Source organism: Trachurus japonicus, chromosome 16, assembly GCF_045865225.1.
Source record: "Trachurus japonicus isolate A0001 chromosome 16, Traja_1.0".
NCBI classification, from domain to species: Eukaryota; Metazoa; Chordata; class Actinopteri; order Carangiformes; family Carangidae; genus Trachurus; species Trachurus japonicus.
In genome coordinates, this window is record NC_140922.1 from 8250019 (window position 1) to 8391361 (window position 141343).

General features: G+C 42.1%; 10 protein-coding genes across 15 annotated transcripts; 8 read left to right on the forward strand and 2 right to left on the reverse strand.

Annotated features, from left to right (window-relative positions):
- The first annotated feature begins 18154 nt into the window (after positions 1-18154).
- LOC146971654 (lysosomal thioesterase PPT2-like) lies at positions 18155-24144 on the forward strand. The gene is made up of 8 exons (XM_085803303.1): positions 18155-18398; positions 19110-19263; positions 21531-21626; positions 21721-21828; positions 21927-22010; positions 22112-22196; positions 23118-23172; positions 23261-24144. Exons 1-8 carry the CDS (start codon positions 18234-18236, stop codon positions 23402-23404), a joined length of 891 nt encoding a protein of 296 aa, XP_085659429.1. The 5' UTR covers positions 18155-18233; the 3' UTR covers positions 23405-24144.
- A 2418-nt stretch (positions 24145-26562) lies between these two features.
- LOC146971655 (uncharacterized) lies at positions 26563-42004 on the forward strand. Its single transcript, XM_085801079.1, has 11 exons — positions 26563-26713; positions 27518-27749; positions 27845-28857; positions 28939-29082; positions 31448-31525; positions 33102-33218; positions 38845-38994; positions 39097-39228; positions 39822-39974; positions 40153-40344; positions 40971-42004. The coding sequence occupies exons 2-11, from the start codon at positions 27578-27580 to the stop codon at positions 41073-41075; spliced, it is 2256 nt and encodes a 751-aa protein (XP_085657205.1). The 5' UTR covers positions 26563-26713; positions 27518-27577; the 3' UTR covers positions 41076-42004.
- Positions 42005-42618: 614 nt separating this feature from the next.
- tektl1 (tektin like 1) lies at positions 42619-48828 on the forward strand. The gene is made up of 8 exons (XM_085803304.1): positions 42619-43047; positions 43652-43936; positions 44656-44760; positions 45424-45571; positions 46241-46407; positions 46495-46590; positions 46686-46799; positions 48387-48828. Exons 1-8 carry the CDS (start codon positions 42769-42771, stop codon positions 48609-48611), a joined length of 1419 nt encoding a protein of 472 aa, XP_085659430.1. The 5' UTR covers positions 42619-42768; the 3' UTR covers positions 48612-48828.
- Positions 48829-49646: 818 nt separating this feature from the next.
- On the forward strand, positions 49647-51081 carry LOC146971657 (sperm acrosome membrane-associated protein 4-like). The gene is made up of 3 exons (XM_085803305.1): positions 49647-50010; positions 50616-50735; positions 50871-51081. The coding sequence occupies exons 1-3, from the start codon at positions 49959-49961 to the stop codon at positions 51074-51076; spliced, it is 378 nt and encodes a 125-aa protein (XP_085659431.1). The 5' UTR covers positions 49647-49958; the 3' UTR covers positions 51077-51081.
- An 11267-nt stretch (positions 51082-62348) lies between these two features.
- On the forward strand, positions 62349-67151 carry zp3d.2 (zona pellucida glycoprotein 3d tandem duplicate 2). Of its 2 annotated transcripts, none has more exons than XM_085803307.1 (9): positions 62349-62908; positions 64819-64934; positions 65018-65121; positions 65551-65728; positions 65833-65938; positions 66035-66120; positions 66215-66288; positions 66624-66928; positions 67016-67151. In XM_085803307.1, exons 1-9 carry the CDS (start codon positions 62414-62416, stop codon positions 67094-67096), a joined length of 1545 nt encoding a protein of 514 aa, XP_085659433.1. In that variant the 5' UTR covers positions 62349-62413; the 3' UTR covers positions 67097-67151. The 2 variants fall into 2 exon arrangements, with proteins under 2 accessions (XP_085659433.1, XP_085659432.1); XM_085803306.1 differs by having other exon boundaries at positions 62350-62908; positions 66032-66120; positions 67016-67150.
- Positions 67152-67699: 548 nt separating this feature from the next.
- On the reverse strand, positions 67700-84288 carry fli1rs (Fli-1 proto-oncogene, ETS transcription factor-related sequence). 2 transcript variants are annotated; one of them, XM_085801080.1, is made up of 10 exons: positions 84128-84288; positions 77435-77640; positions 75962-76128; positions 73414-73617; positions 72595-72678; positions 70914-70982; positions 70742-70804; positions 69368-69415; positions 69027-69113; positions 67700-68777 (listed from the first exon to the last, which is right to left on the reverse strand). In XM_085801080.1, the coding sequence occupies exons 1-10, from the start codon at positions 84143-84145 to the stop codon at positions 68257-68259; spliced, it is 1467 nt and encodes a 488-aa protein (XP_085657206.1). In that variant the 5' UTR covers positions 84146-84288; the 3' UTR covers positions 67700-68256. The 2 variants fall into 2 exon arrangements, with proteins under 2 accessions (XP_085657206.1, XP_085657207.1); XM_085801081.1 differs by lacking the exon at positions 69027-69113.
- Positions 84289-88294: 4006 nt separating this feature from the next.
- On the forward strand, positions 88295-93107 carry etsrp (ETS1-related protein). Of its 4 annotated transcripts, none has more exons than XM_085801083.1 (8): positions 88295-88415; positions 89354-89435; positions 90639-90758; positions 90859-90933; positions 91016-91168; positions 91276-91515; positions 91887-92005; positions 92250-93107. In XM_085801083.1, exons 1-8 carry the CDS (start codon positions 88350-88352, stop codon positions 92532-92534), a joined length of 1140 nt encoding a protein of 379 aa, XP_085657209.1. In that variant the 5' UTR covers positions 88295-88349; the 3' UTR covers positions 92535-93107. The 4 variants fall into 4 exon arrangements, with proteins under 4 accessions (XP_085657209.1, XP_085657210.1, XP_085657211.1 ...); XM_085801084.1 differs by having other exon boundaries at positions 91019-91168; XM_085801085.1 differs by having other exon boundaries at positions 90672-90758.
- A 1159-nt stretch (positions 93108-94266) lies between these two features.
- Positions 94267-95033, forward strand: LOC146971661 (apoptosis-associated speck-like protein containing a CARD). Its single transcript, XM_085801088.1, has 2 exons — positions 94267-94615; positions 95011-95033. Exons 1-2 carry the CDS (start codon positions 94363-94365, stop codon positions 95031-95033), a joined length of 276 nt encoding a protein of 91 aa, XP_085657214.1. The 5' UTR covers positions 94267-94362.
- Positions 95034-106535: 11502 nt separating this feature from the next.
- On the reverse strand, positions 106536-110541 carry LOC146971662 (uncharacterized; the record flags this gene model as incomplete). Its single annotated transcript, XM_085802452.1, has 6 exons — positions 106536-106714; positions 107124-107276; positions 107375-107565; positions 108422-108766; positions 108847-108872; positions 110403-110541. Coding segments are annotated over 6 exons (897 nt in total), but the record flags the coding sequence as incomplete, so codon positions are not given.
- Positions 110542-111605: 1064 nt separating this feature from the next.
- Positions 111606-114559, forward strand: LOC146971663 (apoptosis-associated speck-like protein containing a CARD). Its single transcript, XM_085801087.1, has 3 exons — positions 111606-111927; positions 112743-112787; positions 113707-114559. Exons 1-3 carry the CDS (start codon positions 111675-111677, stop codon positions 113958-113960), a joined length of 552 nt encoding a protein of 183 aa, XP_085657213.1. The 5' UTR covers positions 111606-111674; the 3' UTR covers positions 113961-114559.
- The last annotated feature ends 26784 nt before the right edge of the window (positions 114560-141343 follow it).

Sequence of the window (141343 nt, forward strand, 5' to 3'; positions counted from 1 at the left end):
GCTCATTTTGGTCAATGGGAAAGGGGCCAAATGCCGATTGTTAGCGGGTCGACCCGCGTTTAACTCTTTCGCGACCATTGACGAGTAAACTCGTCACAGCCTGCCGAACGTTCACGACCATTGACGAGTAAACTCGTCAAAACCGTGTTTTTACAGATTACGATAATAGACACTCTGAGGTACCCTGTGTGTGAATATGGTAGTCCTCTGATATGTAAAACTGTTTTAAACTAAAATCAAAACATAATGTTTTTTATAAACGGTGTGATTTTGGTTTTGTTTGAGTAATCGTTCTCCTTGAATGCTGCTCTGGAGACGGCGTGCAGCGCTGTGTGGCTGTCGGCTACAGTGTTGCGACTTTCTCGCTGAATCTGGCGACTTTCCAAACCCTCTTTTGACAAAAGCGACCGACGACAAACCTGGCGAGTTTTTCCGGTGCTGTTACTAACGTTTCTGGTTTGGAGACTCGGATCTGAAAGCCCGTTATCTCTGCTGTTTTCACGGTGCAGCGGAGCGGGCGCTGTGCAGCGGGGGCTGTGACCGGCCGCCCCCGCCCCAGAGCACTCATCGCCGGCCAGTCACACAGCAGTGTCACAGAGCTGCTGCGCTGCAGCCAGAGACCTGCACCGCTGCTCTCCAGGCTGCCACACCCCCCAGACTTGCCTACAAATATATTTATTTAGCCGTAGAAATGATTTGGGAGACGCCACACTGCAGAGTAGCGGTAAAATGAGCAGATTGCCACTTGACACAAAAGTGCGTTTTTCTCTGAAACTAGAGCGGGAGCTCCGTTTTTCTCCTTCGTACTCACGAACGAAACGGCGGAAAAACTCGCCGTTTTTTCGTGGAGCACGTTGTAAAGTCACTCTTCAACCACGCGAAGACCGTTTGTTTCTAGGTGATGTACAGAGTTCGGTTCGACGTGAGATAAAAGGTAAACAAATAGCCAAAAACATGTGGTCCTGAGCGGATGTGCTGAGGAATTAGTGTGGTCGCGAAAGAGTTAAAAAACCCGCGTCGACCCGCTAATTTTAGTGGGAAAACGGCTACAGAGAGGACCGTCCCTTTATGCCGTTCTCTCTCCTCATTGGATAAAGGTTGTAAGATACAAGGAAAGTTTTCTCCTCGGCTTACAGCAGAGCAGAGTGACTGACAGACCCGTGTTTCAGACGAAACACTCTATGTAAGTGATTGCTGTCGGAAGATATAACTATTTAAGACTTATATTTACACAAATATTCCGCTTACTTCTGCTTTAAATTGTAAGGATTTTAATTTTGGATTACTTACCTACTCATTTAATCAGTCCGTCTCAGAACTTTAAAGGAGAATTCCGGCCTTGACCCCTAAATCGTTTTCCTGATAGTCCCCCAGTGTTGGGGGGAGCAAAAAACGCGACTAAAATTGATGCAGGCAAACCTGAGTTACACCATGCCTAGAGCATGATCTGATATCACCAAGTAATGAACAGCCCAGGAGCGCTGTTATAACCAACCGGTTAGGGTTAGGGTTAGGGTTAACGTTAGTCCTGGGCTGTTGATTACTTGGTGATATCAGATCGTGCATGGCTAGATGGAGCTAGGGATAGCGACAATGCTAACGGGGCAATTCTTTCAACCACAACAAACACTCAAAAAACAATCAAATATCTATGGTACATGACTGGAATCCTTATGACACACCACTGAACTCAAAAACTGTACAGTATAAACCGGTATAAACAGTATAAACTTTGTGTTTTTGCATGTAATCACTCGCCTCAGACAGCCGAACTCTGAAACATCCTGTAAAGACATTACTATCCGATGCTTATGTTTATATTTTTATATTTATATTTAGTTGTAGTGTCAGCAGTGGATGCATCAGGTTATTATCAGAGAGACCATACTCTCAGTCAGGTGTACTCTCACAAATATCATCATATTATGAGCAGTCACTTAATTGCTATGGATGCCATGGTAGTGGGACAACGGATTGTTGTTGATCTGTGATCTGTTCGGCATGTACGTAAGTGGTCCGTGGATCGGTTGATAACATAAAACAGTTGTGTGTAGTATGGGAACGCTTATAGCAAGTGCACCCGGCATTAAAAAAAAAAACTCAGCTCGTATCGGCAGCTGTAAGTTGTGCACAACAACAACAAACAACCCATCAAACATAATTGATATGAATTGTCTACAATAATTTGTAAAATAATTATTAAAACAACATAAAAGATAAGAAAGTTATTCTAATTCAAATCCTATAATATTGTACAACTGCAGAACACAATGATCAGTTATTTTGCACAAGTGTCAGCTCTCAAATGTGCGTAAGTATGCTCCTGTCCTGAGTTTGTGTAGATTTTGTTCTTAGCTACAACAAATCCTGGATAAGAAAACATTCATGAATGCCACAATCTTCGTAAAAACTTCGTAAAGGTGCGTTCACACTGGACCTTTTATTTTTGTCACTGGTGACAAGTTTACTTAGTAAGTCAATGCAAACGGGCGAAAAATCACTCAGCGCTCGAGATGAGAAATCCCAAGTCTCTGGCCGTCAGTCGCTTGTTGCTCAGCGCTGATTGGCTGACGTAATTCCAGTGGTGCCAGTGTAGAGAGACATGGCAGTGGGCATGAGTCACATGACGCCATCAAAGCGAAAAGGAGAGTCTGTGCCAAACTGACGAGCGATTGCAGCTGAGCGACAACAAAGGAGCAATACGAGCAACAGTGACAAAACTAAAAGGTCCCAGATTTAGACGAACATTTATCCATTGCCCTGGTCACGTTTATTTGTTTGATTTGGTTTATTCCCTGGACTTTTATAGTTTGGTTTGCAGTGCAATATGCATGTTTAAGTTTTTGACCATGGGGCATGGAAGATAATTTGAGACTTGATACCACGCCACTCTCTCTACCTTTAGATGCCTTCGACCCGGCCATGCAACCTTCTACATCAGGAACATCAGAGTTGTTGGACTGCACCACCCTGCTGTTTCTCTTCTAAAAGGACTATTTAAGTTTGGACTCTTTAAAATCATTTTTATAACCTGCACAGTTTGTTCCTCCCGTACCTGACTCGTTGCTCCTCACAATCATTTTCATCATTAACATTTACAAACAGGGGGCTAACAACCCCCGGCTGTTACAGGTATGTGATACCATTCTGAGCCATGCCAATAAGCGGTTCTCTATCGTATGAGAATATCTCTCCACCACATATAGAATATATGTTATGGGCAGATCAGACGGCGTGAGAACGAAAGAGACAGAAGAAACTAATTGTGTGAGAGAGGGAGTTGATCGGTGGCTTTTTGTGCATCCACATACCTTCGGGTAGAGAGCTGGTCTGTGTTGGACTCCTCTCAGGGTGAAAAGTCGCTTTTGCTCCCTTACATTTCTTGGGGAAGAGGAGTTGAGCTGGGGGTACTGAGCGTACAGTTGGTCTGAGGAAGCGACGAAGTCGCGGGTGCAGCCAGCGTCCTCTCTCATATCTCCTTTTTCCCTTTTGTGTGGGGAAGTTGTCCATTAGGAGGATTGTGCCGTGTAGGTACAGCTGGCCGGAGAAGCGACAAGTCGCGGGCACGGCCAGCACTTTCTTCCTGGGCGGCTTTCTTGCCATTAAAAAAAAAAAAAAAAAAAACGCTTCCGCGCATTGTGTTGTGTCGGGGAGCGGCACAACAGCGGCAAAAGCGTCCGTTCCCTCCCTATATCCAAGTTAATTCTTGTGGGTAGCATAATACACAAAAACGAACAAGAAGTGAAACAATAACAAACTTTTCCACCATAAACTTTTCCGGGTCACGTGACGGTGACGTCACCGCCATGACGAGTCGGGAGAGTCCATTATGCCTGGGTTGGGGGGGAAGATCCCCATAGATGATTCCCATGACTTGTGTGTTTATTGCTTGGGGGGGAGCATGCATGGGCAGCACGGGAGGATCCGGCTGCATGTATGAGTTGCTTTTGCATGTCAGCAAGGCAAAGGGAAGCACGCTGCCGGTTGTTTCAGAAACAGGGCATAATAAGGGAGACCCCTGGTGTAGGCTTGCAGGCCACCAAGCGGTTCAAGCCTGCAGCTGCAGAAATGGGGCAGGCTGGCATGGTTTCCGCTCCAGGCCCCTTCACTGTGCGAACAGTGGGGGGGGTGCGGTCTGTGTGCTGTGTCCCAGCCGAGGTGGTGCATTCGCCCCCAGGGCCCTCATATGATGAACGCCCCGCATCCCCCTTCATAGATGTGGAGGGTGATGACGAGGAGGCAAGTGTTTCCCTGTTTCCTTCAGATGAGGAGGATGTGTTTGCTGCTGACCAGCAAGAGGAGGGGGAGCTTGAGGAGAAGCGGTCACCTCTCCTGCAAGGTCTTATTAGTAGGGCAGCAACTGCTCTTGGTGTGGAGATGCCGACTATACAGGGGCTCGGCCCTTCACGATTTGATGATGACAAAGGGGGGTCTCAACCTTCAACGCGCTTCTTGGTGCCCCTCCTCTCAGACTTTGAGGAGGTGGTCAGGAAGCAATTTAAAACGCCACGGGCAATGGGTCACTGGTCCGGCCTCTGTCGGGCCATGACTGCGGTTCACGCTCCAGAGAGGATTGGTTGTGGGCCGCCACCCTCCGTGGACGCAGCTTTGGCAGCTCTGGTGGCTCCCTCAAAGTCAGTTCTGGGGAAAGGGAAGAGCCGGAGCAAAAACTGCAACGCGATGGATGGGTTGCTAGAGAGGATGCATGGGGCTATGGCAGTTCAGACGAAACTGGCCAACACGGCGGCCATATTGTCCCTGTATCAGCGGCACTTAGTCCAGCAGCTTTCAGAGGAGTGTGGGGGGCAGCTAGTAGAGGAACTGCAGCAGGTCTCCTCACTTCTCCCCAAGCTCATGAGAGAGCAAGGGGAGGCAGCTGGCAAGGCCTTGTCAGGTCTCTGGCAAGCACGTCGTCATCTGTGGTTGTCACAGTCCCAGTTGCAGCCGGAAGACAGGGCATGTCTTCTCAGGCTGCCTGTGGAACCGACAGCTATGTTTGGGCCGGATGCGACAGCCATGATCCAGCAGGCGCAGGAGGCTCGTCGTGCGGCTCGAGAGATGACAAATGCCCTGAGGCAGACCACAGGCTGGCAGGAGGTGCGTAGGCCACAGCAAGGGCACCAACAGCAGCAACAAGCCAGTCAGGCCCAGCCAGATCTGAGGGTCCGGCTGGATGCAGTGCGGCGTGGCAGGAAAGGACCGAGAGGGCGCGGGGGCAAAGCACCCCAGGGCCCCAAGTCCCAGTCCTGACGCCAATTTTTCCCCTGTCGGCCCAAACCCTCAGGGGCCTCATGCAGAAGCATGGGAGTCCTTGGGGGTGGACCCCTGGGTCGTTTCAACAATGACTCAGGGCTATCGCCTTCAGTTTTTGTGCGCCCCTCCTGTGACTTCAGTACCTGCTTTTACCATGGTTGCAGATCACCAGCGCAGAGAGATCTTGCGCTCAGAGGTTTCCACTCTCCTGGACAAGAGGGCCATCAGAGAAGTGGATCACGGCGACAGGCGGGCAGGGTTCTATTCACGTTATTTTCTGATCCCAAAACGCGATGGGACACTCCGGCCTATTTTGGACCTCAGGGGTCTGAACAAGTTTCTTCGACCCCTGAAGTGCAAGATGTTGTCCATTCCACGGGTGAAGCAGGCGGTTCTTGTGGGAGACTGGTTCGCAACAGTCGACCTCAAGGACGCGTATTTCCAGATTCCAATCTGGGAGGGCCACAGAAGATTCCTCAGGTTTGCCTTCGACGGCAAAATCTTCGAATTCTGTGTCCTCCCCTTTGGGATATCGCTGGCTCCCCGCACCTTTACCAGGTGCATGGATGCGACCTTGGGGCCTCTGCGGGGGCAGGGCCTCAGGATATTGAATTACCTGGACGATTGGCTCATATGCGCTCAGACAGAGGAGCAGTGTCGCCGTCATGTCCAGATGTTGTTGGTGCACATCCAGTACCTGGGTCTGCGCATCAACGAAAAGAAATGCAGTTTGCAACCATCTCAGGCCACCCAGTTCCTGGGCATGTGGCTGGATGCCAGGACCGGGTTGGTCACGTTGACTCAGGTCAGACAGGATTCCCTCAAGGATTGTCTGGAGAGGTTTCACCTGGGGGCCGGGGTCACATGGAAGCTGTGTCTTCGCCTCCTAGGTCTCATGGCCGCTGCTGTACAGGTGGTGCCGCTAGCTCTCCTGCACATGCGGCCTGTACAGAGGTACCTGTACGGTTTGGGGCTCTGCCCACAGAGGAATCTGCGGGCGTCGGTGCTCATTACCGGGAAGCTGTGCACAGCTCTCAGGTGGTGGAAGGTCCCAGAGAACTTGGCGAGAGGCAGCAGGCTGGGCCCAGTGCTGCGCCGCCAGGTGGTCTCGGTGGATGCATCCCTCGATGGGTGGGGTGCTATCCACGAAGGCAGGGGGACCAGTGGGCGTTGGGGAGCCCTATGGCAGGGCCGCCATATCAACGCCTTGGAGTTGAGGGCAATCCACCTGGCCCTGGTGCATTTCCTGCCAGTGCTGCAGGGCTGCCACGTGCTTATAAGAACCGACAGCACCACAGCAGCTGCATACGTCAACAGGCAGGGAGGCATGGGCTCTCTACACCTGTGCAAGATAGCACACAGACTGTGGACGTGGGCATACAAACGGTTCCTTTCACTCAGGGCAATGCATGTGCCTGGAGTGGTGAATGTGGCGGCGGACCTCCTTTCCAGGAGGGGGCCGCATCCAGGGAACTGGAGGCTGCATCCAGCAGTGGTGGAGCAGATCTGGCGCCGCTTTGGAGTGGCGGTGGCCGACCTGTTCGCCTCGAGCGAGAATGCTCACTGCCCACTGTTTTACTCCATCGGGAGGGATTCGCCGCCACTGGGTTGCGATGCCATGGCACACCAGTGGCCTCAGGGGCTGCTTTATGCGTTTCCCCCATTCAGCCTCCTGCCCAACCTGCTGCAGAGGATCAGTCAGGAGGACGTTCAGGTGATTCTGGTGGCGCCGGACTGGCCACACATGACGTGGTTTTCATGGGTGACACCACTGGTGCAAGGGTCACCATGGAAGCTCCCGGTTCGCCGGGACCTGCTGAGTCAGGCGCAGGGGACCCTGTTCCACCCCTTCCCGCAGGGGCTGAATCTCTGGGCCTGGCCACTGAGAGGGCCGGCTTATTAGATATGGGGCTATCAGGTTCGGTGGTTCGTACCCTGCAGAGCGCTCGGGCCCCGTCGACAAGGGCAGCGTACTCTTATCGGTGGGAGCTCTTTGTGTCATGGTGCAAGGCCAACCAGTTTGACGCGTTGTCATGCTCGGCTCCAGAGGTACTCAGATACCTGCAAGAGCTCCTGGAATCAGGTAAGTCATGCTCCACCTTAAGGGGTGTGGTAGCAGCTATAAAAGCCTCTCGTGTTGGTGAGGCTAAGCTGACTGCACAGGATGCTAGCCTCATAGCACAATTCCTCAAGGGGGCACAGAGGCTGGTGCCACGCAGTAGGCCGACCATCCCGACATGGGACCTGAGTAGGGTCCTGTCAGCTGTGGGGAAGGAGCCCTTTGAGCCCCTGGAAACCGTGAGCCTTCAGTGGCTGTCACTCAAGCTGGCTTTCCTCCTTGCAATTACATCTGCAAAGAGGGTGGGGGAACTGCAGGCTCTCTCAGTGCAGGAGAGTTGCTGCCGCTTCCTGCCAGAGGATGGAGGGGTTATCCTCCGTCCGAATCCAGCATTCTTGCCTAAGGTGCTCACTGATTTCCACTTGAATCAATCAGTGGAGCTGCGAGCCCTTAGGCCCTCCGAGGGGGCAGACGGGCTGCAATGGTCAGCGCTGTGCCCGGTTAGGGCGCTAAAGATCTATATTCAACGTACAGCTGCATTCAGGACGACTGATCAGTTGTTTGTCTGTTTCCAGCCTCAGCGTCGGGGGAAGCCGGTTTCTAAGGCTGGGCTTTCTCACTGGGTCGTGGATGCTATCCACCGTGCATACAGTGAGACGGGTGAGCCAGTGCCGGAGGGAGTGAAAGCGCACTCTACGCGGGGCGTATCCACCTCCTGGGCCTTGTGGCGTGGGGCGGCCCTCTCAGAGGTGTGTGCAGCCGCCACATGGGCAACGCCAAATACTTTTACCAGGTTTTATAGTTTGAACGTGGCCGCCAGTACCTCCTTTGGGGAGCGTGTGCTGGGGGCCAGGTCGACCTGAGGATTTATTTACTGTGCCCCTGGGCCAGTTGGCCTCGGGCCTGGCCAGGGTGATGTCAAGATCCTTGTCAGTGGACTGGCAGAGTGCCGGCCATCTGAGTGGCCTCTTCCTTGCACCCAGCCCTTGCGTCTGGCGGGGTTGGTTGTGCGGGGATCATGTACAGGGGGTGGTGGCACGTAGCGTCTTGCGGTGTCGCCGCCTTGAGTACATCCAGTTGTATATAGTTTGGGGTGATTTTGTACACACTGTAAATTTAGTGCACCCGGGGTGGGGACGTCTCATTCGAAACTACCTCATGGGGTTACTATGGGGGCGGTGTCTGCTCTGTCTCCTTGGGACCCTCACGGTGTGTCTTACAGAGCCCATAACATATATTCTATATGTGGTGGAGAGATATTCTCATACGATAGAGAACGTGGGGTTACAGTGTAACCCCGGTTCTCTGAGAATAGAGAATATCTCTCCACATCGAGGCCGCTCGGGACCCGTTCAAATCAGAGTGAATCAGCTGATCCCTGCGCAGCTGGGTCCATTTATAGGGCGCAGGGGAAGCCACGGTAGGCGTGGTGTGTCTTAAAGAAGTTTTCACGTCAGCTGCTAGAGTGTCAGTAAATCCCCATAACATATATTCTATATGTGGTGGAGAGATATTCTCTATTCTCAGAGAACCGGGGTTACACTGTAACCCCACGCTCTCTTTTACCAAGTACCTCATCAGTGCCACTCTGCTACAAGGAGACTTATTTGTGCAACACACTGCACAGTTCCCAGATGCAGCACTGGAGACTACAGTACCATGGAGGCCTACCCCATGTTATACAAGGCCAAGCTTAGAACAAAGCTATCCCTCATCTATGAGAACGATGAGTTCAAGTCTTGCAGTGGTGCACTGACTCTGTTCCTGTTTTTCATGGAGAACAACCTTCAGGGCTCGTTCACTATCACCATATCCATGACAACAGCAGAATCAGGGAGGTGCTTCTCTACTTTATAGAGGATCAAACTTTCCTGAGGAACACCAAGATGCATGGAGAAAAAAACTGTATTGTACTGTATTCCCTAGCCCCTTACCCTAACCTTAACCATCCAAAACAAATGCCTAAACTTAACCATTACTCTAAACCTCATTTAAACCTAATTATAACCTAATGTCTTAACCCAAGTCTTAACCCTCAAACAGCCCTTGGAAAAAGTGAGGACCGGCCAAAATGTCCTCACTTCCCAAAAATGTCCACACTGTTGGTTAAAAACCCATTCCGGTCCTCACAACGTAGTAAGTACAAGAACACTCACTCACACACACACACACGTTTCCAGATTTGCACACTCTCGCTCTCTCTCACACACACAGCGTCTCCCTGGAATCTTCCCCGACCAGTGGAGCTTCAGTCTTATGAGAGAGAATCTCATTAACAGGCCTCTCAGCTGCTTTTGAATGCGCATGAATGTTGACCTGGTAAAAAGATTGCATTTTGGAGGGTGGATGTGCTGTGTGTTGTTTCTGTGGAAAGATGTGTTTGTTTCCTGATACACACATACGCCCACACACACACATACACCTACACAACACAGCAATGTGAGGTGGCAGCAGGTTTAACCTGTCCTGCAATAAGGTTTGGGTTTTTTTTTCAGTGGCAATGTGAACACCTAGCAGTCATCACTTTGTTAAGTTGATACACTGAAATCAATTGCTTATTTACAAAATATCCAGAAGTTACAGGGTGAAATGATCATTAATTTAGTAACAGCAAGGGTGATCTTGAACAGTTGCAAGTTGCAAAAGCAAAACACTGAATTGAAAGACTCTCTGGGGAGCTTTCCCTAAATCACAAAAGAGAAACACAAAATAATGCAGTAATAATAATATTAAAGCAGAAGTAAGCGATCCGGTCGTTTTGGCTAATGCTGCGTTCCAGGCAGGCTTTTGAAACCGTAAATTACAGCTTCAAGTCACGACTTACGACTTTGTAGCGTTCCAGGCAACCCACTCGTGTTATTCCGACCTGTTTTACCTGTGAAAGTGCACTATAACGGCCACTCGTAACTTCCGACCCGAGAACTCGTACCAGATCGAACTGGTACGACTTCACAGGTCGGAAAAACACGAGTTACGAGTTGCCTTGAACGCACCATAACGTCTTGTCAGCCGATGGAGTTAGCAGCCCCCGCCCTCGTCATGGATCTATTGGTCCTCGTCCCTACGTCACCACATTCACGCGCATCCCTTGGCTGCACACACAGCCCTTCATGCCGTTCTCTCTCCTCATTGGATAAAAATTGTAGGATACGAGAAAAGTTTTCTCCTCGGATCAGAGCAGAGCAGAGTGACTGAGAGACCCGTGTTTCGGTCCAAACACTCTATGTAAGTGATTGCTGTCGGAAGATATAACTATTTAAGACTTATACTAACACAAAAATATCGCTTACTTCTGCTTTAATAATGTGAAAAAAGATGGGGTGAGGTGAGTGCTTTAAAAGGCTAAAGGTGAGAAATTGAATAAAACTCAAGGTGCTTTTCAAGAAAAAAATGCAATGAAGTTAAAAAGAGAACTGACTGTCTGGAATAACTGCGTCTGATGCAGTCAAAAGGAGGTCCTGAGGCACTGAGTGACTCAGAGAGATGTTTAATTCGCAGGGAGCACCCAACACGTTTCCATCATTGGTGTGTGTGTGGGTGACACACACAAACACTGCTTTTTGAAAAGTTATTTAGTCTAACAATGCAACCACCAGCTGAGCGTCTTCAATCAACAGCTTGTGTAGTTGAGTATAACAATTACCAACATTTCTGGCTCAGTACTGCTGCCTACTGGCAAGTAATAAATAGGCATACTGCTATAAATAAAAAATAATGCATAGACATGGACAGACTGTTAATCAGAAAATAGTGATCCTGCACCACCAATAATGAACATTAATCTGAGAGTGTCTGTGTTAAAATGATTATAACATTGGTAAATTATCATACAAAAAATGAATACATTTACATACAGACAACTTTATTAATCCCACCAGGCAATTGGTTTGAACAGCTTGTATACTATAAAGACTAGAATTAATAAATATAAAGCCATGGGCTGAAAGACAGGCTCCAGGTACTGTTTGGATATGGATGACCTACAATAGTGGGAGGGCGCCTTAGGGAGATCCTTTGAAAACTCCGGATGAACTCATGAGCCTCTCTGTGCAGCGATGCTGTTTTCCTCTCTGTTGTGTCCGTGTCTTGCACCCAGTTCTGAGCTGACCAAGTCCCTATTCCCAGAGTTGCCAAAAACATACTCCTGCACACCTTTAATCTCAGCCCATTAACTCGCAAATAGAAAACAAAAGTTGATGACATTCTTGAATTTTCGGCCCTTCTTCTCCTCTGTACCGGGATGACATCTAGACCACTCACATACAGTACATTTTTTTCCTCCTCCCAGTTCATGTTCTCCCAAAATCTTTTAAAAACCATCTCCCTGTCTGCCTCCTCAATTTTAATGCACTGATGCTTGGTGGACCTGACACAAGCAGCAGACGTGCATCTTGGTCCCATTCCCCAGGGGAAACAATGCAACAACAAAAATTTGAGTTTGTGTGCGTGATCCACTGTGGCTACTGCTGTGAAATGTGCTAATGATAATCTAGATTCTATCCTCTCTACACATTAACATTCATACATTGTAATACATTTTTATAGGCTACAACTCATATCAAACACACTTTATTCACTCTAATTTACATCCACACCACCATCATCATCATCTTCACTCTCTTGTGCTGTCTCCTCATCCTCTCTCTCTGAGCTGCCATCACCTCTCCCTGGTTCTGGTTCTTCCTCTCCATCTTTCTCGCCATCTGTGCTTTCACTGTTCTCTACAACAACAAAAAGCATGAGTGTGTGTGATCCAATGTGACCACTGGTATGAAATGGGCTAATCTATCCACTCTACATTCTACACCACTCATGTTGTTCTGTCCTCAATGCGTAGCATGCATGTGTTGACAGGCAGCTAAACTCTTCACTCCAAACAACACACTGGGTATTCCTTTTGCCAGTTTTATTGATGAAGTAAAGTGTGAAACTAAAAGAGATAGACAAAATAATACAGTCATGAATATTGCATTTATGGAGATGCATAAACCATAAAATAAACATTTACCAAAGCCTAGCATGGCTAACTAAATAGCTCACTCAAAGTAGGCTAAATACATGTAAACACATAACACAAATAAGTACACAATGTACCGGTAATATTCTGCCACTTAAGGCTCAAGCATATAACCATAAATTAACATGTAAACAACACGTACCGACGATGCAACTCGAAGATGTATGCTGGAGTGGCTAGTCATAGCTAGAAGCTGACAAATGTGCTGCTCTGAACTTCTTTGTTGTTGTTTTTCTGTCACTTCCTGCATAAAGGTTTTATTCAAGATCGACAAAGCCTAGCCGCTGAACCAAAATCGGCCAGTAAATGGCGGTACTGCCATTTGACTCACTTATTTTTAACTTACTCAAATGAAGCATCATGAAATATATGAAATTAAACACATCACATCCTTTTTTAACTGATTTTAACTTTTTATCTGAATCTTATTAATTAAACTGAACACTCCCCGCCTGGCGTTAATTAACGCCACTCTCTAATGACACATAAAACAACATTCTTATTAATTTTTATGGCTCTGGGGGAACAAGAACTGCTATTTGTGAGATGGGCCTGGTAAAGAGCTTGGTTCCCTGTGGCCCAGCCACCTTTATCTCCACAGAGCGCACCTTGCCATTGGTGCTGGGAAACACCTTGGTCACAAGTCCAAGCGGCCACTCATTTCTTGGAAGCTGAATGTCTTTCAGGACAACAACAGTCCCTGGGTTCACATTTGGATGACTAGACTGCCATTTGCGCTGAGTTTGAAGTGTTGAGAGAAACTGACGTCTCCACTTGTCCCAGAAAACATTAGCAAGATGTTGGACTTGACGCCACTGGTGTCTATAGAGATCAGAGACAGCAAAGTCACCGGCTGGAGCTGAGAGAGGGTTGACTTTCTGTGTGAGGAGAACGGCAGGAGACAATATGAAAGGGTCAGTAGGGTCCATCGACACTGGAATGAGGGGGCGTGCATTTATTATAGCTGACACCTCCGCCATGAGGGTGACGAGAACCTCGTGAGTGAGTTTTGTGGTTTTGAGCTCAAAGAACATGGTGTCAACAATTCTCCTGGCCAAGCCCACCATCCTCTCTCACGCACCGCCAAAATGAGAGGCGTGTGGGGGATTGAAAGTCCATGAACATCCTTGTTCTGACAGGTAAGTTTTGACTGCTGTATTGTTTATGTTTGAGGGTATCTGGAGTTCTTTGCAAGCACCAATAAAATTAGTGCCACGATCTGAATGGATACTCTTCACCGGACCCCTGATAGCCAAGAACCGTCTGAGTGAGTTGATGAAACTCGACGTGTCAAGTGACTCGATCACTTCGATATGAACTGCCCTCATGCTCAAACACGTGAAGATGACAGCCCATCTTTTGTTGTGTATAATGTCTCCTCTTGTGCGTTGAGCAGAAACACTCCAGGGGCCAAACACATCTAAGCCCACGTTTGTAAATGGGGGGTCAGTTGAGAGACGTTGTGCTGGGAGACTGGCCATTTTTTGAACACTGAGGGGGGCTCTCAACCTTCTACATCTTACACAATGATGGATAATACAGCTGACCTTCTTTTTGCCACCAACCATCCACCAACCTGCTGTCCGAACAGCTCCTTCTGTGAACAGCCGACCTTGATGGCGCGTCTGTTCATGGTGATGTTTCACGATGAGGCCTGCAATGTGATGTTGGCCAGGAACAATGAGTGGGTTCTTTTCTGTTTGACTTAGATCTGCCTCGCTGATGCGTCCGCCCACCCTAAACAGACCATAGTTGTCTAAGAAGGGATCCAGATTTTTGATTGGACTGCTCTTATGAATTTCCTGTTGCTCTTTAATGCACTTGATCTCTCCAGCGTACACTTCCTCTTGTACTGATCGGATGACAATGTTTTTAGCTTGCTCAAACTCTTCCACTGTGACTCCCATTTCACAATAGTGCCAGCCCTTACAAGAACTGTCTCTATTGGTGGTTTGTTTGAAGGCGTGAACAACATGCAACAGATGAGCAATGGCATGCAGCAGGGAGCTCCAGTGGGAAAACTTGGTGAATCTTTCAGAACCAAGCAGCTTCACACTGGCTGTAGTTTTCAGGACGGAGACCTGTGGTCTGATGTCAGTGTCTGAACTGGGTTCAACAAGGTCATAAGTGTCGTGGATGGAGCTTTGATTGTCTTTGAGCAGGAATTTGGGGCCAGTGAACCAGTTAGTGTGCATGAGCTGATGTGCAGGAACAGACCGTGTTGCAAGATCCGCGGGGTTCTGGTTAGTAGGCACGTAATGCCACTGACTTGCTTGTGAAGACCTCCTAATCCGAGTCACCCGATTGCTAACATAGACATAAAAGCGCCTGGTCTCGTTGTAAATATATCCCAGAACAACTTTACTGTCTGTGAAGAAATGTGTGTTGTTCAGCTGAATGTCCAGCTCTCCTGAGACCAGATCAGCGACCTCAACTGCTAGCACAGCAGCACACAGTTCTAGTCTGGGGATAGTTTGATCAGGACGTGGCGTCAGCTTTGCTTTCCCCATGACAAAGCCAATTTCACAGTTCCCGTCTGCATCAGTTACCTTTACATAAACCACTGCTGCAATGGCTTTGGTTGATGCATCACAGAAGATGCACAATTCTCTGCACGTCGCTTCTGAAGGTGAGATGTTAGTGTATGTTCTGGTGATCGAGATGTTAGACAGCGCACTCAGTGACTCTCTCCAGAGAACCCATGACTCCTCCATCCCTTGGGGCAGCGGAGCGTCCCAGTCACCATTATCTGCAGTGAGCTCTCTGAGGATGGATTTGCCGTGGATTGTGACGGGCGCTACAAAGCCTAGCGGGTCATAGAGACTGTTTATGGTGGATAAGACACCACGTCGTGTGAAGGCTTTTGTCTCATCAGCCACATTGAAGGTGAAACAGTCTTTCTTGAGGTCCCAAAGGAGACCCAGGCTCCGTTGCATGGGCAGTGTATCTGCTTCAAGATCTAAGTCTTTGAGATCTTTTGCGTGATCTTGAGATGGAAAAGCTTCCAGGATCTCTTTTCTGTAAGGCCTGCACACGTTCTCAGTGAGTAGGGAGAGCTGGGGCCGTTTTCACCGAACACTTCGAAAAACTCTGAACGGACGAGAGAACGGTTACTCTGTTCATCATGGATTGCATACAGTTTGATCGCCTTGTCTGGATGGCTTGCTGGGTATACCTTCACAAGGCAGATTTTAGAGCATGACCTGCCAACGAGGTTCTCACCACAAACTTGAGTGCATTTGGAAGTGATTTCACTCGGCAGGGCGGCACCCTGCTCCCCGCCGTGCTCTACATCGGGGTCAGTTTCTTTGCTCCAGGGAGCTGGGCCTGGGTGAAGAGCTGTGTTGTGATTCACATTGCCACATTCAGAACATTGCACTTTGGCCTTACAATGTTTAGCAAAATGTGTAGAAGAGGCACAACATCTAAAACAAATATTGTTCTCTTTCAGAAACGTTTTGCGTTCTCCGATGGACTTCTCACGAAAGGCTCTGCATTTCAGGAGGGCATGAGGTTTTTTGTGCACTGGGCATAGTTTGTTACAGTCATCTCTATTCTTTGAATTCCCATATGACTCGTGACTGGGATTTGGAAACACCTCTGTTTTATGCACTGACACTTCTCTCTGTCTGTTAAATTTCCAGGAGGGTTTCTCAGGTCTGGGTGCAGGGTCAAGGTGAGTGGCAAAGTTAAAGCTTGGGTCATTTTTAACAATGGCCTCTTGACTAACAAAATCTACAAAAACATGAAATGGGGGGAAAGAGACCTGATATTCACGTTTGTAACTTGCACCGACTGAAACCCACTTATCTTGCAGGTAGAAGGGGAGTTTTTGAACAATTGGGTTCAAACCCCTTGCAGAGTCCAGGAAAGAGAGGCCAGGGAGGTCTCCCTCCTCCTTGGCACTCTGGAGCTCCATGAGTATGTCACTGAATTTCCTCAGCTTCACATAGTCTCTGTTTGTGATCTTTGGAAAATTGTCAATTCGTTTAAACAGAGCATCTTCAACTACCTCTGCTGAGCCATAACATTGGTCAAGTCTCTCCCAGATCATCTTTAGCCCAGCATCTGGACGGTTGATGTGTATGGCTCTGATTTGTTCAACATGCTCAGCAGATTCCTTACCGAGCCACTTAAACAAAAGATCCATCTCCTCACTTGCTGTTAAATCCAAGCCCCTTACTGTGTTCTCAAAAGAGCGTTTCCAGGCTCTGTAATTCTGTGGTTTGTCGTTGAAGTGAAGGAGACCCGTTGCTACAATTTCCCGACGAGCAAAGTATCTGACAAATTCACTGATGTTTCCATCATTGTGGCCTGAATGCCTGGAGTTGCAGGTGGGATCATACAGTAGCTGTGACCTGATTTTTGTTGTGTCCAATTGTGTTTTCTATTACGGTCATCTGGAGGTGGATGGGGGGGCAAGAGAGATGGAGCTGGAAGGTGGTGCCTATACACAGGTTGTTTGGAAAGAATTTTTGTGAGGGTTCACAGTCTGCTGGGTTGGTGTGTGAGGGATGAGTACCACCAGGGGGGTCAACTATATTAGCTGGAGGTTTATCAAATGATGGGGGCTCTTGTATTTCAGTTGTTTCATTCTTTACAAACTGGGCTTGAGCCATGACATACCTTTCAGTCCGGTGTGAACTTTCAAGAGAAGGCAGATCATCTAAAACATGTCCAATGCTTTGTTCATCTTTTTGTGATTTAACAGCAGCTTCTAAGACTTCTGCTTCTGCTGTGGCCGTAGCTGCCTCTTTCTCACATTGGAGGAGTTCAATGGATGCCTCTAACTGAGCCTTCTCTAGTTTTAGAGTTACTTCTTTCTGAGCAAAGGTTAGACGAGTCTTTGCTGCCTCCGCTCTTGCTCTTGCCTTGGCTGCTGCTGAACCAGTAGAAGAACATGAGGCCTGAGATCTTGTATTATATGATTTAGCAGACATGATGGCGTTGATAGCTTCTGGTGAGACACTGCCGTGGTGGCCGTGCTTAGCTGATGCGTTGTGGCGTCTTGGAAGTGTCCGTTGATAGCCTGTTACCATTAGAAACTAGAAGTCATAAAATCAATTTTTAACAGAATACCAGAATTTAAAGCAGAAGTAGGTGGTCCGGTCGTTTTCGCTAATGCTGCGTTCCAGGCAGGCTTTTGAAATCGTAAATTACAGCTTCAAGTCACAACTTACGACTTTGTAGCGTTTCAGGCAACCCACTCGTGTTTTTCCGACCTGTTTTACCTGTGAAAGTCACTATAACGGCCACTCGTAACTTCAGACCGGTGAATTCGTACCAGATCGAACTGGTACCACTTCACGGTCGGAAAAATACGAGTTTCCTTGAACGCACCATAACAGACCTCGTCGCTACGTCACCACATTCACGGCGTTCCTTGGCTGCACACACCATAGATATATAAATGAGGTAGACGATACAAATATTTAATAGGACAAATTGAAAAAAACTTGGTGTAGGCCACAGATTAAATACAAACATCATTATAAGTAGCATGCTACTACAGTGTAGAAGTCTATAGGGCCTATGTCAATCTGCAGAGTAACTAATTCAAAATAAATGGATTAAAAATCACAGTTATTGGCTACAAAAGGGGACATAGCTACTGGCAATCCTTGAGTAGCCTAAATGTTGTCAGTTATGAACCTGAAGGTTTGGTGACATAAAGTGAAAATTAAAAACGGATGTGATCTGAGCTCGCACCATAAAAAGTCATCACAGAAGCGGCGACGAGGAAGGAAGTGGGAGCATCGTTTACTACAAGTTCAGTCTGCACACAGAAGTTGGAAGAGATCAATAGGTTCTAATCAGCGCTGTTAAAACCCCAGCCTCCGCTGCGACTCCCTTCACTCGCTCACCCGCTGTGCTCGGCCGCAGCTCTCACCTGAGACCTGGTAGATGAAGACTCAGCGGATCATGCGGGGATCACCGGCACTGCTGCTGCTGCTGCTGCTGCTGCTGCTGGCAGCGGGTTACGCTGACGGATACAAGCCCGTGGTCATCGTGCACGGCATCTTAGACGGACCGAAGCAGTTCCAAAATCTGTCTCGATACATAACCAAGGTAAGACATCCGGAAACATCCCGAACATGTAGAAATGAATAGGAGTAGGCTACTGCAGCTTGGTCTTCTAGACGTAGGCGCATTTGCATTAAAGGGAATCTTTAATTAAGTGGAAGAAGAACTTTTTTCTCAATAAAACACAACAGTGCCAGTAATGTTACTGAGTTGTAATTATACACGCCTCAGTGTCATTGATGTCATAAATCTTGCAGGTGGGATTGATTCGAACGACTTTATATAGCCTACTGCTGGGTATATTCATCTAATGATCTAATAAAAATATGTTATCATGTGTTGTAAGCATGAAATGAAATAATATGAAAAGAAAGTAGAACTATTTCTCACTGCTTTTCTGAACCTGCTTTGGTTATTTTAAACAGCTGAAACTTAATCTTGATCAACTGAATGGTGAGATGTTCAAACTTAGACACAAATAAAACCTATTTAGGACGAAAGATGAACCTGACATTAGAATGTGAAAGTGAAAACAACAGGTAGTTTTGAGGTAATATTTTTCTGTTCCCTTATTGTTTTCTATTCCTCACCAGTTTTACTTTGGATGAAACCTGTGAGTGTTGGTTGATAACATACAGTAATCAGTCACCAGGGTGATGTACTTACAGATAATTTAATCAGTATTTACTGTTTCTGTTGCTCTGTACCTTCTTTTGAATTAAAAGATCAAAAGGTTGTTTTTTTTTTGTTTCCCAGGTGCATCCAGGCACTGAGGTGCATGTGATTGACTTGTACGACAACCTTAAAAGTTTTGCGCCGCTGTGGAAGCAGGTCCAAGGATTTCGTCAAGCCATCAACCCCATCAAGCAAAAGGCCCCTGATGGCATCCACCTTCTGTGCTTTTCACAAGGTCCCCTCTCAGCCACACTCACATTGCAGCTCTACACACATACACTTTCACACATGCTCCTTTAAAGCAGAAGTAAGCGGAATGTTTGTGTTAATATAAGTCTTAAATAGTTATATCTTCCGACAGCAATCACTTATATAGAGTGTTTGGTCTGAAACACGGGTCTGTCAGTCACTCTGCTCTGCTGTAAGCAGAGGAGAAAACTTTCCTTGTATCCTACAACCTTTATCCAATGAGGAGAGAGAATGGCATAAAGGGGCGGTCCTCTCTGTGTGTGCAGCCAAGGGACGCTCGTGAATGTGGTAACGTAGGGACGAGGACCAATTATAGATCCATGACGAGGGCAGGGACTGCTAACTCCATCGGCTGAAGAAGTTAGCCAAAACGACCGGATCACTTACTTCTGCTTTAAACATAGACGGGTGCTGAACACTGTTATTTCTCTTTATAGCAATGTAGCATCTGAGCTGCAGAGTAGACTATATTCTCACCCTTCAGAAAACATGTGCAAAGACACAAACACTCGATAAATTCTGAAAAGATCTTCATGAGTTTGACAACACATGTGCTGCAAAAACTCAGAGCACAACAGATGTGTCTCTGGAGACAGAAAAAAAGTGATGGGCGTCACGTGGCTGGGGCGCAGCACATGTTTTGTCCAATTGATGAAGTCGTTCTCTGAATTCTCTGAATGTCTTTGCATAATGTTTTCTTAAGTTGCAGTGACATGAGCTCTCAGAGCCACCGTAGGTCCTACTGTAAAGACACAGGCAAAGATGAGTATAAGTAGTTTACTGTAATAAACTGTGACAAGGCATTTTTACTCAGCCCGCCGTTCATACAGCACAGCAGTACAGTGCGTGGCCAAGCACTGAAGGCTGGTTACCCACAAGTAGCAGTACAATGCAATCCAAACACGGACAGAAACACAAGCATACAGCCTACATACATTAAACTGAGGAAGAGGATAACCCACCACCACCCATTTCCACATCTCTATCAAGATAGGTAGGCTAGGTTACACATGACATATTTCTCACAGTTCTGCATTTTACATTCACAAGTCAAACTTTTAAGCTCAGGCTGGATGTACAGCTGTGTAGCCTACTAATTTTCATTGTCAAGCCATTACAAATATAGCCTGGCTCTCGCCAGACCCTTGTAGTTCCGCAAAGCTCCACCAGAGGCGCTACGCTCAGCTTCACACAAGGGTCTGGACTCGAGGCCAATGCAAACTTCTTCCCCGGAGCAAAAAATAATGAACCAATCAGGATCGCCGGGCGGGACTTTCTGAGGTGTGACGTAGCGCTGAAACGACTGTTTGAGTCAAACAACAATGGCGGCTCGCAGTGAGGAGTCGTGCGTTGGCATTGATTCTGCTATTTCAACTGTTTTGTCGAATCTATCGAATATTAATTCTTTGAAAGATGAACAGAGAACGGTTTTGAAGGCATTTATTGGTGGCAAGGATGCCTAACGGACAAGTGGTTTATCCAATCTCATACAAGATTTTTTTACAAGGCCCCGCCTTCTGAAATGAATCGCCTATGGAGCAGTCCCAGACCCTTGTGTGGAGCTCAGCGTAGCTTTGCGGAACTACAAGGGTCTGGCGAGAGCCAGGCTATTACAAATAGTGGGACATAACGAATAGTGCAACATTTCAATTGTAGTAATAAGGTGGTCAAGTAGTGGATATTGAATTATGGCACAGAGTAACAGACATGAATACAGATATGGGAGCTGAATATGTGTAATTTTGAAGGGAAGTCTGATGGCCTCTGGCTGTCGAGTATAAAGGAAGATCCCCTGACTTTAGTGACTACCAAATAAAAGAAGTCTTAGAGCTCAGAGCTCAAAGCTACATTACACTACGAAGGCTCATGGGATTTCTTGGTTTCCCTCATCAAACTCATCAATACACCAATACACAATCCAACAACTCCAAAACGCTCTCGTGGACAAGTTGTGAGCTGCACATTCACCACGCTATGAGATACTAATGGAACGTTACGAGACAGAGTTGTTTTAGAGGCAAATGTAGAGACTACTTGCTTGAAAACTGCCCTTGACAGGAACGCGCATAAGCGGTTTTGCATGAATTCACCTCGAAAACAACTCTGTCTCATAACGTTTCGTTATTATCTCATAGCATGGTGAATGTGCAGGTCACAACTTGTCCACGGGAGAGTTTTGGAGTTAAACAGATCATTCACTATGGACTAGTTTGTCTGAACTCTCTTAATGTTGTTCTCTATTGTTTTTCCAAGGTGGTCTGATCTGTCGAGCACTTCTTTCCACGATGCCACAACACAACGTGCACAGCTTCATCGCACTGTCATCACCACTGGCTGGGCAATATGGAGGTCAAGACTCAAAGCGTTTACATCTTGACACTTGACCTACTTTTAAAATATCAAGCAGATTTGAGATACTAATATATCTCTCTGTCCTCCACAGACACTGACTACCTGAAGTGGCTATTACCCCATTATGTAAAGAAAACAGTGTATAAATTTTGCTACTTGAGACTGGGACAGAAAATATCTCTTTGTCAGTACTGGAAAGGTAAGAAGGAAGATTGTGGTCTTCAAGAAAAAATTATACAGTGAACTTATGTTTGTGGGGGCTGGCATGGCTTTATTCATTTATGTCTTCCTCCACAGACCCTCACCACAGGTCTCTGTACCTGCAGCGCAACAACTTTCTGGTGAAGCTTGATGGTGAGAGATCTCACCCTGACATGGCAGGTAAGGGAATGAATTACTGTCATGGTCATTTTATGCCGTACACTCACTGTACCATAACCCTATGCAATGAAAAAAGATATCGCTCTATCTCACTTCTTCAGAATGGAGGAAGAACTTTCTCCAAGTCAAGAAGGTCGTGCTGATTGGAGGACCAGATGATGGCGTCATCACACCCTGGCAGTCCAGGTTTCACTGTCACACTCTTTATCCACATTCTTTATTAACATGTATGTGATATATGAACCCGATTGATCAGTGGTGGATGTTATAGTCCAATCTGTTCATCCTTAAGTAATTAACATTTTGTTAGGAAAAATTCTCGAGGCATTGTGGAAACATCTAAAAGGCCAAAAACAGACTTTGTGAGATCACCATGACCTGTACGTTTGACATTTGACCTTTAGTAACCAAAATCTAATCAGTATGTCCTTGAATTTGTGCCAAATTTGAAATGCGCTAGAGACATTACAGAAATATTGCATTCACAAGGCCATAACAAAATGTGAGGTCACGGTGGCCTTGACCTTTGACCTTTGACAGCCAAATTCTAATCAGTTCATCCTTGACCCCAACTTGACATTTATGTCAAATTTTAAGAGATTCTTTCAAGGCATTATGGAGCTGTTGTATTCACAAGGCCACCACAACCTTGACCTTTTCAAAATCTAAGCAGTTTAGAGTTGTTGGCCAAATCTGAGGAAGTTCTGTCTGAGATACTTTGTACATGAGACAATCCAAATACGTCCTTCAGCTCTCACCCCTAATCAGCATAGACGGACATAAAAACTCAACTCGTCACTTCCCATGAATTTTAAGGCTTAATTAATGTGAATGCACAGTGATGTATGAAAACAGTCTATAGGAATACATTAATATTCTTATGAGCATCTCTCTCTCTCTGGGTTTTTGGCTGCTGAGAAAACTAAATCAAATTGAAACTGTTAAAATCAGAGGGACAGAAATATCCTGGTTTTCAGCCCCGACACTCAGTGGAAGACAGAGCAGCAGCTGCTCGCTGAGCCTCCAGTCTGAGAGCAGAGGGAAGTGTTTGTGGTAGCAAAGGTTTCGAGGTCCCTTTACCTAAACTGTTTCCTCTTTTCTACACAGCCAGTTTGGATTTTATGACAGCAACGAAAATGTTGTAGAAATGGGGAACCAGGAGGTGAGATGCAAACTAATCTACATATTTCACTCTCTGTTTGAAACATTGGCTTGACCTGCCTCTCTCTTCCTCTCTCATTCCGTGACAGTTTTACAAGAATGATGCGTTTGGGCTGAAGACGCTGGATGCTCGTGGGGACGTGACGACGTGTATTCACTCTGGTGTGAAGCACGTTCAGTGGCACTCCAACTTCACAGTGTTCACGAGCTGCATGGAGAAGTGGCTCACATGAATGCACATGAATTAATGCAACGTGTTACTGAAGTGACACAAGTGTACTGTGATCAACACATGCAGACCTTGAATTCTGAGAAAATGGCTTGTGCTTGTGCTTACAAAATGCAGATGATTGATATTTCTGGTACAAGTTGGGTGGATTTTTATGAAACAGAACTTTATATTTTCCACAGGATGAATCAATAATTTTACTGACACCTAAACTAACAATAGCATTACACAGCCACAGTCTGTTCCTTGTTTAAATCATTTTATTTACATGAGTTTTTATACAAGACACACCACATGAGGCATTCACTTACGGAAACATACAAAGGAAAACATACAGCAGCATGTATAGCAGTACAAAGTCCTCATGAAAACAAGGGCAGGTTTAAGTCCTGTTACCAATTTGAAAAAGGGAGCTTTTTAAAAATTCAATTTTTGTTATATTATGTAGTACAAATCTGTATATTTGACTTTCATACACAGCTGAAAATCTATGGTTTGGGATTTTTAGTCGTTAAGTGCCAACTTCTTTCATTAGAAACAGCCTTTAATGATCTTAAATGTTATCATTAAGATAACGGTTCACAGATTTTCAAACAAGAAGCCTTAAACTGACACAAATTAGGCCACAGATAGGAAGTATATGAAACCTAGGATCAAAATACTCATGTTTCTCATTTATGGAATTACAGTGAGAATAAAATGTTTCCCTTTTTTTCCGAAAACCCCCAGGAGCCCTAATAAGAGACCCTGGGGTTTCCCCTGTCCTCACTTTGAGAACCAGTGTTTTACAGTAAGAGAGTAGCAGTCTGAGGCGACACGGTGAACCAGTCATGAGTCCTGAACAGTCCGTTGCTGCCCTCTAGTGAAGGTTTGTGGTACCTCAGAGTCTTGTGAAACGTGCAGTAAAATCATCTTAGACCTGCACATTTTGGGTTGAAACTTTAAAACTTGTCACTCTTCCGCCACCACTCCACATGATGGAGAGTTTGAACCTACAGACATCAGGTCAGTGGTTGGAGGAATATCTAAACTCAGATCTTATTTTTATGTTTATTTTGTTTTGTACGTTAGCCTATACCAGAGACATTTTTATCATCATCTACTCTACAAGGACATGAGATAGAATAAAGTACTCAGTCCTTGTTTGAATTTTGAATTTGAAAAACATCATTTGCTCACATTCGTTTCCAGGAGAGGGTGTGATGTAAACCAATCCAGACCACTGAAAACTAAACATGACCAAACATATCCATCTCTTAATTCAACTAATTGAAATGGAGATGACTTCATTCCCACCCTGTCATGCAATGTTTTGCCTTAAATGTGCACAATCATGTTGGTAACAGCAGGTCTGTCCTTTTGGCAGAAATAAGATTCTCTGAAACAAAATCACTTTCTGGTGAAAATTTAAAAACTAGGAACCAGCTTGCATTGCATGAACCAGGTGCACTTATTTCTACTATTTGAATATGCTGCATTGTGATTGATACTTTTACAACTTTATCCTCTGGCTCCGGTTAACAGTTTTAATTTTTTAACGAATGAAAATCTATGAAACTTATTTGATTATTATGCAACACTAGATTTGTAATTATAACTCTATGTGCTACTTCAGAATAAAATGTAAAGTCACAAGTTTGTTTCACCGGTTCATTCACTCACTTCTCACAGTGAAATCAACAAATTTCAACCACACATTACAACTGTTTGGTTAATTTCGCATAATCACTTTTGCTTAAACTATAAAAATCTATGGTCCAGTTCTCACCTGTTCCTTTCAAAGAGTTTCTTTCTTAACAGAATTTCTGATTAGGCCTACACTGACCAAGAGAAACTTTAGTTGCCATTTTGATGTTCAAAACATACATTACAACTGAGAACGATAAGAATACAGTGAATAGCTCAAGTAGCTGGATGGATACATGAGTCTGTGCAATGTGCAAATGACGATTCATCCACTGGATGGCAGCTGTGATCTGTAAACACAACTGAATTTGAAGAAAACCTAACAGTGCCTCATTCATTTGTAATGATCAAGAATTATTAATTGCCAAAAGTCCTGATTCAAGGCTTTTTGTGTTGTTGTTGCATTGTTGTGCTGGGCTGCAGTTTATGTTGGTGGTTCTATCACCATTTAACTACCACAATAGACAACACAGTGCAATACAACAGCAACAGGAGGGGTAACCTTATAGCTGAGTGGACACAAAAACAAGAAGGAAAGTCAACTGAACTGAACATTTTGAATAATAGGCTACATAGTGAAAATGTAAGATAATTGTTAAGTGATTTGTGAGTTGGCTTTTCCCCTTTTGATAAACGTTGAGCTTTCTTTTGATACAGTCAGGCTGAGGAGAGTTAATGTGCTCATACAGCTTGTCAGATCATGTTCACTTCACAACTGACTGTGGAGCACAGGCCTGCATACTGTATTGACTCTTTTGCCCTTTACGCATGATTAAAAACAGCCCATAAGCGAGGGATCAATCAATTAAAGCAATTGATTTTCCTTAATGAACTGATTCACAGGAGTTGGGTTTAAGGGAATTTATCAAAAATTTGACATTAAAACATGTGCACAGGAAGACTGATGTTGCCTTATGTGAGTTAATTATAAGCAGATTTAGTCATTCATACACTGAAACAAAATCACTTTCTGGTGAAAATTTAAAAACTAGGAACCAGCTTGCATTGCATGAACCAGGTGCACTTATTTCTACTATTTGAATATGCTGCATTGTGATTGATACTTTTACAACTTTATCCTCTGGCTCCAGTTAACAGTTTTAATTTTTTAACGAATGAAAATCTATGAAACTTATTTGATTATTATGCAACACTAGATTTGTAATTATAACTCAAAAAAACTTTGTTTTTCATATAATCATATAGGCCTACATCACGATTATATTTCATAACGGGACAACAACTCATAGGGAACGACATGTAGGCTACATAAACTGTTGATAACGAAATTATTTAACAATTAGGTCCCTATTGTTTATTATTTGTTGTTGATCATTATTGTATTGTATTGTATTGTACTCTATTTGTGGGTCTCAGCCAGCGTCAGTCCTCCCTCTGTTCACGCGGCACTAAACAGGTATGACTGATGACGTCAGAAAGGTGACACCCTCCTCTCCTCCCCTGCTCCGGTGTGTGGAGACGCGGCTCTGCTTCAGTTCCCGGTAGAGATTTTTTTTCTTTAGGAAACTTTTTCTATTTTAACTTTACACCTTGTTTTACTCGAGCCTCGCTGGTGACGATGCGGATTTCCTCGTCGCTTGACGGACTTTAACTCCTGCCTCGTCCGGTAAGTGAATCCCGGAGGGACTACGGACGTAACACGGCATTTAAACAAATAGTGTGTGCGTGTGTGTAGTGTGTGAAAGCTAAGTGAGTGTGTGTCAGTGAGCTGGCGTGAAGTCGGTGAGTAGCCTACTGGAGACAGTGCAGCTCCTCTCTCTCAGCCTGACGTTATTTGACGGTGACTCTCTGCACCACCGTGTCCTAAAAATAGCACTGGACAGACGACACTTCAACTAGTTTCCCAATGGAAACCCGCCGCGTGCGGTCCGCCGCTCCCGGAAAACACTACCGCTTCAAATAGTCTCGATCAAAGGTCATGTAAACCAGCAAGTATCACGTTTCTAAATCGTTTTCTCCACTTAAAATAGTCTTTATTTACACTTAAAGCCACTTGATGTTGCTGTAAAATGATTTCAGGATGTGTCATAGCCTCTTTGAGTTTTTTTCGCCCTGCGGAGGGGCGAGAGAGGCTCATGGAGAGACTGGGAGTTTGAAGAGAAAGTTTCATTCATGCACAGTTTTGACTGGACTCACTGTCAGCGTGGCCCAAGGTCGACGTGTCCCGCCCTGCGTGCAGGGAAACCAGTGTAAACACCCAGCCAGCTGTGAGCAGCTATAAACCAGGGGAGGGACAGGACCAAAACACCAAGTCAAATCTGTGGGGAGACGCTTTAACACGCCAGGCTGGTTGGATTAGATGCTGAACATAAACCAGTTCTATTTCCTGTATTAAAGCAGCCACTGATTGTTATTTTCAGTATGGATCATGTTTTCACCGCAGCTCTAAGTGCATCCTTTTAATCCACAGAGACGCTCCCGTATCAGTTGGACAACGGGAGGTGGAGTGTCATTCAACCCTCTGTCCGTGATGTCCTCCAGAAGAAAAAATGACCTGTGTCGAATATGTGGCGGCACTCTCCAGGGGAACCAAAGGCGCTGGCTGTTTGGGGGCCAAAATAAGAAGACGAGTCGTCCTCAGACCCCGACAGAGTCCTTAAGAGGAGGAAGCCTGTCCCAGTCCTCTCAGAGCAGCCCCTGGGGTGAGTCAGTCTGGAGCATAAAGAAATACAGAGAAGTTTTAGGTCACATATTGTTTGAATCTGGAGTCAGCCTCTTTCTATTTAACTCTTCACAGGCAGCACCATGTCTCTTGGATCCTTGGCATCTCTCTCTAAGTCCCAGCTTTCCCTGAGCTCCCCCTCCAAAAGCATGGATGTGCTCTCGGTGTTGACCCACATACTGGGGCAGTCTGTGACCCGGGGCAGCGGGCAGGGGGAGTTTGTGTGCGGCAAATGCGTATGCGCCCTGGAGCGAGTGTTCAAGTTCGACTCGGTGATAGCCAGGGTGAAGGTACTTTCGTCCGAGAGGCTTCAGAAGCTGACGCAAGAGAGGGACAAGATCAGACAGTGGGTGCGACAAAACTACCAGCTGAGACACCCACCGGAGAGACAGAGCGGAGGCAGCACCAGCGAGGAGGATGGGGAGGGGGAGAAGGAGGGCTACAGGGAGATGCTCAAGGAGAACATGGCCCTCTCAGGGTACGAGTGCTGGTCTGAGAAGTGGGACGCGTGTCCGTATTTTATTAAAACGGGTAAAAGATGTAGAAAGGGCAAAGGGTGTGAAGGCTGTGATTCCCTGCGGGTGTCCGACTCCGATTATGAGTCCGTTTGTGGGGTTCCTCGCCACGTACCTTTCCAACCCTTCTCCCCGTTGGCATGGTCGAGAGACAAATCGCAGAGCATGCCCCTCCACTGGCAGAGGGTGCCGTCCATCGGCTCCAGTCCGGCTTCACTGCTGGGATCCAATCTGTCCTTACAAGCCTCTTCCCGCACCGCGTCTGTTCAGTCCCTGGACTCTCTTGACGGCAACGATCCGTTCGACTCTCCAGGTGATCAGTCAGTCACCTTCATGCTGAAGGAGCTCAGAGGTATCGAGGGGAAGCCAGTCAGTTCACCGTCAGGGAGCAGGATCCCAGTCCTGGGCAGGAAGGACAGGAAGTACTCTGGAAAAAGCAGAGAGACGACGTCACCCATAGTGAACAGGGCGCTGAAGTTTGGGGACGTGGAGAACGGAGGGGACAACATGGATGAAGAGGACGGGGATGTCTTAACAGAGCTGAGGGATGAGTTTGTGCCTCTTCATCGACAGGTGAGGTTTTTCTCTTCCTGTTTAATCCTCATTGTGTAGTATCATCAACCATGTTTACCATGAGGTCACTTCCTGTTCCAGAGCGCCACTGGCAGGGTTCAGCACGCTGTCCAGCACCTGCGAGGCCAGCTGGACCAAGCTGTGTCCCGCATCAGGACCCTGGAGGCTGAGCTGAAACACGGGAAGAGCAAACCAGCTGAAGTCAACGGATCGGACTGGGCACCTGTGAGTGTTGATTTTGTTCTCCTGCACACTACAACAATCTGCTTACAAGTGGTTTAAAATCCAATTATTACACCATTCATTCAATCCAGGGCAAAATGTATACAAGAAGCAAAAGAAAAGATGCAAGATTGACACCAGATCTGCAACAATTAGTTTATCAAGTTGGCTGCGATTAAGCAAAAATGTTTCTACTGTAGTGTCTCAAATGTGAGGATTCGATGCTTGTGTTTTTTTACACACTATGATCAACCAAATATCTTTGGACTGTTGGTCCAACAAAACAAGACTCCTGAAAATGTTATATAGGTCCATGAAAACTTACACAGACAAAATAACAGCTGACTGATTAAAAATGATCGTGAGTTGAAGGAATTAGCCAGTGTCAAGGCAAGAAAGGGAAAAAAAAATCCAAAATGCAGTGAACATAGTGAGTAATAAAATTTGCATATTGATATTTTCTGAATATATAAAACTTAAAAAATGTAATGAAAGTGGAAAACAAAGATATGTATAAGTAAACCTCGACAATAGTCAAAATATATGTCCTAGCTGTCATCATGAGGGATAAATGCCTCCAGCCATTTCTTTTACCTGTAAAACACACTCAGGTCACGTGTCCAAACCGCTGCATCAGCACTGTGTGAATGTTGACCTAGCACAAATATAGCATTTTCACAGGAATGGAGGGTGGCTGCGCTGTGTTTTGTGTCCGTGGTAGGGTGTGTCCACGTTTCCAGATTTACAGGTGCACACTCTCTCTTTCTCTCTCGCACACGCACACGCACACGCACACACACACACACACACACACACACACACACACACACACACACACACACACACACACGTCTCTCTGGAATCTTCCCCGACCAGTGGAGTTTGCTCGGGGCTCTACAGTCTTATGAGAGAGTATATCATTATCAGGCCTTTCAGCTGCTTTGGAGTCCGCATGACCTCATCTCTGTCAGAACGAGGGACGCTAATGAGCACAAATGAATATTAGTGAGAATTGTGAGGAGTGGCAGCAGGTTTAAACCTGAGTTAAGTTTTGAGTTTTGAGTTTAATTTTTTTTCCCACAGCACTGCAGTTGAAGAACGCAGCAACAATAGACTTAACAGTTTAAACACAGCAACGGCAAAGACAACAATGCCCATCCACTGTTAAAACAGTTCTCATTACATTCAGCAGAGTCTGCACAGTGCACTACGTGATTTTGTTTCAGTGGAAACATGATTCATGTGAATAAAACACCAATAGCCTTAATCATCACTTTGTTAAGTTGATACAGTGAGCTTGCTAGAAGTCAGTTGCTTATTTACACATCCAGCAGTTACAGGGTGACATTTTTTGGCTGGTCTCTGATTGTGTCTGAGGTTTGGTGTTGAGCAGGGAGCAGTGGGATTTAAAACATTTAATTTTGCTCTGAACAGGTTGATGCAAAGTCTGGAAACAAAGTGAGTGAGAGCAAGTTGTAAAATCAAAACACGGAGCTGTATGAAGCTAAAACCCTCTGTGAGCTGAGGGAAGGAGTTGGATGGAAAATTGGAAATTCAAAGAGGCAAATTCAAAGTGTTGGAAGTGGAACTGTAACATAGGACATATTAAAAAAGTGTGAGCTAAAATGTAAAATAAAATAATGCAAGTTTAATTGGCGCAATGTAGGCTATTTAAAAATTGTTATAATAAGGCAGGACATTCCTGACTTGGAGCCATTTGTAAAATGAAGCAAAGGAGTAAGTAAATGTTTACCATAATTACATTCATCACTAATAAATCAATTAATTGTTTTTGCCCTGTGAAGTATAACAGTTAAAAATCACTTAGTTGAGTAATGCTTTGTAAGATGGAGAAAAAAAAGATTAGAATTGAATATTGTCTGTTCCCTTAGTCCAAAGTAGCCTAATGTTTTGTGTTTCCCTTTTCCAAAGGTCAAAGTTTACAATTATATAACATTATGCAGCAAGTTTCTGCTTGAAGAATGGCTGACAGGATTAATCCATCATAGATGCTGATAATTTGTCTGTTGATTAACTAATTGATTGGATCTCATGTTGATATTCCTCTAACAGTGGTATCAAAGAGCATATTTTTATCAGTAGAGGCTTAGGTACTGTTTTAGAGATTATAGAAACCCAGTGGAGCTGCAACAATTTTCAATTCAATTTACAAATTTTCCAACTGAAAAAAATGTTATTTAATGAGTTCAATGAGTTTTTAGTTTTATGATATAATAAATGTTTTTAGTTATGAAAAGAATTGTCAGTTGCAGTCCTAAAACCTAGACACAAACTCAGAGCAGAGTTGTTGTGTTGATTCCACATTTTGATGCCGCTCCATGACCATTTGTTCCCGTCTTTCCTCCAGCTGGTCCAGGAGGAGGGCAGAGGTTTCCTGCTGCAGAGCCTCAGTCACTCCCTGCACAGCCGGGAGCGTCTGATCCAGGTGGGTGAGGTGATGAGGGGAGACAGGACTCAGTCATGCACACACAGCAGTGAGCTCCTCTGCCACAGCCCCGGCTCTGGCTCAGAGCTGACTGGAATGTAGTTTGTCTTTGAAGTTGCTGGGTGCCCTTAAAGTGGCAGCACCAAAAAAACGTGCGTTTGCTTCGCTTTATGTGTTCGTCACGTTTTACTGGTGACAGACAGTGTGTCGTCTTCAGCTGGAAATGTTACTGTGCTTATTTTTAGCTGCTATGTTGACAGTTGGTTTTTAGTTTCAATGTGTTGCTCCAGTCTGGATGAATGTAACAGCTAAATGATTAACGATAAGACCATCCAATCAGAGGTCAGAGATGACAAAAGACTTTCTTATCCCACCAAATTGTTCTTAAATGAACTGCAGCCCTTACATCACTAATAGAGGGAACTCCTGTTTTTAGCAGGTGCAACATGAACAACAACTCAGAGGTTTGATACCACGTTTTCCTGACCAAGATAGTAGCTGAGGTTAGCTGGGAACGAAGACTGAAAACAGGTGGAAGCTACGACACAAAACACAAAAGGAGATTTTATTTAGTGATATTCATAGGTGCTGGTAGATGGACTTACCTTAGCACAGAGCTTGGCTAGCCATTTCCCTCTCTTTCCAGCCTTTATGCTAAGCTAAGATAACCACCTGTAAGCTCTTACTTCATTTTTACTATAGAGCTTAGATTGGGCAACGAAACATAGAGCCCCACCCTACATGATCCAAGCCTAAGGCAACCCATTAACTAGATATTTATTTGACAGAGATTGGTCTAAATCTGACGTTTTTTTAATGATCTTGTTTTTGATTAAAGTTTCAAATTACAATTCCAACTTGTTTGAATGACAGGAATCTGTTCAGAGGAGATTTTAATGAGCGAAACACTGAGGTGAAGCTGTTTACACTATAACTCTATAAACTCTCTCTTTGTTGTAACCTAATTGTATTGAACAGTTAAACCTTATTACTATTTCTGGTTATCATACAATAGGTTAGCCCATGTTAACTTCAAGCCACAAATCTTTGTGTTTTCTTCCGACAAACTGTGCAGTTAGTTAGAAAATACACCTAAAACTGACCCTAAATGTTTATAACAAATGAACAAGTGTATCAGAAGTTCAGGAGTTTTCTTTTTGCTTTACATCCTCTCTGAACCTGTGCAGTGAGTCTTGTGGTTTTAAACTGAATTGCACAGGTTTCAACAGATTTGGCTTTCAGGGTGTGTAGACAGGTAATAAATGAGGCTGATGGAGCTGTGGATTTATGACAGCGCTGTCTGATGTTTGTAGTGGTTCTCATTTGCATTCATATCAGCTTGGCTCTGGCCTCTACATGAAGAGACTTTCCCTCGGCTTATTAATCAGGAATCAACACACAAGGGTGTGTTGATTCCTTCGTGAAATGGCTTCATAAACCTTGAAGCTTAAGCTCATGTTAAAATGTCCAAATCAGACACACCACAGTTTAAATGTTTTCCCCCCACACTCATGTGCTGTTACATGAGTGTGTTTGCTCCATTGCACTAAGCAGACAGATATTTCCTTTCTTCCAGGAGTGTATGGGTCTGATCAGACGACTGTGTGTGGAAGAGGGTGCCGGCGCCGAGCTGGCCAGCAAGCTGACTGAGAAACTGACCGAGAACCTGAAGGAAATTCTCTCTGACAACAAGGTTAGAGCTGACGTTGCCCTGTTTGATCCTGACACTAAACTATAACTCTGGGATTGTTTAACCTGTAACTATGTTTTGCGGTGTAAATGATTGACATGGACAAAAATCTTTACAACCAGCCTGCCACAGAGTGACAATGCTACACCCAGCGACCACTAAACAGCTGCTACAATGTTGTATCATGGTACAACAAATGACTACAACAAACCATATTGTTGTCATTGGCTTGTATGAGACTGTTGCCGAATCACAGTGTCAGCCCAGACCATTCGGGCCTTACTCTTTCTATTTATGGTCTATGTATAAATATGAATAAGAGCTGAACTAAATTATTATGAACAGTGAATTTAACAGACGCACTTAGCCACTTGATGCAGCAGTACACGAGCAACATGGTAAAATCCCCCTTATTGTCAGTGGTGGCCCCTAACAGTGTCATATAATGGCTGTTCCTGTCTAAACAAAAAGGATCTTACTCTTCAATAAAGGTCTGTTCGTAACAATCCTTTCCATTATGCTGTTAGACACATAGAAGAATCACACTCTGAAACTGGCAGAGGCAAAAACAAGAGCTACGAGGGGCAGTTTCCCAGCCAGACATTAAGGCGAGCTCTGGACTTAATCAGCCTTTTAATACAGCCTAACAGAAATATCCTTTCTCGATCATGGTTTTCAATAGTCTTAGACTTCGCCTAGTCCTGAATAAACAAAGCTGGTTTCCTGAAGGAAGATTAGGGCTACCCCAGGACTAAATGAGGCTTAGGCAGATTTAACTTCAGATGTTGTGTATTAAAGAGGATACAGTACATGGATTATTTGGCGTACATCAATGAAGATCAGGGAATACCACGGGCTAGACAAGTTCTTGCTGACAGACGTGACCCATGGTAATGTTTCTCAAAATTGTAGTCTTTTCCGGGTCTATTCCATGTTTCGTAGGCAACTAATTCAGACTAGCACAGGTGGATTTAACTGTTGTTCCCAATTGTACAACATCATTTGGACAGTCTGCCTTCTCAGTAAAAGGGGTTAACCTATGGAACACTTTACCCACTCACCTGAAACTGGAGACTGATACAAACTCTTTTAACAGAGGTCTAAAAGCATGGTTAAAAGCAAAACAACAATGCCCACATGTATAAATATGGACTTTTTCATTGCTACTATTATTACTGTTACGATCATGATTTATGTTTGCTCTCCTTTCGTTGATCTTGTGCTCTGTATTTTTAGATTAGTATTCTACTGTTGTGATGTTGTGTCATGCACTTGGTTTTATCTCATACTGTTGATATTACGCTCTGGACTGGTGTTGAAAAATAGCACATGTGCTAAAAACACCCAAGCAAAGCATCTGGTCTGTCCACTGGAACAGTCTCAATGTATTTGTGATGTCCATATCAAATAAATAAACATAACATAACATAACATTTTATTTAATTCATAGTCTAGGTGCAGTCTCTAATTAGTCTGCATTTCAGAAAGACATTTAATTAAAGCCTACCTATACTCTTAGAGACGAAAAAAGCACAAGGCTTACTTCAGGCACTCACGCGCAGGAGACAAGGTGATGCGTAAAAAGCCTTTAATTAATCAGGGCATGGATACAAAAGAACGCCGACCGGTTTCGACCGACACGGTCTTCTTCAGGGCGTGGATCAAGGATCAGAGTCACAGGTGGGAGTCTCTTAAATAAACTCTGTGGGTGGGCCAATGGCTGGCTGCTAATCAAAAAACAATAGATGATAAATTAATACAGGTAAACAATTACATTGTGCGTATCAACCAAAGAATATAATAATCAAGAATATATGTAAATCAAAGATTCTATAATCAACGAATAATAAAGAATAATAAAGAGGGCTATATTTATAGACAATAAGGACATACCAAACAAATAAGGAGAAATATACCCACATTGAATAGTCTTGAGCAAAGAAAATGTGGGGAAGCAAAGAAAAACGAAGAAACTTAGTAAATCCAACTTGGGCAAATCGTGACGATATCAAGTGAATATATTAAAAATGGGTGTGTCGAAAAATACATGATTACAGTAAATCACAGGAGAATTATCACAAGCAATATAAAGTTATCAACATAACATCACATCAGGGTTGTCAAATCATCGTGGAAAAGAAAATGTAAATAACACTATAAAGTGTCAATGTAAAAAAGTATATTATAGATGGGTGTATCACTGAGGACATGATTAAATTGCAAACATGATTATCACAGGCAGCGAAACGTACATGAAGGCAGTTATAGGAAGGGTCTAAAATCTATCTCCTCGTTCAGGCCTGGGTGTATCAAGGCATCAAACTGGAAAATCCAAAATGTTTCTCTTTGGAGGAGTTTTTGGAGGCGATCTCCTCCTCTGATAGACTGCTCTATCGTATCTATTCCCTCCGCTCTTAAAAGACTGTCATTGCCATTGTGATGGCTGTTAAAGTGGCGTGCCATAGGGTAATCAACATTATTTGTCCTTATGGCATATTTATGTTCCGCCACCCTGTCTTTAAGACGCCTTTTTGTGCGTCCTACATAAAAACACTTGCAAGGGCATGTCAGTCTGTAGACGACATGCGTAGAGTTGCAGTTGATAAAGTGTTTGTTTTTATGTTTTTCTCCTGTTCTGAGATTGGCAAATTCTTTTTGTTGTATAATGTTGCCACAATGATTACAGTTAGTTTGTAAACACTTATATGTGCCCACAGGTCTTTTAAGCCATTGTCTATCTCTTCTGGGGGGGAGATAGCTGTGGGTAAGTTTATCCTGAATAGAGGGAGCTCGTCTGTAGTGGAAGGAGGGGGGATGCTGAAAAACTTCTTTTAGGGAGGGATCACTCCTAAGTATATCCCAGTTGGATAGAATGATCTGCCTGATGGACTGGGCTTGTTGGCTGAAGCGTGTGCCAAAACTTATACCTAAACGATCTCTCTTCTGTTTTTTAGATGGCTCCAAGAGATGTTGTCGTCTAATGGAGGCTGCCTTAGTCTGGGCAGCAGAGACTACTGTTTTTTTATAAGATCTATCTGTGAAACGTTTGGTCATGTGTTGAGCCTGTATCTGGAAATCAGAGTCTTGGTCACAGATCCTCCTTATCCTTTGGAATTGCCCAAAAGGAATGTTGTTTTTAATGTGCTGAGGATGAAAGGAGTCATAATGCAGCAAGGAGTTACGGTCTGTGGGTTTTCTGTATAAAGTAGTGTGCAAATTATTGTCAGCCCCTTTATAAATCAATAAATCCAGGAAACTGATCTTGTCTTTGGAATACTCCACAGACAAGTTAATGTTCTCATTGGTATCATTCAAATATTTGTGAAAATCAATCAGGTCAGTATGACACCCTTTAAACAGAAGGAAAATATCATCAATAAATCGTACATACAGTTTGATATGATCTCTGAAAAGATTCTTTTCTGGATTGAGGATGAACTCTGACTCCCAGAGTCCCAGATACAGACAGGCATATTCTGGGGCAAAGCTGGCTCCCATACTTGTACCTTTGCATTGCTTAAACAATTTGTCTTGAAACAGGAAAACATTGTTATTCAACACCCATTCTGTAAGTTCTATTAGGAAACCTGTAGGGGGCACCTCACCCTCTCTGTCTGAGAGGTAATGATTGACTGCTCTGAGGCCATCTGAATGATCAATGTTTGTGTAAAGTGCCTCTACATCCATAGTAACCATATAGTCCCAGGGAATATCATGCACTTGGTCTAACTTATTTAAAACATCAGTAGTATCTTTGACATATGAAGGTAAATTCAGGACATATGGTTTTAAAAAATAGTCAATATATTGAGATGCCGGTTCTGTTATAGTTCCATTAGCAGCCACTATGGGTCGGCCAGGCGGGTTGTCCTTAGGTTCTTTATGCACCTTAGGCAGCATATAGAAAGTAGCTAGTCTGGGATGTTCACATGAAAGGAAGCTTTGTTCCGCCGTGTTGATCCAACCACTGTCTCTGGCTCTGATAAGAAGAGCATCGAGTTGTTCTTTCATAGAGGGTAAGGGGTTGGTAGAGAGTTCTGTGTAATAAATAGTGTTTTGTAATTGGCGGTGGGCTTCTTGAATGTACTTATCATAATGCCAGACTATAACCGCTCCTCCTTTGTCTGCCCTTTTTATAATTATTTCTTTATTCTGTTGCAGTTCTTGTAGGGCTTTTTGTTCTGGAGGGGTCAAATTGTGCCTATAGGTGGGCGGGTGAGGTTTATCAAACAATTTCTGAACATCATAGTCCACTTTTTTTGTAAAAGCCACTAGGCTGGGGTTGTTATTCAAGGGAAAAAATTGGGACTTAGGTTTAAAAGACTTTACTGTAAAGGATGAGTGTTGAGAGATGTGGTCTCCCGATTGCTTCTGTGAGTACCATAATTTCAGGTGCATGTTTCTATAAAATTTGAAGAGATCTATTCTAGTGTCAAAGTGATTTGTATTGTGTGTGGGGGCAAAAGATAAGCCCTTAGAGAGTACCTTAACTTGTGGTGTGGACAAAACCACCGGAGAGATGTTGATGACGGTGCTTATTGCATGGGGTGAGGCCGGTTCCGCAGTCCCGTCCTGCGCGTCCACTCCTGCTGCTGGCCTTTTTTCCCTCTTCTTCCGTCCCCTGCGGGTTTTGCGTGCGGGGGTCGTGTGTGGAGGGGGGGCCACTCTTCCTCCAAAAAAGACGATCTCGTGGGTTGGGATGATGGTGTGCCGGGTTGGTGAAGCTCATCTTCACTGCCAGTGAGGTTGAAAGACACACTCCTGCTCCGTGTTGAGGATTGCGGGCGCTGGTAGGAGCGCGCGCGCGCGTGCGTCTTGGTCCGCTAAACCCAACGATTGCTACCTATACTCTTGTCCCAATTCCAACCCTGTCTGGGAAACCGCCCCTTAGAGGACATGGTTTGACATGGACAAACATTTCAGCAGCTGTCTCGTGGTGACAGGGGAGGCTGTTCTTGCTCAGTACTAGACTTGATGCATAGATCTTTGTCTTAATTACTTATTTATACCCCAAAAACATGGAGAAAATAAGGGCCATGTTCAAAATCCCTGAGTCATCATTTAAGTGTTAACTGCTGAGTCAACTTATGGCGACATACAGTGTAATACGCTCACACTGAAGCAAAGCAGGTATCAGCACAAGCAGACATTGGCTGACAGTCATCAGACTGAGTCCTCCTGTCCCTGAAGGCGTTTGTGTTTGCAGAGCAATTCTCTTGGTCTTTTTTTTTCTTTTGGTTTGTTTTGTTTGATATGCCTCAGGCCTATCAGAAAGTTTAACCAGTCTAACAGCAGCATGTCAGTTATTTCCTCTGGCTTTGTTGAAAGAAATATAGATTACACACTGTGTTTTGGAGTACTCTGTTGTTTCTGGCCTTGTCATAGGCAACAAGTTAAGATAAAGCACAGATAAGAGCGACAAATGATTTTAAACAAACAGTAAAATGCCAGTTTTTATTTCCCTTAGCTCAAGAAGACATCTGTCTTGTTGCAAATGTCTTGTTTTATTTGACCACGAGTCTGAAACCCAATTTCAGTAGATTATATTCAGTTTACATGGGTAATAAATAGAATTAAATGTGAAATATTTGTCTAAAATGTAGATTATAACAGGTTCTGTGCTCTGCAGGCTGCCCTGAAGACTCTGAGGTCTGAAATGACGGAGAAGGAGAAGGGCTTGGAGAACGAGATCGAGGCTCTGAGGAAGGCTGGAAGAGACCGAGAGAAAGACCTCAACACACTCAACGCCGTGCTGCAGTGCAACCAGGATATTATCAACGTAAAAAACAAACGCACACACCCACATTCTTACTACACTTGTACTTTGTCCCCTTGCTTCAGGTTTTATTTAGACAGAGCTGCATTTTTATGCTTACTCCAGGACCTACGGGTGGCTCTGGGGGAGAGGGACCAGCAGCTGAAGGAGAGGGAGGTGTGGAGGCAGAGGGACCAGGCCCTGGCCACTGTCCTGCAGGAGAAGGAGGTTCTGATCCGCTGCCTCAAAGATGAGCAGGTGACACACGTAGATGAGGAGTTGTTCTCATCAAAGACTGTCAATGTTCAACCACTATGATCCAAATGTGAGAAGATCTGAGCTGATAAAGATCTTAATTTGCCCATTAATATGCCCATTACAGGGGCATAAAAGCTTTAGCAGGTGCAGCAGGGCTATAAGAACTTTGTCATCCTCAGTTTTGTCTCTTAAACAAGAGTGTTAGAGGCTGAAAAAACACCATCAGCTTAGGTTTTGGAAAAAAATTAGTCTAGATGTTTTCAGCACTTGAGAAATGTTACTCAAAACAAAAATAATTCTTTAGAGTAAATCGCAAGATAAATCGAACATGTCATTTAAGGAGACTACAAAATAGTTTGGCCTAGTCATGTATGTGTCATGTTATAATCCATATTGGGATATAAAGTGACACTTGTTGGTTTAACTTATTCCACCTTTCAAAGGAAGCTGCAGAGCTTCCACTCTCTGCCTCACTGAATGAGCCTCTGCTCTCTGTCCTCTCTGTCTCCTCTGGCAGACGAGGTTAGTCAGTAAATATTGACTTCAGTGACCACGGGGGAAACTTTGACTCACAGCAGCTCCCTCTCCTACAGGCTCGTTCCGACTCTGTGACTGGTCAGGGGATGGCCGGGGGCGGAGCAGAGCAATCGGCCTTGTGGAAGCAAATGGAGGCAAACAGCACCACCTTGTGCCAGGAGGTCACCCAGCTCACCACGGCCCTGCAGGAATACCAGGACATGGTGCAGGTGAGATGCTGGGAGTTTTAACCAGGAAAGATTCTTATTATTCTGAATCAAGAATGACTTTCCCCCTTCACCTCCTCCCTCTTGATGTTGCTGTTGTTGTGTTGTCATATTTAATTTGAAGACCAACAACAGATCTTAGTCCCTCCAACTTTCCTCTTGTATTTGTGTTTTTCTCCAGAAGCAGCAGGGGAGTCACAGTCAGACGGTGTCGTCTCTGACTGATGAACTCCGAGCCACTCGGCAGGAGCTGAGGGAGAAAGAGAAGGGGAAGAAGGAGGCTGACAGAGCCTGGCAGAACATCAGAGAGGAGAGACATAGGGAGGAGAGGAAACTGAGGGACAGTCTGGAGAAGAGAGACAAACTCATAGAGGTAAAGTGCAGGAATCTGCTGCTTATCATATCATCAGACTTGACCGAAAGGTTTTGGGAACTGTTTGCTTCCATTGACAAATTGCACTCATGTTGTTCTTTGGTTAATGACAGAAAAACTCTACCCCTCTCACTTTCTTTCATCCACGTCTTCTGACAGAAAAAGCAGCCACACAAAGCCTAACATTTTAATGTGATAGTTCAGGTTATGTGGGCTGTGTGTGTTATCTGGAGCACAATCAGATCATCACAGTGCCCGTTAGGAGAGACCGTAGGAAACACTAGCAGCTCTCTGTGCTGCTGTGTATGGGAGAAGATGTGTTTTAGACTCTTTAAAAGCACTCACTGAAACAATATAATATCTGTTTAAATGTCAAAGACCTCATGTATATTTTCAGAAGGTTATCACCGTCAAAACAACACTTTTCATTTGGTACTACATTGTTTCACCTGTTGAACTACTGTCTGTCTGAATCAGAGTCAGCTTTATTCATCAGCTATGTGCACACAAACTAGGAACTGGACTCCAGTTAACCATTAATAGTAATACTTGGATATAAACAGATACAGATACAAACATTGTTTTTATTCTAAACTGACTGAGATCTTTATTTCTCTCCTGTGCAGCAAATCCTGTTGGACGCCGAGGAGCGGGACAATCTGCTCAGAGAGCTGCAGCAGAACCTGCAGAACAAATGTGAACCTGTGACGGCCGTCAAACACACACTGTGACAGGGAGAGGAGGTACCGGACGTAAACTAACAGCACATAGTGGGAGGAGTACTAAGCACTTTCTGCACCACCTCACTGCCTCTACAACATATTTATCGTGGTGTACATTAAGTCTATTTATATTCATCTCTCCACTTGTTTTTTTTTTTTGTTTTTTTTTAGGTTTGCGTTCGCAGACTTATGTTACTGGAAGGAAAGTTTATTTTCCCACAATTACCAGTGAACTCTGTTGGAGTGAATCAGTGGTTTCAGACTTTGGAGAATCATTTTGGAGAGATCGGGTGTAGCTGCATGATTCATACTTGATTTAAAAACCACCAGGTTGCTGTATCTAGTTAATTTTAATGTAATGGGTCTAATGGCAAGGCAGTGCTGAGATTACATTTCACGCAGTGTGACTGTTGCTGATATGTTTCTGAATGGTGTGATTGATTGATTGTTAGTGGATCCGACTAATTAATTTGGTCTCATTAAGTACCTTATTCTGTGAAGCTCTTTGGTGTGTCTTGTGTTTGTCTTTTTTACTTTGTCAGTGGGAATCTGCCAGTTTTTTGTTTACAGGGCTGACTTCATGCTCACAGAAGGGAATACATAGGACCAAAATAATATTTTTAACCGGTTTCATTTTCTGCTTTTATATGTGTCACTTTTTTTCCTTCGGTACTATTCTCAGTGATCTTCAGTGTTTATGTATCTTGTATTTTTAGCCTGGGATGTATGCATTTTTTTTGTTTTTAGCTCAAGAGAATTAAACACTCTGATCCAAGCTATTTATGTCGTTAGATGTTTTTATTTCACTAACCATCATAGATGCCTTCAAATGTTTCTGTCAATTATGTCTTTAGATGATTTATGTTATGATCACAACTTGTAATAATATATAAATGGAAAAGGATCCATGCTACAATACCCAGGACTAGGGCTGCATGGTATGCAAAAAGCATTGTATTGTGATCCCCAACATGCCCCAATGTGATGAGAATTGGCCATATTTGATTTTGATTACATGGCAGAGGAGGCCAGTCAGAAGCTGCAAATTCAAAACACTGTGTTGTTGTGAATTTGCTGAATTCAGCTCAAAACTGAATGGATTTTAACTTAAAAGTGCTGTTCAGTTCCATCTTTAATTTCCTCAACTGCCATTAGCAAAAGCTCTGTGATTGGACATTTCCCGCCACAAAGAAAAAAATTGTCTAAAAACCATAGCTAAAAACACAAAATGACTACAGAAAAGGACAAATGACACAACTTATTTCCTCTTGCCTGCTGTCCTTTAGACATTGGTCAGGGTCTTCTACATGTCTGTGCCTGGGGCCCCATTGTTTCATGATCTGGCCATGCTTGGACTTTTCATTAAAAAAAAAAAATAGCCAAATGATTATAAAAAAAAAACATTTTCTAGCAGTATGTATCTGCATGTGGCTCTCTTTGTCAGTGTGCTTCATCAGCAGCACTGTGATAAATTAGAAAGTGTTGATTGACAGCGCCCCCTGTCGTGATCTCACTGTCCAATCACCAAACAGCTTCGAGTGTCTGGTTACTTCAGGAACCGTTGCCATGGAGCTGACACCAACAGTTTATGCAAAGTTTTCACCCTGGATGTTTCACAGTTTAACTCATTCAGAGACAGGCCATCTGCCAGCAGTTTTTATTATCATTTTTTATCTTTTAAGAGGAGACTACATGTGAAGGAATGCAGGTCCAGTCGTTTCCTCTCGACTCGGTCACCGTCGGACCACCGTCTTGGCGCGATGCCACGGTTCGCTCCATCCAGCGAGCGGAGCGCCTGGTGCGGCAGACCCGGGCCGGGCGGCCGGCGACCTGCAACAGCGCCGCGGCCCGGTTCACTCCAAAGGGATCGGTCGGTGCAGCGGAGACATCCGGAGATAAAATGACAGAGGAGGGATCCGGAGATGGTCGAGACCGCATCTGCAATAATAAGACGCAGAGGCCTCAGACCACAGGAGCGACGGTGAGACTAACACAGAGGGAGAGGGGACATGATGGAGCTCTACTGTCAGAAACACCATCAACTTGTATTGTCAGATAAACTTGAGATGAGGATCATGTTTCCCACCCTGGGCTCATGGTGCATTTTCAGGGTTCACCATGGGGTCACCATGTGGGTGTTTTTGTCAGGCTACATTTGAGAAAACTGTCATCTATCAAAAGTTTCTATTGAACAAGCAAGGTCAATAACAACTTTAGGACAGGGGAATTTGTTTTCAAGTGAGATTTAACACACAAAAAGTTACAAATCCGCTATCACACATCTCAGGACAACTTCAGCTTCAGATATAGGCTTTAAGACAATAGAGACTTTTCCTTTTTGACAGAACAAAAGGTGATTTTACACAGTAAATTTACGATGAGTCCCTCCAAAGTATCAGTAAACTATATTTATATTACAAGTATATGAGTAAGTAAAAGTATTCATTATTCAAAGAGGCTCCACGACTTCATGATTTCCTAATAGGGGAAACTCAAGTGAAGTACAAGGACCTCTAAAATGTGCCAACAAATTGTACCCCCAATTTATACATATTTGATAATCACCATTTAACTTTTCTCTAAAGTTCCCCAGTGGGTCCCAGAGGACCTCTGTGGCCCCATTCCCACCCACCAGCCTGCGTGAGCAATGTGCAGGTGCCAGCACCGCAGTGGCAGCTGAGTACATGCGGAGGGTGCGGGAGGTGGAGGGCCAGCTGCATAGGCAGGCCGGCAGGGTGAGGCAGGAGGGGCTCAAGCTGGAGAGGGAGCGGGGTCACCTGGAGAGGATGCTGCGCAGCTTCAGGACCGATCTGACCGTCAACAGGAGGAGCTCAGAGGGGAGGACCAGGAGGCCGTCCACTGCTGAGAAAGTGAGTGTATAATCTACATTATAAAGGGCCAGTGAAACAATATGAGACATTTAAAAGGTCCCCCAGCCATCCTGTACAGAAGCAGGAGCCTCATACTGACAGAGCTGCAAAAAGTTTGTTTAAATCAGTGTCTCTGTGGTGGTTTGCTCTACCTGACCCTGCATCCATCCATGTCTCCACTGTGCTTTGTTCTTTGGATAACGGTGTGATAAATACAGATGATCCATGAGGAAACACTCAATGATATATCACTTCAGGAGCTAACGTTTCTAATGTTGCTTTGTTATGACCTTCATGCAAAGCAGAGAATTTCTCTTGAGTCAGATCATGAGGACAATTTTCAACTTTCCGTCTTAACCACTTATAGTTTTGTTTTGTTATATCATTTCATACACATCTAAGGAAAAAATAAATCATGCAAATATTTAGTTTATTTTCTGCTCAGCACCACAGGAAATCTCTTTTGCAGATGTCATCTTCAGGAGCACATTGGGTCACACACTTCTATCAAAGTTTGTTAAAATCCATAAACCCCTAATTATTATTATTCATCAAATCATTTTTAAATGCTGTCAGTAATAATTAGGATATACTGTAGGATTTCACAGCCATTACACCTTAATGCAACATCCGACATGAAATGGATAAGTACAGGATGAACTCATTAAGTTCGGGGTTGGAGAGGGGATGCGTTCACTGACACCTCTGCTGTGTTGCAGGAAAGAGATGGTGCAGATTACTTGCTGTTGTGTGAGAGAAGAGAGCTGGCCCAGTTGAAAGAGGAGCTGCAGGGAACAATGAGAGACACACTCACCCAGCTACAGGTGATGTACAACACACACACACACACACACACACACACACACACACCCTCCACCTCTGTTTCTTTCTTTCCTCTCTCATTCCACTTGACCTCCACATATGAATGACATCCACCCTTCTCTCATCATCACTTCATATTTCTTTTATTTTTGTATAAAAAAAATAAAAAAAACGGAATAAGCTATAATTGTGCTAATACAAAAAGATAAAGACCACATATATAAGTTAGAAGACCTAACTGTGATTGAGGCTGTACTTTGCCAAAAATGCTAAGCGTCAATAGCAACATTAATATGAAGATGCTGATTGTGTTTAATGTTTACCGTGTTCACCCTCTGACTTATATGGATCCATCCTCAGCAAACCATAAATAACTCAACAACAAAAGTCATGTCAACCCATAACACCATCTAGTGTGTTTTATATATTTTAATTAAGTGAATAATAAAAAGGATCCTAACTATAGATCAATGGATTAAATCACATTGGAAATATTTACAGACCAGATGATGGTTGTCTTCAAATGTAAGACCACACTCACTGTTTTGAAGACCAAGTTGCCAAAACTTCCAATTCTGAATAGAGACTAAATCAATCTACACATAAGTCAGTAAAAAAGATCATGGTTAGTTGCATCTCTAATGTTCCTCCTCTGTCTCCTCCAGGCCCTGGGGCAGAGCAGCAGGCGGCTGCTGGACTGTGCCAGTGAGAGGGCTCGGGTCCTGGAGCTGCTGCCCCGCAGCGGGTCTGCTGGAGGAAACAGCAACGCTGCTCAGAACCGCAAAACAGACCCCATCAGCCCTTTTACACCAGGTAGGGTCAGGACAGAGAAAACTGGGTCAGTCCTTGCAGGCAGGCATGACGATGCAGGAGGAAAAAAAGAAGCTCCCAAGAACAAAAAAGTGAATGGAAAGCATGGAACTAGTCAAATTTAACCAGATGCCACATGAATCTGTGGATTCAATATGAAAATATCTATATTTGCAGCAGTGTTTGTGTGTGCGTTAAATTGCACAGAATATGCAAGAAATACTGTGGCCATGTAGACTCATATGAAGAGATACTGTACCAGCAGTTGTATAAGGCCGTATTTATGCACAGTGGTGCTTTGAGTTGATTGCTAACACAATGGTGATAAATAGGTATATTTGCCATCTTACTGTAGTTTATTAACCGCTGATGAGAATGTCCTTTCTTTGTAGGTATCTGGTCATAAATGAATAAAAAAAACCATGATAATCCAGTTGATAAGTACACTTAATATGTGCATTACTGTCTTACACTAATGCACATGATGTCATTGCAGTATCTCTACCGCTCACACAGTGACTGTCACTTCACTCACTGTTGTGGTTGTGCAGTGAGGGTTATTTTAGGAAGGTCACTGTTCTCCTCATCTTTTAGTTTTAGAAGATGAAACTGTCCATCATGGCTCATTAAAGTGAAACAGATCTTAAGCATCACTTGTCTGTCGTCCTGCAGAGTGTAAACAGGTCTTAGAGGCATCCACTACCACAGTCAACCGATCGGTGCAACTGAGGGAAAACATCAAGCAGATGCTCACCAGCGCCATCAGCAGGCAGAAAGCTGCCCACTGCACCGTCAACAACAGCCTGGTGAAGAAAATTGCAGAGACTGTCAGTCTGCAGGTAGAGACAAACCACCTGTTAAATATCCACTAATCTATCTGTGGTATAGAAATTAAACTTTTAATTTTTTCACTTTGTCATTTGTAGCAAAACCTGACTGTGATGTCTGCGGCCGCCCGGCAGGCCATGTTCCGCAAGCAGAGGGAAATAAATTGCATCCAGCACAGCCACGGCAGAGCGCAGGTAAGTGTGCACGTGGAACAGGATCAGAAGCTCTGTCAGCAATTCAGTGACAGTGTCCACCAGATGGCGTTTTCCCTGTGTTGTTGTGTTCACAGGGTCCAGAATACAGTGGTGATATGCTGTCCAGAGAGAAACTCAACAGGCCTCTGGTGCAGGTCTACCAGAGACACCCGGGCACACAGTTACCTGAGGCTGCTCATCTCATACAGGTGTTGTACTTCTTCCAAAATGTCAAATATTCCACACTCACACTCTCCTCCTGTGTAAAAATACGGACAAGGCATGGCAATTTTATTTGTATATCCCATTTTTACAAACAGTTTGTCTCAAAGGGCTTTACATACTGTAGCATCATAACAACATCCTCTGCCCTTAGACCAGTGTTTTTCAACCTTGGGGTCCGGACCCCACGAGGGGTCGCCTGGAATTCAAATGGGGTCGCCTGAAATGTCTAGTAGACCTAATTAATAAAAAAAATTCTGATACATTTTTTTTTTTAAATTAATCATTATGTAAGAGATAATGTATAGTTCAGAGGTTGTTATGGAGAAATAAACCCTGACATGTTCTATGGAACAACCTGAAGGGGTTTATTTCTCCATAACAACCGACCAACTATACATTATCCCGCTTATTACATGGTTTACAAGTGAAATAATTAATTTGAAACATAATGTTGATCAAAAAACGACTTTCAACGATTTAAAATTGCATCATTTAGTGAATCTGCAAGACTGGTCACGTCCGCTGTTTTGCTGAGCCTCCCAGTCGTGCATTTGAAGCCTTTGATAATCAATCAGTGGATCGATGGATTACCATACACATGTTATGATGTGTGTATTGTGTGTAGTCGTATCTGTCATAAACAAGAGATTAACTTTAGTGTTTACGGGGTGCGTTTGTGTCGCGGAGTCACGGTACCACCGAGACGAGAGGAGAGCTGTGACACCGGGTCAGAGACTCGGACGTAAGTTTGGTTTTCAGCCACGATGTGGAAGGAGCCTCCACTCTCCCTGTAACAAGTTACACGTCATTTATCTAACATCACTATTCGTCCGAAGCTGTTTAATGACGGTAAAAATTAAACATAAGGTAAATATCCTGCATAGTATATCTTTCCTGTGCTCCTCTGATCAGAGCGGCGTCCCTGTTATACTTGACGATGGTCAGAAATAACGGACCATAGAACGCAGTGATTGACCAATCAGAGAGCAACATTCAATAGAGCCGTGTAATAATCTTTTTTTTAATTATGATTAAAAACACCACACATAATCCTAAACAACTATATTCGATACTTCCATTTTCTCAAATTTAAATCGAGTTCAAATAAAATGCAGCATATAAAAATATCTGAACTTGCGCATCTTGATTGACAGCCATGATCAAGTGCAGTCACGTAATTGTGGGGTCGCCAGAAATCTGTGATGTCAAAATGGGGTCAAAAAAGGCTGGGAACCACTGGGTTAGACCCTCACATTGACTGAGGAAAAACTCCCAAGAAAACCATTTTTACAGGGAAAAGTTTGGAGAAACCTGAGGGTGAGCAACAAAGGAGGGATCCCTCACCCAGAACAGGAAGACGCGCAAAGATGTTGTATACAGACAAGAAAACAGTTTATAACACAGAATATGCAAAACCATAGAGACAAGACAAACAAAGCAGAACAACATATTCATGTAATACCAGCATGTATGCTCTGTGCTCACTGGCACATGCTCACACCATATAAAAGACCCAGCGGTTAACACTGAATGAGAAATCAGACTGAATGTGTTTCCTGTGTGGACCTCAGGGCAGTGCGGTGCTGAAGCAGTGTCTGATGTCCTCTGAGGCCGAGATGGCGGGACTGCAACGCGCCTGTCTGCAGCTGCTAGACGACCTGCGCCGCAAGACAGCGGCAGCTCAGGTGGACGCAGGCGTGGTGCGCATGAGACGTCAGCAGGTCGACAAGCGGGCTGTGCCCTCTCTCCTCCAGCAGGGGGCGCTTAGAGGCCAACCCCTGTCTTATGTTGAGTAGAGCTACAGCTGAACATGAAAGATGACTGTGTTAATTTGATGTGTGGTGAGAGCTGAAAGCAAGCGTGTTGCAAAAAGCTGTGGTTCAAGAAGGACAGAAAAAAGATGAAAGCTGCGCTACATGATAAGTGTTATAAAGACACCTATTGTCACATATTCCTGTGTAATTTTGAATTCTTGTGGTTGTACACCTCTGTTTTGTACAGTAACATTTCAAATACATACATTTATTTAAAGCCAAAATGAATGTTACAAGTCACTAAACAATGTGCAGGAATCTTCTGTTGAACACTTCACACTTGGTTGCAGAGACAGCCCACAGCCAAAACTCTGACACTTAGTCTACAGTGACTCAATAAAGTTTAGACAAATGCAAGCAATCACCTTCAATGGCCTGTATTTATATTGATTGGTGGTTACTTTCATTGTTTTAAAAGACATATGAAGATTTATTTGCTAAAACACTGGTCTAATTAGGTCACTGGTGGAAACAAATGCCTCTTGTATGGCTGGGGGGGGGGGGGAAACTGGGAGAAAGAGCAAATAGAGGTGTGGCATTTAATGTGATTATCTCATCTGACAATTTAACAAGATTCCTTGCTGAAAACTACTCATTTTCTTATAAAATTAAGGTATTAGAGCTTATTTCAACATGTAAACCAACAAGCCCCCTTTCTCTGTGCATCGGAACAGCTGTAAAGGACCAGTGTATCCAACATCTTTTCCATAAAGCTAAAAACTACAGCAGTGTCCTGCCATCTAGTCATGGGACTGCAGGTCACTTGACAGCCCTCCCACCAAACTCAACGTCTTTCATTAGGAAATAAGGCTTGATTTAATAAACCTGCCCCGTTTTACCTAGGTACAGGACACGTGTCTTCGCACCCTGTTTTAAAAAAAACATGGCATGAGACAAGAAATGATAGATCGCACACAGATTTCCAACTGGAGTGTAATGTCCTGTAACAAAGCCCCATTGATTCTCTAACTGTGAACGGGGCCGTCCTCTGCAGGGCAGTGAGCCTGGGCAGCACAGAGAAGGTTGCGGCCGTCACCGGGAAGCTAACAGCCTAATTGAATCATAACTTATCAGGGTGTGGAGATTCTTGGAGTTAATTAACAGAATATCTTGTGAAACCAGAAGAGATTTACCTTCACATCTCTGCAGCTGGGCCGAAAGAAGGAATCCTGAGAGGACTGTGGCTCTGGAAGCAAGGAGACTGAGAACTGGTTCCTCGTATTGGGGATGAAGACAGCTGGTGTCTTCTAGAAAACCACAGGAGAGAGAGACGACGTAACGAGCTGAAGATTCATTTGTTTTCCTGGTGTGAGACAGAAACAGTCAGTTATGTTGAAGCTGGTTTGTCCTCTGCTTCTCCTCTGTTTCCTTCCAGCTGTGGGTAAGTAGGCAAAACAGCAGTAAAGTGTGTGTGTTCACTCACGTCTGTGGGTGTACAGAAGATGCACACTGCAAGAGAAACACTCTTTTACAGCAACAGCAAAGAGTAGAAGTGCAACTAAAGACCTTTTTTAATTTGTCAAACATTTTCTCAAGTGATTAACAATGTTGTTGAGAACAAATATTTAAATCAGTTTCCATGTGACATTTTAAAAACCCTATAATATTCAGTTTTGTATGATGTAAGACAAAGCAAATCTTCACATTCTTGGCATTTTACTTTGGAAAAATGAGTCAAATAATTAATAGTTGCCGATGTGTCACTTTTTGTATCAACAATGACGCTTTGCGAATATACATTTTCAACAATTATTTTACTTCCACCATAACAAATATGATTACCATGAATACTAATGAGATTTTTTTCTTGAGGTTATCATTTACAAATTAACTGTTGTTTTGGTTGCCTGTATCAGAGCAAAGACAGTACTGTACTTCTCATGTCCTCCATCATAATTACTACTATTTCATTCACACCAATCTGCAAAGGTTTTAAGATGTTGATCCATTAAGTTTCAGGTTTTAATCAGAATCTCTGTCGTGCAGTTCCCCTCTTCTGTTACACCTGTGTGTTCCCCACCATCTCACCTCTGGACTGCATCAGATTTCCCATCAGGTGTCCACCAGGGCAGCTCTGTCTGTCCAGCCGAGCTGTGGGCATGAAAGGTGAGGGAACCTCAAGTCACCGAGTAAAAATTTAAATGAATCAAAACTGAGAAAAAGAACCGAGAAAGGCAGGGAGATGTGTCGGTGTGGTTTATTCAGTGTGTGACTCTTGAAACGATGTTTCTCAACTTTCAGGAGACTTCCATGTGGTGCTGTATGAGAAGAGCTGCGTCCTGCCTATCCTGTGTGGACTCACGGGTGAAAAATATGCCATGGGGCTCAACTTCACCTTCACCAATGAATGCTGCAACACACACCTGTGCAACGGAGCTGCAACACCTGCTGCCCCCTACTGGACGGGCACTTTACTCACACTACTCATTTCATACTCAATTTGGTGAACAGACAGACATATTAAAAGTATTGTAAGAGAAAACCAGTTTGACGTACATTCTGTAGAGTTGCCTTTTCTGCCCTCTAACAGACTGACACTGCTCTGTCTTCTTTCATTGAATGTGCACTAATCTGGGCTAAACCAAGGTTTGCTTTACCACATGTGTGAGATGGAAAGATGATATTTTTCTCTGATTATTGCCAATAACATCATAGCTTTCTGGATGCAGAGCTGTTTTTGGAGGAGAGTAACCTCTGTTCCCTGTTTTTTTTTTTGTTTTTTTTAATAAAACTGTGATAAAATAAACTACCTCCACCCACTTATCAGTCAACTTTATTTACTCCAGGTCCTACAGAAGACCAGATATGGTGCACAAACACTAACGGCAGCAGCAGGAGTAGAATTCAGTATGAATCAACAGAATTACTGTTGATTTGAGTGAATCCAGTGACCAATGAGCATAGCGTATTATTTTCTCAATTTATAAAATATTTGTTTATCCCATTAAATCTCAAGAAGCAGTGAAAAATGCAGATGTAAATTCCCAGCAGTCCATGGCATCATCTTAAAATAGCTTGATTTGTGTGTTCACCTGTTCACAACTCACAGATATTTTATCACAATCGATGACAGAGAAAAGTAGCAAATTCTCAAATTTGAGAAGCTAAAACCAGAAAATGTTTGACATGTTTTTTGCTTGAAAAGTGGCTGAAACAATAAGTCAACTGTCAAAATACTTAGACTCAGGAAGAATCCGGAATATATTGTAAAAAAAAAAAAAAAAAACGTACTATAAAGGATGTTTTGTGTTTCTAATAATACTTCTAGCTCTGTTCTCTCTGCCCATATGCTGTAAGATAAATACATATGAATACCTTAATAAAGTGGACATTACCTGGCCCTAAAATTGACACCTAAAGCTGTTATTGTTACTAGTTCTGTTTGCACCTTTCTTGGACTGAAATGGGAGAAAGGGTCTATATTTGATGCATTAAATTTGGATGCATCTGAAAATATAAGCAGAATTATAGCTGCTGCGCAGCAATGGGTCGGGTCCGGGCTACTTTTGGGCATATTTAGGCAATTCTGAGCAACAAACAGGAGAATTGGAAGACAGGACAGTTGACCTTATAATGTCCAATTTGCATCATTTGAGGATTGAACCCACAACCTCTAGAACCAAAGACCATTGTCTATCGCACTGAGCTAATTGACAAGTGGCAGTGCAACAGTGGCTTCACAAATTGAGTAAGCCATTCACTGTCGCGCAGGCAGATTTGAAACCACAGTAAAAAGAAAAATCAGTTTTTGAGGTAAAATAATGATATGTATTTGTAAAACATCTACTGTGACTCTTAAGATGTTAGGAGCCTTCGCACATGGTCCAGTCCAAGCTATTTGGATTTTTAAACTTAGAGGCTTGCTGTGATGCCACCATTAGGACATTTGTCTTGTATTTCGTATTGAGGACAACTGACATTTTGATCTGTCATCATCATCATCACCCTTGCTGGGTCTCGAACTCACAATCTCTGACACCAAGAACCAGCTCCTAACTCGCTGAGCTAATTGGCTGGTAGTGAGACCTGCTGTGTAGCTTCATTTATCCACTCAGGTGAGTCAGTGCCCGGGCAGCTGTTGTGATGAAATGGTCAAAAGTCAGAAATTCAGTCATCTAAACAAAAATCTGATAATACATAAATTGCATCTTGACAGCATGGAAATGTTGGTGATTTGTTTTTAATTTTAAGTGTTTTGCTTCATAAGAGAAAATATGATGTTTATAAATTCCACTCTCACATTGGCTGCAGTTGTTCCCATGAGAGCAGAATTCAAAATGTTCTCAAAAATTCAGTTTTTTAATTAAAATTCTGATATTTGCTAAACTTCATCAACCATGACTCCAGAATATTCTCATTTTTTTCAGGAAGTTTGAAAATGTATTTATCAAGAATTGGATGGTATATGTTTACAGTAGTGTTTACAGTCAAACGTTTTCATGCACTGTAGGCTCAATTTTTGCTTAATCAAAAATCCGAGAAACAAGTTTTGTGGAGGACAGTCTGGAGATGCTCTGTAGCAAGTTTGGTGTCAATTGAGCAAAAATTGTGGGAGGAGATACATTTTAAAAGTTTTACAGTTATTGAAAAAAACAGAGTGATGGACTTCATAATTTGTAATGAGTTTAAGTGGACAAAAGTTTCAGCAGTATTGAGGCTACATTGTGGTGAAGTTTCAACACTGTAGCATCTACCGTTGGTTTGGTAGGAATTTTTAAAGTTTTTAAATTTAAACGCTTATTGTGCCCCCCCAGGAGGGGGAGGCACATGTCCTTGGAGTTGAGTGAATCTGGCATGGGACTGAACCTTTGTGCAAAGTTTGGTGAGTTTTCGCCCATGGGAAGTATGACTTCCTTGGAAGAAGAAAGAAAGAAAGAAAGAAAGAAAGAAAGAAAGAAGAAGAAGAAGAAGAAGAAGAAGAAGAAGAAGAAGAAGAAGAAGAAGAAGAAGAAGAAGAAGAAGAAGAAGAAGAAGAAGAAGAAGAAGAATTCCTAGGAATACAATAGTGTCCCGGCAGCTTAGCTGCCCGGACCCTAACAACTTAATGCCATCAAGTTGTTTCACATGAAATCAGTTTGTGGTGTCCTTTTGTTTCTGTCTGCCGTTTTCCATCAGTGTCATTATTTTATTTGGCTCATTTGTCTTTAATTGAACGGGTTACGAGTGGTCGTTATAGTGCACTTTCACAGGTAAAACAGATCGGAAAAACACGAGTGGGTTGCCTGGAACGCTACAAAGTCGTAAGTCCTGACTTGAAGCTGTAATTTACGGTTTCAAAAGCCTGCCTGGAACGCAGCATTAGCCAAAACGACCGGATCGCTTACTTCTGCTTTAAGACGGACAGGTCTTTAGATGAGAGGGACCCAACTGCAGTCAATATGGCGGACACGGGCGGCGCCATACATCCAATCCATACCGGAAGTCCCAAGCGGAAGTTAGTTCTTCGTGCAGTCTGGTTCACACTCCACAGAAGGTGGCGGTAATGCACCAAAAGTGTAGAAGAAGGAAGAAGTCCATAAAATCCATCATCTTTGGTGTAGACAGAGCGGTTCAACGAACGGTAAGAAAAATAGTTTTTTAACTAGAAACAGCATTTCCTAACGGAACATGCGTGTGAATGCTGAAACCCAATGCTGAACCATGCTGAATTAGCAGAATAAATTGACAAAGACATGCGGAATGGCATACAAGAAACATGTCCATGGAAGGAATTGAACCCACAACTCCATGGGTGGTAACCTAACACACTAACCATACGGCCACAGAGAACCTGAGTTACAATGAGCTTTATACTATGAGGAATCAAAGACTGTCCGATGACAGCTGAATAATTGGAATCAAAACTCAAGCAATGATGTGAAATGCCTGAGGCAGGAATCGAACCCATGACCTTATGATCATAAAGCCTTCACTCTGCCACTCGGCTACAGAGAGCACACTGCTTTCAAGACTGTTGTCATTCATTGTAATGTGATGATGTGCTGCAAACTGGTACGAGTAATCAAGCAGATAACAAACACCTGTAACCAATTGAAGGCGGTGGAGGAGAGCAGAATTCAACATAACATAACAAGAGTTCTTCCCTTGGATTCGAACCAGTGACCTTGGGGTTGGCAAACGGCCACCCTAACCCCTACACTACAGTGGTGTTGTGCAAAAGAGGTTGAGACTTTGATGAATGTGAGATTTTTCAATGATGCTTAAAAAAAAAGTAAGGAAAGTGCAGAAATTAGCCACACCAAGCAAGAAGAGGACTTTTTTGTGACCTGTGACTATTTTTTGGTGAATTAAAATGAATTAAAAAGCACTTAACAGCAAGTTACAAAGTTGAGCTCCTTCTCCTGCTGCAGAGCAGAGAGCTCCCTGGCTGCATTTAAAAAATATTTTAAATTATTATCTAAGAATGGAAGAATGAAGAATGGAATGGAATTGTTTGTTTGTGTATGCGTGCATGTGTGACTGTGTGTGAGTGTCTGTGTGTGTCTGTGTGTGAGTGTGATACCTGTGTTTGTGCGTGGACATCCTCTGTCAGTCTGGTTTATCATGTGTGTGTGTGGGGCTGTGTTTAAAAACATCTTAACGAGCGGCCAGGCTGCACCTGCACTTGTTCTATTTAAAGACTTTGATAACGAGCTGGCCCCAACAGCTGGACCAACTGCACACAGAGCAGAGCAGAGCAGAGAGATTTGAGCTCAGTGCAGCTTCTGAAAACAGCCCAGAAAAAGAGAACCGTACCTCTGATCAGAATGTGGCCATGTGACTACTGGGGCAAGGAGACCTTCCTGAGCACATTGATGTGCATTAAATGTTTGTAGGGCAAAAACTTTTCTCAGGGTCGCAAGGTAGAAAAGGGGGGCATTTCTGCTTTTCTAAAAAAATCAGCTCCTACTTTTATATTGAAGTGGATGAGCCACTGGAGCGGGTCTAGCTGGACAATTAGGCTCATAGAGACAATTCTGTAAGTGTGTCTGCTGTTTTGAGCACATCAGATGAGACACGACAAGTGTGGCTACAAACCAGTGAGGAAATCATGTGTCTAGAGTTTAATTTGTGGCCGTGCTGGCAATTTATCCAGAAAAAATCCTGAATGTTTTTTCGATCCCTCTCACTCTAACGATGATGTCACTCACTCTGACCCAACCCCATACACACTCATTGAAAAGTGTGAAATTTGTCAGAAATCCTCATGTGCTTTTAAAGGATTTATCTCAAAAACGGTACAAGCTATGAAAAAGTTGTAAATACAGGATGAATACATTAGAAGTTTGTCTACAGCTCAGGATTTGAATGAAGTCTCTAGCTGAAAGTATGTGGACGCTTTAAAGGCTGAAAGAAGTAAGAAGATTTGAAGAGTTTCAAGACTGTTCCAATGCATTCTCTATGGGGAAAAAAAAATCAGAAATAGTTGAATATTGCAAAAAGTATGAATAGTTGAAAAGAGAAAAGACATAGCACACCTGTCCCGAAAAGGCTGAACATTTTGATATTTGAATTGTTGAAATAGCACAAAGTATGAAGGACTAGTTACATGACGAAGAAAGGCAGAAAATGGCCGAACCGAATAACAATAGTGTGAATGCTTCCAGCATTCACACTAATTATCATTCCACGAGTGTGGTATTATTAGGGCCGCGGGCAATCGCACCGGGCACTGGTCCCAACAGCTATGAAATAGCTGCAGGGACCAGTGCCCGGGCACTACTGTTATTGTGTGGATTTTTTCTTATTAGTGTGAATGCTGGAAGCATTCACACTATTGTTATTCGGTTCGGCCATTTTCTGCCTTTCTTCGTCATGTAACTAGTCCTTCATACTTTGTGCTATTTCAACAATTCAAATATCAAAATGTTCAGCCTTTTCGGGACAGGTGTGCTATGTCTTTTCTCTTTTCAACTATTCATACTTTTTGCAATATTCAACTATTTCTGATTTTTTTTTCCCCATAGAGAATGCATTGGAACAGTCTTGAAACTCTTCAAATCTTCTTACTTCTTTCAGCCTGTAAAGCGTCCACATACTTTCAGCTAGAGACTTCATTCAAATTCTGAGCTGTAGACAAACTTCTAATGTATTCATCCTGTATTTACAACTTTTTCATAGCTTGTACCGTTTTTGAGATAAATCCTTTAAAAGCACATGAGGATTTCTGACAAATTTCACACTTTTCAATGAGTGTGTATGGGGTTGGGTCAGAGTGAGTGACATCATCGTTAGAGTGAGAGGGATCGAAAAAACATTCAGGATTTTTTCTGGATAAATTGCCAGCACGGCCACAAATTAAACTCTAGACACATGATTTCCTCACCGGTTTGTAGCCACACTTGTCGTGTCTCATTTAATGTGCTCAAAACAGCAGACAGACTTACAGAATTGTCTCTATGAGCCTAATTGTCCAGCTAGACCCGCTCCAGTGGCTCATCCACTTCAATATAAAAGTAGGAGCTGATTTTTTTAGAAAAGCAGAAATGCCCCCCTTTTCTACCTTGCGACCCTGAGAAAAGTTTTTGCCCTACAAACATTTAATGCACATCAATGTGCTCAGGAAGGTCTCCTTGCCCAGATGGTCAGGAGGACCACATTCTGATAAGAGTTACGGTTCTCTTTTTCTGGGCTGTTTTGGGAAGCTGCTCAGAGCTCAAATCTCTCTGCTCTGCTCTGCTCTGTGTGCAGTTGGTCCAGCTGTAGCGGCCAGCTCGTTATCAAAGTCTATTAATAGAACAGTGCAGGTGCAGCCTGGCTGCTCGTTAAGATGTTTTTAAACACAGCCCCACACAGACACATGATAAACCAGACTGACAGAGGATGTCCACGCACAAACACAGGCATCACACTCACACAGACAGACACACACAGTCACACACACACACACACACACATACACAAACAGACAAACACACAAACACAACACTGTTCCACACAGTAAAATGTAAGCATGGTAGTCGCCATGGTAACTTCTGAGGGCAGGCTGCCAATCAATCAGATCATTAGGGAGAGAGGAGTTCTGTGGCGCTTAACAGTTTTACTTTCTGCACATGTACACGCAGACAGAGAGACCGTCAGACTCACACACCCAGACACACACACAGGTTTTCAGCTCAAATTCATCAGGCTCTCAATTATTTTATACTTTTGATGTAAACATCTCCAACAATTAATTTTTTTCTCATGAATTTAAGTTCAGACGTTTAGTCTTTCCAACTCTATTAATAGTAGTACAATTACAGGTGGAGCCTAGGACATAGGATGCAGCTTTTAACATGTGTCCTACCTATCTATCTATCTATCTATCTATCTATCTATCTATCTATCTATCTATCTATCTATCTATCTATCTATCTATCTATCTATCTATCTCCCTCCCTATTTTTAACCCCTCTGTCTCCTTTTTTTCTTTCTTTCTTTCTTCTACTCCTTCATTTGTATTTTACGTAACTTTTTCTATCCTTCCCTCTCTATCCATCCATCCATCCATCCATCTACCTCTTTCTATCTATCATCCCCCTCTCTCTTTTTCTTTCTTTCTTTCTTTCTTTCTTTCTTTCTTTCTTTCTTTCTTTCTTTCACTCACTCCATTTCTGTCTTTTTACTTCTTTGTTTGTTTGATTGTTTCTTTCTTTCTTTCTATTCCTTTTCTCTTCCTTTGTTTTTACTCCATTTCTTTCTTTCTTTCACTCCATTTCTGTTTGTTTACTTCTTTGTTTGTTTGATTCTTTCTTTCTTTCTTTCTACTCCTTTTCTCTTCCTTTGTTTTTACTCAATTTCTTTCTTTCTTTCTTTCTTTCTTTCTTTCACTCCATTTCTGTCTTTTTACTTCTTTGTTTGTTTGATTCTTTCTTCCTTTCTTTCTTTCTTCCTTTCTTTCTTTCTTTCTTTCTTTCTGTCCTTTTCTTTTTTCTCTCTTGTTTCAATCTTTCAATCTTTCTTTCTTTCTTTCTTTCTTTCTTTCTTTCTTTCTTTCTTTCAACAATTTCTTCAGCTCATTCAGCATTGCTGGAAGCATTCACACCATTTCCATTCTTGGAAATGTTTTTTCTAGTTATTCTTCTCCTTCATCTTCCGGACGCTTTTTCGGTTCGCTACTAGTCCTGCAACTCGAAGATTTACTGCGCAAAATTTTTGCATGTAAGTCAATGGGACGGGCGGAAAAAAAAGACCGAAAAAGACCAATCATTGGAGTTTAACAAACGTCTACTGCTCAGGCATACTTTCACCTAGAGACTCCATTTAAACTTTAAACAGTAGACACAAGTCTTGTGTATTGTCGTATTACTCCACGTTTTGATAGGTCATATAGTTTTTGATCAATCCCTGATCAATGACCATGATCATTTTTGGAGAAATTATGAGTTTATAATGGGTGTGTATTGCATGGAATGTTCGTGTCAGAGTGCGTGACATCATCGGTTAGAGTGGGAGAGAGTGAAGAAACATTCTATATTTTTTCTGGATAAACTGTCAGCACGGCCACAATTTTCACTCTACACACATAATTTTTTCAGAATTTGTAAGACAAACTTGTTATCTCTCATGTCATGTGCTCAAAATATCAGAGAGACTTACAGAATTGACAGAATCAGCCTCTGAGTGCGGCCACGTCTGTCTCTGCTCCTCATTGAGTCCAATACAAATATTTTCTGAGAGGAGCAGAACGGCCTGATGTTTTAAAACTGCCAGCGTCGCCAAAATATTTACTGTAGAAACACCAAATCGTACCGAAATTTTCAGTAAGTCCTTAGAGCAATGTGATCTGTGTTTTGTTCTGATAGGAGTTACCGTTTTCTCACCCTAAGCCTAAATGTGAGACCGGTTTAGAGGCAGAAAATGGCTCTTTTTCTCCACGTTTCTGTCTGTCTCAGCCTGCGGGGGCCCCTATCGCCGTGGTAACCTCTTTGATCCTCAGGCCAGAGCTCGTTAACTTCATAAACAATCCACCTGGCGCTCGTTTAAATGTTTATAAACACAGACACAGCTAAATCAGACTGACACAGGATGCAGCTACTAACTAACTATGTGTCAAGTCAGTCACACACACACACACACAGACTCTAGAGCCAGCTTCATGTGATTACAGTCACACACACACACACACACACACACACACACACACACACACACACACACACACACACACACACACACACAGGTAACCTAATGTGGTTACAGCTCCTCCATATCAGTGCTTATAGAAAGATGATCATGTGTCTGTCTGATCAGCTCTGTCTTGACCTTAAGATCGTGGGTTTGATTCCCATGTTGACAGAGATGGCAAAATCGGCAGTAGCCCCGCGGCCCATTCAAAATTTCCCGAGAGGAAATTTTCTAGTCTTTAGGATGTAATTCGTGCTTTTTACAAATGCGATGCGTGGAATAACTGAGTGACACGTCTCGTGAAGGTTGTTTTTTCTTGTCCGAGCTATTAGCTTAGCTTAGCTTAGCTTAGCTTAGCTCATGTATGTGTGTTCAGAGGTAACAACGGTTAATTTGTTTACTTTGTGTTTTTGTTTTTAATAGATCTTTGAGGTCCTTCGAGTCATTGAGGAGGTCACGGGCGTGGGGGAACAGATAAAAAAAGGGGATATCCACCTCCTCGATTTTGTCTTTGATGTTATGCTCCCAGAGGTAAGAATGTCAATCGAGCTTGCATGGGAATTGTGAGGAAATTATTGGGTGTTCAATTTTATTCCTTTGGAAAGCATAACAACAAAGAGAACACTCTTTACAGCATCATAAGGTTACTGTATGATTGGATCATGTTACTATTTTTCAGATTTTGATCAGAATCCTCGTGGAGGAAGGCCTCACCAGGCTGAAGGCTGAGGTTGTGTTGGCCAGTGGGAGCCTGTTTTAAGCCCCACCACCACCAGATACTGTGCCCCCAACAAAGCAGGATGGCCTGGCGACCCCTGTTTGTTGTTTGTTCTGTTTTGTAATAAAGGCATTGTTTACAAAAAATAACTCAAGTCAAGTTATTATTGCCAGTATGAAAGTGCAATATTGTGTTTTGTTTGATTCCATAAAGATTAACAGAGGACTGAAAATGGGAAAATTTAATTATTGCATTCATTTGATAGCTAAACCTGATGATGAATACATTTGTAGACCCAGGAAATGCCTGCTCTGTTGCAGGAACACATGTCCAGGGCCATCATGTTGTCCATGATGCTCCTACTCATCCCTGAAGATCCCTGAAGGGTCAAAATATGATCAGCAGGATTGAAGTCCCTACTCCCCAGCAGACTGCAGCATAAAAGAACACACTTTCTATCACAGACTGATTGTACTACAGATGTCAAGAAATCTGAGCCTCCTTAAGACAGCGCAGTTCCCCAAACTGGCCTTTATCTCCTCGGTCACATCTTACCTGACAGGAAGGATCATGATCAGTGCATAATGTCTGGTACCACCAATTATTTGTGTCTTCTATTTTTCTACCTCCCCAATAATTAAAATATTAATGTCAAAGTATGACTGTGTGGTGTGCATGTTGCAACTACTGACTAATCTGAAAGTGGTCAATTAATTTGATATTGTAAATTCTCATTTTATTAATCCTAGGTTTATTTAATGAGAATTCAGTCTATTCAATATTTATATTATTCAGTCCTATTGGGAGCTAGAGAGAGTGTGCGTGAGTGAACCCCACCACACAACCATATTTTTATGTTAACGTTGAACGTTAGAAGTTATAGAAGAAGTTATTAATCCATGAAAAGTTAACATTATATTTAGTGATTAGTGGACTTCTAACTTCTGAGTTTTACAGTAGCCTATAAACTTGCGAAGTTAATTACCTAGTCAATTATACCGTTACGATAAACATGTAACTGCAAAAAGAATCCATAATTATGTGTAAACGTACGTGCTTTTATTGTTGTAGCTCGCCTCGGAGCGGTGTTTAACTAACTTCCGCTTGAGACTTCCGGTATGGATTGAAACGTACGTGCTTTTATTGTTGTAGCTCGCCTCAGAGCGGTGTTTAACTTCCGCTTGAGACTTCCGGTATGGATTGGATGTATGGCGCCGCCCGTGTCGGCCATATTAGGTGCGTTCGAGATGAGCCAGGCGTGCGCAGAATCGATCGCCGGTGACCAGCGCACAATGCATGCCGGTTAGATTTGTGTCCGACTTGATCCCGACTTGCTCTGACGTCATGCACGCGCCTGCAACGATAACCTCACGAGATCAAGGCGGCCGCAGTTTTTAGAGCCAGGCGCCGCAGTTGCTCTCCACCGACTGCTACCGCCTGCAAGCCTCAGGGCATGATGGGAAACGCACCGGATCATGAGCTGATTGGCTCTTAGTTAGGACTGCAAACACTACGTGTTGTTGTATAATGCTAGATTATATGAATTTCATGTTGTAGGCCTATACTGCTTAAAAAAATATTCACACTGAATCAAACTTATATCCTGAGAAATATATTGGTTATTTATTGGGCAATTGCAGTACAGCATAAGAAATATATACTTTGGTGACTTCCTGTTTGTATTGACGGCGGCTGGAAACTGTCCGACTTGACTGCAGTTTTCTGTCACCACCCCCTGCTGCTGCCGCCTGCTCTCGCCGACCGTCCAGGCGAGGCGCAGTTCATCTCGAACGAGCCATTGACTGCAGCAAGGTACTCTTGCTTTAGATTGCCACGATGGGGCGGGTCGTAGGCTCTGATTGGTCCTTTTGTCAGTCAATCTCGAAACACTTTTGACCACCAGGTGTTGTTAATTGGCCCAGACTGAGGCGACTGATTGTAGCTTTTCTTTTCTTAAGTTTGACCTAAAACAGTATAAATGATTTATAGGAGTTACCTATCGGTGTTTATTATTTTGCCGCTGCTGGCCCTCACTGACGGTGGATCCCTGCTGAGGTTGGGGGCTTTAAACCGAACAACCCGGATGACAACAAAAGTCTCCCAGAGGAATACACCGACTCTGCCGCAGCCGTACCTCCATCTTCCCGTGTTTGTGGACTCGAGGCTCCCGCTGGTGGAGAAGGAGCATTTCTCCCCGGCCCGAGGCACCGGGCAGGAGCCGTTACCGGAGACCGTCCGGGAGATCCTGATACCGGTTCAGGGGACCAGCACCAGGGCGCCCAGTGTCCCGGGGGTAAATTCTGTGAGGACTTCTTGCAAGCTGGGCAAAATGCAGGTGCAGGTGCGGAGGAGTATGCTGGGCTCCGGGGGGCCACACACTCGGCTCCAACTGGGGACATGCCGAGCCAGTGACTCCACAGATGATCACCTTTATTTTGACTATGACCTCGGCATGTGTGGAACCAAGCGCAAGGTGAGTTTTAACACAAGCATCAACATCCATTAAACAGACTGGCACCATATGGTGCAGTCATTCAAGAGTCCCAGAGGATGAATTGCACTAATTTCATTATACCATTTTTTTTTTTTTTCTTTTTACAATTTCAGAATCAGAATTAGAGACATTTGGTGCAAAGGAGGTATTACACTTGCAAGTATTTTTTTTTTCATAAGTTAGTCAATACAATACAATAGAGACTGTGTTGTCTGGTTCTGCAGGCCTTACACAAGTCCCTGACTTATTTGTGCTGTATGTGCTCACGTGGAAATAAGTTGTGGCATACAAATATGTCAGATATGCAACATTAATCATGTCATCATAAACCTGGAGTTTGAAGTCACCTTCTTTGGGCTCCATTCTGTTATGTTTTCATAAAGGAATCAATTCAGTGATTAGGGTCCGGGCAGCTAAGCTGCCGGGAACCTATTGTATTCCTAGGAATTCTTTCTTCTTCTTCTTCTTCTTCTTCTTCTTCTTCTTCTTCTTCTTCTTCTTCTTCTTCTTCTTCCTCTTCTTCCTCTTCTTCTTCTTCTTCCAAGGAAGTCATACTTCCCATGGGTGAAAACTCACCAAACTTCACAGAAACATCCAAACCCATGCCAGATTCACTCAACTCCAAATAAGCGTTTAAATTTAAAAACTTAAAAAATTCCTACCAAACCAACGGTAGATGCTAAAGTTTTGAAACTTCACCACAATGTAGCCTCAATACTGCTGAAACCTTTGTCCACTTAAACTCATTACAAATTATGAAGTCCATCACTCTGTTTTTTTCAATAACTGTAAAACTTTTAAAATGTATCTCCTCCCACCAAACTTGCTACAGAGCATCTCCAGACTGTCCTCCACAAAACTTGTTTCTTGGATTTTTGATTAAGCAAAAATTGAGCCTACAGTGCATGAAAACGTTTGACTGTAAACAGTACTGTAAACATATACCATCAAATTCTTGCTAAATACATTTTCAATCTTCCTGAAAAAAAATGAGAATATTCTGGAGTCATGGTTGATGAAGTTTGGCAAATATCAGAATTTTATCTCAAAAACCGAATTTTTGAGAACATTTTGAATTCTGCTCTCATGGGAACAACTGCGGTCAATGTGAGACTGGAATTTTTAAACATCAGATTTTCTCTTATGAAGCAAAACACGTATCATTAAAAACAAATCACCAACATTTCCATGCTGTCAAGATGCAATTTATGTATTATCAGATTTTTGTTTAGATAACTGAATTTCTGACATTTTGACCATTTCATCACAACAGCTGCCCGGGCATTGACTCCATGAGTGGATAAATGAAGCTACACAGCAGGTCTCACTACCAGGCAATTAGCTCAGCGAGTTAGGAGCTGGTTCTTGGTGTCAGAGATTGTGAGTTCGAGACCCAGCAAGGGTGATGATGAGATCAAAATGTCAGATGTCCTCAACATGAAATACAAGACAGTTGTACTGATGGTGGCATCACAGCAAGCCTCTAAATTTAAAAAAAACAAATAGCTTGGACTGGACCATGTGCGAAGGCTCCTAACATCTTAGACTCATAGTAGATGTTTGACAAATACGTATCAGAATTTTACCTCAAAAACAGATTTTTTTTACTGTGGTTTCAAATCTGCCTGCACGACAGTGAATGGTTTACTCAATTTGTGAAGCCACTGTTAACTGCCACTTGTCAATTAGCTCAGTGCGATAGACAATGGTCTTTGGTTCCACGGGTTGTGGGTTCAATCCTCAACTGGTGCAAATTGAACATTATAAGGTCAACTGTCTTGTCTTCCTATTCTCCTGTTTGTTGCCTAGAATTTGCCTAAATTTGCCAAAATTAGCCCGGACCCGACCCATTGCTGTGCAGCAGCTATAATTTAGGTTTGTTTTTGCAGATAAGTGACAACCAGGTGATGTATTCAAACACACTACAGTATGATCCACCAAGGCTCCAAGGACTAATCAGGCGTGCCGTGCCCTTCACTCTGCCTGTTTCATGTTACTACAACAGGTGAGACTAAGTATCCTGCACTCATTTTCAATTTTGCAACATCAAAACCACATTAACACTGCACAATGTATTTAACTGTTCAGGTACTTGTACTCCTATAAAATTGGCTACACACCTAAGATGCAGATGCGCAAGATCTTCAAATCAATGAAGAACAGAGTGAAATTCATTCTGACGCCACGAAATGGTAGGGTTTACTCATTTCTATGTTTCTCAGATATCTTAAGTCTTTTTTTTTTTTTTTTGACATGTATGTATATAATGTATTTCAGTTGATAAATGCCCTTAACCTTTGTAATGGTCCCACCAACTAAAAAGCAAGTATTTTAATGGAATTATTATTATTATTATTATTATTATTATTATTATTATTATTATTATTATTATTATTATTATTATTAGACGTAGTAGTATCAGCAGAAGTAGTAGTAGTATATTTTGACCACTAACAATGCAAGTGTTTTTTAATTAAATATAAAATTACAAGACTATCAAATTGTCTCTGTTATGTTAAAATATTCTATCTGCTTTTTTATGGATGGCAGCTAAGTTAAGTGTCTCTCCGTGTATGTTTTGGATGAGTCTGGAAGCTGCTACTTCCTCCTTTCTTCTTCAGCTCGATGGGAAAGACTCTCTCTGTCAGATCAGTACATGCTGGGAAAGCCCATGTACTTTGAGGCTGAGGCTCCGTCCATGTCCCGGGACAAAAGACTGTACATCCACTCGTGTTATGCGACTCCAGACAAGTCCCACACCTCCCCTACGCTTCAGTTTCCCATTGTGAAAAACTTTGGGTAATTAACTCTTCACACTAACTGAATATCTCTTTTAGATTTATTCTCACTCAGTCTTTATTTTGTTCTTATTTGCTGTGGCCTTTTCTTTCCTCTTGGTAAAGGTGTATCGTTGAAAGCAAGGATAATCACTCTAGATTTATCCCATACAAAAACAATGCTGTGAGATTCTCTGTGGACGCCTTTGTGTTCAAGGGAGTGACGGACAAGGTGAGCAACAGCAGCAACATGTTTGTTATTTTTGCGTGTTAAAAGATTGAAACATTTTAACTGATGACAAATCATGACTTTAATGTCTTACAGCAGCTCTACATGCACTGCACCATGTCAGTGGGCAGTCCTGTGCCCTCACCCACAGCCAAGTCCTGCAACTACGACACAAAAGCAGGAAGGTCAGGATTTTTCTTTTTACTTAAAATTGAAGAATTGAAAATAAGAAGTAAAATCATAAAATGTGGATCAGCTTGTCATCACTGTTTTTCTCAGGTGGGTTGAGCTCTACGGCTCAGACTCTGTGTGCTCCTGCTGCGACTCCAACTGTAGCTCTGGTGCATCCACAGGTGGGTCATTGTTTCCCTTATTCCCCATAATAAAACTCATCTTATTTCTATAAAGGCTGGAGAAATTCTGTACTGTCAACAAATCGCACAAAAAGACCAAACAATCACTGAACCAGTGATATTGCCTGTTTATCTTAAGCCTGATGCAGTTCATTCCTCTGTGCTGAAGACTTCCACAGATTAGTATTGTTTTGGCCTACAAAAGTTTAAGTATTCAATTGACCCATGAACTTCATACCGAGTAGTCATTAGTTTAATGTCCTGTAGAATATGAGGATATTGAGATTTTTCTTGTTTCGAGTATTTTCTAATGACAAAAATCAAATGTTTTCCAGTGACCAAGATGATCAGCAGCAGACCATGGACGGTACAACTTATAGTGCCTAAAGTGAAACCCACCACAACCCTGAAGAGGAAGAAGGTTTCCTCCACCACCACCACAACAGCAGCAGCAGCACAACCAGAGGCGAGCAGAGCGGTGACTGAGTGGAGCACAGCAACTTCACAGTCTGAGGTGAAAGCAGTGACTCCCAGTGGTAAGGTGAAGACCACAGTGAAGGAGCCGGAGTGGCCCTTTGGAGGTGGAGGAGTGAAGTGGGTTGAGGTGGAGGGTGAGGAGAGGCGGGTGAAGGGCTCTGCTGTTGAGGAGGAGGAGGAGCAGGAGCAGGAGCAGGAGCAGGAGCAGGAGCAGGAGCAGGAGCAGGAGCAGGAGCAGGAGCAGGAGCAGGAGCAGGAGCAGGAGCAGGAGCAGGAGCAGGTCACAGAAAGGCACAGAATATTTGAGGAAATCTTTGATTTTGCCAAATAAACCTGATTAACAGTGATGGGTTCAGCATGTGTGGTTTCATTATAGAACACCTATTGAGCTAAATGCAACAATCTGGGCGTCTGTGAAAACGATGTTTGTGCATTTGTTTATTTATTATACGTTTGTAGTTGGCACCAAGGGTACCTATATCAGTCTGTCACTAGGCGTTTAACTCGTAGCACAAAAATGCATTATAGATTAAATTTATTATTATTATTGTTATTATTATTATTTAGCTAAATAATTAGCATTCTGGAAATCAAGCTTTATGTCAGATGAGATGACCAATACCACTCCTATCTGTTCACTATAAAGCTAGAAACAGGAAGCTCTGTGTAATACAATACAAACAATACAATACAAAGAAATAAGATAATATACAGTGTATATAATTTGCTCATCATTCAGCTCTAGTCTTGAGTAATGTGCTGAAACCTCGTGCTCTGAATTTTGAGTGCTGTCCCATTGACAAAAACTGGGTGTGAACACATTAATTAATCAGCTGGTATTAGTCCTCTCACAAATTTAGTAGGCTATCAATCAATTAATACAAATGAAAAAAGAAAAACCCTGAAGAACCTGTAAATGATAACGCCAAAAGCATTTTCAGTTACACGCTTCATTTATTAGCTTTACATCTTGAGTACATGTTAAATTGCTACATGACAGTCATTCTGTACAACTTCTCTTTTACAAATGTCAGTCACATTAAATGTGAAATCTGTTATTTTGACCTGTGTGAAAAGAACAAAACCACTACTATGCTACTAGCACAGGTAAGGGTACAACTTCTGTCTTTACAAGAGGTTACTATCAAACAATGTACTTACAAATGGAGAAAAATAAAACTTGGTTTTAAAACTGTATGACTGTTAATATATTGTCATCAGTGTATTGAGATAAGAAACATTACCAATCCTTTCCATTCAGGAGAGAATTTATTTACCCTCACGTTCTGTCCTTTCTTACGGCCACGATGCAACAAAATGTGACAGACAACTTCATAATGCCCTTATAAAACAGACCGTAGCGTCATATCACCTTCATTTAGACGGGGTTCAGCTCAGGTACATCCTGGATGGTGTGTGTATTAGTTTCTACTAAGCGCTCACTAAGTTTCACTCCCATGTTATCCCGTTCAGGTGTGAAGTGTCCTGTCCTCAGTAGTACGAGCTCAGGTGGGAGTGAGTGGCGGGATGCCTGGTCATGGCTGACCCGGGGTAGATGGGGCTGTTGGAGTTCCAGTATGTCGTCGGAGGGGCGAAAAAGTTGCCGGGGGAGACGGGCATAGGTGTGGGGTGGCCACCCATGAAGTTCATTTTGGGCTGGTGGCTGTGGTAGGGTTGCACGTAAGGCATCTCAGTCTGGTACTTAACAAGCCCGCCTTCTGCTGTGTGGTTCTGGTGTGCCTGCGAGATGCCTTGGAAGTCAAATTTGTAGGCGTAGCGTTTGCCGTGCACCTTAGTCATGATGTTCTTGTCGTAGTAGTACCGCAGAGCGCGGCTCAGCTTGTCGTAGTTCATGTTGGGCTTGCTCTTGCGCTCGCCCCAGCGTTTGGCCACCTCGTCAGGGTCGGTCATTTTGAACTCGCCGTTGGTGCCCTCCCAGGTGATGATGCCAGCGTTGTTGCTGTCAGACAGCAGCTCCAGCAGGAACTGCCACAACTGAATCTGCCCTGAACCTGGAAGGAGCAATGAAGAAGGAGGAGTTGAGGTGAGTGAGACAGAAGCATTACACAGGATGTCATCATCTGTGTGTAATTATCAAGCCATGACCATCATAATTAGCATTAGCATTTTTCCTAAAGGAGAAAAAAACATTCTCGCTCATCTAGATAATTCTAACATCCTGGTAACACATTTTATCACCAAATGTGACCTTTTCACTGTGTGGCTTGGAGGAAGGGTCAGAAAACGGGGCAGAGACCTACCCACAGGCCTGTGAGCGCTGGGGTCAGGCAGCTTGTATGGACTTTGTTTGCCTGTTCGGTTCTTGGATGAGCTGAGGGCTTGGCCTTCTGTGAGGAAACAGCAGGGCAAAGAGTCATTTTGGTGAGAGGGAAGCCAGATTTTATCTCAGCATAAATGCACGTTATGCAATCCTACTGACACAACAGGTGTTGCTTATCATTTTACTTCATTTTGGAAAGTTGAGTGCATATGTGCCAGCCCTTGGTTTCTCTGTTTTCTCTTGTGTTGCCAAAGCAGACAGTGTAAAGGCCTCATTTGTGTCACCCTCGTTGATTTGTCTCGTGGTAGTTCTGGTTCTTACCTGGGTTGGCCAGTCGACTGCTAATGGGCCCTAATGTCTGATATGGGTCTGTGAGGAAGGAAAAGGAAATTAGTATTTTTTTTTAAATATTGTCCATTGCAGGTTATTTAAATTAGGCTACCATAAACATTTTATGTTGTCCAGTTTCATTTTAAATGCCTCAAGATTAGTTTTTTGTTTTTTTGAATATATTATTATTATTACATTACATTCATATTAAGTATATATTTGCCTTTTAGTTCAGTTGAGAGAGACAGGAAATGGGGAGGCAGAGAGAGGGGGAATGACATCTAGTAAAGGGCCACCCGCCGCGGAATTCGAACCGGGGCCGACTGCAGCAAGGACTGTAGCCTCTGCATAGGGGGCATCTGCTCAACCCACTGCCCCACACGGCACCCCGCCTCAAGATTTTTAAAACACTTGTAAAAGCTTGCTGTGACATCACACATGCTGTTATATTGAATCTGTTGTTTAGGACTTGGAACAACCACTTAGTTATTGATGGAGTGAAACATTCAAATCACAGCCCATTTTTCGGTTTTCTCAAGTGAGCGTGACTCATCAAATCCATGTCAAAACAAAACTAGCCCCCCTGCCCCTTCCGACTAGGATTCAGCTAACACCATCAACATTATGTCAGCCTGAATGAAGTAAAACAAAGTGTTTCTTGAGGCTGGTTAATTATTTTTTTAACCATGTCAGCTGCCGCCCAGATTGAAATATCTCAACTTGGACCAAGTTGGACCAACATTATATTTGTAGACGTTCATAAGAGGATGAACCCTACTAACTTTGATCTTCTTGCTCTGTGTTTGACATTTGTTGTTCGTAGTGAAAAAAATTTCACAACTAGATTTTCATGAAATCTGTTGCAGAATAGAAGCGTTGATGAATTGAACATTGATATTTTGTTAGTAATCCAACATTATGGCGATCTTTGGTTTATCAGTTCATCTGATTGCCTATGGCACTGTACTTGTCTATTAATGTAATTGATTTGTTTTAAAAATAAGGTACTAATGACACAAAAACAAAGTTAAATGGTGAACTGTTGGCGACTATAATTGTATAATTAAAATCTGACTGTGGCAGAGAGTGAGAGTACATGTACAACACATGTACTCTCACCCCAGGGTGAAAAGGTGAAAAGTATCAGCACTTGTTAGTTAGTAGTTTGCAAACCTCACTCGTTACATCGTGAGCATTATACCTGTTGACCAGCAACATGTAACGGTACCATTGCCATTGTGAGCCTATTAGCTCCCTGCTGCTAACATGGCTGTAGACTCTGTCTGGCTAATCCATCATTTGTTGACTTTGTAATTAGGACCTAGTTACATTTGAATGAAGTCATGTTTGGTACAAGTGGCATACCTTGCACAATTCTTGGAGCAGGCTCCGAAAGTCTTGTGCTATGTTGGTGCTCCATGGAAGAACCTGAACATAAAAAAACAAAAGACTTGTGTGAGACAGTCTGATCATCAAAATTCATGACCACTGCTGGTTTGTTTCATATCATTCTCTGATTTTTATTGTGTTGTTTTACCTTTAGGGACTGCAGTCATGGTGTTTGCTGGCCAGCTGTTTCTGCGGCTGATCTCATCAAACCCGCTCTCTACAGACACGCACACAAACACATAAACAAGAATGAGGATAAGGCAGTGACAAGCATGTGGCATAAAAAGTCTTTGAAGTGGACAGTGGGACGGGACGGCCACAGGAAGGAAGTCAGTAAAGGGAGACGGAGATGATAAGCGTTTGGGGGTCTGAAGATGACCCACAGTTTCTTGGGTGAGCGTTTTTTGTCTTTCTTTCTTTTTTCAGGCCACCCCTGTTGCCACAAGATTGTGAATTGTGTCCCAGGAGTTGGACCCATACCCCCCATTTCCTGTGCCAGTGCAGCTGTTTCCTTTATGAAACTGGCTGTTGAGTTTTGGACTCATCAAAGTTTTTTTGTCGACTGAGGCCAGTGTTGTGGTAAAGAACCTTTTTAGACCCATACAACTATAAGACACAGGTTCTGAAACTTAACATGTAATTTCTTCATCTCCAAATAATTCAATTTGTATTCATGCCTGAACTCTGAGCTTTTGATTAAATTCCAGAAACGCTCCTGGAGTCTGAAGTGACTCTTGTTTGGCATTATCAAGTCACAAATAATAAGTAGCTAGGGTATCATACAGATATCCTTTTATTGAAGTACAAATGTTGAAGTAAAATTCAACCACTAACAATATATGATATAATTGCACCATTATACATAAAGACCGATGTGTACATAGCACTTTAGTGTTGTAGCTGGTCCAGGTGGAGCTAGTTTTAATCACTTTGTGTACATTTAGCTGGTCAGACCCCTCCAAAGGTTGTCAAGATGAATGAGAGAGATTGCCATATTGATGATTGTAATTGATTCAGGTCTGGAAATATGTGTTCATATTACTGACTTTTCTCTAAATGTTGCTTTTATAAAGTGTGAAATATTGGGCAATGTGACCTCGAGCAGTTATTTAAATGAAACCACCTGAAACGCATAGGGAGGAAATCTCAAAGACACATATGAAAGGACAGCAGCGAGACAGCTGTTGTTTGGTAAGATGTTACAGGCCAAAACCATCAGGAACCCTCAAGTTTCATTTTTGCGCTGGCTTGTAGCCATCAGAAAAATGTAAATGCAGTATACTTTTAAGAAGCACCTGCATGCATGCATGCATGTGACAAGTCTTATAGGGATGCAATTGATGTGTGGTTTTCTAGATGCTTTATCACACAGTATGAGCAGTGCAACACGGCCAACGTCACCAAGATAAACGTGCAGCTTCTTTCTCCTCAGCACAGTTGTGTTGTTGTGGCCTCATTTTGGCCACTTTAAGAATCAACAGCCTGATTTCACAGCAGGTCCCACCCTGACATCCTGTCTGAACTGGGGCTGTGTGTTTTTTTTGTTTTGTTTTTAAACGCAGAAGAAAAAAATATCTATCTTAAATATTTAAATCTTTGTATTTTGCAGCTAAATGTTTTTGACAAAGTTTCAGTTTGGTGGGGGAGGGGAAAACATCATTAATTATTATTTATCAAGTCTTCAACCCTTTAAGGTCAGTTAATCTGCCTCACCCGCTGTGTGGGTGTGGTTTCATCACATTTTCACAGTAACAGTCTTAGCATCAATGCCATCAACTGTCACCAGGTTGTGATTTTAGATGTTGGAGGAGGGGAGTGGAGGATCTCACCTGCTTTCACCTGTAGTCTGGGTTGCTGCTGTTGTGGTGGTGTGTTGTTGGTGGGAGTTGTGGAGTAAGAAAACGTAGGGCTACCTGAAGCAAAGACCACAAGAGAACAATATTACATTGAGTCACAACATTACTTGGGTAACCTGACAAGAAGATGGACATGATCAGACCTCTGACTATATCTTTACAATGCTGTTAATGATCTGTTTCCCGTTTGTAATGGTGATTTACAGAAGCTAAACTGTTGCTTCAGACGCCAGCACGACAAAATGATTGAATGAGGCCAAACACAGGAAACTTGTGCTGACGAAAAGGGAACCGTGGTCACAATTTAGAGAGAAGGCAAAGAATGTGTTTAACAACAGGACAAAGTTCAAATGACATCACGTCTCTGTAGCCACCACATCATGAGCGCACTCAAGGTGTTTTTATTATTTTGTCCATATCCTCAACTGATGTAGTGCATGTGAGTGTCACTAATCAAATTATGAAATAAATGACAGGGGATGAGCATATGCCCCATACAGACATACACATTTGTATGCCATATTTCTGACCAACAGCCAGAGGAAGATACCAAAATAAAGTAAAAATCCAAGGAAATAAAATCAAGTCAAATAAAAATCTTAAAAAGCAGAAATTTGTCTTCAGGTCACCTTAAATCCTCATGTCTCATTTTATTTCTGGCCCTGGCTTCATACATGCAGGTGAAATACTTTGGGCCGCAGGACAATGAAAACTTTTCACATTGTTGAAACCTGACAGACGGCGAGAACCAAACAATAACGAGAGAGATCTCAGGCACGAGGCGAGCCTTACTCTGCCGGAGGTAATTGAGGTGCGAGAGCAGGATGTCTGCATTGTAGGCCGACGTGAGACGCATCATGTCGTCCTTGGTCATTTTGCACAGGGCCTTGCCGTCCAGCGATTGGAAGAGCATGACGTCCACCTCCTCCAGGACGTACTCCTTGATGGCCCAGTCCAGCCACTGCCGCACGTGATCTTGTGTCCAAACCTCAGGATCTGACATCAGAAAGGAAGAGGGAGTAGAGTATAGCTCAGATTATCAGAAAATACACAGATTTAATGTCTCTGTGTTGTGGAGTAAATTATTTTATGGCTGTGTAGACTTCATACGGAACTGAACTTTAATGTAAAGCTTAGATTGAGAGGAACGCTGTGTATATTTTCTGGCTTGAAAAAGATGTCACAAACAGGAAGTTGTAGACATTACAGGTGGAGGAGTCATACAGAAATTAACATAAATAACTGTGGTCAAACTGATAACATTTGCATAATGGATTTCCTGTGCAAAGAGACTGAGAAGAAACATCCTGTATAGGATTTAAAAATGTAAGTGTTAATGCAGAATCATTTCCACTCTTGTTTTGCAAATCCCTCTTTGTTAGAATTGTGCTACTTCCCCCTGGTTCATTTAAAATCTGCATTTTGATCATTAAAAGACTTTCTAATACACATTTACATGCATGTACTCATCATTACAGTGTTTTTTGTTCTGTTTTTTTACCAGTGTATCTTATCTCAAGTATCAGACTTGTAAGCTTTTGGTAACCAGTCATTTTCGGTTCAAATTGATCTCCAAGTCCTGGCACTGCACTAAAATCTGAGTCAGGAAGGTAAACTCATTTCCAGTAGCAAACAATGACCGCGCTGTGGCTTGCCCGTAACATTATGCAGGAGCTGCAGTCGTGAACAGAGGCCACACACCACACCCTCGAGTCCTGATTGTCCTTGGTTAACACATGTTGCCGTGATGCAATATCCATGAATTATAAAGCAGGACGGCTCGGTTCTAGTGACTCATTGACGAATCTCGTCGGGTTCTATTGAAGTGAGTTTTGAATCGTCCACTGCGGCTCTCAGAGGTGGCATCCCCGCAGACTGTGACTCACCGAAACACTCAACTTTGAGTTGCTCAGCTAATTAGTCTCATGGGATAGTGACAGTGTGGGAAGTGTACAAGATGGAAAATTTAAAATATGTCATCGGTCGGTTTTTAGGTGGCCAAACTAATGATTCGTGACGAGGATGAAATGAACTAGATACAGCAGGTAGGCTAGTCTAAACATCACTATGACTACTCAGATCGTGACACATAACGTACACATGTCTGTGCTTTTCCTCAGAAAAGAGAAGGACATCTACCGCCTGTATTTTGTTTTGGCTGATAACAGCGTCTTTCAGGATGGATCATTTGCCAAAGCAAATGGGCGCCAGCATTTCAGAAATGAGGTCTTTTTGACTTCTAATGACTTCGATCTCCAGTGCAAGGAATTATTTTGGGTGTGTGTGGGTGGACAAACTTTACTTTGAATTGTCCGTAAAGCAATGACACATTCATCCTGTTTAATTAGGTCAAAATTCAACTGAAGGATATTCTTTTCTGTGTTTTAAAGACTGAGCTCATTGTTTTTTTGTTAACAAAAAGACCAAAACCAGATGATGTAGATCTATTTTATGCACTTTGTTTTTATACACGTTTTAGCCATTAATATTAGCAAGACTTTTAGATATATATTTTAAAGGTACTGTTTGTATATTTATTTATTTGGTGTATTTATTGTCATGGTGTTGTTTGAAAGAATGTATGCATGGGCTGCTGGCACCAAGAACTTCCTTTGGGATTAATTAATTAAGTTTATTCAGTTCAACTCAATTCAATTCAAGATGTTGGTATCTTCTCTAAATTTTCTCTGATGTCTATGCCTGTCACAGCCACAACTCAAATCTCTTAAAATGGATCACAAATATTGTTTCTTTTTTTTTTTCTTTTTTTTTTTTAAAGATGTAAACTTCCTAAAACTGCTGAGCACTGAAGCTCTTACTCAACTTGAGCATTTAGTATGAGTGCTGGGGCTTTTTTTTTCTTCTTTTTTTTAAATTTGGATTAATATGAATATACATTAGTGCTGCTGGTTCAGCATCACTGCTGGTTTTTGTCTTGTTATGGTGCAAATCAGTACTGTGAGTTGTGTGATGAATCCTTTTTGCATTGTAATATCTAAAAGTCAAGCAAGCTGTTGAGAAGTGAAAAAAAAAAGTCATCCACAGCAGCTTGTCACACATTTACACTTGACTTCACACTTCACACAACAGCTGATACCTGCTATTGTTTTTAGCTGAAGCACTGCAGAATTGTTGCACTTGATGGTGTTGGCGATGCTGCTGATTAGAGGAAGAAGAATGAGATACACAAACACATGCTGTGCCCATCTCTGATTCAGTTATTGATATTGCACAAGCCGAGCGTGTGCCAGCTGCTGTTGAGAAACTGTCTTGTGACGGGGGACGGTCCTGTGCTGGTGGCGGAGGCTGACTGCCAGCTCGTGTCAGTGTGTGGGCTCACCTGCAGGCACGATGACCCTCTTCTCCTCCGTGGTGCTGCTGGGTGGGGTGGTGGTCTGGGGACTGACACGAGGCTCCATGTACGTGGCCTGGTACGGCATTGGGCCCCCGTCGTTACTCATGTGTCTGGAGCGTTTGGTGACGCTGCAGTCCACAGGGGACTCGCGGCTAAATGGACAAGAGAAAACATTGTGATTGTGTGAAGTGATCATTATCAATATAAGTTCTGTTTATCTAACGGTGTCATTTCAAGTGAGGTGATTATGTGGCTGCTAATCTCTGGCAGTGGAGTGTAGATTTCAGTTTCTATGGGGGGTAAGTGTATTTCCTCTTGCAGTAGTTGTTAATATCTGTAGTTGACAGGTTATAAATTTAGGCCCAAACTGTTTCTAAAGCAAAAGGTTTCCAGTGAATCTGAGCGGGGCTGTGTTGGTGGTGGTAGCCAGCAGCTCTGTTTAAGGTCAACTTCACATTAGTGGTGTCACACATCAAATTAAAATAGTCTGCAGCACAGAAACTATAGATCAGTCATTGGTAAATATTTACACCCAGTACCTGCCACACCTAGCTACAACCACAGATATTAAAAGCTATTTGCAATGACTTGTGTTTATAGCTCAGATTATAGATAGCTCAGATCCTTTACACGCAACAATGTCAACATAGGCTACTCTTACAATTACAATCCCTCCATTCAAAACCCAACACAAGTAAAAGTGCATAAGTGTTTTCACGTAAGTCCAAGTAAAAGTATACTTGCCAAAATAATATATAAAGCAGTTAATGTAAATATTAGATAGTTAACACAAATTAATCCAATATTTACATATAAGATAATATTAATATTTACAGTTTATGTAAATATTAGATAGTTAACACTGCATCAATGTGTTGTAGATGGTAAAACTAGTAGTAGTATTTCAGATAAATAATGATCAAACCCAGGGCTCCTCCAGGGGGACAGATAATAATTACAGATAATTAGATAAACAGTAACGTTAAACTATCTGACGATGCAAATCTGTGTTTTTTTCCCCCATTTTACTACTTGGATAACTTGCATCGTTACTTAAAAGAAAGTGGATCATGTCTTTGTGTGTGTTTTTGTTTAATCTTACTTGAAAAATGAATTCAATGTCATTTAAATGTAGTGGAGGAAAAATACATTTCCTTTAATAATATGTGAATGTAAAATAAAAGACTAGTAAATTTAACCTAAGTACAATATTTAAGTAAATATTTAATTATTTCCCACCACAGATGATGTGTAATCCTTCAGTTTAAATGCCATATTTAGAATTCAGATATTTCCACCTATCACTATGATGACACAGCGTTTGGTAAGTGAGGAATAAACAAATATTTTTAGGGTCTGGGGAAAAACCTGACTGTTGACATGGACCGTAAAAAAGATCCAGTCAGACGAAGCGGGAACCTGCTCTCCCCTGTGGCCCCCCGGCTGCTCCTGACTCACCTGGTTCCATTGACGTGTTCGCCTCTCTTCCCGGCGTTTGGTGCCGCTGACCCCACCCACTCTGGCTCGCCGGGCTCGGGACTCTGCTTGGAGGCCTGGCTGAAACCGCCGGGCGACGTCATCTCGGTCTTCATGTGCATGGCCGGGGCTGCGGGGAAGGGCGGCTCGAAAATGGGCTGATCCTCACTCACCACGGACAGCGCTTCCTGTCCAACAGAGCCACAGGGGTCAGTGTCTGCCGTTAATGTGCCAGGTCACAACCTGTGGAAACTGCTTTTCTTTTTTCCATACACAGTTTATTCCACCTTGGATGCATCAGTAAACACAAACAGAAGTCAAACCTCAGTAGGTAAAACAACAATAATACATGTTATTGTTTCTACAGCAGGTCCACAGATCTCCATTTGCATTTTCCTATTTAAATATTCCATAAACTGATTGTGATTGTATAAACTCAGTGGGTTTTGTACTAGTTGGGAACATTACTTGTTTATAACCCTGTGATTGGTTCAACTTTCAATGTGTGTTTAATCTCCACAGCCAGACAGGCAGGAGGTTTTTCAAACCACCAAGTACAAGTATACAACAAGTGTGTGAAGGCTGGCTAATCTCAAAGATCAGCAACTTCAGCCACAGTTTTATTTTGTCGTTAGAATTGGGGTTGTGAGTTGAGGGGGAGGTGTGGGAGCTCAAGGTGGAGTCTAATCGAGATTTTACTCCGTCTTCCTGTGTTTAGCACCTTCAGCGAGGCCTCACAATCAACCCAAGATGGCACTTCTCATCTCACGCAAAGACTGGACCTGTTGTTCTGTCGGCCACTCGGTCGAGCGCGTGCGTGCGCAATGCGACCGCAGCCGTCTAAGTGGGTGCAAGTGCGTGTTTGTTTAGAGGAGCCGAGCATTGTCTTTGGGCCTCGTACGTCAGTGCCGTGCTTTGTCAGTGGCCTACAGGAAACCTGGCCACCATGTGCGGAGGAACCTTTTGGCACAGGCCAGCAGAGAGGAAATGGTGGAGGAGGGGGGCACAATGTAAAAATGTGGGTCATTTTAACGCTGGAAAACAACACTGAAGGCCTGTGGAGAGGGGGTCGGGTTCACTGGATAGCAAGAAGAGAGAAAAGAGCACAGCCTTGATTGAAGAGCCGCCTTTGCATTGTTTTTGTTTTCTCTTTCCTTTTTTTTTTCTTTGCCTGGGTGTGTGTGTATGTGTGTGTTTTTTTTTTTAGCTCAATTGTTACTTGAGCATTGTCAACCACATCTTAATGCATGGCACACAGTTTGGCATTTCCTTGAAGCTGCAGAGAAACTGATACAGAAGTCAGCAGTGCATGTGGGGTCTCACTCAGTAACCTGCTGCTGCTGTCTGTAGGCTACGCCCATTTTTGAAGCAAGCAGAGGAAAAAAGCTTTTTTCTTTTTTTTTGTAGAAATGAAATGAGATGAAGCCGGATTTTGCCTCAAGACACAAAAGATTCAGCATTTAGCTCCTGTGACACATCGACTGACTGACTCATTTCAAAACAAAGTGTCACTGTAGCAGAATCAGAGTTGTCAGCTTTAACCCATGCATTCTTATTCTGGTGCCTACATTACCCACAATGCAACATGGCCATGAAAAGAGCTCACTAAAGCGACGTCGTTTGAGGCTGTTAACAAGACTTCACACATCAGCTCCCTCTGGAGCCACAGAGGTGTTGAGGCATCTTCTTTTTTTTTCTTACTTTTTTTAAACATGTGCACTGGAAACACACTGTGATGTCACAAACTGGTTGAGTTCTCCTGCAAATGTTCAGAGCTGTTACATTTCATTTTGTAAATTAACGGCTCGACATGAAGTTGATGTTACAGTTTCAGATGATGAAATCTGATTCTGCATGCTGGTTTGATGCTGAGGTTTGATGATAACAATAATAACAGGCTAATAATAATTTTAAAAAACTCATGTCATTCAAAAAAAACACTTTGCATGTGTCCGGTGTATTCAGCAGGACTTCAATTACTCTCTGCTCAGCTTTCTTTTGACCACACTCCCTGTTTTCTTCTTCAGCTGATTGGTCTTCCTCTGACTCTTCAGAGGCCCGTCCCTCCGTGCAGAAGTGAAACAGTCGGCTGAAAGTGGGATAAAACAGGCTGTCGACAGCACATTTTCATGAGAATGCAAGATAATGTGCACTTAGATCTCATGGTCGAGGGCCATTTTCTTCCTTTTTTTGTTTGTTTTTTGTGCTCAACAAAACTGTTGATGAACTGTTGATGTTATCGTGACCGTGAGCCGCTCGTCACATTCAGTTTTCAGCGCAGTACATTGAGTGACAAGCTCATGCTTTCACAACCACAAACACACACTCCCGCTCTTTCTTTATCTTCCCCTTGAGCTCTCTCTCTCTCTCTCTCTCTCTCTCTCCACCCTCTGCACACTGATACAAATATACCAAAATGTGGCCTGACCGCTAATGCCACAACTGACTTCCTGTTCAGTATGTTTCAGCCTGTTGCTCAGTGACACAAAACAACTTTTAAAAACACAACCTTCTTGAAGCTGACATTGCCTCGTGCCTCGATGTCCTAAAAATTTACACCGGCCTTGATCAGCTTGATAGTAAACACTCTCTTCACTCACTGCGAGAGCACAAACCGACTCCTGTATGGAAACTTTAGACGTGGCTTTAAGTTAGCAGCTCTTGCAGGTTGCATCATGCACTCTTGCTCAAACCCAAGAGCTTGTTTACGACAGCGAAGCGCATCCTTCTTAAATCTTTTAAAGAATAACACGTTAGATTCGCAGTTTAACCACAGGAAAACACCAAAATCCAACAAAAATGTTTTTTCTTTGATTCCCCAACCTGAAAGCTGCGCTTCATATTAAATGTAGATGTTGGAGCGGCTTCATTCTTGTTTAAATGCAAATCCGGAGTCTTAGTCCTATTGCTTTTATCTTGCATGTATTTTATCTGTTTTGTTGTAAGAGTTTCTGTGCGTTCTTAATTGTTGCAACTTTATGCTGCTGTCTTGGCCAGGCTTCCCTTGGAAAAGAGGTCATTGGGTAACACTTTATAATAAGTACACACTATTAATCATTAGTTAAGCATTAAATACTGAATTCATCATTTATAACACATGAATACTCATTAGTATGTAGTTTATAGTTAAAAATGTTTTACTCATCATTTATAAGAACTAACTGTATTTATAAACTACATACTAATGAGTGTTCATGCAAATGAAGAATTCAGTATTTAATAATGCTTAACTAATGATTAATAGTGTGTACTTATTATAAAGTTAGCATGTCATTGTATCTCAATGGGACCGACCAGGTTAAAATAAAGGCAAAGTAAATGTATCTACCTTATTTCTTAACATTGAGACAAGGTGTTAGTGATGTTGTGAATCAGCAACCAGAGCGCTGTTTGACCTCTGCATTTACTCTGTCCATAGTGAAACCTAAGGAGCAATGAGCAGGTCACTTGCTCAACAGCACTACAGTAACAGACGCAGAGAGAGAGGGAAGTACTGTTCACTTCCATTCCCTCCCTTGGTTTCTATTTCTTCCTGCCAGCCACGGATTCAACCAGCAACCTCTCAGACCCAGTCTCTCTTGTCTAACCTCCTCAAGCAGCACACCCTGAACTGAAACCCTGCTGCAGGAAAATGAGTCAAGTAATGCACTTTTCTGTCTCTTTGCTGAAGCTGAAACTTTGACAACCAAGTCAGACGACTAAAGCTGCAACTAACCATTGTGGCTTTAATGTATGACTCTCTGTTGATCCTCTGGTCTGTATAGGAAACATCAGAAAACTGTGCGACAATGCATGTGAATCCTTCAGAGACAAATGTGACGTCATCAAATGTTTTGTTTTCTCTGACTGACAATTAAAACCAGGAAGAAATTCAGCTGGTTGAGCACCCATTCTTATATTTAAGGATAAAAATGTTTGCTTAAAAGTGACTTGCATGACTAATCAGTCATAGAACTGATCAATATATTATATTGAATGACTTGACTATTTAAATTCAATTTATAACCTAAAAATCAATGCAAGAAAAATGGGTAGGCTCACAGGATATGAAAGCAGAGAAATCCATTTCTGTGAGATTTTCCTCAGCCTGTCTTTTCATGTTTTGTATGACTCAATGTGTCATTTTACATTTGTGTGTAGCCTACCTTTTTTTTTTTTTTTTGAAGTGAAAGCAGATTATTTTTGGCTCATTACAAACCAGAGGAGCTAAAACTTGCAACCTGTGATGTGATGAACTGCCTCTTTGTATCTTTAAAGGTGGAAATCATCACTTGTCAATTTTTGGAGACTAGTGAATAGTGACACATTTTATTCCCATACACCTACAGTAGGGTGCCCTGTAGTGTTAGTGGTAATCCACGCTGTTTTGGTCATCCTGAAACTTGTGTCTGTTGTGGAGTGAAACTTTAGAGACGGATACTGAACATGTCTGACTTTTAAAAGCAGTGCCACTCTCACTGTGTGTGCAGAAATTCTTTGAAGAGGGTAAAAGTTGCAGCCGCCTAATGATTTGTGGGAACTACATGCTTTTTTTTTTTGGAAATGAAACCGTTTTGTTTCACTGACCTCCTGTTTACATTTGGCTCTACCACAAAAGACTCCAAATACTAAGCTGTTTTTTGATTATAAGTGTCAAGGCTACATGGGAGGGTATCTGAACGAATTAACAACCCATGTTCAGCTCAGACATAAAACAAGGTGTAGCCTACAATAACAGCCCAGAGAGAGAGAGAGAGAGAGTTGTGCAAAGGCAGGCCTCTGTGTCCTCGCCGTGTCTGAGGCAAGTGACAGAAAGCAGAAGTAAAAGTTAAGGCAAGCTGATTTTGCAAAGGCCTGAGCAGCTGCGCTTCTGTGCGACACAAACAACGGTGCGGTTTTCACAGCTCGGAGGAGGCTGGCAGCACGCGGGCCTCAGCAGGCCGCGCGCGCACAGCCAGGCCGCGCACAGAGCTGCTCAGCCCGCAGCAGCGCAGTGAGAACGGACAGTGTAGGGTTAAAAACACTGCAGCGCCTGGGTTTGTCCAACTTTCTGGAGAGGGGTTTGTTGCTTCTTTTTTTTTAGGTGTTTTTTTTTCGGTCCAGGGAACGGAAATGTGTGCGGAAAGTCTGAGGTTTGAGACAGGAAGCCTGTTGAGTTAAGATAACGACACCTGACAAGTGCTCCCGTTTGCAGCTATAAATTACACTTAAAATAACCTCAAACGCACAATCTGCTGCGACAGAGGTTCAAGAGAATAATCATCTAAATATGAATATTAATGATAATAATAATGAGCAGGCTTTACCAACGAAGAGTCACATTTCTGTTCCAACATTAAAACACTAAATGATTTCTGAGGGTGACTGGTGAAGTTTTAGTTTAAAGGCGTCCTCGTGCTGAACCTCATTGTACTGCACTGCCCTTAATGTCATAGAAAAATTGTAACCTAATCTATAGCCTATTTTCTTCAAAACGCCCCACTGTGTGTATAAATATAAATATATTGGAAGCGAAACAAGAGAGAAACGAGCAGCTACAAATATAAGTTCCTCAATCTGAGGCCTGTATTTTTTTTAAAGCCTTAACTGCCTTTTTTTTCGTTTTTTCTGGCACCCGGTTGAATCCCATTCACATTCATTCTGGTTCAAATATACACGTAATTCGTAATAATAACTTTTTTTAACAAGTTGAAGAAAATCGATGTTGATGTTTGCATCGATATTTGGAGAAATAACTGAAAAAGTTGCGAGAATACGTCGCAGCAGAAATATTTAAACAAGTAGGACAAATCAAATAAGAGCCTGTCTAGGCCTAAATGTGACAAATCAGGCGCGCATTCGTTAAAAAAGTCTGAATATACACTTGAGGCCTGCATCAGCACTTTAAAACGGGTTTGCCTTTTCCCTCCGTTGCGCATTTCTTTTCTTCTTCTTTTTAAAAAATATCTAAAAAGCGGTTGTCGATTTGAATGTTGGACGTGGAGGCCTGTTGGGTTTTTTTTTTTTTGCCTTTCTTGGAAGAGAGGCTGTGGAAACAATACCCGGTGGTTGCGGTGGTCGGGAGGAGATGAACAGGTGTAAGCTGTAACAGTGTGAAATGTGAAATACCGGTGATGTGACGGAGAGGGTCCCCCTGCTCTCTGAGAGCGGCTCTGTCTGTCTCCACGTCGGTCCATGGCGCCCTCAGGGACACCTGCCTTGTGCGCACCAATAAAATCCTGCATCTCCTCATTAATTTAGACTTGGTTAAAAAAAAAAAAAAAAAAAAAGACAACGTTTGCGGCCCTGCTAGCGGCTCGGTAATTTCACTTTCTGCACCTTGTGATTTTCTTTTAGTTGGTTGCTGTTGCGGTTCCGTGAGCAGCGCGAGAGGAGCTCGATTAAACAAAGCAATTAAGAAAAAAAGAAAAGAAAACGAAAGCCGTGCGTTTGGAAATCTTCCTTTACGCGTCTAACCGGCCACCAATTAGTGTTTTTATCTGAGTGTAAAGATGGTAGTGGTTAGTTGTGTTATTATAGAGCCGACATACAACCACGAACGGGAAGGAAGAGGAAATTTTGTACAAGAAGGAAAGAGTGGGGAGCTCGCATCACCGCCTTGACTCTCTCACTCAGCAGCAGACTCAGCGCTGGTGTGGGTGGCCGCCTGTCATGTTACCCGCCGGCAGCAGCGTTAGAAACGAATCAAACACTCACCTTTATCGTACAGTCCATTGCAGCAGCCTCGCGCTCTTTGTCATTTAGTCGTTTTTGTCAATGTAAACAGCCAATTTAGCCTCTAACCTCACTTCAATTCATGCACGGGTGCATTGGCTCTATGGCGCAAACCATTTCAGTTACAATTTTTTTTTGCTCACAGACCATAACCGGATGGCAGGTTTTTTTTCTCTCTCTCTCTCTCTCTCTCTCTCTCTCTCTCTCTCTCTCTCTCTCTCTCTCTCTCTCTAAATTGGGAAGTGAAGTCACACTAAACACTGAAAGCATGAAGCTGCTTCTCATGAGCACTTTCTGCTCAGAAAGAAAAACAAAACAAAAAGCTTTCTAGTTTGTTTGTGTGTTTGTGTATGTGTGTGTCTGTTGAATTAAAGCCTAGTTGTACTGGAGCTGGTGTTGTACCAGGTCAGAGCCCATTAAACTCACTATGAAACTACAGATTACTTATTATTGAACCACAGTGAAAATGAAAATGAAAAGGGTCATCACAATATAGTTTTTGTGGGTCTCAAACCCTGTTGAAATGTTGTGTTCTAATGATGATGATAATAATAACAAAAAACATCTCTAAAGCAGAGAAAATCAACATTAATATACAGGCCCTAGTTCTCTTTGATCTAAATCATGGGGTCAAAAGCTGGCACCAAATAAGATGAAAATACCAAGTCTGTTGGACATGGAAATAGGAGAGGCAGTAGATGTTTTGTTAAAAGAAAAATATCTGTAGGCTAAAACTGTTACATCAAGTAAGCAGAGCAGTGTGGCCTGCAGCTTGTTTTATCGTCTGTCCTTTTGTTATTGCATGTCCATGTCTATTGTGGAGTCCAAGGGTTAGGGTGATGCTGAGACCAGCAGGACTCCTTGTTCCTCTGGTGCCTGTGGACAGATCCGTCCCCGTGTCTCCACCCGTGGTTGAGGTTGATGTGAGTTTGGGACCGATCAGATTCTTCTCTCAGGATGTTGCAGCATAAGTAGCCTGATAATTTCTTCAGCAAGGGATCAAAATAAATGAAGCAGAACCACAGATACTGTCCTTCATATTCCAAACATGCATCTTCCTTGTCACAACCTGGGGCCTTCATTACCCACAATGCAACATATATAGCCTATATAGTGGGGATGGGGAGTATGGGCTGCAGTGGGTTTTCTGGTGAACTCAATTCTCTCCGCCTGCAGATGCTTTTCATTGTCAGATTTGTACTCTGCAGATGTTTGTGTGTATTTTGTACCAATGCAACAACAACAAAACTTTATTTTTTTAAATTATAGTTTATTTATTTAGTTTCCATTAAGTCATCTAGAAGTAAAAAATTCCTTTAAATTAAAAAAAAAAACAGCTCTGGAAAGTGCTAATATTTCTATTTGTCAACAACTTTTGCAGGTGGAAGTTGTTGAATTCATAACAATCAGTGAAAACTCGATTACTGTAATGTGGATAATCTGGTTATTATATTATAGTTTAGGCTATATAGCTATAAAATGCTGTTTGACACTGACAGAGACCATTTTTAAAAATAATTTTAAACCTGAAGAGTATTTTATATGCTTTTACTCTGAAAGGACTATTTTTACACGGAGTTGCTGCTACTTCAAAACGCCAGAATAGACTACGTACAATGTTTGAATCTACTGAAAACACCTGACAACATTCAGTAGAAGCCAGTAAAGGTAGAAATGAATGACTTTTTTAAAAACAGCGAGAGAGGATGTCAGGGGCCAGTCTTCACCTGCACGTGAGCACAGGTTTAATATTAGACATAATAAATCAGTTCAGTCAGCTGATTGATTTTCTCCGTGTTGATCGTGTCTTTTCAGGGAGTGCCATTACACGTGTCCATGTGGCGCGGTGGGGCACAGTGTGATGGTCCTGGCTGATAGGACTCTGCAGACGGTCGTTAATCACTTGACGAGTTGTGTAACTTTATCCCGGTTGTGTCCTTGTCTCGAGGTGGGGCTCCCAATCACGACTCCGTCCCGGCTCCCACCGACGCGCACGATTTCACCCGGCTCCACTTTTCCAGATGGAGCTGGCCCTCTGTGTGTGTGTGTGTGTGTGTGTGTGTGTGTGTGTGTGTGTGTGTGTGTGTGTGTGCGTGTGTGTGCGTGCGTGTGTGTGTGCGTGCGTGTGTGTGTGCGCGCGCGTGTGTGTGTGTGTGTGTGTGTGTGTGTGTGTGTGTGTGTGTGTGTGTGTGTGTGTGTGTGTGTGTGTGTGTGTGTGCGTGTGTGTGTGTGTGTGTTCCTCCCTGCCGGAGGAGAATAGCAGAGATGTTTGTTTATACAAGGCCCTGGGCTCGGCCTTATCTGCTGCAGCCACTCACGCCGTGATTTCAGACTTTCTTCAGCCAGTACTTGGCTGTTTTTTTTTTCACGGACCATTGTTTGGTCGAATGGTTTCTAAAGATACAGAGTCTTTTTTTTTTTTTTTTTTTTTTACCTCCCTCCCACCTCATTAAAAGCCACTGACAAAGCTCTGATTTCAAAAGCATGCACTTCATCCCCACCCAGACTGTTCTTCAGTCCCGCCTGTCAGACAATCAGAGTGACCGCAGTTTGAAATATGTCGAGTCCATTCAGTGATAGAATAAAAATACACTGCTTGATGTTTCCAACCCGGTTAACTATTGTCTTTGTAGTCCATCCTCAGTAGGTCTGAGAATGTACCACTGTTCCCTTATATTTAGGCTTTGGACCAGACCTCTCCATAAAGGAAATAGACACTGTAGGTCTACATATTGTTTATTTATTATGATGTATACATTGACTTTTAGTGCTGAATGTTATTTCCATTATGAATTACACTGGTTCTTTTCATTAATTAATGAATTAAATTAAATGAATTGACTGGTTTCTATTTCTAAGTCTTTGAAATGTTAAGAAACTGTGCATGAAATAAAATCAAATAATGGTAAACAAAACTAGAAATAAGAAAATCATCACTTTACATTTATAATAAGTAGGGGGAAACTGGTAGTTTTGCTTAAACAATTAGGCCTAGTTTTATGGTAGCTTGATTTTAAATAGTTAGTTTTTAACATATTTGTTTTCTGTTGATTAATGAGTGTTATCCTGTGGGAAAAATAATTAACAGAATTGATAATCAGACTGACCAGAAGGCCTATAGTTTTGATAATTTTTTTTTCTCCTGAGGGAGTGCACCTAAATTTAGCTCTATTGTTGTCTGACCTCAGTATACTGACCATAAAGCTACTACTACTAATTCTAAAGGTATGCTTTTTGTGTGTGGGCCAATGAGTCAATGATGTGATTGTGTTGTTTGGAGTAGGATTCATTTACATTATTGTCATAACAACTGTGCTGGTTGCATATTTAGTGGAGTGTGTTTCACTGTATGGTTTAGGCTCTTTGTGCTTATAAGGAACTATGGCATGTGGAAAAAGTTTGGGAGCCATACTTATAACAACCACCGTCCAATCACTGACTGTCCTTCTCGATGAAGGATTTTCAGCCTCACTTTAACTTCTTCACACCACCGTGTTTCTAACGGTCAGTGATGCTCGGGTCAGGCCTTCTCCTAAAGCCTCAGTAACTGTTGTGTCTCTTGAAGTAGCTCAAAGTGGATTTAGATTTTCAAGCAGCTCAGACAGTTTCAGTTTGAGGACATTTTCCTCCAGAATGTGCTGATATTTCACTGAATCTGTTCCTCCCTCTGTCCCTGCAGTGTTTCCTGTGTCACTGACGGCAACACAACCCCACAGCTGAACATTTCCACCCTGCTTCACAATGTAGTAACATAGTCTACTGACTTAGAGCACATGCCACCATGACTGTTTCTCAATCTCATGACATAAAAAATACCAGTGCACTAATATTTAATGTTTGTGTGCAGTTTTGTGTGTGTGTTGTGTTATGGAGTGGAGTTAGACTAAACTAAAGCTTTTTATTATAACATCAATATTATCGTTTTGTGATGTTTTCCATTTAACCTCATTATCTATGTAAACCAGTGAGTGTTGGGCTTTTGGGCTTTTTTTTTTATGAATGAATGTTTGGTTGGCAGGGGGGAAGCGAGGGGGGGATGTCTGACGTCACGCGCTGTTAAACAACCGCTGGTCACGACGCACAGCGGTCACGCGCCCCTCCCACCACCTCCCAATTGCGTTTATAACGGGCCCGGTCCGACCGGAGACTGGACACTCTGTTGTGTAATACCGCGTAAAACGACTGGACAGGAGGGAAGAAAGTGATGTACTGGGACACTGTCATCAAACCAGGACACAGACACACAGACGGCAAAGACGCGAAAGTGAAGGTAGGTTCTTATTTGCGTTTCATTGATCTATTTCTTTTTTTATTTGAAGATAAGAAGAAAGAAAAACAAACAAACAGAAAAGGTCATTCATTCATTGTGGCATAGCTCCTGCAGCCTACGACCATGTATATAGGCTACAACTCTTATTCACACATTTCCAGTGTTGTTAAAGTGCATGTTTAATTGATTATTATAGACAATGAGAATAATTGTAAAATAAATTTACAAAAAGCGATCCCTTCTCTTGTGTCTGTGTCCTGTATACCACCCTTGCAAACAGTACAACTCCCCAGGGACCCCCAACCCTATAGAGCCCCCCAAATTTTCACATATCAGTGGGGCTTTACATCATGTGGTTGATTGAACATTTGTCATAAATTTTAAGTAAAACTTGTCCATCTTGAAGACTTTTGTCATCTTTTTTGCTGGGTGTGTCAAGTAGGTAACATGCATAAAACATTGATTAGACTCAAATTATTCATATTAGTCCACATTTCTATTTTGTTTTGAATGATTACTTTCACTATATATCTATCTGAGAGTTGTTTTTGTGAAATAATTGATTGATAATGTGTAAAGTTGAGTTTTAGAATTGTGAAAAAATATTGATTATTATTCCCTGAAGCCCAAGTGAAAATGTTCAATTGTCTTGTTTTGTCTAAAAGTAAAATAAATAAATGTTTTTAGCATTTTAGCTTTTAAAAACATTTTCTCTCAATTGGGTAATAAACTGATCACTTCAGCTGTGGAGTGCTGGATGGTTTCTGGGTGTCTGATGAAATAAGAAATTGGGGGTGACCAGGAACCAAGTAACAACATTTTGCCCCCAGGAGCCACAGGAGACTGTGGCTTCTGCCCTATTAGATATTGATAATCAATCAGCACTAAAACCTCCAGTGATCATCAAAGTTTTAATCACATGGCTCTTTTCCACACAGATGGAGATTTGCCAGACTGGATATTACACGGAGGACTTCAGGACACAGGAAGTGCCAGCTGGCTTCGACTTTACATCCTATGGTGAGTCTAGAGAATCACTTGTCGCTGCATCACAAGTTAAACACCCTGACTTTGTCCTGGCCGATGGTATAAGGTCTAAACTCTCAGTGACGAGCAGCTCGGTTAGACATAACGAGGACAAAAAGTTTTTTTTTTCTCTTTAAATGTTTGTGCGATCTGTTTCCTCTGAACCTGAGCAGCTGAAGGACAGAGGAAATATTTTCGCAGACAGTATCATCACAGCTGTCAGAGCTGAGACCTTGACACTGGGGGCTCTCGCTCAAGCCCACTGGCTGTGTCAGGATAATGGGGTGCTGTGTGTGTGTGTGTGTGTGTGAAGTGAATAATGCTTGAATGGGTCGAGGTAGACAAAGACACAGAAACGGGGTGGTCAGGTTAAAGACACTCTCCATGTTGCGCTCCCCTCCCTAATCCTTTCCTCCAGACTTCCTCCTCGAACAGATTTAGAGCCCCCCTCCTCCTCCCCATCCCTCCATCACTACTCTGTCACACTCCCTCTGCTGGCGTTTCCTCCTCTCTCTTCCTCTCCCTCCCTTCCCTGTTTCCTCCTCATAGCTGCCCCCATCCATTGAGCTGAAACAACCTGGGGTGCATGGGCTTGAGTGTCTGGTGCTGATCCCATGCACCGTCGACAAATGGCTTTTTCTTGTGTCAACATCCACCACAAAGATGATAACACAGACTTACAAATTCATCTTTCCTCTCTTAACGACTGTTTCCCTGAGCTGAGATGCAGTTTAAAGGACCATACCAAGTACTATTAGTTTATTCTTCATTATGTGAGGCAGTCCACTTGCTGTAGATGATTGCTGTTGTATGACCATGCTTCTTCAGAGGCTGTTCCAACATTCAACATAAGAAAAAAATGATGCTTGCAACCTTAGCTGCAAATCGGATATTGACATCCTGAAAAAGATTGGCCTATATGACTGTATTCCTCTTCCCCGTAGCACCAGATATGCATCAAAAATTAGGTATTAGCTGTGCTACAGTATGACAGTAACATGTCTCAGACCAAAGTCTTAAATGCAGTCATGGAAATGGAAACCAGTAGCCGTCCAGTTTGGGAGGAAAAGATCAATATGCATTTGGCCTGAATGTGAAGGGTAACCCACTGGTATGGTCCTGTACAGCTGTGTTTCTGTCATGTCGCTCCATCATCACTCACTGACTCCATGTGTGTGTGTTGTGTTTAACCTCCAGACTTCCCTGGTGAAGACCTGTCTTTTCTGTTAGACAGTAAAGCACCTGCACAGCAGCCATATCCAGCCGAGAGCAGCTTCCCAGAGCCACCCAAAGCCTCTAATCTTTATGACACTAAAGGTACAACCTCCGAATACACACACGTACATTGACATTTCATTAGTGTTTTTAACTTTTATCACAATATTCATTCCTTTTTTTCTTCCTCCCCTCTTCTCAGTGAGCACCAGTGACGCTGGTCTCTTCAACCTAGACTCATACCAGGAGTTCAACTGGTGGGCTTCATACCCTCATGGTGAGCCTCCGACTCTGTAGTCTCGCTCAAAGATCTGAAACTGATGTCTTTCTCTGACTAACTCTGTTTTCTTTGTGGTGAGCAGATGGACTGACAGTGGATCAGTCACAAACTGGATACCAGGGGTCTCCGCAGACATACCAGAGCTTGGTGCCGCAGAGTGGACAGTTCAGCCCCGCCATGGAGGGCAGCCACAGCCCCTATCTGACTGGAAAAGCGTCAAATGCATTACAAAGTAGGTTTTCTTCACTCATGGGGGATCTAAATGAAAATAATAAATATACTGCCTGCTGGTGGCAGATTTAGCAGCTCAGTGTGTAATTTTTTGTGTCTTTGTCCCAGGCGAGACGGATCAGAGCTACTACGACTCTGACGGACAGAGGCAGTCATCGTCCTACTGGCCCGGCTACTCATCTCCCAGCTTCTCTGGCACGCTACCACACCCGGCTCCGGCCTCCTGCCCCTCCAACTCCAGCCCTCACTCATCAGAGCAGTACTGCCCCCGTGTGGCCAAACGCAAGAACACACACCCCCAGAGGCCGGACAGAGAGGGACAGATATCGGGAATGTCGGCTTATCCAGGTAGGAATGTGCTGTTTTGTCTGTGATGTTATTTATCAGATGAAAACAGTCGACATGTCAGACATCAGACACATTATGTTGAAAAATACACTTTTTCCATGCAGAACTAATAATGATGTGTCTGTAGAAGAGATGGGAGTCGGTCTTTTTGCTGCTCATTGAAATAGTAGTTGACTGATCACAGTTAAATATCTGATTCCTCTCACTCTTTAAACGACTGAGAACAACATTTATTAGTAGCCTACATTTACAACAATTATCATTTCAAGCATTTGACTGCTTTTTCATCAATTGATTGTCTGTTGCCCCTGTAGTTTCACCTGCCATTTGCACCTGAATTAATCACTGTATTAATTTGTGTATGTGTCCAGGGTCTGGTCCAATCCAGCTGTGGCAGTTTTTACTGGAGCTTCTTCTGGACTCTACCTGTCAGACCTTCATCTCCTGGACAGGAGACGGTTGGGAGTTTAAGATGTCCGACCCCACAGAGGTGAGGAATCTTGTGCTATAATATCAACCACAGGGACCTGTGTTCAGCAGAATGTGTTTTCCTCTCAATAAGTAGGCTACTGTATATTTTGCTGGTAATGCATCTGTATTTTTACTTAAGCATGAGTTTGATTGCAGGATTGCAAGTTGTGACATTGTATTTTACATTGTTGTATTGACACTGTATCTGCAAGCCTTTTCTGAGGTCCTGAGTTCAACTCAATGTGGTTTTTGTTGTTCCACAGGTGGCCAAACGCTGGGGCCAGTGCAAGAACAAACCCAAGATGAACTACGAGAAGTTGAGCCGTGGCCTGCGTTACTACTACCACAAGAACATCATCCACAAGACGGCAGGAAAGCGCTACGTCTACCGCTTTGTCTGCGACATGCAGGGCATGTTGGGAAAGACGGCACAGGAAGTCCTGACGAGTCTGAACGTTTTGCCCACAAACACAGAGTCATGGCAGTGTGCTGGAGTGCCAGCAGCAGTGACCTCAGAGCACAGCAGTGAAACATGGCCGTCGCAGTAGGGAACAGGTGCCTGGACTGGACTGACTGGTGCTGCTGGCTGAGGGTGGTCAGCATACGCTAACAGAGTACTACAGTGAACAAAGGGAACACTGCCTCTTCAGGCCCCGGCTCAGCCACAGTGTAGAGGAGCCAGTTTGCAGATGCTGCATTTCAGGGGAAGAAAAATGATACATTCACCATACAGTCAATCTATAAACTTTGACAATGTTATAATAATAGACAACATTAAATTGTCCTCCAATAGCTGACTGTAAACATACATTTCCTTAACCTCAGGGCTAAAAAACTGAAGCACAGGAACTATCCAAGGAGCATCTGACGCAGTATAAACCAACTATGCAGCATCTGGGGTCATATACTCATTTGATGTGTTTCTAAGGAGAAAATGTCTTGTATAGTGTAAATATGATCCCACGTGTGGAGTTTTGTTCATTTGTATTATTTTTATAAAATACAAAACTCAAGTCTACCTCTGTTGCTAATCAGAATAACAAACGGAGTAAATTTTCTGGCACTCAATGTGAAAGTTGTAGCCTGTATGATGACTGTTTTGTGTAAATAAACTGTATATACTGTAAACGTAACTTGTGTGAATAGTCTTATTATGTAAAGTGTGCATCGTGTTCGGCTTAGCATCCAGAAGTTACACTAAGTATTAAAATGAAATATTAAAATGTGTGTTTCTTGTATGTTTTTCTTATTGTTAAAAGTTTGCTCCTGCTTTTTGGCATACCAACCATTTATTTATTGAAGTTGCTCAGCTCACATGCGATGGCCAGTGTATCACAGGAGAACTGACTAGCCTATAGCATAGCTATTGTATATTATAGATCAGAATCAGAACACTAATCCCCCTGTGGAAATTGTTGTGTAATATTGCTCCGTGTAACATGTAGGCTACAAATAGGCTATGATTAAAAAAAAACATAGGCTACAGACTGAATTATGTACAAAATGATTAGTAGCCTACATTTTTGCAGATGATTAAATGTGTGTAGCTGCTGCCTTCCAGTGCTGCATGTAACTTATGACATCACAGGTGTTAAATTGAATAGCTATAGCCTAATTAACGTTATCACTTTATGTTGTGGCATAAGTTTAGGCAAGGCAAGGCAAACATTTAAAAAGAACAGCATAAAAACAATCATTTAAGCAAACAAGAATAAAAAAGTAGAAGAAAAGAAAATAGATCAAGTTTAAAGTTCTTAAAAAGAGCTGATCCATAAGCACATGAAAAAAGAATTGTTTTTAACCTGGAGTCTATTAGAGATGAAAGCATGAATGAGCTTCTCCTGATCTGTTTGGGACATAAAACATAAACATAAAACCGTTAATTGTATTCTTAAATTGATAAAAGGCTGCTTTGGTGACTGATTTGATATGACTGTTGAAGTCAGATCAGCACGCCAAGGTTTCAGACTTGGTCTTTAGTCTATGAGATGGTGTTTAGGCTATGTTGTTTGTGACACGTGTCAAGTCAAGTCACAGTTTATTTATAAAGCATATTTAAAAACAACCTCAGTCGACCAAAGTGCTGTACAAGTGCATAAAGGAGAACAGATGTTACAACCACATCTGGAAGCTGCTGTGTGCGGGTGAAGCTCATATTTCCCACCGGTCTTAAATGCATCCCGGCTTCTTCCTCAAAGCATTTAGGCTACTCTCGGTCTAGGTCTACTAGCCTACAGTAGGTAGGCTACTTTCCCCATAGAGGAAGGCGAGTGAGGGACGAGCAGCCGCCTGTATACTGTAGTCCAACCTTTAAAAACAAACAAGCAAACAAACACACACGTAAACAAGACAACGTCTCGGTGGATAGATTTAGACATGAGCCGTAGGACAGTGAGGATGACTGTAGCGGACACGCTGGCGGACTTGACCAAGAACAACTTTGAGCAGTTCGTCTACCATCTCCTGGACCGCAGGGAGGAACCGCGGATCAGATGCAACAGTGTTGAGGGTAAAAACCACCTGGTTGTCACCGACGCGCTGGTGTCAGCGTTTACCGAGGCTGGAGCTCCCCGGGTGGTGCTGGAGCTCCTGCGGCAGATCGGCTGCAACGAGGAGGCAGAGCGCTTCGGTGAGACCATGGACACCTCCCTGGTTAAATGCCACATAGTATACGCTACTGAATGATACAATGCGCACCATTTAACAGCAGTAGAGCAGTAGTTAATTCAGTGCCACATAGTATCAGTGATTAGACACAAGTATTGTTGCTCAGACCGATAAGGAGACGTAGCATTTACTAGGGCTACTTTCGTTTTCAAAACCGGTTGTCCCGCCAGTAGGAGACCCACTGAACGTGTTATAGCAGGGCGTAACTTTGAGTTGGAGGGAAGGCCTGGGGTGGGGGGGTGGGGTCTCATTGATTTTTCTAAATCTAAATTTTTTCTAATTATAAGTAGGCTAAATAGTAAATTATTCAAGGATTTCCGTCTGTGCTATTTAACAAAAATGTTTCTGTTTCTACAGAGAGTGCTCTACAACTCTGCTGAGGACAGACATCTCTATGGACACTAGTGAGTTGACCTGCTGAAGATTGCATGCACACATATTACTAACATATGTGCAAAGAGCAGAGCTGCACAACAAATGTAACTTTTCTCAAATGTTTGACAGGTGGGAGACCGTCAGCTGGAGACACTGTGCACTCTGTGGAGAAGGTATGCACTGTCTAACTGTACCTTCTCACAATCAGTGCCTGTATGTATGAAAAAAGAGGAAGGAGAAAAAGATTACACAAGAAAATTACGTTTCAAAATATCTAACTGCAAACTTTTCTCAAAGGAAATGACTTGTTGGATCAGTATTGATGAAAGCTGGTCATTTGGTCACTTTGAAGTTAAAATCCCACATAAAACCACTGTTATATATTATTTAGGAACAGTATTTAGTTTTGTATTCATTGCTGTAGCCACATATGGTAGCCTATTTACACTGAATCATTTTCTCTCTGTGTGGTAGTTTTTACGCTTGATTATTGTCAGATCAGATCACTGGGGTTCATGGTCTGAAGCAGTAATTAAATGGCTTCTTCAGTGGGAAACTTATTCATTGACACAAACTTGTTGAATTCAAAGGTTTATTAGCCAAATTCACAAACAGTGTGGCCCCAATGTGACATGCTCCTGTTATCCTCTGTTGTCGCTCTGGGAATTGACATATGTGAGAGCCCCAAAGAGGAGTGATTGTTGATTTTTCTTCTTCTTCTCCCTCTTTTGATGATGACATGTAATGTTATTATTCAGATAAAGGCAACAAGAAGTAAAAAAAAAAAAAAAAAAACTACTTCACATATCACTACAATCACTGATTTGTTATTATCTGTTGATTCTAAATTACACGAGTCTCTTTCGCCCTCTCCCTTTCTCACACCACTTCTTGTAATGACCACCACCAGCTCAACCAACCACTCATGTTGTTGTCTTTAAAAATGTGTTTTCCTCTGTTCTGCTGTCAGAACCCCTCCCACCTCCAGCCGTCATATTCAGCGCCCGGGTTGAGCTCATCAGAGGCCAAAGAGCGCCCCAGCGCTCTCTTCCTCCATCACCATCACCAGTGTGTCTTTGGATGGTCTCCTACGCTTTGCACAGGCTCAAATCACCAAAGACTCTCTCCTTTCTAAAGACAATTGAAGCTGATTTGTTGACTCAGAATGTGTCTTTTTTGCTACAAGCGCCAAAAAATTCACATAATCTGAAACATTTTTAAGTGAAAATGAAATGCTAAACTGACCTCTCCACCTGAAATCATGATTCACATCAGATTTCAAATTTTAAATCCAAAACTTATAATATTTGTATATTTTTGTTTTTATATCCCTCTGCCCTATTTTACATTAAAATGAATTCAGCTTTTGGTCTGTGTCATGTGGTCAACATCATTTTCCAATGAGCCCTTCACATGTATCAATCCAGGTTTTGTGTTATGCTGGTTTCCCCATGTTCAGGATGTGATATGTGAATTGTAGCCCCAGGTAACTTGGTATGTGTGCAGTTATGTCTTTGATGTTTCCATATGAGTGTTTTCCTTTATAATACACAGTTCACATTTTAGGAAAGCAGTCTTAGGTTCGAACAATTGGCCAGCCAGTGTGCAAGACAAACAACAAGACAGGAATAAATGTAGATGAGTCCTTTATTAGTCCTATCAAATATCTAAGTCAATTGAATCCAGGGGCAATTAATTCAAAGAGAACAAGGTGGCAGTGTTTCCGCTACGATGTTTTGAAGCACTGGCGGCTGCCTTTCCGTCCGACCTGCCGTCCTGAGGACACTTCAGCCCACGTCACATCACACAAAGGTACCTGCCACAAAAAGAAGCAGAGAGAGGTTGAATTACATTATAACAAGAAATTCAAATGACAACTTTCTAGGTAGAAAAGCCTCAGAACACACAGACACACACACACACACACACACACACACACACACACAAACACACACACGTACCTGCCACAAAGAAGAGCAGAGAGAGACTGAATGGTGTGGGTAGTTAAATTGACAGAGAATGAGAATCACCATCAGCAGAGGAACTATTTACAAATACAAGATACTGAAAAGCCACAGCCAGCACATCAGTTTCAGGTTAGCCCATCACCATCACATCACTGCACCCACACGCACCACAAATCCACCACTTGTCACACCAAAAAATCTACTATTAAGTGGCTGATAAGTCTACCTCGTTACACTCACCACCTGGTTGTGCAGACTTCATCTCCTAACATACTGTCACAGCAGGGGTGTGAGTCCCAACGTCCTCATAGTCTGCACCCCCCAGCTATGTCCAGCTATGTCCAGCCTCATCATCAGACCACAGAGCCTCATCAGAGGTGAAGATACTACAAGGAGCACTGCGAGGGTCACATTTTATACTCATCCACCAAGTGAACGCGACTGGACCACACTGAATAAACTGGTCTGACGAGAACATGGTCACACAGGAAAATTATCGACAGAAACCAAAGGCATCAATGTTCTGTATGCTATTCTTTTTTTAAGTATATTTTGGGGGGGTTTTTCCACTTTTAATGGAAAGCACAATCGAGAGAGAGAGACTGGAAATGGGCACGCAGAAAGGGGGGGAATTCGTACTGGGGCCACCAGAACCATTACCTCAACACTGCTCTACCAACTAAGCTTAACACCACCCCAATGTTCTGTATTCTTTTCTACCGTTGTAACAGCACCATAATAAACACGCTGCAGCTCAGTCTATAGCCAAGGAAAAATCCCTGTCACAGGTTTAAAAGCAGCACATTTACTTGATTTATTGATAGTGGTCCTATAAGGCAATAGAAATAATACAACTCATAATCAACTTCATATTTCCATAATACATTTATTTACATACAATTAATTATTGAAAGCAACAATAACATAAAAATAAAAGTAAAAAAGCAAACAGTTTTCTCTGAAAAAGCTTCCATAAAGATTCAAATAAGAAAAGAAAATACAGCTTGAAAAAGGAAATGGAAAGGAATCCACTTATTAATTCCCTATTTTTAAAAAGCATTTTCAAACACTTTTTATTTATTGAGGAGTCAATGAATGTATCATATAATTCTTATTCTTAATACATATTAAAACATTAAATCAAGGAAATGCTTTTACTTCTACGACAACCCTGTTCCTCCATACCATCCAGACCAAATACCTGCCAGTGGTCAGTTTAATACGTTTATCAGACTCTTTGCCAACTCCTCTGATAACAGAACAGATAAAAATTACACTTTTCCAACAAACAGGATTGAATGAAACTGCAAGCTTTAACTTGAACCCTGTTTGTTTTTTCAGACAATGCTTGTTTGTTTGTTGTTTGGAAAATGAAGTGTACCATTTCTCATTTTAACTCCCTGTTTGTTATGCAACGATGCTCATTAGTGTGAATGCTGAAGGCATTCACACTATTGTTATTCTGTTCGGCCATTTTCTTCCGCCTTTTTACGGTCTTCTTCTAGTCCTTCATACTTTGTGCTATTTCAACAATTCATATATCAAAACGTGCAGCTTTTTCTGGACTTTATCGGATGTATTCAAATTTTTCATACTTTTTATACTTTTTAAAATATTTAACTTTTTCTGATTTTTTTCAGCTTTATAATGGGTGTGTGTTGCGTCTAACGAGCAGAGCTAGAGTGGTGCCAGAGTGGAGAGAAGCAAAAAAACATTCTAGAGTTTTTCTGGCTAAACTGTCAGCACGGCTACAAATTAAACTCTAGACACATTATTTTCTCCAGTTTTGTAGCCACACTTGTCTTCTGGCTAAAATGCTGGTCAAAAATGCAAAGAGACTTAGATAATAATTTAAAATATTTTTTAAATGCAGCCAGGGAGCTCTCTGCTCTCATTCAGCCCAATGCATTTTTTTCACAGCAGCAGGAGAAGGAGCTCAACTTTGTAACTTGCTGTTAAGTGCTTTTTAATTCATTTTAATTCACCAAAAAATAGTCACAGGTCACAAAAAAGTCCTCTTCTTACTTGGTGTGGCTAATTTCTGCACTTTCCTTACTTTTTTTTTTAAGCAAAAGCCAGTGATCCTCTTATTAAAGGTTTTCTTTGCCCCTCACATTGTGTCTGTGTCTGTAGCCTAGTGGTTAGCTTGCTGGGCTGGAGACCTGAAGGTTGCTGGTTCAAGTCTTGCCTCAACAACAATTATAGTGAACTATTTTCCCAGTCGTCCTCTGTTGACTTCTGATAACTTGCTTCATGTTGAAACTGCTGCTCTCAGCCTGAAATTCACAGAAATTTTCATTGTAAGTCATTCAAGCTTGACTCTCAAGCTTTCTTGGTGTTGACACAGTGTGTTTCCAACAGGTGCAGCTTTGGGCTCGTTAACTTCAGAGTGAGACAGAGTGCAGCTCATCAACAGACAACAGTCTTTGCAATTGTGTGTACACTGTGGCCTAGAGGCAAAGTCAAAGTCTTCTGACCATGAGATTGTGGGTTCGATTCCTACCTCTGTCAAACATTTGTACGGTGATCACTGCTTGCACTGTTTGCTAATTCTGCAACAGCGTTCAGCTGCTTTCAGCATTCACACCATTTCCATTCTTGGAAATGCTTTTCCTAGTTAGTGTGAATGCTGGAAGCATTCACACTATTGTTATTCGGTTCGGCCATTTTCTGCCTTTCTTCGTCATGTAACTAGTCCTTCATACTTTGCTATGTCTTTTCTCTTTTCAACTATTCATACTTTTTGCAATATTCAACTATTTCTGATTTTTTTTTCCCCATAGAGAATGCATTGGAACAGTCTTGAAACTCTTCAAATCTTCTTACTTCTTTCAGCCTTTAAAGCGTCCACATACTTTCAGCTAGAGACTTCATTCAAATTCTGAGCTGTAGACAAACTTCTAATGTATTCATCCTGTATTTACAACTTTTTCATAGCTTGTACCGTTTTTGAGATAAATCCTTTAAAAGCACATGAGGATTTCTGACAAATTTCACACTTTTCAATGAGTGTGTATGGGGTTGGGTCAGAGTGAGTGACATCATCGTTAGAGTGAGAGGGATCGAAAAAACATTCAGGATTTTTTCTGGATAAATTGCCAGCACGGCCACAAATTAAACTCTAGACACATGATTTCCTCACTGGTTTGTAGCCACACTTGTCGTGTCTCATTTAATGTGTTCAAAACAGCAGACAGACTTACAGAATTGTCTCAGTGAGCCTAATTGTGCAGCTAGACCCGCTCCAGTGGCTCATCCACTTCAATAGAAAAGTAGGAGCTGATTTTTTTAGAAAAGCAGAAATGCCCCCCTTTTCTACCTTGCGACCCTGAGAAAAGTTTTTGCCCTACAAACATTTAATGCACATCAATGTGCTCAGGAAGGTCTGCTTGCCCAGATGGTCAGGAGGACCACATTCTGATAAGAGTTACGGTTCTCTTTTTCTGGGCTGTTTTGGGAAGCTGCTCAGAGCTCAAATCTCTCTGCTCTGCTCTGCTCTGTGTGCAGTTGGTCCAGCTGTTGGGGCCAGCTCGTTATCAAAGTCTACAGTGCAGGTGCAGCCTGGCCGCTCGTTAAGATGTTTTTAAACACAGCCCCACATACACACATGATAAACCAGACTGACAGAGGATGTCCACGCACAAACACAGGCATCACACTCACACAGACAGACACACACAGACACTCACACACAGTCACACACACACACACACACATACACAAACAGACAAACACACAAACACAACACTGTTCCACACAGTAAAATGTAAGCATGGTAGTCGCCATGGTAACTTCTGAGGGCAGGATGCCAATCAATCAGATCATTAGGGAGAGAGGAGTTCTGTGGCGCTTATCAACAGTTTTACTTTCTGCACATGTACACACAGACAGAGAGACCGTCAGACTCACACACCCAGACACACACACACACACACAGGTTTTCAGCTCAAATTCATCAGCCTCTCAATTATTTTATACTTTTGATGTAAACATCTCCAACAATTAATTTTTTTCTCATGAATTTATCTATCTATCTATCTATCTATCTATCTATCTATCTATCTATCTATCTATCTATCTATCTATCTATCTATCTATCTATCTATCTATCTATCTATCTATCCCCCTCCCTATTTTTAACCCCTCTGTCTCCTTTTTTTCTTTCTTTCTTTCTTCTACTCCTTCATTTGTATTTTACGTAACTTTTTCTATCCTTCCCTCTCTATCCATCCATCCATCCATCCATCTACCTCTTTCTATCTATCATCCCCCCTCTCTCTTTTTCTTTCTTTCTTTCTTTCTTTCCTTCTTTCTTTCACTCACTCCATTTCTGTCTTTTTACTTCTTTGTTTGTTTGATTGTTTCTTTCTTTCTTTCTATTCCTTTTCTCTTCCTTTGTTTTTACTCCATTTCTTTCTTTCTTTCTTTCACTCCATTTCTGTTTGTTTACTTCTTTGTTTGTTTGATTCTTTCTTTCTTTCTTTCTACTCCTTTTCTCTTCCTTTGTTTTTACTCCATTTCTTTCTTTCTTTCTTTCTTTCTTTCACTCCATTTCTGTCTTTTTACTTCTTTGTTTGTTTGATTCTTTCTTTCTTTCTTCCTTTCTTTCTTTCTTTCTTTCTTTCTTTCTTTCTGTCCTTTTCTTTTTTCTCTCTTGTTTCAATCTTTCTTCCTTTCTTTCTTTCTTTCTTTCTTTCAACAATTTCTTCAGCTCATTCAGCATTGCTGGAAGCATTCACACCATTTCCATTCTTGGAAATGTTTTTTCTAGTTATTAGTGTGAATGCTGGAAGCATTCACACTATTGTTATTCGGTTCGGCCATTTTCTGCCTTTCTTCGTCATGTAACTAGTCCTTCATACTTTGTGCTATTTCAACAATTCAAATATCAAAATGTTCAGCCTTTTCGGGACAGGTGTGCTATGTCTTTTCTCTTTTCAACTATTCATACTTTTTGCAATATTCAACTATTTCTGATTTTTTTTTCCCCATAGAGAATGCATTGGAACAGTCTTGAAACTCTTCAAATCTTCTTACTTCTTTCAGCCTTTAAAGCGTCCACATACTTTCAGCTAGAGACTTCATTCAAATTCTGAGCTGTAGACAAACTTCTAATGTTTTCATCTTGTATTTACAACTTTTTCATAGCTTGTACCGTTTTTGAGATAAATCCTTTAAAAGCACATGAGGATTTCTGACAAATTTCACACTTTTCAATGAGTGTGTATGGGGTTGGGTCAGAGTGAGTGACATCATCGTTAGAGTGAGAGGGATCGAAAAAACATTCAGGATTTTTTCTGGATAAATTGCCAGCACGGCCACAAATTAAACTCTAGACACATGATTTCCTCACCGGTTTGTAGCCACACTTGTTGTGTCTCATTTAATGTGTTCAAAACAGCAGACAGACTTACAGAATTGTCTCAGTGAGCCTAATTGTCCAGCTAGACCCGCTCCAGTGGCTCATCCACTTCAATATAAAAGTAGGAGCTGATTTTTTTAGAAAAGCAGAAATGCCCCCCTTTTCTACCTTGCGACCCTGAGAAAAGTTTTTGCCCTACAAACATTTAATGCACATTGCCTCGCTCAGGAAGGTCTGCTTGCCCAGATGGTCAGATGGCCACATTCTGATTAGAGGTACGGTTCTCTTTTTCTGGGCTGTTTTCGGAAGCTGCACAGAGCTCAAATCTCTCTGCTCTGCTCTGCTCTGTGTGCAGTTGGTCCAGCTGTAGTGGCCAGCTCGTTCTCATGTCTATTAATAGAACAAGTGCAGGTGCAGCCTGGCCGCTCGTTAAGATGTTTTTAAACACAGCCCCACACACACACATGATAAACCAGACTGACAGAGGATGTCCACGCACAAACACAGGCATCACACTCACACAGACAGACACACACAGACACTCACACACAGTCACACATGCACGCATACACAAACAGACAAACACACAAACACAACACTGTTCCACACAGTAAAATGTAAGCATGGTAGTCGCCATGGTAACTTCTGAGGGCAGGCTGCCACACAGGTGTAATCAATCAGATCATTAGGGAGAGAGGAGTTTTGTGGCGCTTAAAGGGATAGTTCACCCTAGAATGATATTTCGCTCATTATCTACTCACCCTCATGTGGACTAAGGGCTGGAAGAATTCTCAGAGTCCACCGTCCCTTCTCTGAGTTACAGGGGGTCTTGGCGTAGCAGTGCATGTCCATATAACGGTTGCAAAGGGACACCAGAGCTCTTCGTAAAAAAACACACACAAAAAAACATCCTGGTCCGTCCAAATCTCGCGTGATTCGCAGTAACCGCACTGACGCCGGCGCAAATCACGCGAGATTTGGACGGACCAGGAAGAGGAGCTTCGAGAAGCTTCCGCTACAAACAAGCTTAAAATATAGATTTATTTAATTTTTTTCGGGACAATTACGCAATTTGGGGCTTCAGCACAAGACGGACATTACATACGAGCATCATGGAGGTATTTGGATGTTTTTTTGTGTGTGTTTTTTTACGAAGAGCTCTGGTGTCCCTTTGCAACCGTTATATGGACATGCACTGCTACGCCAAGACCCCCTGTAACTCAGAGAAGGGACGGTGGACTCTGAAAATTCTTCCAGCCCTTAGTCAACATGAGGGTGAGTAGATAATGAGCGAAATATCATTCTAGGGTGAACTATCCCTTTAACAGTTTTACTTTCTGCACATGTACACGCAGACAGAGAGACCGTCAGACTCAAACACACACACACACACACAGGTTTTCAGCTCAAATTCATCAGGCTCTCAATTATTTTATACTTTTGATGTAAACATCTCCAACAATTTATATTTTTCTCATGAATTTAAGTTCAGACGTTTAGTCTTTCCAACTCTATTAATAGTAGTACAATTACAGGTGGAGCCTAGGACATAGGATGCAGCTTTTAACATGTGTCCTATCTATCTATCTATCTATCTATCTATCTATCTATCTATCTATCTATCTATCTATCTATACCCCTCCCTATTTTTTAACCCCTCTGTCTCCTTTCTTTCTTTCTTTCTTTCTTTCTTTCTTTCTTTCTTTCTTTCTTTCTTTCTTTCTTTCTTTCTTCTACTCCTTCATTTGTATTTTACGTAACTTTTTATATCCTTCCCTCTCTATCCATCCATCCATCCATCCATCTACCTCTTTCTATCTATCATCCCCCTCTCTCTTTTTCTTCTTTCTTTCTTTCTTTCTTTCTTTCTTTCTTTCTTTCACTCCATTTCTGTCTTTTTACTTCTTTGTTTGTTTGATTGTTTCTTTCTTTCTTTCTATTCCTTTTCTCTTCCTTTGTTTTTACTCCATTTCTTTCTTTCTTTCTTTCTTTCTTTCACTCCATTTCTGTCTTTTTACTTCTTTGTTTGTTTGATTCTTTCTTTCTTTCTACTCCTTTTCTCTTCCTTTGTTTTTACTCCATTTCTTTCTCTCTTTCTTTCTTTCTTTCTTTCTTTCTTTCTTTCTGTCCTTTTCTTTTTTCTCTCTTGTTTCAATCTTTCTTTCTTTCAACAATTTCTTCAGCTCATTCAGCATTGCTTCCAGCATTCACACCATTTCCATTCTTGGAAATGTTTTTTCTAGTTTGCATTAATGTCCTCTGGCTTGACTGAATCCCAACTTTGATTTATTTAACACAGAAATTCTTGCCACAAAATGTCAGTTTTGGATATTGAGATTTCAAGACTTGTAGCATTAATTGATTTCAGCTTGACTGTTTTGACACATCAACAACATATCAACAGTAATTTAAGACACTAGAGGCCCTCAGCACCTTTCAAAAACAAGTAACAAGGTGCTGTACAACAACAACAGAAATGAAATTTCCTGGCAACGACATAATAAAATCACCAAGAGAAATACAATTTGACTTAAAAATTTAAAATCATCCACCCACAACAAAGTAATCATACAACAATAACAAAACAAAATTAAGAGAAGGCTAATCGATAAAACAAGAGATTTAAAAGAAGCCACTGAGATCGACGATAAGGCATCACTACATCATTCAGTACGTTCACATGACACTTGAAAAATGAATTATTGCCTTAATCCGACTATAACAGGACAACTGAAGTGCATGTAAACATTTATAGAACACGTTAAAAACAGCCACAGCTAGAAAAAAGTGCTGTACATGAATAAAAATAGAACGTTAGTCTGACTAATATCGGAGTTCTCCAACTCCGATTAAGACACCCAGATAATGCGATTGGAAATAGATTTTCTTCAGTATGTATACGCCTTAATCGGAGTTAAACTGGACAATGCATGTATGCATGCTCCACAACAGTAGAGATGGCACAAAGTGGAGCAGAGAAGCCGCCCGAACCCGACAAAGTGAAGAAAAAAAAAACACAGCATCAATGCCGATTCAGTGCATTTCACACAGTTCGACCAGTAGATGCAAGTGATTCATAAAAAAGAAAAAAAAGGAAAAAAGGAAGCCTGTGGACCGTCATTTGTATCCTATTCTCTGCCCGAACCCATCTGGTTGGGGACTGTAGTTGAGAATCTATTAAAGGTACAACAAGGAGTTTTGGAAAGCAAAGCGTTTTCACACTACATTTCCCATGAGCCTCCACGCACACGGTGAAATTCTTGGACCAGCAAAAGCAAAAACATTTGCCAAGAATGCTTTCATTGTTCAATAATGAAAGTCGGAGGTTTGAAGAAGATCAGATACCGTCGTAGTCCCGACCATAAACGGTGACTCGGCGTGGTTATTCCCATGACCCGCCGGGCAGCGTCCACGAAACCAAAAGTAGGAAATGCTGGGCGAGCCGACCACTAAATAGTAATATCAAAATAACTATAAAGACAAAACGATATATTTATCGAAAATGGACCCATTAACAAGTGTGGGTAACGTAGATTCATCCATATTAATATGAGACTTTTTTGTAACAAAATACAAACTCCTCGTTGTCCCTTTAAGCTTATGAAGTTTATATTTTATATTTGTTTTTTTGCTTGTGACAGAAAAGTCAAGAGGACAGGGGGCCGTATTAACAAGCTGAAACGGCACATATCGTCGCCTGAGGGGGCGGACACTGTCGGTTATTCGATTTTCTTTGCTGCATGTAAACTGGGACAAGGACAGAAGTCCGTTGAGACGCTCCAATCAAGCTATGAGCATAGCTTGATTAAAGCCTAGTTTATGCTTCTGCGTCGTGTAGACGGCGGACCTACGGCGTAGACCCGACGCCGTCGTTGAGCATTTGAAGTTCTGCGTCGAGGGAACGGCTGCGTTGCTTCCAGTCACAGCAACTGGCAACTGAAAAACTGAACACTTTTATTGCAAATGTTGTAGTGCAGGCGACGAACACATTTGCGGAGGTGGTCTGTCCGACCAGTCGAGGCTGAGAACAGGTGAATTACCACACTGACGTTCTGAGCGGACCAATCACAGTCCTTGCGGTTCACGTTGACGCAGCGCATAGCCAGGATTTTTTTGGAGGTGCACGTCAGGCTACGGCATAGGGTCCACGTAGAAGCATAAACCAGACTAGCTGTGCATGTAAACGTAGCTCTACTGGCATTGGACAAACTCTTAGTTTGTGCATCATTTTAGCTTAGAGTCTGTGTGTGCTACATGAGAATAGACCACTGACCAAAGTGAAATATGTCAGTGACAGGAGGACGGACCGGGGAGTCATGTCCTCCTCCAGCTTCCTTTCTGCTGCTTCTTCATGGGCCTGAAACAGAGACCAGAAAAAAACACAGGTGTGAGCAACATCACCGTCATCGGAAAAAAACAACACAACTTGGAGTCAGCCTTTAGGGAAAAAAACAAACAGTGGATTAATCAAAATCAATTACCTAAATTGGTTTGAATAAATGTACAATTTTTCAATTTGCAATATAACAAAATATGAAAACTGAGGGGAACTTAACGCTGTGTATTTAAAGCAGGGTGGTGAAATAGCAAAAATGGCAAAGCATTTCCAGAGACTCAACAGTTTCTGCAGTAGATATCTACCGGTATTTATAATTTTAAAAAAGGGTGGCACAAGGTCTTTACGTCACATGTTTACTGTGAACCACATACACAAACAGTAGTCACTACAGCAGCACAACTAAACCTTTCTACAACACAACACATACCAAGAAGAAGAGGTGCTCTGGTTGCATTTTGCTCTGGTCCGTCTCTTTTTGGCTGCAGCCTGACATTTGTCACGCTGCACGATGTACTGAATAGCGTCGTCCATTCTGTTCCTGCTGCAGGATGTTTTCTTTCCCCGCAGGAATGCAACATAACTGCGTACAGAGGGTGAAGCAGTGGCCTTTAATCCCCGCTGACGTACTAACACCCAGATCTAGTGCAATTCACTTTTGATGACTCAACTTTATCATACCTGATTTTAACTTTATCCTTGGACTCGTACAGATCCTTCAGTCTCTCAGATCTGTATTTACCGAAGCCAACAAGAGCCACTCCTGACTGTCTTGGCTGCTGGGATTCCTCTTTGGCTTTCTCATACACGCATTCAAATTTGACTTCTTTCAAAACCTCAGGGTAAAATTTCCCATATTGAGTCAAGGAATCCTTCAAAAAAGAAAAAAAAAAGAGTCTGTTAGAACTAAAGCTGCAATTCAATTACCTCAACACCAAATTCACATACATATGAGCTGAAAATACAAATGTAACAATGGAAGAAAACAGTTGAAAGAGTTAAAGACACACACATTTTTGACATAATGTCAAAAGATGAAAGCAAGTGTATTTATAAACCTGTATACACGCAAATCTTTTTTTTCTTTTCTTTTTTTAACTGTGGCTGTTCTTTTATTACTTTTACCTGTGCATGGTATTGCTGTATTGTCACAATAGTTGACAGTAGAGGTGCAATTAATAAGCCTTGCACTCAGTTCTTGTTCTTTTGTAATAGCATCGTAAACCAGCAAATAAATAGAGAATAAAGAAATCCCCAGGCCACAAAACCAAAAAAACAGCTATTAAAAAGGTTGTCTGACCACTTAGATTTGTAAGCGCCAAAACATTTCAGCCTCCAAGGTCTTTAACTGTGTTGGTCAATATGAAAAAAAAATCTCTTTATGAAAATCATTAAACACCAGTTTAATTTCCTTTATTTTCTCTAGAATATGTCTCCTCTGGTGATGATACCAATGTTTCCTTTTTAAATAAACTTTCTTCAAAAAATAAAAATAAAAAATAATAGAAAATGTCTTTTACAAGCTACATTCTTCACCTTAGGAAATGTGTTACTTTCTGTCATATGATAATCTGATTATAGGTGGAGTCATTGTCATTTTCTGTGTGTTTGTAGCAGATACCTATAAAGAAAGTTGTTTGTTCGCATTTGCCTCATGAAGACCTACTGAGGTAAAATATTTGCATCAACATATTTGACTTTAAAATTTCAAAGTGGATTTGTTTTTACCTTGTTGGACATCAGTGGGTCCTGGCAGCTGTTTTGCTGACGGTCTAGCTGGTGTTTAGCCAACACCCTGGCTGCGTAGCCCACATCATTCTCCAGCAGCCATTTGAAGGTTTTATCTCTGTACTGGCCAAATTGCATGGTGTACCTGCTCAGAATCAGCCTGTCTTTGGAAGAGTCCCCCCCCTCAGCAAGGACGCGGGCCTTTGCTTCAGCCGCCACCTCCTCTGGCATCTTGGGAGGAGGACCACCTGCAGCTGCTAAAGGCCTCTTGCCAGCCTGAGCCTCTGGTGAAGGAGCTAGGTCCAACTCGCCACGTGAATTCTTGCGGAAGGTAGGGTCCCCGTTCTGAAAATTAAAATACCAACAATGTCATTTGTAATGAGGCCACATCTTAAAGTATAAAAAGTACCAAAAGTTCAACTTACATCCACACAGGCTTTGGTTTTTGATTCTGTGGAGAAAGATGAGAGGATGATTAAAACCTGGTGCATCTTATAGTGAGCCCACCAACGTTAACACTGCTCACCTGCGACTTTTAAGCAATAGAAATATCTGCAACAATGCTTTTAAAGGGACAACAAGGAGTTTTGGAAAAGTGAAGCGTTTTCAGACTACATTTATGAGCCTCCGCGCGCACCGTGAAATTCTTTGACCGGCGCAAGACAGACTCATGTTTTCATTCATCAAGAATTAAAGTCAGAGGTTCAAAGACGATCAGATACCGTCGTAGTTCCGACCATAAACGGTGATTCGGCGGTAACGATAATAACGATAGAGACAAAACGATATATTTATCGAAAATGGAGCAATTAACAAGTGTGGGTAGCGGAGATTCATCCACATTAACGTGAGACTTTTTTATAACCAAATAGAAACTCCTCATTGTCCATTTATTCAGGATCACATTTGCTCCCCATGAAGTAATGAAATAAATTATTGTCAAAAGGTGTTTTGGTGCAGTGGAATCACAGGTAAGCTGTTACTAAACTTTAAATATACATGGAATTGAGTCCAGTTATGTAAATTACACGTCTGCTTCGCAAAACCTTTCTATGCAAATAATGAATAGGCCACACTGTGCGCACTTTTGGAGGAAGTTGTGGTGAAAACTTCTGCTCCAGCTGAAAGACCAAAGGTCACAGCAGCTGCCTCAAAACTTAAACAAATAATCCACCCCTCTCTCTAAATTATGGTTTAGGCCTACACATATTGTTTCTGACACAATCTTACATCTACACAAATACCATAAATGATTCAAAACTGAATGTATTTTCAGACTTCACATTTTAGATTCACATCTAAAAAGGAAATTATTGAAATGACAGATGAAAACACACAAGGAATGATTTGATATAAATGTATGTAAATAAATGAGATTTTGTCGGGTCAATTTGTGTTGTGTGTATTGTGCTCTGAGAACTGTGTGTTTTTAGAATTGTTTACCATCATAACTGGCATTGTAAAAACATGATCAGTTAGTTTACACAACTTGGTTAGGGCATCATATTTTGATATTCATCCATATCAATTAATCATGCATAAAAGTCTCATACACTGGGAGAAAAGAGAAGAACTGGGGATGTGGGGGAGGCGAAAGATAAGAACGTGAGTAGACATTAGGCCTACATGCAAGAGACCCTTATGATTTTACTAACAGTTACGGTAAGTAAGTGATACGCACGGTGGCTGTTTAGGACAATTTCCCTGTAGGCTACAGTACTTTTTGAATTATATGGCGAGCTTCTACGAAGTTGTGATATTAGTGGCATAAACGCCCCCCCCCCCGTGAATACATTTGCTTTACAGCAGAGTGAGTCTTCTCTGAGTACTTATGCATTATTCCCTTTGACGGTTTCTATATGTGCTCATGTAGATGCAAATTCGCTGTCTCCGCTGTGACAGCACACTGCGGAGCAGTCCTGCATGCGTTCATCTCCACCGTCTGGATTCATTTCTTGCCTTCAGCAGCGTCGGAACTCACCCAGTGTGTTTGCCAGCTGGTTACATTGTATCTGCCGCAGTGTTTCCACAGCCACTTCCAGAGCTCCGTGCTCGGTGAACCTTTTAACCAACACGTCCGTGACCTCCAGGATAGTTTTACCCTCAACATCTCTGTTACTGAACCGGCATTACATAGACAAAATTAAAAATAGGTTTCAGCAAACAATACATAGGCCTAAATAACCACCAACAACCATACCACCCAGAAAATAAGGTGATAGAATAAACAAAAACAGCAACAACATGGCTACAAATGAAAAAAATAAAAAATACACAGTCAGAGTTAGTCTGGAATTAAAGTAGCTAGTTAAACTTTCATAAACACATAAGGCTTGTTTCGTTTTTATATGTTTTAAGGACTTTTTGAAAATAAACATCTCATTTAAAAAAAAAATAAAAACAGTGGTGTGCTGTTTGAGAATCTACATCTATGGATAAAATATTTCGCCAAAATAATTAAAGTGTTATAAACAGAACTAATTAACTAATTTTTCTCATACAACCCAGCAGAGTGCATGAATTTCGACACTGCCCTCCCAAAGGAGTCTGATTTTGGGTGTGTTTCACACCTGGGGTATCCTGGTTTTACAAATGGTTAAGGAACGAAAGGAGACCTGATATCTTGGGTGAAAAGCAGCTACATCTGATTGAAAAATAGAAAGATTGAAATTTACCATTGTAGCACTTACTAAGCAGAGTCCAGAGGCAGTAGAAAAAGACTTAATCATGTCAATGACTAGCCTATTGAACGTTTGAATTCTACCATTCAAATTAAAATTGTGATTGATAGGCTATGTCATATGTAATCATCTACAAATTGCATGGCCAAGACACGTATGTTTAATCTATCAATGTTTTGTGAGCCTAGTCCAAATCTCTGAGTAACTGACAAAAATGTGAAAAGTGAACTACAGCTGTCCCCAGTCTCCCTAACTTAGGGAACTTTTGTTCTGTTTGTATCTATTTGAAATAGATACAAACAGAACAAAAAGAAACTGTCACAGAAATGTGAGAAATACTTCGTACACCATACAAGTGCAAAGTGAAATTAAAAACACTATTAGTTGATTATAGAAGTGATCGTCACATTTCCTACGGCATTTGAAGGCATCATAACTCCCTCCCTTTTTCTCAGTATTGGCTCCAGTAACAGGAAGCTCGAGGTGGGGAGGGAGGGGCTGAACCAAAGCGATATCGCTCTGGGCTGAACGACATCGATAGCAGGAGGACAGTGGAGATCACTTGGTGAGAAATGGCTTCAAAAACCATCAAATCCCTCATCAAGGACACTCTGGCCGATCTGAGTAAGGAGCAGTTTGAAGCCTTTGTTGAGACGCTTCTTGACCGCAGAGAGGGCCCGCCTGTCAAACGCAACACCGTGGAGGGTAAAAACTACTTGATGGTCACAAACGTGCTGGTCTCGACTTTTAAGGAGTGCAAGGCCCCGGAGGTGGTGGCGGAGATACTGCGGCAGATCGACTGCAACGACGAGGCAGAGGAACTGGGTAAATGTCAACCAAACAGGAAGTGACGGCTTATGAGGGTTACTGTAATTTAAAAGCAGATCGTCTTTGTTTTATTAGGAGATAATAGTGAAAAACGTTCGAAACTTTCTTACTTTCACTTTCACAGGAAGGGCCCGTCGGCCCGTCTATGAGTTGCACAAATTTTGTTTGTGTAGTTTACTTCTTTTCTACTAGCACACTCTGTTCAGCCTCTGGTTTCTACTAGCACACTCTGTTCAGCCTCTGGTTCAGCTCAGTTATAAATATGCTTGAAAGATAGAGAAAGAAGTAAAAACTGTCTGAAAACAAGCTACTTTTTAAAGTGATGTTTCTTATTTTAAGTATAATGATATTTGTTTTGACTAGAAATTACATTTTGACTAGAAATAAGACAAATATTCTTAGATATTTGAGTTTTTGCAGTGTAGAGGGTAAACAACCAGCTTCGACAGAGAGGCCCAGTGGGCCTAATAATAATGATAGTAGAGAAAAAATAACACTTTGTCCTACCAGTCATAGCAGTTATTAATGAATGATAGTGGCCAAACACTGAGCTGAAAGGAGCTTTAAGGAGCTAAAGCTGTAGCCGGGAATGGGTGTGTAACTTCTGTGCCTGGAGCACAAATGGGGAAAAAAACATTGAAAGATTGAATTTAATTGGATTCATGATTAGCATCACTTGCTCTAGGTCTCTTCCCATACCTAGCTACTTGTTGAGTTATTGTGCTTCAGATTAACCCTGTAACTCTCATTTCATTTTCACCATATGTGATATACCCCTCTGAATCTGACTGACCTGTCTTTTTGTTTGGCAGTCAACGAGGCCGCTGCACAATGCTCAAATCCTGGTTCCAGTAACGGTGAGCCTCTTCTCTCTGTGTTTATTAACGTCATTATTAGATATTATTAGATCCATCTACTGCTTTGACATAATGTTATTTTATGTTTTATCTTTCCCCTTGTAGTTGTTGTGCATCATAGTAGCACTATACTGTAAAACTGCACGTGACCATAGAAGGCCATAAAACAGTCAGACATATCTACAATAGATTATTTATCTAGAGTAGAAGAATATTATAGAATTTTATTTTCCACTAGAGCACAAAAGTTTCTTCAGATCACAAAAACATAAAGTCAACATGAGAAGGTTTAAAATATGTTATCAAACACAATCAGACTCTTAAATGCAGAAATTAGCTCATCAAGAATACAGTTCTATACAATCACTATTAACACATTATATTGTCTAACTTTGGTCAGGCTAGCTGTTTTCCCCTGTTTCCAGTCTTTATGCTAAGCTAGGCTAAGTGTCTCCTAGCTTTATATTTAGTATACAGACATGAGAGTGCTTTCAGTCTTCTTATCTCACAGATGGAAAGAAAAAAGCTGTTTCTCCAAAAATGTTAAGAAAAAAAAGACAAAAATTATAATTGTAGAAGACTTAAGCTGTATAATTGTAAAAAGGAGATCTTAATCTTTAACATGTAGTTTGATTATAAAATCTACTGTAATTTGAATGTTCTGTAAAAAAAAATGTGGGTCTTGTTTGTGTTTAATTTTGCCACAAGTACTCAACCTCTTGCTCACATGCAATAAACAGTGTCATAATTAGAGTACACGGTAACGCCATCTTCCAAGGCACGAACTGTGCAGCATAAGAGATGGTTTTCAGTCTTCCATGTAGAAAGTGCATTTTATTCGAAAGAAATGTGGATGTGGAAGTTGGATTTAACTTTATGTTCAAATCCAGTCAGTCATTGTTTTCTCCTCTTTCCTCAGATGAGCACCCTGTGGACAAACATCGAGTTACGCTGATCAACAAAGTGACCAATGTTAGCCCGATTTTGGACGAGCTCTTATCCAAGAGAGTCATTGGCGAAGAAAAGTTTTCAGAGATCAGCAAACTGCCCACTTCTTATGCCAAGATAAGGGAGCTGTGTTGTTCCTTGAACAGCAGGGGGAGCAAAGACATCTTCTATGAATTGCTTAACAAACACGAGCACTATCTCATGAAAGAGCTCAACAAGGCCTGAAATTTTATGGTTAAACAACTTTTAGACCTACCGACTCAAATATTGACCAAAATATTTTTCTATGTTGTTTTTTATTTATTACACATTTTTTACATCAACTGTCCTTGATTTTATACCTAAAGCTGATTGAATTTGTATGATGATCAGTGCCTCCCTGTCCTTACCACCTAGGGTCTTTTTAATGCTTCATTTAAAAAAAAGTATGTTTCAGGCTTTTTGTCTTTAATTGACAGTTGAGAGAGACAGGAAATGGGGAGGTGGAGAGAGGGGGAATGACATGCAGCAAAGGGCCCTGGGGGAATTAAAGTTGCAGAAAAGGTTTATCACACAACCATGTAAGAAGTTAATTATCCAACATTTAATATAGAACAAAAGCCTTGAATGAAAGTTGTTGTTTTGTTGTTGTTTTTATGGAAACGGATGTTTGGATGATGATTTATCATGAGCTTTTAAATTAGATAAGAATAAAACAAAATCCAATAAGAATATGCTGTTCCATTCAAAACATTTTCTAATTTCAAATTCATAATCAAATCTTATGATCTCTGCTTGTGGCCTTTACATTTTGAGTGAATGTAACATCTCAAATAAAATATGACGCACATGTACAGTAACTCTCTGTTTTCTCTCCAGGCTGAATGTGGTGTTTTGTTTAGTCAGAAAAAACAAACAAACTTATGAATATATTATTGAATATTAATGTATTCTTGTATGAGTTAACTCCCCTGGCTGTTTTGTAGGCTATATATAGTTTGTGGCATTGTATCATTATGTAAGTGTAATAATACCTCATTGTAAAGACAGATGTTGTGTTTGATACTGAAGCAGGTTAATTTTCTCCTGCCTTGTGGGTCTGAAACAGTGACGTCAGGTTATTTGGTGGATCTGTGGTATGAGAAAAACCTATCCAAAGTTTATTACAGTGGGGATTGTGTGAAGTAGCCTAATGAGAGGGAAGTAATTGATCATAATCTGAGTCCACGTTCACTCCTGTGAACGGACTCTGTTTTTCCTAAAAGCATGGGAAGGTGTAATCAATGACGTCACATAGGAAGTGATTGAAAGTGACCGCTTTTCTGTTACATCCATGCTCTGCTATTACTGTGGCTCAGTTATTTATTAATAATAACGTATTCTCATAAATATTTTTATGTCTTGTGACCAGGACAGAAGTTCACCGTGTATTTTAAGATGTGACACCTGAATCCGATTCACAGAGTCACAGTCACAGCAAGTCTGGAACAATCTGGTCCAGACTGAGTCCAGGGCTGCGTTCCACAAGTGGGTCGCCCTCGCTCACTTGCCCTCAGCAGTCAGCATTTGCCAGCCGCCATCATAAGAGCTGTTCCATTTCTCTGAACAGCTTAAGTGAACTTGGTGAGATTGACCCTTGAGGGTTGAGTGATCGAGTCAATATCGATGGTCACTCCAGAGCTATGTATCACCCACAATGCATTGCAGTGGTGCACAGAAAATACATCCATGTGTATAATATAGTATAACTAGAAAATTTCCTCTCGGGAAATTTTGAATGGGCCACGGGGCTACTGCCGGTTGTACCATCTCAACATGGGAATCAAACCCACGATCTTAAGGTCAAGACAGAGCTGATCAGACAGACACATGATCATCTTTCTATAAGCACTGATATGGAGGAGCTGTAACCACATTAGGTTACCTGTGTGTGTGTGTGTGTGTGTCTTGTGTAATAGGGCCAGGACTCAATTAAAACAATTAATCTAATTAATTAGAGGCTTTGTAATTAATCAATCGCAATTAATTGCATTTTAATCGCATATAAATATTTGACCTGAGAACAGTGAGAAGCATTTTTTTCACATGGATTTTAGTATACCATTGAATGACTGAATAGCTTAAGCAACAAAACATTGTTTTTTTTTTCAAGGTGGTACTTAACCAGGACCAACATGCAAATTATCGATTAATTCATTAATCGATATTTGATACAGATTTAAATGGTCTTTCCTGCCAATACACTATGATGATTACTGTAGTATTTAACTAGGCTACATAAATCACAGTAGCATACAGTAAGAAACTGGTAATACTATGGAAAGAAGCCACACTTTCTTTTACAGCAAAGTATCATCTTATTTACTTGGAAAATAGTCATGTTTTACCTGGTAACACTATAGAAAATACATGGTAATGTTGAGGATGGAAAATGTGTAAAACTGAAGAGTCTTGGTTCAATTACACAGTAAGAAACTGGTAATACTGTGGAAAGAGGCCACACTTTCTTTTACAGCACACTTTCGTCTTACTTACTTGGTAAATAGACATGTTTTACCTGGTAACACTACAGAAAATAAATGGTAATGTTGAGAAACGAAAATATGTAAAACTGAACAGTCTTGGTTTAATTACATAGTAATAAACTGGTAATACTGTGGAAAGAAGCCACCCTTTCTTTTACAGCACAGTTTCATCTTATTTACTTGGAAAATAGTCATGTTTTACCTGGTAACACTACAGAAAATACATGGTAATGTTGAGAATGGAAAATATGTCAAACTGAACAGTACTGGTTTAATTACATAGTAAGAAACTGGTAATACTGTGGAAAGAGGCCACACTTTCTTTTACAGCACACTTTCATCTTATTTACTTGGTAAATAGATGTGTTTTACCTAGTAATGCTACAGAAAATACATGGTAATTTTGAGAAACGAAAATATGTAAAACTGAACTGTCTTGGTTTGATTACATAGTAATAAACTGGTAACACTGTGGAAAGAAGCCACGCTTTCTTTTACAGCACAGTTTCATCTTATTTACTTGGTAAATAGATGTGTTTTACCTAGTAATACTACAGAAAATACATGGTAATGTTGAGAAACAAAAATATGTAAAACTGAACAGTCTTCGTTTAATTACATAGTAATAAACTGGTAATACTGTGGAAAGAAGCCACGCTTTCTTTTACAGCACAGTTTCATCTTATTTACTTGGAAAATAGTCATGTTTTACCTGGTAACACTACAGAAAATACATGGTAATGTTGAGAATGGAAAATATGTAAAACTGAACAGTCTTGGTTTAATTACATAGTAAGAAACTGGTAATACTGTGGAAAGAGGCCACACTTTCTTTTACAGCACACTTTCATCTTATTTACTTGGTAAATAGATGTGTTTTACCTAGTAATACTACAGAAAATACATGGTAATGTTGAGAAACGAAAATGTGTAAAACTGAACAGTCTTGGTTTAATTACATAGTAATAAACTGGTAATACTGTGGAAAGAAGCCACGCTTTCTTTTACAGCACAGTTTCATCTTATTTGCTTGGTAAATATACAGGTTTTACCTGGTAACACTACAGAAGGTTTAATTAACAAGAGGACCCTGATGGCATATTTGCCAGGTAAGTACTAAATAAAATCAGGCATGATAAATGAATGAGCAAAGTTATTACCAGCCAAAACAGCTCAATAACTTAGTAACACGATGGACAGGTGAGATATTGGATTATACTACCAGGTAAATGGGATGTAACTTCTCTCCTTTTACATTGTAATTGCGTTATTATTTTACTGTAGTTACCTTCATAATGACGGTAGTAATTACCCATTAATGCAGTGTTGTTCTTTAGTAATAGTTGAAATATTTCAAGGCAATTAGTTAGTATTTACTCTGTAGTTACCATCATTTTACCAGTGTTAGTGACCTTGTAATTTCTTTCTTTTACCTTGTAATTACACAGTAAATACACAGTAATTAGGGGACTGTAAAAGAAAGGGTTACCGGCATTTGTTCTGTAGCTGCACAGCGGGAGTCCTGCAGACATAGAAGCGTGATCCATCTGCCCTATTTGGACCACGCTGAACACGCTGATGTATGTCTCATCTCTCTACGACCTTGCCTTCCCGAGATACTCCTCAAAGGGCCAGCTCAGCATGTTGCTGAAAATGTCAAAGTGCCAACTCCACTTGTACATACGGGACAAAAAATAAGGTGCTTCAATATGGGTACCAATCGACTCCAAATGGCCTGAAATGTGCTCCTAAACATGTTCTGGGGAACGCTTTTGCCAAAAGCACTTAGTCAAATTTTCACTTTTCACCGATTACATATACTCTGACTGGGATAGGCATTTGGTCTGTAGCTGCGCAGCGGGAGTCCTGCAGACCTAGAAGCGTGATCCATCTGCCCTATTTGGACCACGCTGAACACGCTGATGTGTGTCTCATCTCTCTACGACCTTGCCTTCCCAAGATACTCCTCAAAGGGCCAGCTCAGCATGTTGCTGAAAATGTCAAAGTGCCAACTCCACTTGTACATATGGGACAAAAAATAAGGTGCTTCAATATGGGTACCAATCGACTCCAACTCTACTGTACAGAGTGTGGACTCTTATTGGAAATCAGTTGAAAATTCACCAAACAGCTAATTTTACTTCAAATTGTGATGTCTCCAAGCTCCCATGGGCGTCCCACGCTGCGTCTGCCAAACTGAGCGTTTCTTGGCCAGATCTGCCCAAATCGACCAACGCTGACACAGGCTGTACAGAGTCTGGACTTTTGCTGGAAATCAGTTGAAAATTCACCAAACAGCTTATTTTACTTCAAATTGTGATGTCTCCAAGCAGAGTCTGGACTTTTGCTGGAAATCAGTTGAAAATTCACCAAACTGCTTATTTTACTTCAAATTGTCATGTCTCCAAGCAGAGTGTGGACTTTTGCTGGAAATCAGTTGAAAATTCACCAAACAGCTTATTTTACTTCAAATTGTGATGTCTCCAAGCATAGTCTGGACTTTTGCTGGATAGCAGTTGAAAATTCACCAAACAGCGTTTTTACTTCAAATTGTGATGTCTCCAAGCTACCCACGCTGCGTTTGCCAAATTAGGCCTCCCACCGCCAGATCTGTCCAAAACAACCAACGCTGACACAGGCTGTACAGAGTGTGGACTTTTGCTGGAAATCAGTTGAAAATTCACCAAACAGCTTATTTTACTTCAAATTGTCATGTCTCCAAGCAGAGTGTGGACTTTTGCTGGAAATCAGTTGAAAATTCACCAAACAGTTTATTTTACTTCAAATTGTTATGTCTCCAAGCAGAGTCTGGACTTTTGCTGTAAATCAGTTGAACATTCACCAAACAGCTTATTTTACTTCAAATTGTGATGTCTCCAAGCAGAGTGTGGACTTTTGCTGGAAATCGGTTGAAAATTCACCAAACAGCTTATTTTACTTCAAATTGTGATGTCTCCAAGCTCCCCACGCTGTGTTTGCCAAATTAGGCCTCCCACGGCCAGATCTGTCCAAAACAACCAACGCTGACACAGGCTGTACAGAGTGTGGACTTTTGCTGGAAATCAGTTGAAAATTCACCAAACAGCTTATTTTACTTCAAATTGTGATGTCTCCAAGCTCCCCACGCTGTAGTTTGCCAAATTAGGCCTCCCACGGCCAGATCTGTCCAAAACGACCAACGCTGACACAGGCTGTACAGAGTGTGGATTTTTGCTGGAAATCAGTTGAAAATTCACCAAACAGCTTATTTGACTTCAAATTGTGATGTCTCCAAGCAGAGTCTGGACTTTTGCTGGAAATCAGTTGAAAATTCACCAAACAACTTATTTTACTTCAAATTGTGATGTCTCCAAGCAGAGTCTGGACTTTTGCTGGAAATCAGTTGAAAATTCACCAAACAGCTCATTTTACCTCAAAATGTCATGTCTCCAAGCAGAGTGTGGACTTTTGCTGTAAATCAGTTGAAAATTCACCAAACAACTTATTTTACTTCAAATTGTGATGTCTCCAAGCTCAGTGTGGACTTTTGCTGTAAATCAGTTGAAAATTCACCAAACAGCTTATTTTACTTCAAATTGTGATGTCTCCAAGCTCCCCACGCTGCGTTTGCCAAATTAGGCCTCCCACGGCCAGATCTGTCCAAAACAACCAACGCTGACACAGGCTGTACAGAGTGTGGACTCTTATTGGAAATCAGTTGAAAATTCACCAAACAGCTAATTTTACTTCAAATTGTGATGTCTCCAAGCTCCCATGGGCGTCCCACGCTGCGTCTGCCAAACTGAGCGTTTCTTGGCCAGATCTGCCCAAATCGACCAACGCTGACACAGGCTGTACAGAGTCTGGACTTTTGCTGGAAATCAGTTGAAAATTCACCAAACAGCTTATTTTACTTCAAATTGTGATGTCTCCAAGCAGAGTCTGGACTTTTGCTGGAAATCAGTTGAAAATTCACCAAACTGCTTATTTTACTTCAAATTGTCATGTCTCCAAGCAGAGTGTGGACTTTTGCTGGAAATCAGTTGAAAATTCACCAAACAGCTTATTTTACTTCAAATTGTGATGTCTCCAAGCATAGTCTGGACTTTTGCTGGATAGCAGTTGAAAATTCACCAAACAGCTTATTTTACTTCAAATTGTGATGTCTCCAAGCTACCCACGCTGCGTTTGCCAAATTAGGCCTCCCACCGCCAGATCTGTCCAAAACAACCAACGCTGACACAGGCTGTACAGAGTGTGGACTTTTGCTGGAAATCAGTTGAAAATTCACCAAACAGCTTATTTTACTTCAAATTGTCATGTCTCCAAGCAGAGTCTGGACTTTTGCTGGAAATCAGTTGAAAATTCACCAAACAGGTTATTTTACTTCAAATTGTTATGTCTCCAAGCAGAGTCTGGACTTTTGCTGTAAATCAGTTGAACATTCACCAAACAGCTTATTTTACTTCAAATTGTGATGTCTCCAAGCAGAGTGTGGACTTTTGCTGGAAATCGGTTGAAAATTCACCAAACAGCTTATTTTACTTCAAATTGTGATGTCTCCAAGCTCCCCACGCTGTGTTTGCCAAATTAGGCCTCCCACGGCCAGATCTGTCCAAAACAACCAACGCTGACACAGGCTGTACAGAGTGTGGACTTTTGCTGGAAATCAGTTGAAAATTCACCAAACAGCTTATTTTACTTCAAATTGTGATGTCTCCAAGCTCCCCACGCTGTAGTTTGCCAAATTAGGCCTCCCACGGCCAGATCTGTCCAAAACGACCAACGCTGACACAGGCTGTACAGAGTGTGGATTTTTGCTGGAAATCAGTTGAAAATTCACCAAACAGCTTATTTTACTTCAAATTGTGATGTCTCCAAGCAGAGTGTGGACTTTTGCTGGAAATCAGTTGAAAATTCACCAAACAGCTTATTTTACTTCAAATTGTGATGTCTCCAAGCAGAGTCTGGACTTTTGCTGGAAATCAGTTGAAAATTCACCAAACAGCTTATTTTTTTTTCAAATTGTCATGTCTCCAAGCAGAGTGTGGACTTTTGCTGTAAACCAGTTGAAAATTCACCAAACAGCTTATTTTACTTCAAATTGTGATGTCTCCAAGCCACCCACGCTGCCTTTGCCAAATTAGGCCTCCCACGGCCAGATCTGCCCAAAACTACCAACGCTGACACAGGCTGTACAGAGTGTGGACTTTTGCTGGAAATCAGTTGAAAATTCACCAAACAGCTTATTTGACTTCAAATTGTGATGTCTCCAAGCAGAGTCTGGACTTTTGCTGGAAATCAGTTGAAAATTCACCAAACAACTTATTTTACTTCAAATTGTGATGTCTCCAAGCAGAGTCTGGACTTTTGCTGGAAATCAGTTGAAAATTCACCAAACAGCTCATTTTACCTCAAAATGTCATGTCTCCAAGCAGAGTGTGGACTTTTGCTGTAAATCAGTTGAAAATTCACCAAACAACTTATTTTACTTCAAATTGTGATGTCTCCAAGCAGAGTGTGGACTTTTGCTGGAAATCAGTTGAAAATTCACCAAACAGCTTATTTTACTTCAAATTGTCATGTCTCCATGCAGAGTGTGGACTTTTGCTGGAAATCAGTTGAAAATTCACCAAACAGCTTATTTTACTTCAAATTGTGATGTCTCCAAGCTCCCCACGCTGCATTTGCCAAATTAGGCCTCCCACGGCCAGATCTGTCCAAAACGACCAACGCTGACACAGGCTGTACAGAGTGTGGACTTTTGCTGGAAATCATTTGAAAATTCACCAAACAGCTTATTTTACTTCAAATTGTCATGTCTCCAAGCAGAGTCTGGACTTTTGCTGTGAATCAGTTGAAAATTCACCAAACAGCTTATTTTACTTCAAATTGTGATGTCTCCAAGCAGAGTGTGGACTTTTGCTGGAAATCAGTTGAAAATTCACCAAACAGCTTATTTTAGTTCAAAGTGTGATGTCTCCAAGCTCCCCACGCTGCGTTTGCCAAATTAGGCCTCCCACGGCCAGATCTGCCCAAAACTACCAACGCTGACACAGGCTGTACAGAGTGTGGACTTTTGCTGGAAATCAGTTGAAAATTCACCAAACAGCTTATTTTACTTCAAATTGTCATGTCTCCAAGCAGAGTGTGGACTTTTGCTGGAAATCAGTTGAAAATTCACCAAACAGCTTATTTTACTTCAAATTGTGATGTCTCCAAGCAGAGTCTGGACTTTTGCTGGAAATCAGTTGAAAATTCACCAAACAGCTTATTTTACTTCAAATTGTGATGTCTCCATGCAGAGTGTGGACTTTTGCTGGAAATCAGTTGAAAATTCACCAAACAGCTTATTTTACTTCAAATTGTCATGTCTCCATGCAAAGTGTGGACTTTTGCTGGAAAACAGTTGAAAATTCACCAAACAGCTTATTTTACTTCAAATTGTGATGCCTCCAAGCAGAGTTTGGACTTTTGCTGGAAAACAGTTGAAAATTCACCAAACAGCTTATTTGACTTCAAATTGTGATGCCTCCAAGCAGAGTTTGGACTTTTGCTGGAAATCAGTTGAAAATTCACCAAACAGCTTATTTTACTTCAGATTGTGATGTCTCCAAGCTCCCCACGCTGCGTTTGCCAAATTAGGCCTCCCACGGCCAGATCTGTCCAAAACAACCAACGCTGACACAGGCTGTACAGAGTGTGGACTTTTGCTGGAAATCAGTTGAAAATTCACCAAACAGCTTATTTTACTTCAAATTGTCATGTCTCCAAGCAGAGTGTGGACTTTTGCTGGAAATCAGTTGAAAATTCACCAAACAACTTATTTTACTTCAAATTGTCATGTCTCCAAGCAGAGTCTGGACTTTTACTGGAAATCAGTTGAAAATTCACCAAACAGCTTATTTTACTTCAAATTGTCATGTCTCCATGCAGAGTGTGGACTTTAGCTGGAAATCAGTTGAAAATTCACCAAACAGCTTATTTTACTTCAAATTGTGATGTCTCCAAGCTCCCCACGCGGCGTTTGCCAAATTAGGCCTCCCACGGCCAGATCTGTCCAAAACAACCAACGCTGACACAGGCTGTACAGAGTGTGGACTTTTGCTGGAAATCAGTTGAAAATTCATCAAACAGCTTATTTTACTTCAAATTGTCATGTCTCCAAGCAGAGTGTGGACTTTTGCTGGAAATCTGTTGAAAATTCACCAAACAACTTATTTTACTTCAAATTGTCATGTCTCCAAGCAGAGTGTGGACTTTTGCTGGAAATCAGTTGAAAATTCACCAAACAGCTTATTTTACTTCAAATTGTGATGTCTCCAAGCAGAGTGTGGACTTTTGCTGGAATTCAGTTGAAAATTCACCAAACAGCTTATTTTACTTCAAATTGTCATGTCTCCCAGCAGAGTGTGGACTTTTGCTGGAAATCAGTTGAAAATTCACCAAACAGCTTATTTTACTTCAAATTGTGATATCTCCAAGCTCAGTGTGGACTTTTGCTGTAAATCAGTTGAAAATTCACCAAACAGCTTATTTTACTTCAAATTGTGATGTCTCCAAGCTCCCCACGCTGCGTTTGCCAAATTAGGCCTCCCACGGCCAGATCTGTCCAAAACAACCAACGCTGACACAGGCTGTACAGAGTGTGGACTTTTGCTGGAAATCAGTTGAAAATTCACCAAACAGCTTATTTTACTTCAAATTGTCATGTCTCCAAGCAGAGTGTGGACTTTTGCTGGAAATCAGTTGAAAATTCACCAAACAACTTATTTTACTTCAAATTGTCATGTCTCCAAGCAGAGTCTGGACTTTTACTGGAAATCAGTTGAAAATTCACCAAACAGCTTATTTTACTTCAAATTGTCATGTCTCCATGCAGAGTGTGGACTTTTGCTGGAAATCAGTTGAAAATTCACCAAACAGCTTATTTTACTTCAAATTGTCATGTCTCCAAGCTCCCCACGCGGCGTTTGCCAAATTAGGCCTCCCACGGCCAGATCTGTCCAAAACAACCAACGCTGACACAGGCTGTACAGAGTGTGGACTTTTGCTGGAAATCAGTTGAAAATTCATCAAACAGCTTATTTTACTTCAAATTGTGATGTCTCCAAGCAGAGTGTGGACTTTTGCTGGAAATCTGTTGAAAATTCACCAAACAGCTTATTTTACTTCAAACTGTCATGTCTCCAAGCTCCCCACGCTGCGTTTGCCAAATTAGGCCTCCCACGGCCAGATCTGTCCAAAACGACCAACGCTGACACAGGCTGTACAGAGTGTGGACTTTTGCTGGAAATCAGTTGAAAATTCACCAAACAGCTTATTTTACTTCAAATTGTGATGTCTCCAAGCTCCCCACGCTGCGTTTGCCAAATTAGGCCTCCCACGGCCAGATCTGTCCAAAATAACCAACGCTGACACAGGCTGTACAGAGTGTGGACTTTTGCTGGAAATCAGTTGAAAATTCACCAAACAGCTTATTTTGCTTCAAATTGTGATGTCTCCAAGCTCCCCACGTTGCGTTTGCCAAATTAAGCCTTCCAAGGCCAGATCTGCCCATAACTACCAACGCTGACACAGGCTGTACACAATGTGGACTTTTGCTGTAAATCAGTTGAAAATTCACCAAACAGCTTATTTTACTTCAAATTGTGATGTCTCCAAGCCCCCCACGCTGCGTTTGCCAAATTAGGCCTCCCACGACCAGATCTGCCCAAAACTACCAACGCTGACACAGGCTGTATAGAGTGTGGACTTTTGCTGGAAATCAGTTGAAAATTCATCAAACAGCTTATTTTACTTCAAATTGTGATGTCTCCAAGCAGAGTGTGGACTTTTGCTGGAAATCTGTTGAAAATTTACCAAACAGCTTATTTTACTTCAAACTGTCATGTCTCCAAGCTCCCCACGCTGCGTTTGCCAAATTAGGCCTCCAATGACGAGATCTGTCCAAAACGACCAACGCTGACACAGCCTGTACAGAGTGTGGACTTTTGCTGGAAATCAGTTGAAAATTCACCAAACAGCTTATTTTGCTTCAAATTGTGATGTCTCCAAGCTCCCCACGTTGCGTTTGCCAAATTAAGCCTCCCAAGGCCAGATCTGCCCATAACTACCAACGCTGACACAGGCTGTACAGAGTGTGGACTTTTGCTGGAAATCAGTTGAAAATTCACCAAACAGCTTATTTTACTTCAAATTGTGATGTCTCCAAGCAGAGTGTGGACTTTTGCTGGAAATCAGTTGAAAATTCACCAAACAGCTTATTTTACTTCAAATTGTGATGTCTCCAAGCAGAGTCTGGACTTTTGCTGGAAATCAGTTGAAAATTCACCAAACAGCTTATTTTACTTCAAATTGTGATGTCTCCATGCAGAGTGTGGACTTTTGCTGGAAATCAGTTGAAAATTCACCAAACAGCTTATTTTACTTCAAATTGTCATGTCTCCATGCAGAGTGTGGACTTTTGCTGGAAAACAGTTGAAAATTCACCAAACAGCTTATTTTACTTCAAATTGTGATGCCTCCAAGCAGAGTTTGGACTTTTGCTGGAAAACAGTTGAAAATTCACCAAACAGCTTATTTGACTTCAAATTGTGATGCCTCCAAGCAGAGTTTGGACTTTTGCTGGAAATCAGTTGAAAATTCACCAAACAGCTTATTTTACTTCAAATTGTGATGTCTCCAAGCTCCCCACGCTGCGTTTGCCAAATTAGGCCTCCCACGGCCAGATCTGTCCAAAACAACCAACGCTGACACAGGCTGTACAGAGTGTGGACTTTTGCTGGAAATCAGTTGAAAATTCACCAAACAGCTTATTTTACTTCAAATTGTCATGTCTCCAAGCAGAGTGTGGACTTTTGCTGGAAATCAGTTGAAAATTCACCAAACAGCTTATTTTACTTCAAATTGTCATGTCTCCAAGCTCCCCACGCGGCGTTTGCCAAATTAGGCCTCCCACGGCCAGATCTGTCCAAAACAACCAACGCTGACACAGGCTGTACAGAGTGTGGACTTTTGCTGGAAATCAGTTGAAAATTCATCAAACAGCTTATTTTACTTCAAATTGTGATGTCTCCAAGCAGAGTGTGGACTTTTGCTGGAAATCTGTTGAAAATTCACCAAACAGCTTATTTTACTTCAAACTGTCATGTCTCCAAGCTCCCCACGCTGCGTTTGCCAAATTAGGCCTCCCACGGCCAGATCTGTCCAAAACGACCAACGCTGACACAGGCTGTACAGAGTGTGGACTTTTGCTGGAAATCAGTTGAAAATTCACCAAACAGCTTATTTTACTTCAAATTGTGATGTCTCCAAGCTCCCCACGCTGCGTTTGCCAAATTAGGCCTCCCACGGCCAGATCTGTCCAAAACTACCAACGCTGACACAGGCTGTACAGAGTGTGGACTTTTGCTGGAAATCAGTTGAAAATTCACCAAACAGCTTATTTTGCTTCAAATTGTGATGTCTCCAAGCTCCCCACGTTGCGTTTGCCAAATTAAGCCTTCCAAGGCCAGATCTGCCCATAACTACCAACGCTGACACAGGCTGTACACAATGTGGACTTTTGCTGTAAATCAGTTGAAAATTCACCAAACAGCTTATTTTACTTCAAATTGTGATGTCTCCAAGCCCCCCACGCTGCGTTTGCCAAATTAGGCCTCCCACGACCAGATCTGCCCAAAACTACCAACGCTGACACAGGCTGTATAGAGTGTGGACTTTTGCTGGAAATCAGTTGAAAATTCATCAAACAGCTTATTTTACTTCAAATTGTGATGTCTCCAAGCAGAGTGTGGACTTTTGCTGGAAATCTGTTGAAAATTTACCAAACAGCTTATTTTACTTCAAACTGTCATGTCTCCAAGCTCCCCACGCTGCGTTTGCCAAATTAGGCCTCCCACGGCCAGATCTGTCCAAAACGACCAACGCTGACACAGGCTGTACAGAGTGTGGACTTTTGCTGGAAATCAGTTGAAAATTCACCAAACAGCTTATTTTGCTTCAAATTGTGATGTCTCCAAGCTCCCCACGTTGCGTTTGCCAAATTAAGCCTCCCAAGGCCAGATCTGCCCATAACTACCAACGCTGACACAGGCTGTACAGAGTGTGGACTTTTGCTGGAAATCAGTTGAAAATTCACCAAACAGCTTATTTTACTTCAAATTGTGATGTCTCCAAGCAGAGTGTGGACTTTTGCTGGAAATCAGTTGAAAATTCACCAAACAGCTTATTTTACTTCAAATTGTGATGTCTCCAAGCAGAGTCTGGACTTTTGCTGGAAATCAGTTGAAAATTCACCAAACAGCTTATTTTACTTCAAATTGTGATGTCTCCATGCAGAGTGTGGACTTTTGCTGGAAATCAGTTGAAAATTCACCAAACAGCTTATTTTACTTCAAATTGTCATGTCTCCATGCAGAGTGTGGACTTTTGCTGGAAAACAGTTGAAAATTCACCAAACAGCTTATTTTACTTCAAATTGTGATGCCTCCAAGCAGAGTTTGGACTTTTGCTGGAAAACAGTTGAAAATTCACCAAACAGCTTATTTGACTTCAAATTGTGATGCCTCCAAGCAGAGTTTGGACTTTTGCTGGAAATCAGTTGAAAATTCACCAAACAGCTTATTTTACTTCAAATTGTGATGTCTCCAAGCTCCCCACGCTGCGTTTGCCAAATTAGGCCTCCCACGGCCAGATCTGTCCAAAACAACCAACGCTGACACAGGCTGTACAGAGTGTGGACTTTTGCTGGAAATCAGTTGAAAATTCACCAAACAGCTTATTTTACTTCAAATTGTCATGTCTCCAAGCAGAGTGTGGACTTTTGCTGGAAATCAGTTGAAAATTCACCAAACAACTTATTTTACTTCAAATTGTCATGTCTCCAAGCAGAGTCTGGACTTTTACTGGAAATCAGTTGAAAATTCACCAAACAGCTTATTTTACTTCAAATTGTCATGTCTCCATGCAGAGTGTGGACTTTTGCTGGAAATCAGTTGAAAATTCACCAAACAGCTTATTTTACTTCAAATTGTCATGTCTCCAAGCTCCCCACGCGGCGTTTGCCAAATTAGGCCTCCCACGGCCAGATCTGTCCAAAACAACCAACGCTGACACAGGCTGTACAGAGTGTGGACTTTTGCTGGAAATCAGTTGAAAATTCATCAAACAGCTTATTTTACTTCAAATTGTGATGTCTCCAAGCAGAGTGTGGACTTTTGCTGGAAATCTGTTGAAAATTCACCAAACAGCTTATTTTACTTCAAACTGTCATGTCTCCAAGCTCCCCACGCTGCGTTTGCCAAATTAGGCCTCCCACGGCCAGATCTGTCCAAAACGACCAACGCTGACACAGGCTGAACAGAGTGTGGACTTATGCTGGAAATCATTTGAAAATTCACCAAACAGCTTATTTTACTTCAAATTGTGATGTCTCCAAGCTCCCCACGCTGCGTTTGCCAAATTAGGCCTCCCACGGCCAGATCTGTCCAAAATAACCAACGCTGACACAGGCTGTACAGAGTGTGGACTTTTGCTGGAAATCAGTTGAAAATTCACCAAACAGCTTATTTTGCTTCAAATTGTGATGTCTCCAAGCTCCCCACGTTGCGTTTGCCAAATTAAGCCTTCCAAGGCCAGATCTGCCCATAACTACCAACGCTGACACAGGCTGTACACAATGTGGACTTTTGCTGTAAATCAGTTGAAAATTCACCAAACAGCGTATTTTACTTCAAATTGTGATGTCTCCAAGCCCCCCACGCTGCGTTTGCCAAATTAGGCCTCCCACGGCCAGATCTGTCCAAAACAACCAACGCTGACACAGGCTGTACAGAGTGTGGACTTTTGCTGGAAATCAGTTGAAAATTCACCAAACAGCTTATTTTACTTCAAATTGTCATGTCTCCAAGCAGAGTGTGGACTTTTGCTGGAAATCAGTTGAAAATTCACCAAACAACTTATTTTACTTCAAATTGTCATGTCTCCAAGCAGAGTGTGGACTTTTGCTGGAAATCAGTTGAAAATTCACCAAACAGCTTATTTTACTTCAAATTGTGATGTCTCCAAGCAGAGTGTGGACTTTTGCTGGAATTCAGTTGAAAATTCACCAAACAGCTTATTTTACTTCAAATTGTCATGTCTCCCAGCAGAGTGTGGACTTTTGCTGGAAATCAGTTGAAAATTCACCAAACAGCTTATTTTACTTCAAATTGTGATATCTCCAAGCTCAGTGTGGACTTTTGCTGTAAATCAGTTGAAAATTCACCAAACAGCTTATTTTACTTCAAATTGTGATGTCTCCAAGCAGAGTGTGGACTTTTGCTGGAAATCAGTTGAAAATTCACCAAACAGCTTATTTTACTTCAAATTGTGATGTCTCCAAGCTCCCCACGCTGCGTTTGCCAAATTAGGCCTCCCACGGCCAGATCTGTCCAAAACAACCAACGCTGACACAGGCTGTACAGAGTGTGGACTTTTGCTGGAAATCAGTTGAAAATTCACCAAACAGCTTATTTTACTTCAAATTGTCATGTCTCCAAGCAGAGTGTGGACTTTTGCTGGAAATCAGTTGAAAATTCACCAAACAACTTATTTTACTTCAAATTGTCATGTCTCCAAGCAGAGTCTGGACTTTTACTGGAAATCAGTTGAAAATTCACCAAACAGCTTATTTTACTTCAAATTGTCATGTCTCCATGCAGAGTGTGGACTTTTGCTGGAAATCAGTTGAAAATTCATCAAACAGCTTATTTTACTTCAAATTGTGATGTCTCCAAGCAGAGTGTGGACTTTTGCTGGAAATCTGTTGAAAATTCACCAAACAGCTTATTTTACTTCAAACTGTCATGTCTCCAAGCTCCCCACGCTGCGTTTGCCAAATTAGGCCTCCCACGGCCAGATCTGTCCAAAACGACCAACGCTGACACAGGCTGTACAGAGTGTGGACTTTTGCTGGAAATCAGTTGAAAATTCACCAAACAGCTTATTTTACTTCAAATTGTGATGTCTCCAAGCTCCCCACGCTGCGTTTGCCAAATTAGGCCTCCCACGGCCAGATCTGTCCAAAACAACCAACGCTGACACAGGCTGTACAGAGTGTGGACTTTTGCTGGAAATCAGTTGAAAATTCACCAAACAGCTTATTTTACTTCAAATTGTCATGTCTCCAAGCAGAGTGTGGACTTTTGCTGGAAATCAGTTGAAAATTCACCAAACAACTTATTTTACTTCAAATTGTCATGTCTCCAAGCAGAGTCTGGACTTTTACTGGAAATCAGTTGAAAATTCACCAAACAGCTTATTTTACTTCAAATTGTCATGTCTCCATGCAGAGTGTGGACTTTTGCTGGAAATCAGTTGAAAATTCATCAAACAGCTTATTTTACTTCAAATTGTGATGTCTCCAAGCAGAGTGTGGACTTTTGCTGGAAATCTGTTGAAAATTCACCAAACAGCTTATTTTACTTCAAACTGTCATGTCTCCAAGCTCCCCACGCTGCGTTTGCCAAATTAGGCCTCCCACGGCCAGATCTGTCCAAAACGACCAACGCTGACACAGGCTGTACAGAGTGTGGACTTTTGCTGGAAATCAGTTGAAAATTCACCAAACAGCTTATTTTACTTCAAATTGTGATGTCTCCAAGCTCCCCACGCTGCGTTTGCCAAATTAGGCCTCCCACGGCCAGATCTGTCCAAAATAACCAACGCTGACACAGGCTGTACAGAGTGTGGACTTTTGCTGGAAATCAGTTGAAAATTCACCAAACAGCTTATTTTGCTTCAAATTGTGATGTCTCCAAGCTCCCCACGTTGCGTTTGCCAAATTAAGCCTTCCAAGGCCAGATCTGCCCATAACTACCAACGCTGACACAGGCTGTACACAATGTGGACTTTTGCTGTAAATCAGTTGAAAATTCACCAAACAGCTTATTTTACTTCAAATTGTGATGTCTCCAAGCCCCCCACGCTGCGTTTGCCAAATTAGGCCTCCCACGACCAGATCTGCCCAAAACTACTGTTGGGGTTATCCCAACTATAAGAAAATGTATTTAAGATTTATTATGATGCCTCACAAAGGGGGCACCATTTATGTTGTGCTCTAGCACAACTAAAGAGAAAGTGTAATTATGTCTCGCACGGGGAAACCATTTAATGTTGTGCTCTAACACAACTTATAGGTAATTTATTAAGATTATTTAGATGCCTCACAACGGAAGCACCATTTATGTTGGGGTTATACCAACTATAAGTAAAGTTATTATTAAGAGGGTTATTGGCTATCAAATTAGTAAAATATCAATACCAAAATATTAATAATTACTATAAAAATTATTAATGGGATTTAATTTTATTAAATCCACCTCGGGGCACCAGACAGCCAAAGTACCAAAGTCAGTCTCATAAGGGTGTGCTAACTATTAATATAGAACCTTGTTTAATGATTAAGTTAATAATTATTAACAAAATAACATTATCAATAGCTGCAAAGTTGAAGGATTTAGAAGTTCTACTGCGTAGAGGTTGGCATACTCACTATTGTACAACATTAACAGACAAGTAAAGTTTCAAGGAAGTTTATTGGACACATCTAGAAAACGGAATAACAAAACATGGAACTAAGACAAGCTACATACACTATGTATACGTGTGTGTGTGTGTGTGTGTGTGTGTGTGTGTGTTGGTGAGAGTGTGACTAAGTGTGAATGACCATGTGTCTGTGAGGTGTGAAGTGTGACCTCAGACAATGGAAAAGATGGAGGATGGTTGCCTTGTCCTGAGACAAAGGGGGTTACAACCAAATGGCCTCCAAGATGGCCTCTAAGACCAACCACATGTGATGTGGGGGAGGTGAACAAAGGTGTGTCCTTTGTTCAACGCTCAAGTTGCATGTTAAACATAGGTTCACTAAATATGAGACTATAGCTGACAACAACAAAGCAACAACAACAAAGCTCAAGTATTTTAACTGATTTCAATCAATACATACATTGGCATGGTTGAAGTACTCTATGCTTATTCAAGGTGCAAGGTAATCCTCCTAACTAGGCCCAGTTACGTTACCAAGTCACATGAAGGTGAGAAGATCCGGTGCTGGTGGGGATTCCTGCGGTTGCAGGGTTTTGCCGGTCCTGTTGCGGTTTGTCAAGTCCAGTGATTGTGTCTTTGTCCAGTGAACTACAGCCGTCCTGGCTGAGTAGTTTGAGTTCCGTTGAGGAGAGTCCTTCTCCTTGCAGAGTTGGTTGCTTTGTTTTGTGGCTCCGTAGCTCAACTAGCAGAGCTTGCGTCGTGTTAGCTGGTTCCTTTTCTTTAATCCGTTGGTAGGCACTTGCGGCGCTACCAGTGGAGGTATCATTGGAGAGCTGTAGCAGTAGCTCCAGGTGAGGAGCTGAGGGGAGCGGCAGCTCCTGCTGAAGAGCGGGGAAGAGAAGAGGGCGAAGAGAGAGCGAGAAGAAGCGAACTTCTCCTTTTTATATGGCCTGTGACCTCACAGGTCCTGGGGCCATACCTGACCAATGGGGGGTCAGTAGTGGAGGTTCCACACCTAGGTGTGAAAAGGTGAAGGACGCTGGGAGGCTGAGTTCAATGGTTTTCTTTTGTCTGGGAGACAAAGAAGCCATGCAGTCTTGTACTCCATTTTGACTGGGCTGAGTCCCAACATCCCCCCTTTGGTCTCAGGATCCCACGTGATGTGTGATCCTGTGAGCACCATAGTCCATAGTCCATTCAAAATGTCTGGGCAGTTCACAAACCAACTGGGCATTTGGTTTCTATCTATCTTGACTAAGCATAGACAGACTACAGAACAAAATCCACTTACATACAGAATGAAACATAACACACAACAAATAACATCTTCTAGTTATTCATAAGTGTAAGTGATGCTATGGTGAGAAGGGGTGTGGCACCTGGAATGACATGTCATTATAGGTGTCTAACAGTGAATACAATGCCATTAATAAGATACTGCAGAGGAGTCGATCCAAGATTACTTGCAGAAATCACAGTGATGGCTGAATCAAATCAGAATTTGCTGCTGTTGCTAACAAAACCATGCTGAGCTCTAACTGTAAGGAAATCAAGGAATCCTGCACTAGTACTTGTTTGATTGTCTGTGGTGTGAGGAGGAAGCTCTGGAGCTTTTGTGTCTTTGGTGTTTCCTCACACCTGGCTCAGGGCTGTAACGCTCCTGGTAGCTGGAGACAGAGAGGCATTCAGAAGAACTGTCACTATCTGAAAGGTGCTGACCATGTTTTACACTGTGGTCAGAGATGATGGGGCTATCATCTGATTGCTCATAGTTTTGGGCCACAATTTGAGCATAAGGCTTCCTACAGCTTCTACCGTGTGAATGCCTATCTCTATGCAGCTGGTGGACACGGCGGTTGCGCTCAGTGTCTGGACGTGGCCGACTGTCACCCCCCTTTGGCGTGTTGCGAGGGAGACGTCTTGAGCTTGCAGGTCTGTGTGACACATGGGTGTTTGAGTTGCTGGGCTCAGTTGTTTTCCCCTGTGTCTTGAAAGAGACTAGAGTTTCCCAGGTCACATATGTCATCTTCCGAACTTCATGCATTGAGAGCTCACCCTTCCTTGTCATGAGTGCAACCTGCATGTATATTGAGGGGTGAAGATTTTTCACAAACATAGACTTAAAAAGGGGGCTTTCCTCCAAGCCTGGTGCATTCTTTCCTTGAAAATATGCATGTCTGAAACGTTTGTAAAAGTTTCTGGGGTGCTCAAGACGGGAGTGTTTAATTTGAGAAGCTGCAACTATTCCTGAGACCTCATCAACAGGGGAAGAGAACTCCATCTAACAGTGCTTGACAAAGATCATGGTAGTTGTCTCTGACTCTGGGAGGAAGTGGACTGCATGAACTTGTGAACAGCTTTTGAGCTGGTTTTCCACACAAGTTTGACTTTCTCCCTGTGGGTAGCGCTTGGTAAGTCAACTAGGCTGTGGTCTAGTTCACTGAGGTAATCATCAATGTTATGATTACCATTGTCAGGATCAAAGAATTGTAAGTCCTTAGCTAGGAACTCAAGCACTTCAAGGCGGGGATACTGGGTGGTCCTGTCAGATGAAGGCGAGACTAAGCTATCCTGGACATCTATCGCCTGTGCTCTGGGTCTTACAGGTGGGAAGACAGGGACTGAACACCTGTCATCACTCTCCTGGTGTTGCAGGGAAGAGGATGAACAGTCCTGAAATGCTCTAGTCCCCCCTTTGGAGGGCTGAGCACGGGTGAAAGCATAGTTAACTGGCTGAGAATGAGGTGCAGTATATACACTAGATGATACGCTACATGTCTCTTCACTATCTACGTGAGAAAGATGGGAAGCCAGGTGGCTGTTACCTCTGCACCTTAGTGGAGGTTGGGGAGCTGACTTAGTTCCCAAGGACTTCAGGTCAGGTGGGAAATGTCCCCATCTGCATGGGGAAGGAGTTAACCTTTCTCCATGGGAGGAGTGTGAATCAGAGTAACCTGAATCACTTTGTCTGAAAGACTGTGGAGAGTCAGAGCGTTCTGACCTAAGTTTAAACCACTCCTCCTTCTGTGAGCAGAGATCTAACTCTGCTGAGTGCAAGCTTTCTAGGTAACGTAAGGCTTTGTGATTTGCTGTCTTCACTTCTTGAAGTAGACTAGCATTTTGCACTCTTAGGGACTCTACCTCTTGTTCCAGAGTTGCTTTGGTCTGAGCTGAAAGACTGGCCTGTCTGTGGCAGATCAGAAGCATGCATCGTAACAACGGGCCCTTGGATGCTCTCTGAGCATCCCATCTGTACATTAAGTAGCAAAGTCCAATTCTTTCCTACACTCACTGAGATTCAACTTGTTGATGAGTTCAGAGTAGCCGGGTTTTAGGCTCTGAGCCAGGGCAAACATGAACTGCTCTACAGAGGGGTTCTCCCATTGTTACTCTGGGAGGTTGAGATTAAGCAAATCTGAGAAACCTATAAAGCAAAGCAAATTGTTTGCAGCGGTGTTGCGTGGCAGACACCTTGTGTAGTGTAGCTTTGGCTATGCACTACTCAAGTGTTTTCTTACAGTAACTCAAGCTGGGAGTGACAGCAAGGTACAAAACTTCACAGGGCTGGCAGCACACTGTGGCTTTATCTTCAAAGCTCTATTCTTAATCAGGTTGAAATGCAATGGCAGTGACAACCGGTACAAGCTCTCTAGGTTACACAGGGCCGGTGGCACGCTGTGTCTTAAAGTTAAGGGTCAGGGGAGCACTTAGCTAAACAACCAATTTTGACAGAACAAAGTAGCATTGAATACGTGGTATTCAAATGCGGGACAGGAATTCTTAAAGTTCCTACAGAGAAGACTCAACTGGAAAGACTAGCAACAGTCGCAAATTCTTGATGCAGCACAATGGGCTTAATTCTCAAAAGAGTTTTAGCAAAACTCAGGAATAAATCAAAATTCAGCACAATTCACTTTCTGCATGTAAAGTCAGATGTCTACTCGTGTAGCAGACTAGCTCTGTTTTATGTGAACTTTTGGTTAGTTCAGTTTTGGATTTCACTTTCAGTAATGTCCAAACTTTTGCTCAAAATTAATATTGTACAAATGTGAATAAATGCCAACAGTACACAGCCTCACACGGGGCACCATTTATGTTGGGGTTATCCCAACTATAAGAAAATGTATTTAAGATTTATTATGATGCCTCACAACGGGGCACCATTTATGTTGTGCTCTAGCACAACTAAAGAGAAAGTGTAATTATGTCTCGCAGGGGGAAACCATTTAATGTTGTGCTCTAACACAATTTATAGGTAATTTATTAAGATTATTTAGATGCCTCACAACGGAAGCACCATTTATGTTGGGGTTATACCAACTATAAGTAAAGTTATTATTAAGAGGGTTATTGGCTATCAAATTAGTAAAATATCAATACCAAAATATTAATAATTACTATAAAAATTATTAATGGGATTTAATTTTATTAAATCCACCTCGGGGCACCAGACAGCCAAAGTACCAAAGTCAGTCTCATAAGGGTGTGCTAACTATTAATATAGAACCTTGTTTAATGATTAAGTTAATAATTATTAACAAAATAACATTATCAATAGCTGCAAAGTTGAAGGATTTAGAAGTTCTACTGCGTAGAGGTTGGCATACTCACTATTGTACAACATTAACAGACAAGTAAAGTTTCAAGGAAGTTTATTGGACACATCTAGAAAACGGAATAACAAAACATGGAACTAAGACAAGCTACATACACTATGTATACGTGTGTGTGTGTGTGTGTGTGTGTGTTGGTGAGAGTGTGACTAAGTGTGAATGACCATGTGTCTGTGAGGTGTGAAGTGTGACCTCAGACAATGGAAAAGATGGAGGATGGTTGCCTTGTCCTGAGACAAAGGGGTTACAACCAAATGGCCTCCAAGATGGCCTCTAAGACCAACCACACTTGTGATGTGGGGGAGAGTGTAACAAAGGTGTGTCCTTTGTTCAAACGGCTCAAGTTGCATGTTAAACATAGGTTCACTAAATATGAGACCTATAGCTGGACAACAACAAAGCAACAACAACAAAGCTCAAGTATTTTAACTGATTTCAATCAATACATACATTGGCATTGGTTTGAAGTACTCTATGCTTATTCAAGTGCAAGGTAATCCTCCTAACTAGGGGGCCAGTATACGTTAACCAAGTCACATGAAGGAGGAGTTGATCCGGTGCTGGTGGGGATTCCTGCGGTTTGCAGGGTTTTTGCCGGTCCTGTTTGCGGTTTGTCAAGTTCCAGTGTTTGTGTCTTTGTCCAGGTGATTACTAACAGCCAGTCCAGGGCTGAGTAGAATTTGAGTTCCGTTGAGGAGAGTCCTTCTCCCTTGCAGAGTTGGTTTGCTTTTGTTTTGTGGCTCCGTAGCTCAACTAGCAGAGCTTGCGTCGTGTTTAGCTGGTTCCTGTTCTTTAATTCCGTTGGTAGGCACTTGCGGCGCTACCAGTGGAGGTATCATTGGAGAGCTGTAGCTGTAGCTTTCCAGGTGAGGAGCTGAGGGGGAGCGGCAGCTCCTGCTGAAGAGCGGGGAAGAGAAGAGGGCCGAAGAGAGAGCGAGAAGAAGCGAAACTTCTCCTTTTTATAACTGGCCTGTGACCTCACAGGTCATGGGGCCATACCTGACCAATGGGGGGTCATAAGTGGGAGGTTCCACACCGCTAGGTGTGAAAAGGTGAAGGACGCTGGGAGGCTGAGTTCAATGGTTTTCTTTTGTCTGGGAGACAAAGAAGCCATGCAGTCTTGTACTCCATTTTGACTGGGCTGAGTCCCAACACTACCAACGCTGACACAGGCTGTATAGAGTGTGGACTTTTGCTGGAAATCAGTTGAAAATTCATCAAACAGCTTATTTTACTTCAAATTGTGATGTCTCCAAGCAGAGTGTGGACTTTTGCTGGAAATCTTGTTGAAAATTTACCAAACAGCGTAGTTTACTTCAAACTGTCATGTCTCCAAAGGCTCCCCACGCTGCGTTTGCCAAATAGGCCTCACCACGGCCAGATCTGTCCAAAACGACCAAACGCTGACCACAGGCTGTACAGAGTCGGGACTTTTTGCTGGAAATCAGTTGAAAATTACACCAAACAGCTTATTTTGCTTCAAATTGTGATGTCTCCAAGCTCCCCACGTTGCGTTTGCCAAATTAAGCCTCACCAAGGCCAGATCTGCCATAATCTAACCAACGCTGACACAGGCTGTACAGAGTGTGGACTTTTGCTGGAAATCATTGAAATATTCACCAAACAGCTTAATTTTACTTTCAAATTGTGATGTCTCCAAGCAGAGTGAGGAACTTTTGCTGGAAATTCAGATGAAAATTCACACAAACGCTTATTTTACTTCAAAATTGTCATGTCTCCCAGCAAGTGTGGACTTTTGCTGGAAATACAGTTGAAAAATTCCACCAAACCAGCTTATTTTTACTTCAAATTGTGATGATGCTCCAAGCCCCCACGCTGCGTTTTGCCTAAATGTAGGCCTCCCACGGCCAGATCTGCCCAAAACTACCAACGCTGACACAGGCTGTATTAGAGTGGGGTTATTTTATGGACTTTTGCTGGAAATCAGTTGAAAATTCATCAAACAGCTTATTTTTTTTACTATCAAATTGTGATGTCTCTCAAGCAGATGTGTGGACTTTTGCTGGAAATCTGTTGAAAATTCACCAAACAGCTTATTTTACTTCAAACTGTCATGTCTCCAAGCTCCCCACATGCTGCGTTTGCCAAATTAGGCCTCACACGGCCAGATCAGTTCCAAAACGCCCAACGCTGGACACATGGCCTGTTACAGGAGTGTGGGACTTTTGCTGAAAATCAGTTGAAAATTCACCAAACACTTATTTTGCTTCAAATTGTGATGATCCTCCAAGCTCCCCACGTTGCGTTTGCCAAATGTAAGGCCCCGTCCATTACGAACCCCCGGTATTTTTGAAACCGTGTGTTTTTCTCTACACGGTTTGGCCTTTTCTTCCACACGTAACCGCAGAACTGGGCTCCCTGAAAACCGGGAAGTTTTTTGTAACCGGAGTCCCAGGGTGAACTTTTTTCGAAAAACTCCGGTTTCAGCTTCACGTCGTGGGGACAGGAAATACTGGACATTTTTTCAGGAAATCCTGGCCCTCCCTTAGTTAACTGGTTGCTAGCACGTTGCATGTCTCGACGCTGACCATGCGCTGACCCACTCAGACGCTCCTGTGAATATCAATAATCACTAAAACATGCGGGACACTAATACAAAACCGCGTGGTCACCATATGGTGGTTTACATGACTGCCTATTCCGACATGCCGCTATTTCTGGACATTGACTTCTAATTTTAATTTTTCAAGTCGTCCCACTAAGTCCGAGATTCTTTTTTCATTGTCGGAGTGGGGGCACTTTACTATTTTTTCAAACATTCCGCTTTTCCGACATTGATTGATTAGGCTACATTATAGTCAGACTTGTCCTGATTTTTTTTCTTTCATCTGAGACACTGTTTCTCATACACAAATTACATAGGCCTATACGAGAGAAGAAAAAACAAAACCCTCCAAGTTTAATAAAACACACCGGTCAGCCAGATTCCCTGATCTGCAGCTACTGAGAACTGTTTTATTATTCTGTCACTGAAGTTCAGCTGAAGAGAGAATAACTTTGTTGCTGCTACCACAGAGAGCACATGGCTAATTAAATATGACACGTGCTGACCATTGTGTCTACAGCATTCCGGGGGCAGGAGGTGTGTTCACGTGCACAAACTGCACACCATTCCAACCAGTGTGATTTTATCAAAGAGAAATTGCGGAGAGTTGTGCATGCACAGTTTAGATAGATCTGAAAAAGGTGTAAATATTTTTGGTGTCTTTTCTCCGTAGGCCCTAAGCAAAACATTTAGTAGCAGCAGTTTTTAACACTGCTTACTTACAGTTTTTGATAAAATGAGGCCCCAGGCCCCTGAGCCCAGAGCCCAGAACCGCTCACAGACGCCAGCTCTCCGCTGTCCCGTTGGTGCTGAAGGTGACAAGGTTAACTTGACCAAACAAAACTGCAGCAATAGTTCTGTTTGTTTATCCATGTGGTGTTAGTTTTGTTTGCGACTTGATAGTTGAGTTGTTGAAATTAAGAACATTCACTCCCTCATCAAACCGGTGACAGCATGCTGAAAAGAAAAGACGAGAGAGACGCGCCTGGGTATCGCAGCTGTAAAAAAAAAAAAAAAAAAAATCGGAATAGCGGTATCAAAAAAGTGTCGCGACTACCGGCATGTCTAGATAAGAGGGATGTCGTCTAATAGCGGGATGTCTAAAATAGAGATATCATGTCGGAATTTGCGGGCGGACACCCCCACCAATGCTGAATATGGCATAAAATAGGCTTTTTATCAAATTGTAAATTGCGGTCACTTTTCCCCACTCGTGTTGCTTCCTTCCGTCCTGTACATTTAGTTTTAAATGAAGCCTTTGCAGAATCAATCAGTGGATCGATGGATTGTCGTTAAATGTGTGTATTTGTGTATTTTCGTATCTGTCATAAACAAGAGGTAATTACGGGCGGGGTGTGTTAGTAGCGCGGTACATCGCGGTGCCGGTCAGTTTGAGCTAGTTTTGAGCCTCCACTCTCTCTGTACAGGGTTATAGCTTGATTTCCTGTTAGGAGTGAAAATTCACACATACCTACAACTGCTTTGGACTGCACTTGAAGACGGAATTAGCGGTTTCATGTGGACGGAGATATTTTTTTATCACACCGGTGGTGGTGGACGCGAATTTTTTTTTAAAACCGGGGTCCAGAAAAAGGTTCGGTTTCCAAAATACCGTGTTCGTGTGGACTAGGTAGGCCATATAGCCCCTCCCACGGCCAGATCTGTCCAAAACGACCAACGTTGACACAAGCTGTACAGAGTGTGGACTTTTGCTGAAAATCAGTTGAAAATTCACCAAACAGCTTATTTTACTTCAAATTGTCATGTCCCCAAGCAGAGTGTGGAACTTTTGCTGGAAATGAGTTGAAAATTCACCAAACAGCTTATTTTACTTCAAATTGTCATGTCTCCAAGCAGAGTGTGGACTTTTGCTGGAAATCAGTTGAAAATTCACCAAACAGCTTATTTTACTTCAAATTGTGATATCTCCAAGCAGAGTCTGGACTTTTGCTGGAAATCAGTTGAAAATTCACCAAACAGCTTTTTTTTTTCAAAATGTCATGTCTCCAAGCAGAGTGTGGACTTTTGCTGGTAATCAGTTGAAAATTCACCAAACAGCTTTTTTTTACTTCAAATTGTGATGTCTCCAAGCAGAGTGTGGACTTTTGCTGGAAATCAGTTGAAAATTCACCAAAGACAGCTTATTTTACTTCAAATTGTGATGTCTCCAAGCTCCCCACGCTGCGTTTGCCAATTTAGGCCTCCCACGGCCAGATCTGTCCAAAACGACCAACGCTGACACAGGCTGTACAGAGTGTGGACTTTTGCTGGAAATAAGTTGAAAATTCACCAAACAGCTTATTTTGCTTCAAATTGTCATGTCTCCAAGCTCCCCATGCAGCGTTTGCCAAATTAAGCCTCCCACGGCCAGATCTGCCCATAACTACCAACGCTGACACAGGCTGTACAGAGTGT

What these genes read in the sequence shown, in the direction of transcription:
- etsrp (XM_085801083.1), top strand. Translation starts at nt 88,350, where the DNA reads ATGTACTGGGACACTGTCATCAAACCAGGACACAGACACACAGACGGC. An exon ending in GCAAAGACGCGAAAGTGAAG is followed by an intron (nt 88,416 to 89,353) that starts GTAGGTTCTTAT and finishes TTTTCCACACAG; the next exon opens with ATGGAGATTTGCCAGACTGG. An exon ending in AGCGTCAAATGCATTACAAA is followed by an intron (nt 91,169 to 91,275) that starts GTAGGTTTTCTT and finishes TCTTTGTCCCAG; the next exon opens with GCGAGACGGATCAGAGCTAC.
- LOC146971663 (XM_085801087.1), top strand. Translation starts at nt 111,675, where the DNA reads ATGGCTTCAAAAACCATCAAATCCCTCATCAAGGACACTCTGGCCGAT. An exon ending in CGACGAGGCAGAGGAACTGG is followed by an intron (nt 111,928 to 112,742) that starts GTAAATGTCAAC and finishes TTTGTTTGGCAG; the next exon opens with TCAACGAGGCCGCTGCACAA. An exon ending in AAATCCTGGTTCCAGTAACG is followed by an intron (nt 112,788 to 113,706) that starts GTGAGCCTCTTC and finishes CTCTTTCCTCAG; the next exon opens with ATGAGCACCCTGTGGACAAA.
- fli1rs (XM_085801080.1), bottom strand. An exon ending in CAGACTACAGGTGAAAGCAG is followed by an intron (nt 70,983 to 72,594) that starts GTGAGATCCTCC and finishes GCGTGTCTGTAG; the next exon opens with AGAGCGGGTTTGATGAGATC. An exon ending in CAGCGCTCACAGGCCTGTGG is followed by an intron (nt 68,778 to 69,026) that starts GTAGGTCTCTGC and finishes TGCTCCTTCCAG; the next exon opens with GTTCAGGGCAGATTCAGTTG.
- LOC146971661 (XM_085801088.1), top strand. Translation starts at nt 94,363, where the DNA reads ATGAGCCGTAGGACAGTGAGGATGACTGTAGCGGACACGCTGGCGGAC. An exon ending in CGAGGAGGCAGAGCGCTTCG is followed by an intron (nt 94,616 to 95,010) that starts GTGAGACCATGG and finishes CTGTTTCTACAG; the next exon opens with AGAGTGCTCTACAACTCTGC.
- LOC146971657 (XM_085803305.1), top strand. Translation starts at nt 49,959, where the DNA reads ATGTTGAAGCTGGTTTGTCCTCTGCTTCTCCTCTGTTTCCTTCCAGCT. An exon ending in CTGTTTCCTTCCAGCTGTGG is followed by an intron (nt 50,011 to 50,615) that starts GTAAGTAGGCAA and finishes TCTGTCGTGCAG; the next exon opens with TTCCCCTCTTCTGTTACACC. An exon ending in CCGAGCTGTGGGCATGAAAG is followed by an intron (nt 50,736 to 50,870) that starts GTGAGGGAACCT and finishes CTCAACTTTCAG; the next exon opens with GAGACTTCCATGTGGTGCTG.
- zp3d.2 (XM_085803306.1), top strand. Translation starts at nt 62,414, where the DNA reads ATGATTTATAGGAGTTACCTATCGGTGTTTATTATTTTGCCGCTGCTG. An exon ending in TGTGTGGAACCAAGCGCAAG is followed by an intron (nt 62,909 to 64,818) that starts GTGAGTTTTAAC and finishes TTGTTTTTGCAG; the next exon opens with ATAAGTGACAACCAGGTGAT. An exon ending in CATTCTGACGCCACGAAATG is followed by an intron (nt 65,122 to 65,550) that starts GTAGGGTTTACT and finishes TTTCTTCTTCAG; the next exon opens with CTCGATGGGAAAGACTCTCT.
- LOC146971654 (XM_085803303.1), top strand. Translation starts at nt 18,234, where the DNA reads ATGAAGACTCAGCGGATCATGCGGGGATCACCGGCACTGCTGCTGCTG. An exon ending in ACTGGCTGGGCAATATGGAG is followed by an intron (nt 21,627 to 21,720) that starts GTCAAGACTCAA and finishes TGTCCTCCACAG; the next exon opens with ACACTGACTACCTGAAGTGG. An exon ending in ATCTCACCCTGACATGGCAG is followed by an intron (nt 22,011 to 22,111) that starts GTAAGGGAATGA and finishes TCACTTCTTCAG; the next exon opens with AATGGAGGAAGAACTTTCTC.
- tektl1 (XM_085803304.1), top strand. Translation starts at nt 42,769, where the DNA reads ATGCAGGTCCAGTCGTTTCCTCTCGACTCGGTCACCGTCGGACCACCG. An exon ending in CTCAGACCACAGGAGCGACG is followed by an intron (nt 43,048 to 43,651) that starts GTGAGACTAACA and finishes TTTTCTCTAAAG; the next exon opens with TTCCCCAGTGGGTCCCAGAG. An exon ending in ACACACTCACCCAGCTACAG is followed by an intron (nt 44,761 to 45,423) that starts GTGATGTACAAC and finishes TGTCTCCTCCAG; the next exon opens with GCCCTGGGGCAGAGCAGCAG.
- LOC146971655 (XM_085801079.1), top strand. Translation starts at nt 27,578, where the DNA reads ATGTCCTCCAGAAGAAAAAATGACCTGTGTCGAATATGTGGCGGCACT. An exon ending in AAATTCTCTCTGACAACAAG is followed by an intron (nt 33,219 to 38,844) that starts GTTAGAGCTGAC and finishes TGTGCTCTGCAG; the next exon opens with GCTGCCCTGAAGACTCTGAG. An exon ending in GCAACCAGGATATTATCAAC is followed by an intron (nt 38,995 to 39,096) that starts GTAAAAAACAAA and finishes TGCTTACTCCAG; the next exon opens with GACCTACGGGTGGCTCTGGG.